The following is a 144,179-nucleotide window of genomic DNA, read 5'->3' as shown; positions in this document are numbered from 1 at the left end:
CGAATATCCAGTGAGCGGTAGGAAGATTGTAATGATGAAGATGAAACCCAGGAGGCAGTATGACAACGGTGACTTGAGCAGCACAGTTCTGTCTCTAGTAGAGTCTCACCAAAAAACCAGCCTGCACAAAACGTGCATAGTAACAGTTCACTTGTGTTTTTCCTCAGGATACAAAATATTCTTACATACTACACATTTTAACCACATTTAGCTTAAACTCAATGTTATTTGTCCATCTTAATTGACTAGCTTACAGAAAACATCAGTCACAACAAAAGGATGGAAAATACATACGTGCCTGTAGCTGAATTAGCTAACCAACAGCTAAGTTAACATTTTCGTGAATGTACAATCAACAATTTCAATATTAACCAACCATACCCTTTGTAAATTCATCAGGTTAGTAGCTGATTCCGACTGGTTTTAAAACACAAATCAAGAAACAATTCTGAAGGTTAACAACACGATAGTGCTAATTTGCTGTTAGCTAACAGCTAAGCTAACTCACCGGAATATTCTATTCACACGCCGTTTGGACGGGGTCGGCAGCTCCCCGGCGTTGTAATATAACTTATCTTTCACACTTTCAAGAATCTCTCCTTGTTTATCGTTGCTAGTTTTCTACTTTAATCAAAGTGGTTAGACCATTTCAACAACACAAGAGCTACCTGCTGGCACTACTATTGTGTTCACGTTCTCTCTCCAGTAGCGACCGGGCCAAGAGTTGAATGACAGGTGTTGAGGACCAATCAGATTGGATAAAATAACATGTATCCAATTATGATTCGCCAGAGACGCAGCGAGCTGTGCCCCGAGGAGAATCTTTAAGAAACCAATTAGAGACCAGCCTCAGGTCACATGCTGGCCGAAAGTTTGAGGACTCACATACACATCCATTTGGCCGGCGTCCCTGCTCATGAAACGGCATGAAACATATTGAAACATAGAAAATAGTTTTTATTCAATGCTGAGACTCTTACTACCAGCCTGCACATTGTATGAGTAAACAATTTTATTTTATTTTTTATTTTTATATCATTTTTGTATACATTTATATTTCTGGAATTTTGATGGGGGTGCCGCCCAGGCGCTCTCTATTGACAAGCCGCCACCGGTCGAGTGTGAAGTTGTTTGGAAGAGCGGTTCTTTTAGAAAGCTGCAAGCAGCAATACTGAAGGGCAAGCAACTGGCCCATTCCGACTAGGCACATTTTGAATTGGCACTACACTCATTCATTTTGGCGGTATTTGGTCATAAACCAAAGTATTGGATATTGAAGAAATTTGATCTGATGAAAAGTCAGGGCCAGGGGATCGCCAAAGTCAGCAGGATTCATCCTTTAGGGACCAATGTTTGTACAAATTTCACTGCAATCAATCCAATAGTTGTTGAGAAATCTCAATCTGGAACAAAGATAGAGCTGGGCAATATATCGATATTGTGATATGAGACTAGATTTTGGATATCGTAATATCATAATATGGCATAAGTGTTGTCTTTTCCTGGTTTTAAAGGCTGCATTATAGTAAAGTTATGTCATTTTCTGAACTTACCAGACTGTTATAACTGTTCTATTATTTACACTTAGTCATTATATCCACATTACTGATGATTATTCATCAAAAATCTCATTGTGTAATTATTTTGTGAAAGCACCAATAGTCAACACTACAATATCGTTGTGGTATCGATATCGAGGTATTTGGTCAAATATATCGTGATATTTGATTTTCTTCATATCGCCCAGCCCTAAACAAAGCTATTTCCCACTCAACAGCAATTGTAAAAACAGATTCAGTTTGCCCAATAGAAAATGATTAGAGAAATGTACAATCATCAAAAGAAGTTCAAAGGTCTTCTAAGCTCTGTGGTAGTCCTGTGTAGGGTGACAGTTCTGTAAGCTGTGATCCATGATGGTGATCTAATGGTTTTGTGGGTTGGGAGGGAGGGGCGGGACCTTCTGGGTGCTTTGTGACCTGAACATGTCTTCCTGATAAACTGTAAAGGGGCACTGGTGAGCTATCTACATTCAGCAGAGGTGAGGGATGTTGGTAAGATTGCCTCACTATCATCATTCATAACGAACAACCTGGTCTGCGATCTATATTTGTTTGTCACCTATGCATTTATTCTCTGTGGATGAAATCATATTTCAATCTGTTTTGTAGATGGTGTTTTTAATTTCTGATGTTGAAAATCATATATTGGCCACCTCAATATAATATATAGCTGACCCAGAAACACACAAACAGGGCTTGCAACAGTTTGTTATCAAAACTAATATGAGCTTCTTTTCTTCCCTTTGAATTCTTCCATTAAATACACCAGTCTGCTCCACAGAAAAATACACCACTCTTAGCAGTTCAATTACCTGTTCTCTAATAAAATTTTCTCCAACACCATGTTATTTCAAGACATGACCTTTAGGCATGTGTTGGACATAATCATAGATGATTCCGTCATCAAAATACATCCAACGATGTAGAAGAAACATGCTCATACATGAAATTTGGCATTTGTGTGGACAGAAAAGGGAAAAGAATCTGTCTACATTGGATGTCAACGTAATGTGTGGAGAGGCAATATAATCTTGGTCAACCCACACAAGTTAATGTGTTCAATTTAAAACAGATAAATGATGACCAGGAGTCCTTTTTGATATTTTCTCACTTTATATCAGCTACCACTGTTCAATACATTTAGAGAAACAATTGTAGAATTATATTACGCTACTTTGTGTTACTACAAAGACTTGATATGTTGGATCAGAAGAAACAAAGTTCAGTAGGCAGAAATAAGAAAGGAAAGTAAAGGGCCAAAGTAGACTCAGTCAAGTACATTACCTAAAGAGATATTTTGCGGATTTAAATCCAGCTCTGTGTCATGGCAGTGTGTGCAGATGAACAGTGTGTGGCTTCCCTCTGTGGTTGTAGCGCACAGAGCTCCCGAGATCCGCCAGATGACGCAAAATGCATCACAGAGTTGACATCCAGTGGATCTCCACAGACCTCAGCTGCTCCGAGCTCCTAGCACTGGCCTGGGCGCCAGTGCAAGGAGCTAGGAGGCCAAACACCGTTCATCTACACACACTGCCCACGCAAAGAACAGTTATGACTCAAAACATAAGATCACAAACAATGATGCATTGCTGTATCTAAAAACACACTTTACACTGCTATTCCACTTCAATTAAAAAGGGAAATGCTGTACTTTTCCCCCATTACATTTATTTGACAACTACTTGTTTTTTACTTGTTACTTTACAAATTAGGATTTTATATATATATAGAGATATATATATATATATATATATATATGAATTCTATATGACTACTTGTATGGGAAAGGTGTTGATTGAAGACTCTTGCTTATACTTTTTTTATTTTCAATTCAATTCAATTCAATTCAATTTTATTTATAGTATCAAATCATAACAAGAGTTATCTCGAGACACTTTACAGATAGAGTAGGTCTAGACCACACTCTATAAAGCCCCAACAATTCCAATAGTTCCCCCAAGAGCAAGCATTAGCAGTGGCTATTGCGACAGTGGCGAGGAAAAACTCCCTTTTAGGAAGAAACCTCGGCAGACCCAGACTCTTGGTGGGCGGTGTCTGACGGTTGGGGTTATGACGGTACAGGATGTAGCGTGGCACAGCAGAGCATGGGTGGACGCGGTGGACGCAGCAGGACGTAGCCGGGCATTGCAGGGAATCGCAGAGCGTAGCAGGGTGTAGCAGGTCCATAGCCACAGCTGCACCCAAGACCCAGGTCTTGGTGTCGCCCTAATCCGAGGCGATGTTCTGGGCGAAGAAGAAACATTAAGGACTCCGGGGAGTAAACTCCCCAGAGCTAGGTTAGTAACAAGCACTTCTGGGACAGGATGTGCATAAAAGGAAACAAAAGAAAAGAGCGTGTCATAAGAAGGAACTTCCTCGGCAGTCTAGAATTATAACAGCATAACTAGGAGAGGCACTATATTATTGATTATACGATAGGTAAATCTGATGACTGTAAAGAGAAGCAGAGAAAAGCAGGGGTGCTGTGTCTGCAGCTATACACCCTGCCCCGCCGGTCTAGGCATTCACTGCAACTCCTCACTCCCTAACTATAAGCTTTATCAAAGAGGAGAGTTTTCAGTTTAGTCTTAAATGTAGCGACGGTGTCTGCCCCCCGAACCCAGATTGGGAGCTGGTTCCACAGGAGAGGAGCCTGATAGCTAAAGGCTCTGCCTCCCATTCTACTTTTAGAGACTCTAGGAACCACAAGTAACTCTGCATTCTGGGAGCGTAGTGCTCTAGTGGGACAATAAGGTACTAAGAGGTCCTCAAGATATGAAGGAGCGTGGCCATTTAGAGCTTTATAGGTCAGAAGAAGGATTTTAAATTCAATCCTGGATTTTACAGGAAGCCAATGGAGAGAAGCTAATACAGGAGAAATATGATCTCTTTTCTTAGTTCTTGTCAGAACACTGGATCAGCTGGAGAGTCCTAAGGGACTTATTTGAGCATCCTGATAATAAGGAATTACAGTAGTCCAGCCTGGAAGTAACGAATGCATGGACTAGTTTTTCTGCATCGTTTTGAGATAGGATGTTCCTAATTTTAGCAATGTTACGAAGGTGAAAAAAGGCTGTTCTAGAGGTGTGTTTTAGATGGGCGTTAAAGGATAGATCCTGATCAAAAATAACTCCTAGATTTCTGACAGTAGTGCTGGAGGCCAGGGCAATGCCATCCAGAGTAATTATATCTTCGGCTAATGAGGTTCGTAGGTGTTTAGGGCCCAGCACAATAACTTTGGTTTTGTTTGAGTTTAACATCAGGAAATTGTAGGCCATCCATGATTTTATATCTTTAATGCAAGCTTGAAGTTTAGCTAGCTGGCTGGTTTCGTCTGGCTTGATTGACAGATATAATTGAGTGTCATCCGCATAACAGTGAGAGTGTTTCCTAATAATATTGCCTAGAGGAAGCATATATAAGGAGAATAGAATTGGTCCAAGCACTGAGCCTTGAGGAACGCCATGGTTAATTGTAGCGTAATTGGAGGGTTTATTGTTAACATTAACAAATTGCGATCGATCAGAGAAGTAGGACTTAAACCAGTTTAGTGCGATTCCTTTAATGCCAACTAAATGTTCCATCTCTGTAAGAGGATGGTATGGTCAATAGTATCGAATGCAGCACTAAGATCTAATAAGACAAGTACGGAGACAAGTCCTTTGTCTGATGCAGTTAGAAGGTCGTTAGTCATTTTCACCAGTGCCGTCTCTGTGCTATGATGCTTTCTAAATCCTGACTGAAAGTCCTCAAATAAGCTATTGCTATGTGGAAAATCACATAACTGATTAGCGACTACTTTTTCAAGGATCTTGGAGAGAAAGGGAAGGTTAGATACAGGTCTATAGTTGGCTAAGACCTCAGGATCGAGGGTGGGTTTTTTCAGTAGAGGTTTTATCACAGCTACTTTAAATGACTGCGGTACATAACCTGTCAATAAAGACATATTTATCATATCTAGCAATGAAGTGTTAACCACGGGTAATGCTTCTTTAAGTAGCCTCGTTGGGATGGGGTCCAAGAGACAGGTAGATGGCTTTGCTGAAGAGACCTTTAGCATTAATTGTTGAGGGTTTATAGGATAAAAGCAGTCTAAGTATATGTCAGGTCTAGTCGTTCTTTCTAGCAGTCTGTCAGTTAAAGGTGACCCATTAGAAGTTGGGGGCAAGAGGTGACGAATAGTATCTCTAATTGTTATAATTTTATCGTTAAAGAAACTCATGAAGTCATCACTACTCAGAGCTATAGGAATAGATGGCTCAATAGAGCTGTGGCTATCTGTCAGCATGGCTACAGTGCTGAAAAGAAATCTTGGGTTGTTCTTATTTTCTTCTATTAGTGATGAATAGTAGTCTGATCTGGCCTTTCTTAGGGTCTTCCTATAGGTTTTCAGACTGTCTTGCCAGTCTAAACGAGATTCTTCCAGTTTGGTGGAACGCCATTTACTTTCAAGTTTGCGCGAGATTTGCTTTAATTTACGAGTTTGGGAGTTATACCAAGGTGCTAGTTTCCTTTGCTTCATCGTCTTCTTTTTAAGGGGAGCAACAGAGTCTAAAGTAGTCTGTAGGCAGGCCGTAGCACCGTCTACGAAATTATCAATTTGAGAGGGACTAAAGTTTACATAAAGATCCTCTGTTATAATACGGCACGGTAATGAGTTTAGTGCTGTTGGAATATCTTCCTTGAATTTAGCTATAGCACTGTCAGATAGGCTTCTAGTGTAGAAGCTTTTATCTAATTTCGTATAATCGGGTAGTAAGAATTCGAAAGTTATTAAGAAGTGGTCTGATAATAAAGGATTTTGCGGGAATACTATTACGTCTTCAATTTTGATGCCATATGCCAGCACAAGGTCGAGGGTGTGGTTAAAACAGTGCGTGGCCTCATGCACACTCTGACTGAAACCAATAGAATCTAGCAGTGAGTTGAAAGCAGTACTAAGGCTATTGCTGTTAACGTCCACATGGATATTAAAATCACCTACAATAAGTACTTTGTCTGATTTTAGGACTACACATGATAAAAACTCAGAATATGGACCTGGTGCTCGGTAGACAACAACAAATATAATAGGCTGTACTGTTTTCCATGTTGGATGCTGAAGATTAAGAACGAGACTTTCAAAAGAGTTATAATTTAGTTTAGGTTTAGGATTAATTAACAGGTTTGAGTCAAATATGGCTGCAACTCCCCCTCCTCGGCCTGAGCCTCTAGAAATTTGAGTATTAATATGAGTGGGAGGAGTGGCTTCATTTAGACTGACATACTCTTCATGGCCCAGCCAGGTTTCAGTTAGACAGAATAGATCAATTTGATTATCGGATATCAATTCGTTTACTAGTATTGCTTTAGAAGACAGAGATCTGATATTTAGTAGACTGCATCTAATTTTCCTATCCTGTTCTATCATTGCAGTGGTAGTTGTAATTCCAATTAGGTTGTTAAGTATTGCCCCTCTTTTGGTTACCTGTGATTTAACTGATCTGAGTCGAGTTACAGACACTGTCTCGTTTTTTGGGGCAGGTTGTGGCTGACGTGAACTGGATGCTAAATTGACTATGTTTGCAGTCAACTTCTTATTACTTAGGGGATTCAACACTTTGTATGGTCTATTGTTGATTATAACTGGAATAGTACTAGTACTACATGTTACCCTGCAGAAAACATTTTCAGATTCATTCACTTGTAAAGTGCCATTAGGATCAATACCTGGGGGGCATGAATCTGTGATATTTTCAACAGAATGTCAATGTTCAAGCATACTCAATGTTCACTACAAATTAAGTATTTTTGTGTTGTATTGCTACTTATACTAAGTTCTATCTCACCCGCACAGGTGTTTTTACTTAGTCTGCCTGATTTGAACTCACATTAAAGTTAAGGTGTATATGCTCTGCTGGCCTTTCCTTTCCAGAGCTTTCTCTCATGTGTGTCCTTCTTTTCTTTCAGTTTAAGGAAAGATAGCTACTTGTGATTTTATGGCATACAGGCAGTAAATATACAGATAATAAAGCCCACAAAAAGGGAGGTGGGTGAAATGTTGATGTTTTTTGTTGATCTCTTGGGTGCTGATTACTGGATATATATGGCTTCACGCTAAAGTATGCTCCAGTGTGTGATTGTGGAAAGTAAGAATTTATGTGAATAAGCAGAGCTGCTAAACTCATACACCTGAAAACCACAGGAATGCTGCAGAAACCTGCCGTGAGAAGCAGAGGGCAAGTCAACATGAAGCTAACTCACTTTTCAGTAACTTCCATTTATCATACCCACTGTGTTTCCTTTCCTGCTTGTCCTCTTTTTGGAAGCAGCAAAAGCAAAGGAGGTATAGTATGTTGAAATCAGGGCAGTATGGGGTCATCCCTATGTTCCCTCAGCCCTATGTTTCCTCATTTCTACAAGATTAGGCCCTATGTTCCCCCAGCCCACATACACCCCCACCCCCGGTCGTACTTTATGTATTGGATATGTGACCTTGTACTCATTGCTGCAGTAATACTGATCATCTTGGTTTAGGGGATAGGGTTAGGGTTTTGGCTGAGGGAACATAGGGTTGAGGGAACACAGACATGCTCCTGGCAGTACCACCCTATGGATTCTTTTAGGCCTAAATAAGCTTGGACAAAAAATAATGTCCTTGTTTCATAATTTGTAGTATCCCTGTGCCTTGACACAGAACCAGCAATCTCAAAGGGCCTTTAGCCAGAATAATATGATGAATATTGCATGGCTTGTTTGGAGAGGCCTTTTAAGGGGTAATTGTCCCAGCAAAACAACTAATGCGTCTGCTTAAATCTGAGACATCCAATGTTTATTTAAGGTATTCATAGCATCTCTAATGCATTAATAATTATCTCACTTCACACAGTGCCACTGTCTCAATTTGCAGTGCAGCAATGTAGAATTTATCATTCAGTGCAAAAAGACACTGTGGAAATGTATGTTGCAGCTGATAAGTCAACATTAATAAATGATTGTCTTTTTTAAAGTAACTGTTGGAGCCAAATAGCGCTCACATGTGTAAAACATAAGAATTTTTTGTGAAGTGAAAATCAATACGTCACTAACCACAGCTATTATTCACTATTTTGTGAACTTGCAGCCAATGTGAGTCTATGACTCAATGAACATACATCGGACAACTCAACAAGAAGAAACCAACAACCAACTAACAGAAACATACACACATTACACAATAAAACTTGTTCTAAGTATACACAGAATCTACACAGTATCTACAGAGATATTTCAAAATCCTACAGATAATGCTGAACTTTTACTGTTCAACCCAGAAGGAACATTAGATTTGTTGATACTGTAGTAAACCTGACAGTTGTGCAGTATTGTAACAAAGATGTACAGTATCTCTATGAAAGGCTCTCTTGGTATCGAGCATAAAAACAAACTGGAGTGGCTGTGAGTCATCTGTGTTAAGTACAGTATACATTCCTCAGAAAATGACTCACATGGGTATAATCTGGCTGTCGCTCTACACCGGCCCACTCTCACCTCCCAAACAGGGCTCCCACTCACCATCACTACACTGCAGGGGTTATAACCAGTAGGTGATTTGAGGGGGAATGCCATCCCCCTTGTTAGCAAAATGACCAAAAATGCATGCCCCTTGTTAACCTGCCATTGCCCCCCCTCCATCCCCTAGTAGTAGCAGAGAGAGTGCAGGGGCAGCGGGTTGTTTAGTTGAATATGTTAGTCTAGTCTGACTCATTTTTTGGATATACAACAGCTCCAGTTATCTCTGTGTTCATCTTCTTTTCCGATGCATAAAGGAATGAATAAGTCTTGATGAAGATGCCAAACTGAATTTAGACAGTCAGGATGGCAGGATGGCATCAATTGCCAACATGTAAATCTAAAATAAGCTTTTAATTAGCACACAGAACATTGGCTCAGATTATACAAGGCTTCTTGTCATCACTATGATCATATAATCCACATAGATCATATGCAGTTTGGGATTTTTTCTTTTAGTGCATTTTTTTTTTTTACAAATAAAAGTGATAAGCGAAGGTTTTCTTGTTAGTAATAATTGATTATGTCTGTTATTAATAGGGGTCCTCAACTGACAAGATGAGAAAATCCCTTTTTAAAAGATGACATACGAACACATTTACACAGTAGAGCTTGTTGGATTCTGGTAACTCCCTCACAGCAGAACGCAGCCAAAAAAACCTCTTTGTACAGTCACCTCCAGGTTAATTAACACATGGAGAAGGAGCCATCTCCCCTGACTGCCACTCTCAGAATAGTCTCCTGCCAAAAGCAGCTCCAGGTGGGCCAACCAATGAGCACAAACAAATCCTGCCTTTGTAGGTTACATTAATTGCATCCCACTCGAACAGAACATATCAACACCAGGTGCTGCAACCAGATGTGTGTGTGGATGCCATCTCACAGCCTGGCGTCACACCAAAATTCAAATGCGGCCTCTGTCATAATCATTTGTCACTCTCTTTGTATCAAGAGAAATTTTTAGCTTGACAGGGTGCCAAGAGAAGTGCTGAGGTGAGGCTACTGCTCAAACAAAAGCAATTTCAGCCCTATTCAGTGTTATAGTTAGGCCTATGCACTTATTTGATTATATTTTTTTCGAAAAAAGAAAAAAAAGGTGACGTAAAATTACCTTATCCAACAATCTACTGAACCTTGTCTGTCTCCTATGTGTTTGACCTCAAGGCCGTGTCTCATTTTTGATGTGGTGCTATGAACAATGGCCCCCACCTCACCTTACTCCCATGATGACCACAGATGCAGTAAATCTCTTGCTGGGGGAGTCCCCCTAACAGAGTCGGCCAGTCTGCGGGCTATAATCGAGGAGTGCACGAAGATGACTTGCCATGGAAGGTTTCTATCACTACACAGTCAGTTCTTATCATTTCTCCCTTTGATGAGAGGAGAGTGGGGGAAGATAATGTCTGAAGGTCAACTCTCAGCACCGAGCAGCAACCTGATAAGGACTGAGCTTATATTGAGTGAAAGCAACCTTCCAGCCCTGACTGACAACAAACTAAGACACTCAAAAAGAGATATAATGGCTTTTTTGAACACAGCTGTACACAGCATCTACTGTTAAGATAAGCAGTTATTGTGTGGATAAAACTATTTTGGACCTAGTATTTATGGAAACTCTCTGGGTGGGCATTTATCATAACAGCACTTGACTGATTTGAGACCTGGCTTTGCTAGAAAATGCACTGTCAACTACCATGGTGCGCTGGCAACAGGAGCACTTCATAGCCCTGTACCTTATGAACAGTGTTGGGAGTAACGCTTTACAAAAGTAACGCAATTACAGTATTGTATTGCTTTTTGCTGTAACGCAGTAATGTAACGTATTACTAATAACATTTTGCTAATATTATACCCGTTACAATGCATTTCCCCCTGAAATTAAGGGGTGTTTAGTTGTTTTAAGATTTCACCAACACTGTGAAACATTTCGGCACCAGAGAAAAGATATCTGTGAGTAAAAGAGTGCTGGAATATTATGGTTGAGATGACTGCAGAGACTGATTCTACATTTGCGAGATGGACATACTCCCATTATTTTCAGGAGTTATTGCGTTGAAGCGAGGTGCTGTCCCTTCACTCTTGCCATGGTCAGAGCCAGAACCAGAGACAGTACGGACATCATCTGTGTCCCAACAGATAACGGTACGTCAGAACGGACAGCGGTGTGTCTGAGCAACTGACAGACATAAAAGACAGTAATATTGTAATAAAACTAATTACTCTCACATGACAGTAACTACTAACCTATAATGTTACACATCACACTGTTAAGGTTGTATTCCACTGGGAAAATGGACGCTAGCAAGCGAGTTAGCAAGCAAAGTAGCCTAGCCTCCTAACATTAGCATTAATTCCCCATGTTGTTTGTGAAGACAGCTAAGACGATATGTCATGTGTGCAGCTTTTAAGTCCAAGACAAATTTACCTACGGGGACAATTAAGTACATTGTATTATATCATACCGTATCGTAGATGTGACTTTTCGTTAATTTTCTTATCACATGCTGAGTCATTGGCAGCACCAGTGTAGTGTTCGTTCTGTATTAGCCTTTAGAAGACTCAAGCCAGCATCAGCTGTCTCTCTATCTTGGGTCCCGTTGTGGTGATAGCAAATGCTTATACTGTTAAAAGTCACAGCAACGAGTAGTCCTGTAACCTTATATGCTAGTAATTCAAGGCACGACATAAAGTATCGAACGGAGTACGTCACTCTGTAGGGAGTGCTCAAATCACTGACGGGTTAAACAATGGCTGGCTGTAGCCGACTCAGATAGGCCTATTGCACTAATCATATTACAGTACCAACATTGTCAGTTACAACAACAACATTACATAGTTATGCCCCCATAGAGAACACTAATGTAAGAGGCGCTATCACTTCTGTTGATTATTCTGTTGAGTATTTTTGCAGTAATTAGATATTTTAAAGCTTTGCTTACAAATTAGGGTAAGCATGTGGGCTTTTTGCCCATTGTCCTCAAATTTAGATCAGTAAATATCAGGTAACAGTACATATCAGGTACTACAACCACTATGTCCCTATAAAGGGACATAGTGTTTTGGATTTAAATTCATCACATTTATATGATTTTAGAGGCATTTGGCATGTCATAATACTCCCTTCTCTATCACACAACACAGCCAAAATGCCTCTCAGGCTCTCTACTGCAGGCACACCTCTGCTAAAGTGAGAGCAAATCTGTGAAAACAGTAGATGCCAATGCCTGCTGACCAGGAACAGTGACCCTGCTCACAAATTAATATTTAGGCAGCTGTTCAGAGTTCCCACAGTCAGAGTGGACTGACCGAACCCTTTTAATGACTATTTAATTAGGTTTAAGAGTATATTGATTTCCTAAATATCCCATGGAAAAGTTTGCTATTGTCAATAGTTATGATGGATAATACAGTTACAGGTGCTGTGTATTGTCAAATATGTAATTAAATTGCCCTTTTCTTTAAAACACGCAGAGCCTACACACAATAGCAAATCCACCAGAACCAATCAGTTGTTAAAAAGAAAATAAGCCAGTTTTCCAGTACTTATTGTATCCATATTCAAAGATGTGGGCTGTTCTCCAGTGATAACAGATAGTGGTGGAATAATATTATCACTCCCCTTTGTATTTGAATTTAAATGTATTTGAATTACAATGGAATGCACGATTTGCCATTTCTAAAAGATATAAAGAACATTTCAAAACATTCAGATTTGTGTTTGTTAGCCGCATCTAATTTATGCATGCATCTCAATGAATTACTGAACAGTTTTTTAAATGGGTGATGCTTCAATCCGTCTGTCACTCACTTTTCTAAGTGCAATAACACATTTCTATCAATCATGCTTTTTTCTTCTTTTTACAGTGCCTCAAATGATTTCAAGCAAAACAATTTGGAATTTAATTAAGCTTATGTTATCATATTTCTTTTAATGTTGTCTTTTAGTCCTCACACTATTTCCGTCATAGCACTAGCCCTCTGCTGAGGAAGCTAATGATCAGTGGACTAAGTTCAAAGAGAAAAACTTAACCAAGATATTGGAAAGCTTATAAATTAGAAGCTTATTCCCAAAGGGTGAACGTAATGCTACAATTCATGTAAAATTTGATGTTTTGGAGTCCAAAATAGTCAACTTAATTGTTGTCAAACCCCCCCAAACTTATGTGCGTTATTACTACCCTCACTACAGGGGCCAGGACAAAAACACATGACCTACAGCCTTCCAAAGTCAGTTTTTTCCAGTCAAGAGTTTTTAATAACAACTAAATAACTAGCATCAGCCAGTGTAATATAATGTCATTTAGATTTTTGCTGGACTAAAAAGGAAAATTCACAGGATCTTCATGTGACATTACTGTCTGGCAAGGCTGCTTTTCTGGTCCTTGTAATCTCCATCTTTTAAAGGTGCCTTTCTGGAGTTTTTGACCACTAGTAGCGCTATGGAGCAGTTTTTTTTCATGATTGGGCCCTCCTGTTGTTTGTGTTGTTGTTTGCACAAGCATGTGTCCAAGCACAGACAATGTGATTCACAGTCCTGTTGCCACTTTCTGTTCTTGGTCATGTGTAATGACGCTGAAGGGTGCTTTGTTGCGTAGTATCTGACGCTGAGAGCCACTGACCAAGCGTCCGTATTTTACGAGTTGGGAGTGACACCGTTGGTGGCAGTAAAGAGCAAAGACACGTAACAATGTGCCAATCAAAGCAGTAAAGAAGGAGCTGTTAATTTTCTTTTTTTGCAGTCTATTGTTGATGCACTAGACAACTAGATACCTGGTTACATGTAAACATGGCAGAGAAATATGCGTTCTTCAGGAGAAATCTAACCAGGGAAATTAGGTTCGCTTACATGACATTTGAGAAATCAGGTCACAGGAGACAGCTGAAACGCATTTGTGGATGTAAACAATGTACAATTTTAAATGTAAAAAAACCTGCTTTGGAATGTTTTATAAGTAATGAATTGCATTCAACATGTTTTTTTAGACCTCAAGGATACCCACAATCCATCTTGTGAGTAACACTAAATGTTAGCATACCTCAGAGATGTTCACAAGTAATTTTTTGGAAGTCCAAGTCGAGTCTCAAGTCTTTGAGCTCGAGTTCAAGTCAAGTCTCAAGTCTTTTGCCACAAGTTCAAGTCGAGTCTCAAGTTTCTGGCCATCTGATCTGTCCCTAAGACTGTATTGTTAAATCTTATGAATGTAAAGCATGTCCTGTAGCTACCATCCATACAGTACAGTGTCAAAATCAGTTGTAGGATAACTTTATGGGGTCTACTGCAATGCAATCTGAAGAAACACAAATTAAGAACTCTGTTTCAATTTCATAACTGTATTTTTCAACATTTTGGTATCTGCACCAAATAATACATGTTTGTCTGTGTTACTAACTGGCTGTATAGCCCAACCTCATCATGCATTACATTTTTCAGTATTCAAAGTTTGAGGGAAACATCTGTATTGAAAGCTAATACACCAACCATGGTGCAAACATGTGAGAACTGATACTTTCCGTATTGCTATTTAACAACAACCTGGTGAAATATTAACCTAAGTCTGTCACATCATATGGATACAACTATAAAGATACAATGTGCCTGTTCCCAGCATGAGCACAACACTTTGCTATGTTTCTCTTTCACATTAGCAAGTGACTGACCTATTTGGGTGCGTTTTGAGATGCCTGATGAAGTTCGACGTTGATCCGCCACCATTTATCTTGGTGCCACACACCTTGCATGTAGCTGATCGCTTACTGCCACTGTTTACAAAGTTATTAAAAGCAAAACTAATGACAAAAGACACAACTCTGGGAGGACTTGGTGTTGCCATCGTCAATGCATTTTTTGTGAGTGCGCGCACAGGCATAGCACATGGCAAAGGGCAGGGGACATGCAGCTCATCATACGTTTCCCTAACGTATATGAAAATAGAAATACATGAATAAATTTAGATTTAAAAAGCAATAATTGCAAGTTGTTGACGAGTCTCGAAGCTCGAGTCCGAGTCAAGTCTGAAGTCTTTTGGGTGGAGTCGCAAGTCAAGTCTGAAGTCACCGTTTGTGCGGCGTAAGTGCGACTCGAGTCCGAGTCTGAGACTCGAGTCCCCATCTCTGGCATACCTTTCTTTTGTTTACAAGAACACTCCACAGAGCACCTTTTAAGACACATTTCCTGGTAGTTACCTTAAGTATTTCTTAGCACTGCTGTGTGTTTTTCTTGCTCTCTAAACAAGATTTATATCATGACCAAGCAACTGTTCCTCAATATTGATGTGCTTCAAGGTTTGGCCTTTTAAGGATCATTATTCAACTAAATATGTCCACAGTGTATACACCAGTCACATTTGATCTACAGTGTAATCAGCCCAGTGTTTTTATAATGTCATAAAGACAGGGTAAAAGTGCAGCATCCAAAGTATAATACATGGAAACTGAAAAGGTTGATGTTAAGGGACATACATTTTGGTTTTGTGTGGTGTTGGTGCACCATTGAGCTACAGTCTAAATGGCATTTTGAGAGCATCTTGCTTTTTTAACATGATATTCAACAAATAAAAAGTGTACCAAAGTAAAATCTCTAGAGTAGCATTACAGCAAAGAAAGGAAGTTTTACTTTTTCACACATTTCATTTATAAAAATGAAATGTAAATATGTGTATTATGACATAGCGAACACAATAGTGTGACTAATGTTAGCAGTATACAGGCAGTGGTTTGATTACATTCATATTTTATAATACATCTTTCTTTTTTGCCTTTTAGACAAACTATAACTATTTTGTATCATGTATTTAGATGAACACCATTTAAATACAATGCAAATGTGTATATTACAGTGAGTATATGTTGTGTATGTTCCACTACACACTACAGTACATTTGCATATTTTTGATTCACATTTTGGTTACATTTTTATTTCGTCCAAATAACTGTAAATAAAGTCCTTTTTGATTGTGTCACTTGTTTTCCAGATGTAGACAACAGTTAGCCTAGTGAATAATAGTGAAAACTGTAGTGTTAGTGAATTCTCTGCTACTTGAAAACAAAGAAGATGGCTGCTGCTGCTGGTGAACAGCGGTCTTTCGAATCGGCTTTGGCCTGGAAGACTCTGGAAGACTTGGAGTTAAGCTTTTCTTTGAGAAAAGAACAAAGAACGGCACTGAAGTCATTCTTAAAAAAGGAAGATGTGTTCGGAGTTTGCCTACCGGATACGGCAAAAGTTTAATCTATCAACTAGCATTGCTCTGATTGGTTGTAGTGCTATCCTATTGCGTGCAGAGGGAATTTGAAAGACAACTGTTTATCCCTCCGATCGGATTGAGCCCTGCCAATGGTGTGATCCCAGACCCAACATCTTGATGTGGGTCTGGCTTGTCAGGCTAGACAACAGTGGTCATCAAATGTAAAAAAAAAAGGAAAGAAAAAAAGTTGACATTTATCTAACAGTAAATCTTTAAAAGTAAAATTCTTGGCAGGAAACAACCAGCTATCTGTGAAGGAGTCAGGACAGTGTCTGCTTTCTAACCAGGTAGCCAGTTTTTTTATAAGCTGGATGCTGGAGTGAAAAATAGAGTAGGAAGAGGGAGAAACAAAATATCCATACTTGGACAGACTGAAGTAAATAAATAAGAAAGAAGAGCAAAGACGGTACAGTGAACAAGAGAGCCAGATAATGCCTTATCTCAAGGGTACTTGAACCACAAAGTCTGACACTGCAAATAATCCCAGTTGGTAACTCTTTAAAGTTTCAACTTTCATCCATGAAACTTTATTATTCTTCAATCTATTTTCTTTTATTTACATAGACATTCTTAAAACTGACCTTGCAGTTTTTGCTGCGCGCTGTGTAATGAAATTGGAATTGATTTTATTGATCTGTGGGTCCATGTGCATCAGTTTCACTCCCTGCAGTTACTATGGACTAAGCTGCAGTTTCTGATTTAAACTTTTGTGGGTAATGATCATAATATAGATCAAATGATGAGCATGAGGCTTCCAATAATTGAAGAGTCCAACATTAGCATTTCACCATCACCAGCCTAATATACAGTGCTATAGTCACATCAGAAACTGGCACGGCAACATTAATTTTTACATCTGTGCAAAAGGCAATTCTAACTAATGTTGGCTAGCTGTTATATGCAACTGACAAACTGTGAATACTTTTCAGTTTCCTTATGTATCGTTTTTGAAGTTTCAGCATCCCTGCATGGCATTGCAGAAGAGAGACGAGCGTGTATCTTTACATTCATGTTCATCAACTTTCACATTTGCTTATATAGTGACGTCTATGTGGGGAAATCGTAGCAGTGATGTTGAATATTTTTGTTGAATTTTGGAACCACACTGGTAGGTGATGCTAACTATCTCCCAAACCAAAAAACATTGCTAACCAGAAGGAAATAAACGCCCTTTAACTCAATAACGTAGTTACATTTATTAGATGGTGGAAAACACATCATGCCCACCCAAGAACTGTGATATTTGACAATCCTGCCAAACCTAAATTATGTCATAATCAAAGAAATTTAAATGTTTGCATTCTGCAATATCTGCATATTGGCAACTACAGTATGGTTATGATCAGTGAAAGATTATAGTTATGGCAGATAAACTATTGTTAAGGTTAGGTAAAACGCACTGGTTGTAGTTAATAAAAATGCAAATGGTAATTGCAGGTCTATCGGATACAACTCTCCTGCATTAAAGTAATGAATTCAACACCCCGATCTTCACACCCTTACTTTCCGCTGCATGCTACTTCCTGCATTGACACTGAATATTGGAGCCTGTCCTCCCAAGAAAAACAACAGTTTTCACCAAGTGCTCCAGATCAACATATGTTTATGTTTAATGACCAGTGTTGGGAGGGATACTTTCAAAACGTATTCCGTTACAGAATACAGAATACATGCCCAAAAATGTCATTTGTAACGTATTCCGTTACGTTACTCAATATGAGTAACGTATTCTGAATACTTGGATTACTTCCACATTGAATTGCATTTTATAAGAGACTGCTTGTTATTTATTTCAGGGGCCAATGGAGGAGTTTTGGGACCTGTAGGCTAAAAAGACTTGACCCTCCCCTCGCCAGTAATAATTTTTCTATGACCCTCTAAAATGATTTGAAAAAGAGGCATGACCCTCCCCAGCAAGTTACCGATGCCTTCTGTGCTAGTTTGCGCTTAGTAAAGATGTACAGATGCTCTTTGTTTTTTTTACAGCCATGACATAGATGAGTTAACCTCTGCTTTCTGATCTTACACATCCCACTCCTCTGTTATGGTGTGGTGGCCATTTCAGTAGATTTACTCACTAACATTGTTGTGGAAACACAATAAGCATGGAAACTAAATGCACACTTCCTGGATTACTGCATTACTTCAAATACTAAGTTACTCCTCTAGTAAACTAGTATTCATATGAAATAAAACAATAAAACACTGAGACCATTCAACAAAGGACACTGGTAAATAACAAATTCAACACTGGTTGCTATGGACTCGTGACTAGGCTTCCTCAGTCATTACATATTACATATTTTAGCACATAGGTAAAGCTGCTGAAGCTGAACATTATATTCCAAAACATATATGTTTATTTTTAAAGCAGATTTTAATGGGGCTAGTGAAATTAGCACATAGGAGAATGTAAAGTCGCACGTCAACTATAAAATAGCAAGGTGACCAGTAAAACTACAGCAGACGACTACCCTTCGCTAACTAAAAAAAATAACTTACTTTAGGATGCTTCTTCAGGTTGGAGGTGGAGTAATTTGGACGCTGAAAGGAGGTTGGTTGCTGGCAAGCAGAGGTTGCACTGCACAGTTATATTTTGTTCTCCCTGTTCTTTCTTTAATGTGAAATGCTGTTTGAATTTCCAAGATAGAAACGCATTCCTGCCCTGGCTCTGTTGTGTCGGTTCCGGCTCCATCTCTACCTCTATCAGTGATCACTCAAATAGCTAATTTTTTCGTTTTCATATTGGGGCTTCTGGGAAATGCATGGAGTTGCCTTAATTTATTCAGAGAGTGAATAAACTTGTGAAACAGAGAAGTATCGTCATGTAATCCATTGATTTCAACAATGTAACTGTATTCTAAATACCAACTATTTAAATTGTAACTGTAACGGAATACAGTTACTCATAATTTGTATTCTGAATACGTAATGCCGGTACATGTATTCCGTTACTCCCCAACACTTAATGTTAATGACAAAGCCCTCAAGCAGCCATAGTAATTATGACACAAGCAAAAAAGGAAGTCCGGTGACTTTACGATAGAGCAACAAAGTCTGCCTTTTATATATAGTCTATAGTCTCGCATTGCCAGACCTTCCTCCACAGCGCTGCGGAGGAGGGTCTGGCTAGTCCACACAGCATTCTGGGATGGGAGAACAACGTGCTCTGGTTCACTGGTATTTCTTTAAACCAATCACAATCATCTTGGGTGGTGCTAAGCGCCGATGCAAAATAGCCTCGGGAAGGAATTTATTTTGGTGGAACAAAATGTACAAATGTTTTAGTCGTGCAACAGAAAACTCAGATTGGACAGATAGTCCACCTAGCTGTCTGGATTTACCTTGCAGAGATCTGAGAAAAGGTTAACCGTAGTCCTAAAATGCCAACACAAAGAAAGTCCAAGGCAACGGATATCCGGTCTAAATGAGTGAAATCCGGCGGATTTTCCGGCGGCAACGGAGCAATCCCAGAAATGGAACGTCAAAGATATCGACTACTATAGACTATACAATTTATGGTGGGAAGGTGGTCAGGGTGGATGGATGGGTCAGCAACACATCACAACACAGGTGGCCACTGTTTCCACCCACTAGTCAATGGTGTTGTTCTTCCAAAGCATGACTATGAACGTCCAATGTTCTATGCAAAAATGATTTATCCATCTGTAATGAGTCTTTAATAAATCATAATAATCCAACTTTACTGAAGAGTAATTATGTATCTACTACAGGACTTGCAGCTCCTTCAATTAAATTATAATAAAAATTAAATGAATATGAAGCTCATACTCTGTCCAGATGTTCTTCTAAATTATTTATGAAAACTGGGGGGGAAATCACTGAATGAAAAGCAACTAAGTTTTAGGTCTCTACTTAAACAGTTTTCCCTTCTGAGACCAGTGAGCTGTATGTCACTGATGTTTATAAGGTCTTTAGGAAGCTTTAAGCTGACAACCCCTCAATGAAATGCAAGTGCTTTGTGTGATGCTGTAACACAGAATTGACTTTCTAAAATTAGATTTTTTTCTAGTAAAGTGAATATTTTAGGTTTTATCCACGGCCTTCATGCCTCACTACATCTTTGCTTCGCTGTCTCCAGTTTCAATTCAATCTGTTTGTCTGTCTGTCTGGCTGTCTGTCCCTCCAACCATTTGGATGTGCTAACTCCCACACACTTTTTTTTGCATCAGCGATGAGATACAAAGTTCACTTATAAGAGGCTCTCTGCGCCCCCTCATCTCTAATATCAGCCTGCTCTGTCTTCACTCGATTTGAGTAGTCGGTGGCTGGCAGCAAGGATATTTTCTCTGAGACTGGGCTGATGCCAGAGACGCTCTGCGGTGGTTCTGTTTTCAAGTTTTACTACAGCAGCCCATTAGGTCATACATTTACTACTCCTGACAGGCCTGAGAGGAGAAGAGACATAGAAGAGAAGGAAGGAAGAGAAGAGATACCCCAAAGTAAAAATTTCTTTTGAGCACAATATTGACAGAATATAGTACTAAGGAAAAAATGCAAGCATGGTTTCCCTTATGCCTTATACATTTTCTATGTTCTACTACTGGGCTGACCTGTGTGTGTTTCTTAATTTAAAAAAAAAAACTCATCAGCCATATATTTGCATGTCCAGCCACTTAGACAGGACAAAATATGGGATGTGGTTCAGGTAAAGTATAGCAACTTAAGCAGTTACATAAGGGTGGGAAAAGATCGTGGTCATGGCCAAGTCATTAGTAAACCTACATTAATTAATTTTTTTTTTGGCCACCTGGGGGCAGCACAACATGCTGTTAACACAACTCTGACATATAAATTATAAATACCTAAAAACTTACAGTATAAATTATTTACACATCAAGCAGTTAGCAACATTATTTGTGTCTCTTTCTTTAGCTGCTAAATGTGGGCTGCTTGGTGCTGGACAGTTTGCTTGCAGTTAGTTTTTAGAGCTTTTTTTGCTGAAAACCACTACCTGTTGTTGGAAACAATGCTGAAGCAAGCAGTTGCTGGCCCTAAAATCAAAACAATGCTAAAGAAGGGCTTTAAAAATGCCAAAATGCTCCACGGAGCTAATGGGAAGTGTAGGGTGTTAATTATCTGTAGGTTTGTCGCTAACGCCCCCGTAAACAATACATATAGTTATTTGTCTATTATTATTTATCTATTGTTAGTGTAGTGATTAGACTAGCGTTTAGGTATTAAGTTCTGATGCATGCTATTAGTAGCTTATTGAGGCAACCCACACAGCTCATTATTTTTGCAATTATTATGTAATCACAAAATAAATCTCATGTAGCCTACATTGCTGGTTTGACAATGCAACCCAAGCAATGTGGAGTTGGCTTTACCCAGACTGCCGAGTAAAATTATGATTTTATAGCACATTTGATTAGTTTCTCATGCACAGAGAAACAAAAGTGGTTCCATACTAAACCACATCACAAACTGAACATGAGTTGCAGAAGAGATTAAAGCACCACTCAGTAAAGACCCATAGGCCCCCCCCCCCCCCCCCGCCCTTTCAGCAGCAATGTGCAGAGGCTCACAGGTCGACTGTGATAAATGTTCAACATTAGAGATTATAGAGTAGTCACTTTAATGATAAATAGTGTTTTCACTCAAAATTACTTTGGTCTATTTCCTAAGGCTCATCTTATTTATTGGCAAGTACATTGGCTGCATAAATCAGCCAGTTAATTGCGGGTTTCACATCACACCTTTTTTTTCATCAAGTGGCCTGTATCACACACACTGTTGGGACCCTGTTCTCAAGGTTGGTCATCCTCACGGGTCGCTGCACACGCAGCAAAACTATTCCATTAATGGTTGACTCATGTCTGAAGCGGGTCAAGGAGTCTGTTGAAAAGGAACTGAGTATAGTGTATGGGACTATATGCAACAACGGGAGGATAGTGGATTATATTGATCTGTCTGCAAATAACCATTAAAATGAGTCCACTTTTTATTATATGGAAATTTAGGCCGAGTCTTGTGCAATCGACATCAGGTTAAACCCAGCTTTGTATTTGTATGGTATGACTCTGCCTCCCTTTAAAAAAATATATATATATATATTTTCTTTGTTATGCAGGTGTAAGATTTCAAACGACTTCCTGTTTGTAACTTATCAACAGAACACAACACATGGTGAATAATGGCATTTTGATGAATGTTTTGCCGGTTTGAATTTGTCCTCCATCATGCAAATGAAACTGTATTGTGGGGCCAATGGCTTCAGTTCTTAAGTTGTCCATGTGATGTGCCAGTTAGGAGTCTGAATATTATTGGAGGCAGAAGGGAAATGTAAAGGACTCATTAGGTTTAAATCCAGGGCAGGCAGCAAGGGAGGGAAGATGAGGAAAAGAGAAAGTGGAGGAAGTGGAGGGGGAACAGGAGGGGTAGATTTTATAGTTTGCTTATGACAGGGGGGAAATGATCCAAGAGGGAGTTGGAATAGAGAAGGAGACAGACAAACGTCCTAGGGGGAGAGAGAGATGATTATGGTAAATGATAGACAGCTGCAGGGGTTGGATGAGCTGAGATGATAAACGATACATAATCTGAGGCACATGGAAATCACGGAGGCCAAGTGATTGACAGATACACCAATTGGTGGCCGACGAGTGGGAAAGGCAGGCTACAAGTCATGACTAAGTCAGAGGCCATCATTCCAGTCCCCGATTTATTTGTCAGAGATAAATCTGTGTGCTCAGTATGACAGACAGAGTGGGTTGTGTTCAGCACTTAGAATGGATAGAGATGGAGCACACTAACTCTGTACTGTCCACACAGGGGTCTCGTTCAACTTGAATAAATTATAACCATTTTCTTTAGTAGCCTGTGGTTTGTTTTGTGAGTGAAGTGCAAAAATAACAATGTTCTCACTCCAAAGTGCACTGCCTTTAGCTGTCATTTAAGTCATTTAAATAGTCCAAAAATAAAGCTCAGATGTATTACATTATAAACACTTGCCTCCTTTAGTGATGGAACACCTTTTTATGTCAATGTTATCACAGCGATTGAATAACTGAACATTTCACAATTAAAGGTTTAATGGAAGCACTTTAGTGCTGATGTGCTGGATGAAGCCTTTATTAACAGAATGGCTCTAAATGTTTTTCATATTAAACTGACCTGCTCGACCCAAAGTGTGTGAATGTAGTGTGCACTTCACATTCCAGTTTCACGGGTGTCAGTTTTTCAAGCACTTCTTTTGAATTTATTCACCTAACATTTGTATTTTTAAAATGTATTTAAAAATTACAATTTGTACTGTACTTAATAGTCAGTAAAGTAATAATGCAGCAATATGAGCTTCACACTTGCAACATACAGGTAATAGGCACAATAACAATGCGATATAATACCATCCAATAATAACAGCCCTACTAGTAGCATTATTGCAAGGTTGTTATATTTCTTTGGGTGGATGCTTTTACTTTTCTGTGCATGTATGACAAATATATTACATTTAAGCACTGTTTTAAAGGTCCCATATTGTAAAAAATGAGATTTACTAGCAGGTCGATGTGCTATATAAATACTGTGAAAGTATCAAAACACTTTCTCCACAGAGAAATGCACACAGCCCATATTCAAAAACTGTGCCTTTAAACGAGCCATTAGGACTTCTGCACAGTTGTGATGTCACATCTATACCATATATAGGCAGCAAGTGCCGCTACAGTGCCGTTACAGTCATTCCCCGGCTGCAATGACAGTGCAGAGACTCTGAGAGCGCATATGCTGAAAACCGTGGCAATGTCGAGTCGCTGCCCAATCAGAGCAGACTGGGCTTTAAAAAGAAAACCTAAGGGTTTTAGACAGAGACATGTTCTAGTAGGAACCCAAAATACAAGTATGAACCTAAAAATGAGCATAATATGAGACATTTAAACACTGTAGCTTAGTATATTTTATCGTGACATTTTAAGTTGTTAGACGCTGCCGATATGGACCCTATGAAATGGTCATATTTTAAGTACACTGGACCATACTAAAAGTCGATACGCACAACACCCGAAAACATTCAGTTAAGGTGAATTTTAATGGATTTGAATGGGCCAGTATTTGCTACTTTAGTTTCACTTAGTAGTTTAGTCTTGTGCAATTTGTGTTTTTCTTCATTAAAACAAATTCAATTAATCAAGTGAAGCCTGTAGTAGCAGTATCGAATATAATTTACCATAAACACATTTTCTCCTTTGTTACTGAGTAACTTTTAGAGGCCAGGGTTTAGAGCTTGTATTAACACCATTTGACATGCTAAATAAAATGTATGATTCATTGTATTTGTGGCGTCTGGACATTTAGGAGACATGGAATTTACGGCAGTATAGATGTTCTGTGAGTAACTTATCAAACAGCAAAAAAATCCTTTGTAGATAGCAGATAAAAGACTGTTGCCTCAGTGAGTAATTGCCTCACCTTCTCCAAACGTCCCTGCCCAAAATGTAAGGCCCGATTCTTATCAGAGAAGAGAGGATACTCTAAAGCTTTTCTTTCGTGTGACTTGGATTGTTATTTGATTCTTGTGGAAGGAGTAAATGAGCTGTGAAGGTGAGGCAAGAAAAGAGAGGGATTGACACCTTTCTGACCATGGAAATGTGTTTACACTAAACCCCCCTTACATAACTCAGCAGCTGGGTAGTCCACACAATACACACACACACACACACACACACACACACACACACACACCTTTCCAGCAGATGGAGACTTCATTATTCGAGGAAGAAACAAGCCTTTGTTTAGAGCACAAGCACAGTCAGTTAAGACCATAGTGGAGGACTGGCAGTCTATTTCCAACAGTAAATTAAGTCAGTCTGCGCCGTGTGATCTACCCTTTTTGACAGGCTATTGTAGCTTATAGATGTTATCTAAAAAATATTGAATTATTATTCCATAGTGTTATGTGTCAAGTTTTATCATTGTTTTTATTTTAAAAGAAAATGAAAAAACATTCTTTGCTCACAGTGGTATTGTTTGTTTTTAAAAATCCATATTCTGTTTGAAAATGAGTTGGTGCGTGTTTGTGCGTGTATTCCTATTTCCCTGTCTATCTGCAGCTCTGTAGTGAATAGCTGACAGTCCCTTAGGTGGAACAGCATGCTGCTCTGGTATACTGCTCAGATGTTGCTAACCACATATCTGTCCATTCAAGCAAGAAACAGCAAGGAAATTGATTCTTCCTTCATCCTGCACACTGGGATGTACTGGTGGCTGCAAGTCTGCAACTAGAGACCATATTTTATTAATATTATACAGATTTCTATTGCAGTGCCTCAGTGGGGCCAAACATAAATACAAATATATGTATTTTTTATGCACAGAAGACATACAGCACATTGTATGGATTTTTAAAGAGACATGAGTAGGATGGATGAATTGATGGATGGATGGAATAAAACAGATCTCGTCAACTTCTGTGTATTCCCAGGAATAAATTAAGCACTATATGACATCTGAGAGGCTTAGATCATAATATGCTACAGGGAAGCATTAGTGTGATTAAATATGTGATGAATATTAATGTGTAAGATTTGATTTTCCAAATACGATAACAGAAGTTGCTGATGAGATCAAGAAAACAAGCTCAAAAAAAAGAAAGATCCTTCAGTCTTCATGTTTATCACGTATATATCTATATTTATTGCACTCAAATACACCTATGCATTGCGAGCCAAAAACATTTCACAAAGGCAATTCGAAGTGTATTAAATAAAAGGATGAATCATATTTTAAAAGACATTAAAAGATTAAAACAAGAATGCACCAAAGGTAGTTCATAATGTAAGCACAGGGTAGATAATGATGGATTCTTAAGGTCCAGTCAAAGGCAGTGAAGACAATACATACTTTTAATCTAGTTTTACAGTTAGTAAAAATGTGGGCTCATCCTTATATATTTTATAAGTTTGTTCCAGCTCTGTAGAACATGCTTCTCCATGTTTAGTTTGGATCCTGGAAACTGTTCACCAGGTAGATACTAGACCGTTAGAGATGTGTTTTATGCTAAACCACTGAGAGATTTAAAGCAGGAAAGCCAATGCAGAGACTTGAGAATAGGTGTGATGTGTTCAGCTTTCTTTGTCCTTGTTAGGAGACTAGCAGCAGCCTCCTAAAGGTTGAGGTTTCTTTAGGGAGAACCGAGAAAAGACTGTTACAGTACTTCAGCTTGCTGGAAATAAAAACTTTCTCTAAGTCATTCCTGGACATTAATCATTTGCTTCTTACTATGTCTGACTCTTTTTTTTTTGGTTCCCAAACACAAAGAGTCAAGATGACAACGTATTCTAAGCTTGTCCAATCATTCGTTTGTTCAATTCACTTGTGGAAATAATGGGTGGATAGATGGATTCATTAATTCATTAATGGATGAGTGACAGATGCATGGATGGCTTGATGGATGCATGGGGGAATATATGGATATACATATAGACAGACAGGTGGATGAGTGGATGGATAGATGGAAGAACAGATTAATGGATGAATTGGTGGTTAGACAGATGGTTAGAAATGGATGGATGGTTACACATACACAGACGGACAGATTTGATGAACAAATGAATGAAAGGAAGGATGGATGAATGAATGGACAGATAGATGGATGGAGAGAGAGACCTACAAACAGATGAATGGATTGAAAGACAGATGGATGAATTGGGGAATGAGTGACTAAAAGGATGATTTATTGGGTGTATGATTCATGATAGATGGATGGACAGACAGACAGATTGATGCAGTGATCATCTTTGTCTCAGTGAGAGATGGGCATCAATTACAGTGACTTTTTGAAACTGAGTCATGTTGAACACAACAGGGATGAAATGCCACTTGTATGTGAATGGCTGCTGCCCCATGAGTGCCATCATATCTTAACAAACCTCCTTTCTCTTTTATAGAGGCAAGCAAGTGATTATGCAGCTAACTAAGATTACAGGCAGGGTGAAGAGTCTCTGAGGATATGTGTCTTACCACACAGAGCAAAGCTCTGTAGTGTCAACACAAACACACACCACATAAATGTGAGAAGGCTTTCTGTATAATAAAACAACCTAGCTGCTCTGAGAAGACGGCCACATGCATTTCTCTGATCTCATTATTTTTGAAAAGGTATGCAGACTCATTTCTGTACAATATTGAGAGGTTCTATGTCTGTGGTCGAAACCCACTCAAGCAAAATGTTTGCCTTTGCCAGTGTTTCTGTTTGAGTTAAGCATATCATGGGTAGCTATTCAAAAAACTGACTGTTTATGCGAATATTATCAGAATGGGTTAATGCAGTGCATTGGAGTCAATGCTTTGAGATTATTTTGGTTAAAGCAAGTATACGTCTGTGTGTTTTTGTCTTATGCTTCACACTAACTAGTGCAATGGATGCAGTGTGTTTAATGGTCCATTGGAAGTGCAGATGCAGAGAGGTCACCAGCAATGCCCTCTGAATGTTTTTCGCACTCTTTTGCTGCATCATACACATGCCGACAAGCCCTGCCAGCTGCTATCTGCCACTGCCATGACTTATCCTGTGTGTGTGCAATGCATGTGTTATGAGATCATATATTGAAGGTAAACATCTCAAAAACAGATTTTAGTGTCCTACATTTTATTGTACAAGGTGTGTGTGTGTGTGTGTGTGTGTGTGTGTGTGTGTGTGTGTGTGTGTGTGCGTGCGTGCGTGCGTGTGTGTGTGTTTGTGTGTGTGTGCTGGAGAGAGACAACAAATAAATATCATCCTAATTGGCTGCTTAACAAAAGGAAATTGCATAGTTTTGAGAATTGTGCACTTGTGTATCTCCAAACTGTCAACGCCAGCCTACATGTTAGGACTGTCCTTTGATGTTGTGCCTTGCTGTGACTCTATGATCTTCATGGCTCAAGTAGCACCATGATTCACTGGATATTTATTACTGGAACTTATTGTGCTATTTTAATTTCTTGTGAACTTTGCTGTTGGAAGCACTAAAAATAATTTGTGTTTATTTAGTGTCTGTAGCTCTTTTTGAATTTAAGTACAGCAACTCTGGACAAGATGAAATGTTTCTGAGGTCCCATTTTTTAAATTAAAAAAAATCCTACTAAAATATTGGTACTGCAAGTCCTCTCCAGCTTTTACTGCCAAGAATCATCTCCTCATATTTAAATCAAAGTCTAGGAGGTTGAAGGACAATGCTGTAATATTTTGCATTTTTCTTATTGGCAACAAATTCCATTACAAGACCATGCAGAGCCAACTTTGAATTAGCCAAAGCTTGATATAGTAGCTTAATAGCAGGTTATTCCTCTGTGCCATTGATCTCCACTAAAAACTTAAAAAATAAAATAAAAAACAGAATGAACCACAGCATTGACTATGTGACATGTTCCTAAATTACAATGAAAATAGGTACTGTGGTTTGATTTTGACTCAATGCCATATACAACATCCTGATGCCCTAAATAATTACCGGTTGATATCTATCCACAGCTGAAAATAGACGCCAACAAACATCCTGTTTGAGTAGCATATGCTATATAAAGTTCCCAACTGTTTAAGATAATTATAGAGCCTTTTTTAACAGTGAAACTACATATTCCTGAGTTATTGTATGTCTTCAGTAGCAACCAATACACTTGGGGCTGACAGGGTACATGTAAAGAAGTTGTAAGTTGTTGCCACTATTTCTGACTACAACGTTGTTGATTTTGGTCTATTCAGGAGTATCTCAAGAATATCTAGAGCTATATTTTGTGATTCGAACCAGATGCTGTTTTTTTCTTTTAATATTATATCACAACAATGAATTCAGAGAATAGTGCAACCTTGGCAGAGGTATGCAGTGTTTGTTACTTTTGGTCTGTGTTCATGGCCACCATGGTTCAAGTATTAATTTCCCCAAAAAATATAAACTATGAAAAACTGGTAAAGCTGGATGTTGGCTGTGACTACACATTCTCAAAACATCCATTAGTCAGACAGTGAAAAGTAATTCTGACAGCAGATTTGGAATCAGTATTTCTCCTCATATTGCCCATCATCCTCTGCCACCACCATTACAAAGTTTTACTCTGCAGTACTGGTGTCCTGTCTAGTTCAGGCATTAAGCACCATAGCTAGTTGTCTGTGTCTGCAGTGTCCCCCCCCCCCCCCAATCCCATCCATCCAAAATAATGGCCCAAAGCAAAGTCCTGTCTCGAAGAAGACAATAAGTAAGAATGCCTGTGTTGATGATAGTATAACTGTAGGATATACTGTACAAGATTACAGTGATTACATACACATGTAGGCAGCCATGAGCAGCACTGTTAAAGCAGTAATCAAGTGCAATGGGGTGTAACATCACTACCCTTACTATACCATATTGTAATACAGTTTTTATGTAGGAGTTAGCTAAGGCCAATACTTCATTTTCTCTCGTATAGCTTCCAGCATGTGTGTAATATCACTGCCCCCGCCTGTGACTAATCCACAAACACAAGACAAAAACATACAAATACAGACATCACATGTACATACTGAACAGCTGTCTTACGGTGTCACAGTCCCTCCAGGCGTGTACATGATGGATGTGAGCAAAATGTAACCTTATTTAGAAAGCAAATAACCTTCTCGAGATGGGAAACGGTGACATTTTGACTATCTTAACTCAAATCTTTTAATGTTTTTGAATGTGATGTCAGCTTGGCTTTGAGGACACATTAAAAAAACTATCCAAACAAAATCTCTGTGGTTTTACATATTTTGTGAGAAGCAAAACAATATCTTCAGTTTATCTGTCTGTTTGAGGAGTCTTCTACAATCACCATCCCTCTATCATTTCATCTTTCAAACCCAATTTCACTATGAGTTGTCATTTTCATAACCAAGGAAGATAAAATTAAAACCTCAAACCACAAAGATGCATTAATGAGATATTTTCTGACTCTGGTACAATATGGTTGACGGAAAGTTTTTTCCAAAAGATGAATGATGCTGGATTTTTGAGATTTTTCTCTTCAAATTTCCCTCAGTACATGGTTATCAGGTTTGTGAAGTGAAACACAATGTCTCAAAATGACGTGTAGACTCAAATTTCTTCAGGCTTTACAGCACTTTAAAAGTATATTTTTCTACAGATCACATACTTGACCCTTCACTAATCCCTGTCCCTCTCATACTGTTGTTACTGTATGTCTGTGAAGCTTTGTATTCTATTAACAATAACAGAGCCAGATTCACCACCCAAAATTGTTAGTAGTTGTTCTAACAATGGGTCTACAGAGGTAGACAAAAGCAATACTCTCATTTCAGCTGCCGTCACTTATCGTAACTCAGTCAGATGGTTGGAAACGCTGTCTCCAACTAACTTGTTTTAAAGAACCCTGTAATAGGATCTCCAATGTGCACCCTGTGGCTACAGCAGACTGAGGCTAAAGCTACATGTCCCAGGCATAAATCAGCATCCTCACCAGTTCATGGTCCATGTAGCAAGAAGAAAATGGAAATAAAGGAACAGCATTTACCCATTGTTCTTGTATGGCTAGGACCAAGAAACATAATGGATATATACGTATATCAGTCCTGAATGGGGATTTTTCCAACGTAATATTTAACCCCAAAAAATAGTAGTAGTTTGCTAATAATATGCTAACTCTTGGCATTGATGCGAGGTTACTACTGTAGGAAGCTAGTTAGCTGGCATGCTAACATTTGCAGCTTACGTTTAAGAAGAACCATCCATTCCTTATTTTTGCTCCTATGTTTTTGATTTTGGAAAGACTAAGAAGATAACCCCACCCTCTAAACTCTTTATATGCAGAGTATCTTTCTTACTACAGATCCATGCACACGTGAAGAAATCCAAAGCTTGACAGGCCTGTCATGCCGGTTACTAAGCTACGATTGGACAATTGTTGTTCTGGGGAGGGGCTTAGCAAACAGTCAATTAATGACAGAACATAAAAACTATATTATTGAAATACCACAAGTCGCATGTTATGCTTTTTTTTTTTAACTTTATGTAATATTAAAGGGATATTTCACCGCTGGTAGTAGAAATGTGAATTTTTTTTGTGTGTCGAGTATTCCGTCTGTAATAAAGTTTCCTGCATATTCTCCGATCTGTACCAATGTATGTTTGAATGCACATAATAGCAAGTTTGCTGCTGAAAAGAGAGAGTCTGTTGTTAGCTTAGCTTCAAGATGGCTGATACTCGACTCGCATCGGGTAGTGACAGTCCCACCCCCTATGGGCGGGTTGAAAACATGCGGAACTAGCTGGCTGTAGTCTATAGCCTCTGGGCAAAAATGCCTCAGATGACGCTAAATGACAATTTTTGCGTCATCAGAGGCTTTTTTCCAGACCCACAATACAGAGAAATCTAGTCTCAGGGGGACATGAGGGAGGAAAGCACGGTCATTCAAAAATACTACCGGGTTTCTACTGATACAAAGCTTAATGCTAATCGGTGAAGTATCCCTTTAAATACTAAAGGCATACTATAATGTATATCAAAATGAATATTATTCTATTAATATTATTATATAGTACTAGTAGAAGTCTGATTGTAAGACAAACTGGTATTTTTAATACAGCACACTGTTGTACAAGCAGTGCCTCTCTCAATCTATGCTATATACTATGAGTATGTTTGCTAATGGTCCATTTGTTGATTAACTAACAAGCCAAGTCAATGTCACTGTATTCTCCACAGGGTAGATTAAAGCAGCTGATCAAGGGATCCAGAGAGCAGAGATCACATTAAAATTAATTGTTAATTAATAAGGTCTATCTGTCATTGCCATGAATGTGCCGAGGGACTGCACAGAATCTGTACTTGTTGATTCTGGTAGCTGCAGCTGTGGGGGTATCATATTTCCCCGGAGTGTCGGTGAGGCCCAGGCGGGCTGAGAAAAGAGCGAGCGTCTGGTGGCTGAGGCGCAGACAGACACGGCCTGCTGACCTTTGAGCCAGTTGCTGATTCCGCTGGTGGTGGCATGAGGGTAAATAATGGTGACGTGCTTGTCACCTCAGGGTACAACTGCTCGGAAGTTTAGAGGGGGAGGAAGCTGTCATAAATTTCACCAGGGGTCAGATTGGGTGGTCTGCTGCCTCCACTGAAAGGCATTTCCATTTAGCTGTAGTGGAAGCTTAATGAACTAAATGCAACGACAGGAAAAGGGGGCAATTTCAACATATCTTTCATCATCATACATGGCTGTGGAAGCATTAGCAAACAGAGTGGCTGTTTACATGTAGAGTGCAATAGCCACCAGGGACCCCGCATGAACAAATTACATGTTCTGTTTTTATTTGCTCATAATTTAAAGCTCAATGAATCAATATATTTTAGATCAACATTGAACCAAATGACTGTGTTGTATGAAAGGGGATAAATACCACGAATACATATTAGCCAGGCAGCTTTATGGAGCTTTTTGGCCTCTTCAAGCTCATTGTTTTCCATTTACTGTATGTTCGGGTCACATTGTTCTCATCTAACCAATTTCCAGCAGCAGCAGACAGCTGTTTTCAACAAACAAGCTCTGATAAACTGACTCTACCCTATCTGAGCAGCCAAACCAAATGGCAGACAAATAAAAAGATTTTTTCTCCAGATAAGTATTATTATTTTTGAAAGATAAGTTGGGCAGTTTTAGACCACCATTGCTGATAAACACACATAGGAAGACACTGAAAACTGCAGATACTGCACTCTGGCTGCAAAAGATAAATGCCTAAATCTAATTCACAGAATCAATTCAGTTTGTTCGTCTCCTACCATTGTTAGAATGGTCGCAGCACCAACATGCTACTTACTTCAGTGATCAATAGAAAATAAAAGCCTGACAAAGATTTATGGTGGCAGCACCATCTTAAGAATAAATGAGTTAGTGGGGGGGGGGAGAAGGAGGTGTGTACCTTTTGTTAACAGTATGCGATCAATACATGTGAAATATATAAGTTGTTGGTGACAATATAATTATTTTGTTGCGATCTCCCACTGCAGGCAAACCGCACCAATTTGTCTTGTCCCAGTGGAAATAGAAGGTTGTAATTTCAGATTCTTATCGTTGGTATGGTTGAATTGGAGACTCTAATTGTTAAGATTTTTTCACTCTAAAGATAAAGCTCAGACACCATTTAGCTGATGTAAGCTCGATAAACCTTGACAAGGAAATCCAGTTTTACAGATAAACAGTTTGTGTAAAAAGCATGTTACTGACGTGAAGCACATCACGATTTAGCATTGCTGCTCGTTTAGTGACCAGTGGGCAACTGCAGTATATTACTGATGGAACAGCAGACGCCCTCACCTTTATAGGTTACTATTATTTCTCATAATAAGGGCCGGCTGACAGATAAATGGATAGAGCCCAATAGAAATATGGTTTCAGGACATTTTCACATTTCTTGCACATAAATAGAAATGAAGGAATGCTTTCCCAGGGGTTTCTGTGATACAATGTTGAATGGGGAGGTTGCCTCAAAAATGTGTTGTGTAAGTTATAATCCTAAAGATATTCAGTAAATCACACCAGTCTTTTGATACTATTGTAGTCTGCATTTTTCTAAGTAATAGCCATTCAATGTATTTACATTCTGCAATTACCTTTCTACATACTGTAGGAGTTTTTGTTGTTAGTGGCGGAGTCCACCATTCCAGTGCTGGATTCTAATAGGGATTCACATACAGGAAACTGTGCATGCATGCAATCCAGAGTTACTGTTTGTAGATTCATCGTTCATCTATGTAATTCTTACTGTTCTCTGTCTTTCTATAATACAGTATATTGCTTATGCAAACCAAACATTTCCTACTGCTGCTAGTTCAAATTAAAAGTGTACAACTGGTGAAACAAGGGGTGGCTTGTATTGTGAAGCAGTCACAGGAAACACTGTAATGTATTATAATATATAAAATGTATTTGACGGTTGTCAATCAAAAATGCATCTACAAAACAAGACATGGTTATTTTCTTTATTTTATGTCATGATGGAAAGGTCAATTATTGACTGACTATTTCATTTATCAACTTGAGTTTGTTTGGCTACGGTATAAACGTACAAGTTGCTCTTCTACTGTATTACAAAGGAGTTGCACGAGTGTTTGCTGTAGTATTAAACCCCCCTTGCTGTCATCACCAGCAACCGTGGGGTGTTACCAAATCAATCAGGACGGAAATTTTGATTTCCACCAATTTTACACACCAAAGTCTCTTAACAGGTCTTAGGGAGTACTTCTGCATTATGTGAGAGAGAAAGAAAAATTGGCATGAAGGCCTTTTGAAGCTCCAGATGGAGCTCTGCGGAAATAAAGTCTTGGGTGTGGAGTTGGAAAAAAGTGAGCTTACCAGACCTCTGTCTGCTTCTTATTTCAATAAATATTTTTTTATTGAGAAGCCATCAAAATAGTCTCTTAAGCACACTATGCCTAGCATTTAAATGTGGTATTTTTAGAAAAGGAACCTAAATAAAGGAACAATACCATATGGCCAAGCATAATGCCCAGATGTCACCACAGAAACGTTGCCCTCCTCTTGACTTGCAGGTCACAACATGAGCATCTGTGAAATGTATAAATGTATAAAATATATACGTATATGCAAAGAGTTGTGTGTATTACCATGAACCCCCAAACCCTGGTCACGTGTTCATGATACTTTAATGACATGCTTTGATGTCTGAGCCCCGGCCATTCACACAATGAAAAAAGACTAAGGGCATAAACATGCCAGAGATTTTAAAAGGTTGAAGATTGGACTGCATGTGTCACTAGCCAAGGGCAATTTCAGGGTGAAACTAAAAGAATGATGATGATAATAACATCCCGGGTCACCCCTGCGGTTCTGTGAAATATTTCCGTTCTAAATCTAATGTATTTTTAAATTCTCCAGTATCAGCTATGTCCAAAGGCTTTTCAGTCACTGGCACCCAGTTTGCTATATAATTGTCAGGCTGTGATGAAATGAAAGAATTAAATATTCACTTCAGTTTCACTAACTTAACAAAGGCACTGCAATTTTCATGATTTCTTTACTGCCTATGATAAAATAGCCATAATATTTTTCATTAATAGTTTATCTGCTATGCTTATGATTTGCATGCTTCTCACAAACAGATACAGATTCATATGCTGCACACATTATTGTAAGAATATCATTATTTTAGGCTGAGCACAGGGACATTACCGTATTGTGTACTAATGATCATGTGGATGAAATAAAAGCCATTTGTTAACTCTGACACTTTCATTTCAATCACTAGAGACTTTGTTGCAGATATGCAAAGATTTGTTGTACATATGCATAATATGAAATGTACAGAGTCTTTGGAGATTAAACTCCATCGTTATAAATTAATTTTAAAGGGGTAGAGAAGCCAAGACATATTCCCCTGATGGAGCCTAAACACTGGTGATGATGGAGAAGGAACCCGAAGACCGAACGAAGGAGTGGTCTACCGGAAGGGAACCCAGGATGCCGTGGTTGACGATGACCAGAGGTGGAAGGGGAGGAGGAGGGTTGCACGATTGCCTGAAAAGACAGCTGACGGCAACGGAGAAAAGACATTTAAAGCAGAATGTCATGCTGTGATTGGATCATGAATTTCGTGGCCAATTCTGGTTGGGTTACTGAAAAGTGAACGCCTCTAAACAGCTGAATAGTTTTAGGAAGAGAAGCGGTGATTAAAGTTAATATAAGTCTTCCTGAAGGAATTTACGCTGAGCTTCATAACGTAGAAGTGCAATAATTTAGTGCTGCACTACATTACATTTGCACCCCATTATCCCAGTATAAAGATGACTTCTTGTCTCCCTCCTTAAAGTTTGGATCTCTTCAGTTTGTTTTCAATCCCAGAGGAGTTTGGAGATACCTATGCCTGATCAAAGAATTCGAATGAATCGTTCTGGAGTCTGTGGGACTTTAGCTCCAGGGAGAGTCACAGCCTGATTGGATTTGCCACTTCCAGGAGCAATCCTCTGTAATGCCACTGACACCTCACTAAAGCAACACTGTCATAGTCTATTATCTGGTTCAATATTCTCCTATTGGCATTTTCCTGTCGGTGAAGAGCAGGAGGCATACCAGCAAAATGAGACAAGTGAGGGAATATTTCCCCTTGTTATTTCCAGCCAGCAAGAATGGGAGGAAATAAATTGCATTGACAGAAATACGAAGCGGCCTTTCTCTGCAGGGAGTCAACTGTAACAGCATTTTGATAGAGGTAGCATCACACAGCACCATATCAAACTGTTTGATCCACAAGTACAACACCACTTCATCAATTATGCTCCGAGACTAAACATGCAGGCTTTTCAACTCTCACAGGAACACTCAGTCTATTCTGTTAGCGTGTTTGTGTATTAATATCAGCGTATAATAGAATAATGTATGTGTTGTATTTGTTTATGCGAGAACATAAATCATGAAATCTCTAAAGGATGCTCTATAAGGGAGCTCTTTTAGGTGGAAAATGAACAGACTATACTTTTTGTGACTCGAGCATGGTACCTGGTAGATGGTATAGAAAAATAGTCCCATTTCCCCCTCTTACGTTTATTCACCAGAAATATGCTGCAAGCTTAACAAAAAGTAGATAAAAGCTTTCCTGGAGATTATTCACAGCAGTCTGTCAATTGTACTTATGTTACCTTATTACTTTCCCTCTCAGTTGGTATTCTCCCTGATCATAACATGAATTTCTGATCCCTTGTGAAAATATAAAATTTTGCTTTCACAGAGGGCAGCATTTCAATAATGTAGCTCCACGACTTCTAGTCTGATGTGATTTTCATGATAGTTTTACATTTCCTTGCGTACATTCCCAAAATTTTAACGGGGACCTTTTTCACACCAATTTTTTTTTTACACACTAAAACCACTGACATGTGCTGCATGTGTAAAAGTAATATACTAAAGCTGCGAAACTATTGCAAATGCAGTGCATGCATGAAACTTTAAGTGTCTGATTAGCGAAACAGGTGCACAATCAATTTGCATGTGTAAAATATTAAAGAAACTTAAGTACATATGTTTTTTGCTAACCTAACTTTATATTGTGGAGTGAAAAGAGGAGGAATTAATATAAAGTATATTTACTATAAAAGTGTATTTTTGTATTTTATATGACCTACCACCATTATCTGCAGCAGAAGAGAATGGACAAGGGGACAACATTAGCAAAAGTGATTTGAGTGTATGTACATTTTAATTCTCTCCTTTTGCTCCATGCTTTATTCCATATTACCACATTCTCACTGCAAGAGCACAGTTGGATAGATACTCTTAGTACACACTACTATGCAATGATATACAACATGTTGCAAGAATTTTAAATTAAAAATGAGATATTAGCCAGTCTGCACAATTCATCTCTGGATGGGATGCAGGCTGTGATGCAGTTATTTAGATCACACCATAGGCCTTTAAACTCTAATGCAGGGGTCTTCAATGTTTTTGAAGCCACGGACCCCTTAACTGCAAGAGGACCACCTATTGCTATTATATATTATTATAATATTGAGTTGAATATTATACTGGGTCTACAATAATGTGTAAGGTGGCCTAAAGCATTTACATATCTCACACATCTCAATATTCTTGGACAATTATGTACAATAATTTCTGCAATAGTTATCAGCTACATGAACAAAAGAGTTATTTATTTGTATTCACTGCTGCTACTTGTATTCGTACTGTACACTGCACTACAATATAATTTGTACAATCCATTGTAACAATCCTTTTAACCTAATCTGATTTGTAACCTAATCTCATTTACTTCTACTTAATGTTTTCATTTATATCTGTTAATACTTAACATTTTTATTTATGTCTTATTGTGGATATGTTATTTTGGAAGAAAAAAAAATCAAGCAATAATTTGCTGGCCCCCCTGCAGTAATTCTGAGGACCCCCTAAGGGCCCCCGACCCCCTCTTGAAGATCTCTGCTCTAATGTACCTGACTGACCTCCTCTGTGGATCACTGCATCAATTCCAGTGTTGGGCAGTAACACATTACTTAGGAACGTGTTAAAGCAATGCAATTACTTTTTTCAATAAGAAGTTGTTAGAGGGATTACAACTTTTAATTCAGTAATTACATTACAGTTAGTCTCGCATTGCCAGACCTTCCTTCACAGCGCTGCTGAGGAGGGTCTGGCTAGTCCACACAGCATTCTGGGATGGGAGAAAGACGTGCTCTGGTTTATTGGCATTTCTTTAAATCAATCACAATCGTCTTGGGCGGTGCTAAGCGCCAAGAAATACCCTCGGGAAGGAACTTGTTTTGGTGGAAAATGTGTACGTTCAAAGGTTGCTTTAGTTGTGCAACAGAAAACTCAGATTGGACAGATAGTCTAGCTAGCTGTCTGGATTTACCCTGCAGAGATCTGAGGAATAGTTAACCATTATAGTCCTTATAAATCCACCGGGGTTTAAAATTACAACACAAAGAAAGCGGAAGGTAACGGGACATCTGAAAACGGACATCCGAAAAGAGTGACATCCAAGAACGAGAGCAATCCCGGAAGTGGGACGTTGCGGATATAGGCTATTACATTACAGGTAATAACCCTAGTAACACACGTTACTTTGGAGGCAAAGTTGTCCTACTTACATATGTCTCCTCAGCTGCCAGCTGCTAGCTTTGCCTCCATTCCGCTGGCTAATCTTCATTTGAGGATGGGACTGCATGTGGTCAGTCACCAGGGCTAAGCTAACGTTAGCTGTTGATAGTAAATATATCTCCTAACCGCAAGCCGGTTTGCTTAAATAATTTCTACGTTTTTTTTGTTTTGTTTTTTTAAATAAAGATGTGCTGTTTAAATGCACCATTGATGGATCTGTGCTGAAGTAATGAAAGTTAAGTAGCAAGTAATGTAACTAACTATCTTTTTGTGTTGAGTAATTAGTAAAGTCATGGAATTACGTTTTCAAATAAATAATATGCAATGAGTACTTGATTATATTTTTAAGTAACAATCCCAACACAGATACACAATTATTCTCACATTCTCAACCAACATATATACAGTATATTAAACAGTTCTTATAATAATGTGTAACAAACCCAGTTCCAACTTGCTGACTTCTTTCAGGCGTCTGTCTTTGCACATCAGCCCCTTGACATCACAAAGACCAGCCTGGTCTCCGGCAATTTCATTATAATGAGCACAATTTCTAAAAATGATAACCTTCCAGGTGCAAGTAAAATGAGAGAATTGCAGTTTTCAATCCCAACAGGATTACATGGCAGCTTCGCACCTGGAAAAGGGCAATAGTTTGACATTGCAGCTTTACTGTCTACCGCTCTATTTCAGAGGTCAGGGTGACAGAAAGCTAGGACGCAAGTTGCTTAAGATAATAACACCGGTAAAATATTGCATCTATCTCATGATTGGGACATAAGCATAGAGGAGTGTCGTCTTTACACACTTGTCCACAAGTATAGAATTTCAGCACCTGTGCTCATTTTTCTGACTCTTTTATTTTGTTTGTACTGACAGTGCTGCTCTTGGACTCTGGGAAACTGCCACTCCACAGAGCAGCCTGTTCCCAGGTGCAGTCATATCAAGGCTTGCACAGGACAGCGATGTTTGAACACCCTAATCCTCAGCCTTCATTCTTCCCAAACTTCAATAGCCGCCGCTGTTGCCACTTCCCCCCACAACAACTGCCTCTGTAATGTTTTGCACACAAACCGAAAAAAGAGGGCCCGTGCTGGAAGAAACATTCGTTAGACCTTCAAAGGGGAGCCGAACCTGCTTGATGATAAAACACTGTTTTGACCCGTCTCTTTGAAGAATGTTACAATACATGAACTGTACCAAAAGCTTGAGCACACATACGCTTGTACAAACGCTGTCATCCACACACACACACACACACATGCACACACATGGGTATACATACAAAATGACGCAAGGAAAAGATGGATAGCAGGAGCGAGTACAGTCCATTTTGCAGCAACCTTCAGATCAATCCAAAAACGAAAGGGCACGGTTCTCGCCCTATCAGTATAACAGAGTCTGTTGACCTTTTTAAATGAGTGAAAGATACGCTAAGGTAAAGTAAACAGTGGTTTGTTTGCAGCATCATGGCAAGCTGTATTGATCCCTTTTCTCAGTAAAGGTCATGCACTTGAGAGGTGATTGTTATTAGATAAGCAAAAAAAAAACTTTCCGTTTTTCGGTGGCAAAGGCAGACAATGACTTTTAATTCTATTAGATCCGTAATATTTCAGCACTGGAAGTTTATTTTCATTTCATGCACATATTTGTGTTATGTACTGTACTTAAGCTTGGCTTTGGCCGGACATCTGTGCTGAATCAGCAGTACAGTTGTGTGTGTGACGGGTCATTAGCTAACGAGGGCCAGTCTAATTTCTGCTAAATAGCTATTAACTGCAGGGAAGGCAGCCAGAAAGGGATGAATGTACTCTCAGCAGTCTCCATGTGGTGCATTTCATGTCTATAATGCTGTAGTGCTTTTGGCAATCAGGTCATCATTGTAGCGCTTGTTTTCTTGGTTTTCATTAAAACGTAGTCAGGTTGTAATTGCTCCACAAAAACAATCTATGTCTCCCTGTCTGCCACTTTGTTTCTTCCTTTCTTTGTTTCTTTGTTTCTTTGTTTCTTTCTTTGTTTCTTTGTTTGTTTCTTAATTTGTTTCTTAATTTCTTTCTTTCTTTCTTTCTGTCTTTTCTTTTTGGATACGGAGCTCGAATAATTTATAACGGTATATAAGGTATGTTCTCTGCAGGGAGGCTGTTCCATCTTTGTTCTAAAATGTGTGGGCGAGCCAATCACAAGTGAATATACAAAACATTTACAAAAACTGATGTTACCCTGACAACAAAACATGAAGAAGAACATTTGGATTTAATTAATCTGCGCTCCTAATAGCTAATTTCACTTTTAACATGGTTTAACGACAATTGTTTCACTAAGAGCATCTTAAGAGGTATGTGTTGAGGTGCTCTTGCTACGACTGACAGGTGTCTCAGGCTATTACTCTCAACTGGTGCTTGTTGCTTGCTCGCTTGTCCTTGTTTCCAAATTTGAATTTTCAGGCTTCAACTGCCAAGATGACAGCAAGCAACTCAACTCCAAACTTCAAAACATCTGTTCAGAAAGTCGCATGTGACATCACAGATCCATTTTTCCTAACACTGTATGTATGACATGAAGCGTATTCTAATGCCAGATGTGAACAGCTGTCCCTCTAAACTGGATGTAAACATAATCTGGATGCACGACATAAGAGGGCCTCAGAAACCTTCATTTTTAATCCCAGGACTCTTGTTTGCATATGAAGGCCCATTTATATGTGATTATGCATTACACATATACTGCCACAAGGCATTATTCAGTTTAAAAAGCCATAAACAGTATGTAAAGCACGACTCTTTGTTATGCTGATGAGGCGTCGTCTTGATAATTAGCTGACTGACTTGGCTGCTGTGTGCATCTGCCTGAACTTCTACATCTAAATAAGCTTAATATTTCAGCAGCATTACCAGTTATTTTTTTTAACAGTTGGATTACTGAACCTAAACCTGCTCCAAAGGCGACACGTCTTTTCAGCAACAAGTGTCAAAATGTCAGGAAGTATTGTGTGTGATGTCGTTCTCTAAGGGGCAGAGGGTGGAAACTGATGTATTAAAAATAATCCTGAGCACTGCAAGCAGGCACATTTTACCCCATTATTTCTAATTGAATGACAGACAGTGAAGAAAGGGCTTTCACTCATAAAGCGACTGACGAGCTCCCACGGAGACGAGGAAGTTGATGAAAATGGAATGAGTTATTCCTTCAAGGTCTTTTTAAAAAAAAAAAAAATGTTTACGTATGGAATATTGATCTAGACAAAATGTGACATGATAATGACCCTCTGCGCTGCCTGCGGTTTGGCTGTGTGTGCTTGCCTCTGGCTCATCTCTTCGTGCTGTTGTGAGTCCTCAAGACTGCTGCTAAGAAAGAAAGAAAGAAAGAAAGAAAGAAGCCCATCAAACATTGATGAATGCCACTCTCCACCTACTGCTTCACTGATTTGCATCTCTGTCCTGGCACTGATTTCCAGCTCTGGGACTTGCAGCGGGGACTTCAACACGTATTACTTATATAAAGTGTTGCCCCTTTTAAAAACACACAAGTATGACACACAGGCACACACACACACACACACACACACACACACACACACATACAGAGGAACATATTCCCTTATTACAATGACAACGCTGTTAGGGCCACCAGCGCAGCCCTCTCTGAACATGTCCTGAGGGTAGATTATTTGCCACCGAAGCACTTTGCCATTTTTTTCCTGCTGTGGGTCTTTGAGGAGAAGAGACAGGGCTGAGGTCCATCTCACAGTGTCAGTTTCATACACATAATGCGCCATGAGAATACATCTCTCATGTCCCATGAATGTTAGTAACTCTGGGGAACAAGAAGCAAACATGAAAAGATATTTCTGGCTGGCAATCTGACCACCAAATCTACACCCAAACATATGCTGATTTGAAGATAACCATCAATGGATTTCCATTGACTGATTGGTGGGATTGCTGTGGACGAAGTACACACGGCCATACAGCGGTAAGAGCGAATTACGTTTAACCATGTATGCAGCTAAGTAGCTCACATTGCTGTTACTACTAACTTCGTTTAATATTGTATGTGGCGTGTATGTGGTGTTTTCTTTTGTAGGGTGGAAGTGTTCCACCAAAACAAGTTCCTTCCCAAGACTATTTTGCAGAGCCAGCATCGCTATATCCGGAACGTAGCACCGCCCAAGAAGATTGTGATTGGTTTAAAGAAATGCAAACAACCCAGAGTGTTTTTTCCTCCTATCCTAGAATGTATGTGTGCTGTAGCCAGACCTTACTACACAGCATAGGTCTGGCAATGCAGGACAAAATGTTGGGTTACCTGTGGCAAAGAACTGGTGATTTACAGACATCAGCAACAAGACACCTACAATTACAAAGTGTAATTTGTACCTGCCGTGAAAAAGGATACCATCTGAATGTGGTGGCCTGTCTGTTTGCCGGAGAAGTGATTACACAAAATATTGTCTGCAGGCAAGGACCAAGCACCCATCTTCTGCTGTGACTGTGCCAAGGTTGACACACATTATTCCAGCACATAAATGTTCACTGTTTTGTACACACGATTGAGAGAAAAGAGAATGAGGCAAACTTTAGTCCTTTTAGGTGGTTTTATTTACTCCCAGGAGAGATTTTACATCCCCCAGATCTGAGGATTAGAAAGCAGCGGGAGGGCCTTAAGGCATTTCCTAAGCTGTCTAAATCTGAGACGCGATATGGCTCCTATTAGATAAGCAAATGTGTCTGTAAATACATAATACATGACTGCCAGAGGACTTTGATTGGCTTGTTTTTGTACAAAGAATGCAATTGAAGAGCGAGGCGGTGTCTTGTAGAGCCCGAATGAATACACTGTGAAGGACTTAATGGTTTCGTTTTATTTGCAATTTTCTGTTTGCTGAGCACCAGTTTGTTCAAGTGAAAATGTGGGCTGGGTGGGAGTGAAAGGCAACATCATTCTCAGGGCTTCAAAGCACTCCCAATCCTCTGTATCACTGTCTTAAAGCTCTTAACAGCAAATGAACACACAGCACTGGGTGTCTGCTGTTTTGAGTGGCTCGTCGACATCTGAAACTGTCCTTGTAAAGCAGAAGGTTTCCAACATCTGTTTCTTGCTGATATATACAAATTCACAACTTTAATAGCAATGACAAATTATCTGTGCTCCCAGGGTGGGAGATGAGTAATGTGTGTTAACATGAATTGGAGCGCTGCATCATTTTCATGTGCAACAACAAGAGGATGGAGGTTTCTCTGCAAGCACCAGCCTCCATTACAAGGCTTTACTAATCCATCCATGCAAATCCATGTCCAAAATGCGCCTTTTGTGTATAATCCCGACACAATTTCTGTGGGATTAGGATTTAGTATAAAGACAAAAATGACTGGTGGAGTACAGTACATCAAAAATATCAGCCAGTGTTGTGTTCAATTTGTTGTTTATCCCCCACCGCCTTAATATATTACATCATATCAAAGGGCCTCCCAAGAGTGAAAACTGAAGGTGTAACCAGATTCTGTAAATTCACATGCTGCTGCGTATGTACAAAAATAACATATATACTGCAGAACCAGAGAGGTAGTCTTCTCAGTCTTCTCATCTAACCCACACTTAGTTTTTGTGCATTTGCCAGGATAGTTCAACATGTTGGCTACTTTTTTACACTACGGTTAGGGTTAGGTGAACAAGGTATTCCATGTTCACTAGCAGGCTTTAGAGGCGGTCGGAAAGAAGGTTTTGTTACCTTTGGACTAGTCTATATCGATGACGTTTCATTTCATGTTCAGGTGCCGCCGGAAATTCCGCCGGATGTCCCTCATTTCGGCCAGATGTCCGTCACCTTCCGCTTTCTTTGTGTTGGAATTTTAAACTCCGGTGGATTTATGAGGACTATGGTTAACTGCTCCTCAGATCTCTGCAGGGTAAATCCAGACAGCTAGCTAGACTATCTGTCCAATCTGAGTTTTCTGTTGCACGACTAAAACAACTTTTGAACGTACACGTTCCACCAAAACAAGTTCCTTTGCAAGTTCCTCCCCGAGGCTATTTTGCAGAGGCACCGTGGCTTCGTCCAGCGCGTAGCGCTGCTCGATACGATTGTGATTGGTTTTAAGAAATGGCAATAAACCAGAGCACGTTTTTCTCCCATCCAGGAATGCTGTGTGGACTAGCCAGACCCTCCTCCGCAGCGCTGTGGAGGAAGGTCTGGCAATGCGAGACTACCTTTGGACAGGGCTAGGCTAGCTGTTTCCCTGTCTTCAGTCTTTATGCTAAGCTAGGCTAACTGACTATAGCTTCATATTTAACAAAATTGTGAAACACTTGTCTGTATTGAAACAATATAAAAAGAGAGAATACAATACACTAAAATATTAAAAAGACAGAATTATTGTGAGTCAGTGCCCCTTCTCTTCTTGGGTGACTAGATGGACTTTAAAAACAGGTCTAATAGGGCGAACAGTCTGTTTACAGTACATTTTGAATGCACTACTGTGATCCATCTGGGGACCTCTCCAGGGACGGCCATCTTATTTGGCTTATGAACCAGTGAATAACAAAGAGCATCGAAATGCAACCAAGTCTGAGTCAAATGAAGAGTTTATAAACAGGAAAAAGGGGGTTATTGATTTCCCTGAGGACATGATGGAGGTTTGCATGCAGAGACTAATCTATTTCACACCTTATACTTTTCACTTGCACGCTCTCTTAAAGTTACACCACCAAATAAATAATGCAGTGTTAACTCTACAAATAGGTTGTGCCATATATAGCACACTGTATTCTTGTGTCATTTCTTTTCTTTTTTTTGTTAGGTAATTACGGAAGCTTCTACAACCAAGGGGCTCTGCTAAGATAATCTCCCGCTTTGCTTGAGGCAGCATGAAGACTTTATTTTCAGAGCACAGCAGTTTGTCTCCAGCTGCAGGGGAAATGTCAATTGTTTATTATTATTCTCATAATGTTCTCATGTTATTATCTACTCCCACACACTGAAATTACAAGGTACATTGTATGACAAAATAATGCCCAAAATATCAGTTTTTTGGGTAGTAGTTTCGCAATAGTTTGCGATAATGTGTTCTCTTTTTGCGCAGAGGCCCATCTTAAGAACAGGGCCACCAGCTCTGGGGGGGTCAGTGCCTTCACTTGAGGACACTACAGCAGGGTGGATATTGAATTATTTTAATCTCTCTTACAGTTAAGCTCTGCCTCAGGATTCAGATTCTACAGATTGGTTGGTGGGAGAAACGGATACCTGGGTGCTCTATTGCTGCAGGCGCACTACAAATCATCTCAATCTTTTCCTGATCTCTCTCCAGTTTCAAGTTGCAGGGGAACCTACAGCTTAAGACATTAGTCACAGGGGAAAGGAGAAGTAATTCACTCAGCACGCCAGTCTGTGCCCGTTTCCTAACATCTCTCAACAACACGAGGACGATCTGCAGCGGATTAGTATGACTCCAAGAGGAAATTGAGCCTGCAGTGTGTTACATGAGAGGAAATGTGCAGCATACTGTATATACTCTTTCATAATGAGGCTTTTAGACAGAAGACTGGAGTGTCTTTCACACCAGTATGGCACAGGAGACGGATGAGCCAGCCTTCAAGCTATGACACCATACGCAGACAGAGTGACATAAAGAAAAATCTCCAACAAAAAGCCTCCTAGATGTTGTTCCCTCAGTGCCTCCTGATTTCAAGTTGATGTAGAATTATCTAGTTGATTTAACTTATTATTACGGGACTGGCTGTGTTCCCCAATGCAAACACTATCCTCCCCATACACATATAGGGTCTATACGGCACTAGGACCTTCTTTACCCCCAGCAGTCAGGACTGCAAACACTAAGGTAAGATCAAAGCAGTGGAACCAGCCCTGGGCATCATCTGACCTGAATTCAATTAAAGCTTTACAGGCAGATCAGAGGGAAGGCTAAAAGAGAGAGGGAGAGAGAGAAGAAAAAGGCTGTTTCAGATACCTAACATTGTCTAGGACAAAGGTGGGAGCAAGATAGAGGGGAGACCAGGAGAGGAGAGAGAGATGAAACATTACACACTTGCTCTCTGACACACAAACTCAATCTTTCCCTCCCTCCCTCTCTCACACACAAACACACACACACACACACATGCACACACACCAAACCAAACCCATAGGTCTTGTTCGTTTACTCAGCCTGTGGGCAAATGTGACTTTAATGAGCCAGTGCTGAATGGACATTAGGCAGAGATTCTCACGCTGGACCACTGGCTCCAACAGCCCTGCTCTGCTCTGGCATTTTTTGGCAGCCACTTCACAGCACGGTGTCAAGTTTAGTTGTTAACCACATGTTCGAGGAGCCGAATGGAGACATTTGCTTCTCTGATGCTCAAGTGTGCTGACTGATCACTATTCAAACTACAGTACACTGTGGTTTCTTAAAGGGTTGGAGAACACAAGAACACAATCCATAATAAACAGAATGAATTGAGAAAGCCATCAACAAATAAACACGCCGTGGGGTTGGTTGCTTAGAATTCTGGAGAGAATAAACAGGGCTAAACTGCAGGCAACACGCTGAGCTGTGCATGCAAGGAATGACTGAGGCATCCGTGACGTCAGACCAGAAGGTCTAAGACCCTGGATGCCTTTAGGGAGATCTGATACATCCCTACTTTCAAACTTTGTGGTTTTTCAAATGACTTTCAAGTGCTTTTGGTATAGGCTACTAAAAAAAAAAGACCTGCAACCAAATGTGTTTCAATTGCTGTTTATTAAAAAAAAATGCATCCAACTAGACTATGCTGAAGGATTAAATATGCACCAGACATACATTTCACGTTTTAATAATTTCATTAGACTAAGTGTTATCATGCGTGACAAATAATCAGATAAGCAGAAATCCAAAGCATAAAGGCTAATAATCACTTTCTCCATCAGTTGTTGGTGTGACTTCCTTTCTCTCCGCCCCCTCAGTAGCTCTGTCACTTATCTGAACAGCAGTAGCTGATGACGGCAAAAAAAAACACGACTTTGCTGTTTCTTTACTATTTTTTTTTTTTGTGGGCTTCTTGCGCGCTCCTATCAGGGTTACGATATTTCCGATATCACCTGAAGGCAGCAACCGCACGCAACTCCACCTGAACCGTTGTGGAGGAGAGGAACGAGGCAAACCATATCCTAACAGCTCTCTACTGTATCAAGCCACCAAGTGGGATGACTCTGAGCGGATCGGAACAGAAGGCTCTGAAAACGGTGAGAGACTGAAGAGGAATAAGGTGACGGATTCTCACAAACAGAAGCCTCCCTCATCTGAAACATGCTCGCAAAGAATATTTCCCAAAAAACTGCCAGGATTTATGTGAAGTGAAGTTTGGAGCGGCAGCCGGGCGATCACCCAGCTGGTCTGGTGAGTAGCTTGGAGTAAAATTAGAACACATAGGCTCGTAGTTTTGTGTCTAAATGAGGCTTAAATGACTCTTAAAACTTTGTGCTCAACTCGGAGCACATTTTAAAAGTGTGTTTCTGCCCGACTTGTGCTAAACAACCAAATGCGCAAATACGCACGCTTAGCTCACTCAAACGCACCTGCACGCACGCACTCACTCACGCACGCGCACGCACACGCACGCGCACACACACACACACACACACACACACACACACACACACACACACACACACACACACACACAGGCAGGAGCAGTACAAGTTGACAAGTTGTCAAGCTGCATGGAGCACGCAGGCTTTCTGCAGGCGCACCAGCTGGATCACTGCAGTACGGGCAAGAGCAGTGAGACAGCGCCATCAATCGCATATCAGCCACACTCCTGAGCGCCTGTAGAGGGAATGTAGTGCAGCTTTTGGTCTGAGAAGCAGTCAGGATGGCTGTGTGAGGAAAGGGGTTGATGGGATCAGCGCCTTCATGGCGAGTGTGTACTTCCACCATCAGTCAGTCACCCTGCTCTAATGCCAAAATACAGATCCATAGGGCGCACCGCTGGACACTACATTTCCAAGCCCTGACCCAGGCTATCAAAAGACGATAACATGAGAAGAAGATAATCTCCAGAATTGATGTGAAAACACCTGAATTGAAACCACACGCAAAGGAAACTTTGTATTTGCAATTTATTTATGTATCATCGTGAGGGATGCCCTGAACTGCGATTTTATTTGCAAAATAGACTTTATCCACCTTTTTATTACTGACAACAACATTATGATGCGAGTTCACGGACCATTTTTCAGCACAGCGAGCCAAAAATATTGTCTAATTGACACTACATGTAGTGTTTTTTTTGCTTGCCACCAGCTTAAGGTCAGAATACTGGCCTCACCTTTTTTATTTGTCAAAAAAGAGCCTAGTCACGGCACATAAGTGGTTTGGGCTGCAGCTGAGGAGGTGAATATTGGATTAACGTTAGTCCCATTTAAGCAGGGCGAGGTTTTGCCCTTTGTAAGGATATCTCACGTGCCGTAGCCTAACGTCAATAGGACCTTCGTGTAGGTTATTTAAAAAAAAAAATGATGGTAATGATAAACAAAGATGGAGCAAAATACATCGAAAAAAACTAGAATTCATAGGGAGACAAAAAAGTCCCAACAGAGTCACATAGGCTATTTCTAAATTAGCCTATATCTCTACATGTCAATGAGCAATTTGAGCAAAAAATACATTACAAAAAATAATGGCAGCTATATCATCTACTCATTTTATAACCAACATGCCCGTCACAAGTGGATGTATAGGGATTTAACAGTTTTGGTGATATCATTTCAGTAAAGGCTATTGGGGTCCTAATTGGTTACGAGATTATGATTCATCTGATTTAGTTGAGCACAGCCTTTTGGCCTTTTTCTGAATTTTTTTTTTTTTTTTTTAAATAAATTACAATGGTCAACCACAGTAAATCAAAGTAGCCTAGTCTACCCCGGTCCTGGGTTCACAGCGGAAAGGTTTTATCCCGCTATCAGCCGGTAAGTAGATCCGGACGTGCGCAGCGCGGAGAGATACCAGGCAGCTCCAGTATGGGAGAGAAAGGGAAGGAGTGAGGAAAAAGAGAGCGGCTGCCTGGTGGTGGTAGATGGAGTAACGGAGAGGAGACAAGTCCACGTATTACCATGCCGAGATTTGGACTACATAAACTACATGCAAAACCTCCAAATATATGAGATTTATAATAGAAAAGGTACGTGAATCATTGTTTTTGTACGCGGTGGTCCTTTAGCTCCTTTAGCGTTTAGCTTCTGCATCTGTAACGAGTAAAAAAAGTTGAGATAGGTTAGGTCGGCTATTGTGAGCTGCGGGCTGTGAAAGAAACCAGTCGCCGCTGCTTTCTCTACCTCTTTAGGGGAAGTTTAGCCTCAGCAAAACTATTGGTTTAGTGTCGTTTTGGACAGCACAGTGGTTTTTGTATGTTGTTATTTACCCTAACAGTAGTTCATGCGTTGTTTTACGTTTTGTCGGAAAAGTGTGGAGTGCTTTTTCAAGCCAGTCTCTGCTCAGCGCACGGCTACCATCGTTTCATGAAGCGAATGGCTTTAGTTGGGGGATGGGGTTTGAAATTAAACAGTCTGGAGGCACCTAACTTCTTGAAATGTTGTATTTTTTTCTTCTTAATGAAAACAGGTCGCTGGTTAGAGGTCGCAGAGAAACATAATTTAAAAAAAAAAACAGCTTGTGTTGTAGGCTATGTGTAAAAAAATAAATAAAGTAGAAGTTTTAGTTTAGTTTGAATTTTTACAATGGTCGCCCACAAGCAGATGGTTCTTTTGTACCTGCAGGCGATAGCCTCAGATTTAAGGTATTTAAGGTATTTTAAGTTAGACGCTGTCACTTATTAACCCTACATAACGCATTAATAACTAAACCCTGCACGGGTCATTTTGACACGCCAAAAGTACATAATGTAGGTTTTATACACAGCACTTTTGCTCAGACATAGCAACGTCTTGCTTTTATTTCTCTTTGTACGGACTCCCACCCAGCCCGAGACGTTGTAAAGCGGCTGTAAACGAATGAATCTGCAATTTTAAAGCAGTTTCATAGTCATAACTCGATGACATAGAAAAGAGCACCCTTGTATTTGATTTACCACGGCAGGCTTTCTTACTAGCAGAAAAGTCCATTTATTGAATTAGGTAGTTGTTTTTGCTTGTGTAATTATTATTTTGTTTTAATCCTGAGTGGGTGAGCAGAAATGCAATTTTTAATGCATTTCTATACACGGAAAAAAAATAATGCAGTATTAAATGTGCAGTCTTACATTGAAACTACTTTTGCATCGAAAAGGAAATTAAAGATTTACAGATGTTCTTATTGCCAGTTCCTTCTCTGAGCTCATTAAGCTGATGTTTGGATAAATGATGTTCCTCTGTTATTTAAGTGCACATATGGCATCTTGCATTGTGCAGACATCTTGTCACCTGACTGACCGCTCTGCTTTATCTTATTACCACATGAAAACCCATTTTGGCTATTTATCATTCCAGCCATCACTCATGACATTTAAAGGAGTCTGGGAAGGTGCACGGTGATGAAAGGAAGACAGTTTTCAGCAATTTACATCTTTTCATGAGGGATGATTGTAGAAAATGCTGATTTCATGTGGTTATTTGCAAAAAATTTTTTTTATTTTATTAATTGTAATTACAGTTAGTTTGATGTACTAAAGGCACTTGCACGAAGCCGTGTTATAATACTAACAATTATATTTTGTTTGTTTCCAGGTGGTTCTGTGAAGATCACGGTACGATAATGGGTAAGCACTTGGTTTCACTGCTTGTGCTGCTCTTGCAGCTCCTCTGTGGCTGCGCAGGGAACCAAAGGATGGCGAGGGCCCCCTCCATGCAATTCACCCACTCTGTTTACAATGCCACCATATATGAGAACTCTGCTGCTAAGACTTACTTGGAGAGTCACACCAAGATGGGGATCTATATCACAAACCCAGCCTGGGAGATACGGTACAAAATCATCTCTGGAGACAATGAGAACTTATTCAAAGCAGAGGACTACCTGCTGGGAGATTTCAGTTTTTTGCGAATAAGGACCAAAGGAGGCAGCACTGCCATTCTGAACCGGGAGGTTAAAGACCACTACATGCTGACTGTTAAAGCTTCAGAGAGGAGCACTAGTTTTGAGTGTCGCACTAGAGTTAAGGTGCAGGTACAGGACACCAATGATCTGAGGCCTCTCTTCTCGCCAACATCCTATAGCATCTCGCTGCCAGAGAACACGGCCATACGCACAAGCGTGGCCAAAGTCATGGCAACGGATGCAGATATCGGTACCAACGGAGAATACTACTATAGTTTCAGGGAGTGGACGGACATGTTTGCCGTTCATCCAACGAGCGGTGTAGTGACACTGACCGGCAAACTCGACTACTCTGAGACAAAGCTGTACGAGTTGGAGATCCTTGCAGTGGACAGAGGAATGAAGCTGTATGGCAGCAGTGGCTTCAGTAGCATGGCCAAACTCACAGTGAGGGTGGAGCAGGCCAATGAGCATGCACCTGTAATCACTGCCGCAACCTTGGCCCCCTCAGATACAGACCATGACCCCACCTATGCTATCGTGACAGTGGAGGACAGTGACCAGGGACCAAATGGCGAGATAGCCTCATTGAGTATTGTGGCTGGTGACCCTCTTCAGCAGTTCAAGGCTGTGAGAAGCAGCCCCGGGAGCAAGGAGTATAAAATAAAAGCTGTCAAAGACGTAGACTGGGACAGCCAGCCTTTTGGATACAACCTCACGTTACAGGCGAAGGACAAAGGCAGCCCCCCTCAATTTTCATCTGCGAAATTGGTACATGTCACTTCTGCACAGTTCAAAGTGGGCCCTCCTATATTTGAAAAGGCTGTTTACAGAGTCAATCTAAGTGAATTTGCCCCTCTTCTCACACCTGTCACTATGGTAACAGCCGTGCCAAAGTATCCACAGCTAAAGTATGCCTTTAAACACAAATCTGACAGGAACAGATTTACTATCAATCCCGATACTGGCTTGATCAGCACGTCAGGACCAATCAATGCTGATTTTGCCCCCCGGTTTGAGCTAGACGTGATCACCAGTGACAAAAATGCGGCAACTAAAGTGATCGTTGATGTGATTGATGTGAATAACAATGCACCTGAGTTCCAGCAGACATCTTACAAGGCCAGTGTCGATGAGAATGTACCCATAGGGACCAGTGTGGTAACAGTTAAAGCCACTGATTTGGACACAGGCGATAATGGCTATGTGACCTACAGCATTACCAATATGAGCCCTCAACCATTTGTCATTGACTACTTCTCTGGTGTCATCAGTACCTCAGAGGTCCTAGATTATGAGCTCATGCCAAGGATTTATAATCTCAAAGTCAGGGCGTCAGATTGGGGATCCCCTTACCGGAGAGAGGTGGAGGTATCAGTCACCATAACATTAAATAACCTGAATGACAATAAGCCCTTGTTTGAAAATGTAGACTGTGAAGTGACTGTGCCAAGGGATCACGGCGAGGGAGAGCAGATAACAACTGTGTCTGCCATAGATGCTGATGAACTGCAGCTAGTACGGTACCATATTAAAGCTGGGAATGATTTGGATCTGTTCGAACTGAACCCAAACTCTGGCGTGCTTTCCCTGAAGCACACGCTGAGTGAGGGAGAGGCAGCTAAAGTTTCCTTTCATAGTTTACGAGTCATTGCGACGGACGGCGAACGCGAGACTCAGCCAATGGTCATGAACATAACTGTCATCACGGCACGCAAGCCCGTCCAGTTAAAATGTGTCGAAACTGGTATCGCTACCATGTTGGCTGAAAAGCTACTTCAGGGCAGCAAAATCCACACGCAAACTGAGCCGGATGACAACTTTATGGACTTCCACTCAGTCAACCGGTACGCTCCTCAGTTTGCAGAGTCTTTCCCTAGTGTTATTGAAGTTAAAGAGGATCTGCCTGTTGGGGCCCGGATTGTCCATTTGAGTGCCACCGACTCAGACAGCGGCTTCAATGGGAAACTAGTCTACGTTATTTCAGGAGGGGACACAGAAAGCCGCTTCAAAGTAGATATGGAAACCGGTTGGCTTTTGGTTTATTCTCCTCTTGACAGGGAAACAACAGACCAGTACACCCTCAACATTACAGTTTATGATCTCGGCTTACCACAGAAATCCTCATCACGCCTCTTGGGTGTTAAGATCCTAGATGCGAATGATAACAGCCCTCAATTTTTGCAAGATTCGTATTCAGTTGAAATAAGTGAGAGCACGCCTGTCGGGATGGAAATCATCCAAGTGGATTCGACAGACAAGGATCAAGGAGATAATGGAGTCCTGAAGTATTCAATTTTGGGAGGCACAGATCATTTCGCGATCCATGAGGAGACCGGTGTTGTGACTGTGACAAAGCCGTTGGATCGCGAACTCCATCCAGTTTACGTCTTGAAGATCGCCGCACGCGACCAGGCAGTGACCGAGCCACAGCTGGTGTCCACAGTGCCTCTTAAAATTACCTTGGAAGATGTGAATGATAATCCACCTAGATTTGTCCCCCCTAACTATCGCGTGAAGATAAGGGAAGACCTTCCTATCGGTACTGTAATTATGTGGCTGGAGGCTCACGATCCCGATATTGGACCTTCCAGTCAGGTACGATACAGCCTTATTGATAATGGAGACGGGAATTTCGAAGTAGACAAACTCAGCGGGGCTGTGCGGATCGTGCAAAATCTAGACTACGAGACAAAACAGGTGTACAACCTGACGGCGAAAGCTAAAGACAAAGGGAAGCCCATGTCCTTGTCGTCAACCTGCTTCATTGAGGTGGACATCGTGGATGTGAATGAGAATCTCTACAGGCCTTTGTTCCGATCATTTGTGGAAAAGGGATTTATAAAAGAGGATGCACTTGTCGGGACTTCGGTGATGACTGTATCAGCTGAAGATGAAGACAAAGGCCAAGACGGACAGATTCGATACTCCATACGAGATGGATCTGGCCTGGGGATATTTACCATAGATGAGGAAACTGGTAAGTCTCTTTTCTCTGTGTTACTGTAGAGCTGTGTGAAGCTTGTGTTTTCGTTTGAAATATGGATGCATGAGCTTGAAATAATTTGCATAAGGAAAGTTGTATGCAGCTAGAGTTTATTCAGTTCATTTCATTGTGTGGAACAATGAGGTAAGGGAGTCTTCCAGGAGATGGGTAAGGTTCCTGATTCCAGTCATTTTTTTCTCTTTGGGAGAATTGACGGCAGGATCAGATGGGCCAGCTGTCTCTCAGACCTGTGTGGACATTCTTGAGTAGTTGTTGTGGTGTTAAGATGTTTCTAAGTGGTTTCACCTCCTCTTTTTGCAGCCCTGCTCTCACTGTATTAATACATACTCTTTCTTTTAAATACTACCAATTTAGAAAATGGTCATGGTTTGTTGGAGCTAAGATTAAAACATTCTAATAGCATTTACCAAATGTAACATTTTTTAATAACAGCATATGAAGGCAGGATTTGCTTGCAGGTTTCTTATTATACTGCAGAAAATATGTTAATACTTTCTCAGCTGCCCAGAATGATTTTAACAGCTGACTCAAATTAGCTCAAAATAAGCAGTCTGGAATTCCAGGAGTTCCTACCCATAATCTGGCAATCCCCTGATTTGGATGTTTTGGACTTGGCTTGCTGCCCTCCTTTTAAAACTTAGTAACCACATTCTCGAGCAGCTTAATGCGACCCCCCCCCCCCCCCTATTTGAAATAAAAAAAAATCTCTGCATTATACATATTTAATGTCTAAATGAGGCAGTGAATCTTAATGCATAATACATTGATTTCTCTTGGCACGTGTAACCTCAAAGGTCCATATCTACATAAGAAAGCTGGAAATGCGATGTGTTAGTGTGCTGCTGACCTGTACCGTTCTAAAAGTGGTTTATATTTTTAGTTTAATGTTTATTAAGAATCCGATACACTGTAGGTGAATTATTCAATAAGTTGACAGGAAGTCTCCTCTGTGAACCTGTTGGGAAATACTTGCTTCTGTCTGGTACATTTAGTATGAGGAGACGAGCCTTTATGAAGGATCTGTCCTACAGGGCTGTGTGTCAGCTGTGGTGTGTCTGTGATTGTTTCTGTGGTAGTGGTTGGATTCTGATTTGTAATGAGATTTTGCAGACATCCTGCGAGCATAAACTAGTGACTGTATTTGCCTTCGTGCAAGAATTACAAGTGCTGCTTCATGATGTTTTAGTCCAGTTTCTTCCTATTTATGTACTAAATTGTAGGGCTGAACGATTTTTGAAAATAATCTAATTGCGATTTTTTTCTCCAAATATTGCGATTGCGATTCGATTATTTTTTTAAGCTCTTTGTCTTCTGTATTATTCAACAAAGACAAACAATAAATCATTTTATAGTATGAACAACACACAATTACACACTAGACAGTTAAATAAGTAAAAATATAGTATATATATATATATATATATATATATATATATATATATATATATATATACACACACACACACACACAACAGTGTATTTTTTTTTTACAGTGCACAGAGAGGATCTGCCTCCAGCCCCTCCCCCTCGTGAAGTTGCGTGCTGCCGTGTGCACTTGTTCAGAGAGGCTATCGTTGCGTTAGCTAGTTGCTGGTGTTCTTGCCGTGGGATTAACTGTACTAATAAAACTGTTGAAACCCCGCGAGACTGTGAAAGCTCCCCGAACGTCATTTATCAGTCTGATTGTTACCCCTCTCAGTGGCAGATCCTCCACTCATATCTTTATAACGGAGCTAGCTAACCGCTAACCGGAGCTAACCGCTAATCAGAGCTAATCGTTGCCTACCGAGCCTTGAGTTCTGTGTGCCTGTATTCATTAACTGCATGTATGGACTCGAGCCAGAATAAAACCCTTCATTTTATTAAAATGGCTGTAAAAGTTTTAAACTACAACTCAGAGTTGTTTGAATGACAGAAATCTGCTCAAGGTACGACGTAGCATTAGCGTGCTAAGTTGATGCTTTCTCTGAGGAGTGCAGACTGATTTGCTCTCGCGAGTCATGTGACCAAATCGCAGCCTTTGCGATTAGGAAATCGCCGCTGACCCGCCAAAGCGCATTCGACCCGTGCTGGACCGTACTCTGTGAGTAGCATACGCTTCAGTCCATCGTACTCCCCCTCTCTCCCTATATGAGCTACTGGGCTATCCGGGTCTGTTATTGTTGTTGAAAACAAGTGAAGGAGCTTTCTCAGAGATATATTTTTTTAAATATATCCCAGGCTATTTATTTCAGATAATTTACATGTGTTGCAACTGTATATTTTTCTGTTTTAATAAAAGAGCTTGTGAAAAGTGGCTTTGACTTAAAACTGAACATTTAGCCCACTTTGTAAAAATATATATATTAGAGATAAAAAAAAATACAGAGATATGATTTTTAGTCCTGGACTAGTGGAAGATCTGATAAGAATCAGTGTGGAGGGGCCCAGTTTGGAGAATTTTGATGCTAGGGAGTGTGGCAAGCTGGTTTAGCCAAGGCCAAAGGGGAAGAAGGCCAGATTACAGGTGTTGGCCATCTGAGGGGAATTTGACAGCAAGGGGGGACCGCTATAAGACTTTGAGTACAGTATAATTGTGCTTCAAATAAAAAAAAAATGTACCAACTACTTATTCTTGTTTAAAATAATGTACATAATATGAATGTATATGGTGATATATAGCGTGATAAAAAGGTGACCTTGAAATTGTGGCGTTAATGGCGACGCGAGGAAAAATTTGGGTGCACCTAAATTTTGTGCTGGTGCACCTAAATAAAAAAAGTTAGGCGCACCAGTGCGACCAAGGCAAAAAAGTTAGTCTAGAGCTCTGTTGGATGAGCGCGTCACGTGGTTCTTGCTGCTCCCGAATTTCAAAACAGACTCTAATGGTGTCTCGTTCTGAATACGATCTCGTATTTTACGAAAATAGTTCACCGAAAAGTGTTTCTGAAAACCTTTTAAGTGAGAAATAGGCCATACAGTTGCTGAATCTGTCTGTTTTTTTGATCAACAAAGGTCAGTTTAAAAGATTTCATGTTACCTATGATGACAGCGGAAATAAAACAATAGATAGAACTGCCACTGTATGCATGTATTGTGCAACATGCATTCAATATGCTAATTTGAGCTATATATCATATGCTGAAGTATATTTATGGAGTGTTAAAGATTAAAAGAAAAAATAACAAGAACTGTACAGAACCGAAAACTGTGACCCTAAAACCGTGATACGAACCGAACCGTGGATTTTGTGAACCGTACCACCCCTAGATTATAGATAAATAATCATCACGTTATGTGGACATAATGTCTAATTGGGGAAAAGGCAAATAATAGAACAGCTGGAACAGTCTGGTAAATTCAGAAAAGTACATCACTTTACTGTAATGCAGCCTTTAAAACCAGGAAAAGACAACACTTATGTCATATCACGATATTACGATATCCAAAATCTAAGACAATATCTAGTCTCATATCACGATATCAATATAATATCGATATATTGCCCAGCCCTAATGGAAGTTGAATTTTGCAAGGAGTAGTATAGATTTAAGATGGACTGCAGTGCTAGAGTATTAGCCTTGATAGGGCCACATGCAGGTCAGTGGTAGTCCATGTCTAACTCAAAATCTTGTGTAGGGTTACAGAGACAGGGAGCCTGGTCTGATCTTCTACTTAATCCCAGAGGCCTATATTAAGTGATTATCAGGAGGTGCAATGATAGGATTGTCCTGGGTTGGGTCCTGTTATTATGGATTACATCTGAGGTCAGTAGACAACTAAATACAGCCAAGGTGGTAATGCCCCTCCTATGATTTCACTAGATGAAGTGTGTGGTCTGTAAAACTGCCATATGGATTTAGAATATTTTCTTCTAAAAAGGAAAATATAAGCAGGGGTGCACTCACCGCTATATATTCGGTTCTGCAGCTGCATGTTGTGAATCTAAACCAGAATGTTCTAAAATAGTTAAAAATTGGAAAACAAATGAAAAAGCGGTGTAAGGAAAAATGCCAGGAGCCACACACCTTCAGTCATGGAATTTCTTTTTTAGGGTGGGAGGGAAGACTGTTCCAAGTATTTTCCTGTTTTACTTGTCGCTTGTAATTCTAAACCCATGCAGTTTTGTTTGTTAAGAGTACATCAGTATGTTGCATGTTTTTTTTTTATCTATGTTGTTTTGTTGTGTTTGTTCTATCACCAGAGTATAAATCACTATTCTTAGTTTTAGCTATTCCTCTTACAGTGGCATCCACAATAACACAGTAACAATACTAGTTTGTGGGTAAGAAAGTGTTGCTGTGAAAAAAAAACAACATTGCACTCTGTGGTGTTAGATGCTAGAAGTAGGCCTAGTGAGTGATTCTTCTAGAGTAGGCGTATCTAACAAATCTGAACATGGGTTGTATTTTAGAACAGGCTTGCTACCCACTTGACTGACGTTCCCAAACCACACAAGGAACAAACAATGTTATTTGTTTGTGAGACATTGCGATTAAATTTAAAAGTGGTAATTGCTGTTTATTGAATGCCATCATGTTCTCATTTACATCAATGCCGAGTAAAAGAAACCCTTTTATGCAAGCATCTTTACCAGATATGGTTCCTATTCTGTCAGACTGCTCAGGGAGTCCATGGCAACTGTTTGCCCGGACATTCTCTGTGTTATTAAAAACTCTGTGGTCACTGGCTCAGTGCCATCTTAATTTAAACTTACTCTTATCAAGACTCTTTTTCTGGGCCCCTTCCCATGCTGCTGTAGACCAAATTTACCATTCCTCGCTTTAATTGGAAAACTTGCCAATAGTTAAAGTGAATTTTGACTGACAGGGACCTAAAAGACTCGGTGCAACAAAACGGAACTTTGATGTAGCCTACTGAAAGCACTCCAAGTGCTTATGTTTAACATATTAACCAACTTGGAGATTCAGCAGAAATAAAAGATGGACATTTTGCTGTTGAATATAAGTCCAGCATTAGCTTTTAACTGTGGTTTATTCAACCAATCTTGAGAAATATATGCGTCTCATAGTTTGCATGACGTTTGAGTTCCTTTGCCACCCACTAGTGCACTTTGTTTCTCCACCATTTTATGTTGGGGAGGAAGCATACACTTTACTCGCGATGAGGGCTTGTTTGCCAAGTGGCTGGCTACAGTTTTACATGTTTGGGCCCTTGAGGTCAACCAATATGGATTTTCAAGGGCTCATGCCAATTTTGAAGAGGCAAGTGTGGCAAATGGACAATTTATTGTCCTCTTCAGAAAGGCTATAAAACCATGGAAAACTATTTTTAAAGATAGCTCTTTTAGACTAGACACACCCTCAGCTGACAGTATGGCTGCAGAATAATCCAAAAGAGCACTGCATATTGTATGTGGGTCTGCAGTGAAGACAGTTGTGAGGATTGTAACTCCTTGTGCAGAGTCCAACTATAATATCGGTCTTGCACATAAAAGCAGTAGTAAAAATGTCAAAGGATAGTCCTGCACAAACAAACCAAAAGTTGCAGTAGCATTGAGATGAGCAATGAAACAAGTCTTATCATCATGCACCTAATCAAGTCTCCACTCCTCTAAGTACACACCTGGCTCACATTCCCCCTGACACACCTTCAGATATCAACCAAAAGGGTGAGGTTTTTTTACTTTATTACCAATGAGTAACTGTCGTTTCATTTCCTTATGCTGGGATGACTAAGGGTGAAATCAAGACACTGAGCCCTAATTGATCAAAAGCTCAGACTAGACAATTGCAGAAAAATGGGAAAGTCAAAGGGAAAGAGCCAACTTCACAAAAGGCCTTTTTCAGTCCATTTAGATAAACCATTGCACAACTTCATCTTAGGCGGCAGGATGGAGTATTCTTAGATTCAAAAATGTCCTGAGCGTTTGAATTGAAGGATGTTGGACAGTGAAGTCCTTGGCTTTGCATTTGTGCAAGGGAGCCACGCACCTTCAAGAATCTGCAGTTAAGAATGTCATGTCTGTAGACAAACACTGCTTATAAATTAGCCCTAGAACAGTAATAGGAAATGTGTTGCAGGGTGTGTTGGAGGGGTAGCGAGGAATGATGGGCTGTGCTTGATTGAAAATAAAGGAAGTGTAAAAGGTACACTGCTGACAAGCAAAGTTTTATTCTTCTATTTATTACCTATATTATACCTTAATATATTTCTCCTGTATGTAGATGTCTAGATGGATCAATGCGTCTTAAGCCCTGGGGTATATGTCAGTAAAGTTGGGTAAAAGCAGGCTTTGATTATCCTGTGCGAATGCACCACATGGAACTCAGAAGTGGGGTAATTTGTAAATCACACGAGGTCCCTAGATGATACTAATGCCGTGCGAATAGGGCTTTAGATTAGTTTAGCTATATAAATGTAGATATACATTGTATGCATTAACACCCAATCGTTGAGTGAATATCAACTAAAGTAGGCCACAGGACAATCAATTTGTGCGTCTCCACTTGAAAGTAAAGAGTAACTCAAGGCTATATTGCCGTGGAGGTGATGGTATGGAGCTACAACACACAACTTACTTTGAAAATGTGCTCAAAGGCAAGTTGTGTCTCAGTTTGAAGTGAAATAATCCAGCATACAAGGTGACCAGAGCAGAGAGTGTTCAGTCTAGATGAGACACAGACGTTGATTGTATAATGTATGCATTGCCCTTTCTTGTTGGATAATATATTCATTGCCCTTTCACTTGAATCTGTTTGCAGCCTGTGCTGTAAATGTGTTCTCTGTGAAAGCAAATGAAACAGTTTGATGCATAATGACAAAGTCCTGTTGGTGTGTTTTCCATTCCCCCCAAAAAACTGCCTGTCCTTCACTTCTTTCCCCATTGTTCTCCATTCAAGGTAAACAGATTCTTGGCGATAATGAAAAGACGTATGTATGCTTGTATTTGTTTATGGTCAGTCTTTTGGCATCAAGTATACCTAGCTAAAAGTGAGAACTGTTGCCCTCTGTCCATCATTTTCCATCCAGTACCTATATGTTTGAGATAAAAGTGGGACAGCAAAGTGCCACATGATTCCAAGTAGTCTTTGCTTGAGTGCTGTTACTGTGGAGACGGGACCAGGAATGTGCAGCGGGACAAAGTTGATTGTAGGTTGCTAAATAGAAAACACACTTTCCCTAGTTAAAAGTATGTTGTTCTCTCAGTCCATTAAATCTTTTTAAAGAAACGTAAGGCTGCCTTGTGCAGAGGATGTGCTTCATTATGTGTTAATTCTTGTCATGCTAACACTATCATGAATTAGAGCTATACTCTCTATTCCTGTTGATGTACTGTGGATAGTAGACTTTTCACTTTTAAAGCAGTGTTTTTTTTTTCAGTGGGCCCCAAGGAACATTCAGAAGTCCATAATGACGTTAACTACATTTGCTTATTTAATTTAGTAAAATACAATGCTTAAAACCCGGTTTCATTAAACAGTTTGAGTTTGTTGTTATTTAATACTTTAAGCCACAGGTGCTAAACAGAACCACTGCCATGAACAGCATTGTATAGCATTACGGAGTACAAACAGAAGTGATATTTTGAAAACATTAGCATCTTCCCCACAGACACATTTTCAGCATCTTCACCAGGGGCTCTCAATCAAAATTATGGCAGAGATATAAGAGATACCGATGTGCTCTTATCCTTTTATTCAAATTCCAGCAAAGTCCTATTTCAAGCATTTCATGCTGTCTGGTACTTGACAAGAGCCCTGACCACAAATACATTAAGGTGCAGTGAAGTGTGACACACACTTCACTGCACCTTTATTATGCACAAATTCACAATGCACAAATTATTGACAGGTGAATGTATTTTAGTACACGTACTAAAATACATTCACCTGTCTGTCAACCAATAATTTGTTGACTGACACTAAAATTGGAGGACGGGGGGGTCAAATTGGGGGGAATTATTTTATTTATTTTTTATTTTAACTACATTTATTTTTGCCAAATCTCTTAAAGATTAGAACTCTAGGATGTGGAGACAACAACATCACCACCTTCACAATATAATATAACCCAGTGACTTCTTTGCCTTTCTAAATAGTTTGAAATTTTGGGAAATTTGCCTATTCACTTTCTTGCCGCAAGTTAGGCTAGATGAGAAGATCGATACCACTCGTGTTTGAATGGTTGATATGAAGCTACCACCATCAGCCGGTTATCTTAGCTTAAAGACCGGAACAGGTGGGAACTTTATATCTTGTTTGTTTAATCCGTAGATAAACTAAAACACCAGGTTGTGGTTTTACACGGAGTTGTGTTTCCGATGTTTTTTTGGCTGGGCATAGTCTTGGAGTTGTTGTTACAGTGAGGTTGCCAGGAAACCAGCAGGTACTCAAGATATATAACAAGTTAATTAGTAAGCTTCAGAGGTACTAATAGGTGGATTTTGTTACCATACCTATTTTAGCTGTTTCCCCTTTCTGTTTTTAAGCTTGTGTATAGGCCTATATATTTTTTATTAAAACTTTTGTTGCGTCTGTTCGAGAGGTAGCCTATCGAACTGTAGTCACGTTCTATTGATGATTGGCTTCGCTTCATGGGTGAGAAGCCAGCAGGAGATCATTTCCTGGTCAGTTCAGTCGCACCTGGGCAGATGACATGAATCTCAACTCATATGAAGGGAAAATTGTTTGCTTTGAGCTCAAAGTCTACATCCTCCTTAGGCCAGCTGGGGTTATCATGTACAATGGGAATATATATATATATATATATAAAGAAAGAGAGAGAGAGAGAGAGAGAGAGAGAGAGAGAGAGAGAGAGAGAGAGAGTAGTAGAGGGTGTAGGAAGATAGAAAAATATTCAGAGGGGTGGGGGTATAGATATGAATGAAGACGGACCCTGTGTTTCCTTCATTGTTACCAAAGGCACAAGCAGAGAGCTAGGAGGTATTATAACAACACCTAAATAATACTGTGATGTTGAATCAAGGAGTATTGCTCTAAGGCCTGTTCAAAGGCCTTTGAAATAACGCTGTTCCCAGTAACAATGGAAGCTTTGTATCGTCAGCTAAGTCCCAAAAAGCTATCTCAACTGGAATTAATAGGCAATTTTCTTTTAAACAAGGAAATAAGAAAATATACAGACATGCATCACAGCAATGTACCAAGTGTATCAAAATATGTTTTGTCAGTCTCTTTCCAAGGCCCAATGCTTGTCATATTTTCTCAAAGGCACCCTTTTACATTATGGCTTATTAAGACATTTTGAACTCATCAGTACTGGCTGAAAAAAAAGAAACAATCAAAAACTTTAGGATTACACTGATAAACTCAGTGTTCTCCATTGTTAGGCTGGTGAAATGATGGAGCTTGTCTTGAGTACCATGTTCCCTTTAGCCAGCTCTTGACAGCCATTTCTCTGTCGGTACTGACAGTATACAGCGTGCACAGTAATGCATGAAGTGGAAATGGCTCACTGGCTCAATAGACCGGGATATTGAAGGAGATAAGATAGACATGGCTTTTGTGTGATACTGTATCACCATTATGATTATCTCTGAGACCTATCAGAATGTTTTATGACCACTGTGTACCCTTCAAACAAATCAAGAGGAATTGAAAAGAGAGAAAGGTCCAAGGCACTCTTCTTACAAAAAGTTAAAAAAAAAACTTGATTTAAATGGCTATTTCATATTTAAATCTTTAGTACATTAAAAATAGAACTGGACAGCAACCCACGCGTATCGGCACTAAACGGCCTTCTTTAGGGTAAAAAACAGAGGAATTAAGGTAAGCGAGAGAGCCATGACACTAACTGTAAGCCTGTTCACAGAAAGCCTATTTTTTGCATGCAAATGTAACTCAACTTAACATGTAACTCTGACCATGATCACTTAAGATGATTTAAAATCTAATTCCAATATAAACTTCTCGGAAAAAGAAAAGTATTGCTAAAATAATCAGCCCAGTGTAAGTTCAAACTTAGCTTAGTTACAACGTGTTTACTACACATTGCTAAATTAAAATGGGTTACACAAAGTAGTTCTAATTAGTTGTTACTAAGTGTTGACACCCCACTAACTGCCAGGTGTAACAGTTGCATGGCTAGCTGAAATAGCTGACAAAGCTAACGTTAGCTCGCTAATATGGAATGTGGTCGACACATCAAAGTGCAGCTAAAAAATTAACAATTTTTTTGTAATTGTTTGTGTGTTGTCCTTTAATAAATTAATAAATCAATACAAAATAAATACAAAAATAAAATAATAGAACTTTATGCTAGTGACGTTTTGCTAAATTACTTAGCTAGGTTCGCATAATCAAATATTTCCCACTCATGCTAAACTGCATGAATACTGCAAACTCATCTTTAGTTTGAAACTAGCTAGTAGTTACTAAGAACTTTGGAAGGACACACACTTAGCAAAACCATTACACACAAAATTAGTAATAGACTTACGAACAGACCGTGCAACACAGTCCATATGCATTTTTTTTTATTTACAGTGACTTAAGGTTTTAAGAATTTTTTGCCTTTGACTAAAAAAAATCTCATCATATTGCACCGCTATTATGAAGTCAATGCACCAGACAATGCTTTTAATAATACAACAACAAAACCTCAGACCATACTTTTTAGATCTATGAAATTTTCAAAAGGTTTCAGGCATTGTAACAGGCTTGATGTCTTTGAAGCACGGATCTTGGCTACAGATGTCTGGGAACTTTGGGATGATGTGATATTAAGTTGCTGGCTAACAGAAAGCCTACAACGTGGTAGTGGAATTTGAAGCATTTTGCCAGGACTGTGGAAAGAGAAGAAGGGATAAAGCACTGAGAAAGTTAATGTAAGCATGTGAGCGAGAGGCCTGAGAAGGCTGAGGAATGTGGGGTAGGGGTGAGCGGAATTACCGGAGGTAGTTCAAAGCAAACCCCGATTTTTCAACTGCAGAATGAACAAGGAAGTCCTGGAGTACGCTGAACCAGCAGCACGTAATCACAACATTTTGGGTGAATAATCAAATTCCCATAGTCGGGGTGAAATGAGAAAATCAGCACGACTGCCAATCTGGAATTTGTGAGTCTTAATCTTGTATTGACAGCATATACTACATTTAGTACGCTACTTTGTTTCACTTGACAACTTGGACATGCAGTGAACAGTTTCAAGCTGATTTTCAAAAGCAAATGTCACCCTCTTCCAACTGTGGCTTCACTGTTACTGGAAGTTGTTATAGAAGGAACTCATTGTGTATCTGTACAGGGCCTTGATTTAAGTACACTCATATATAAAATACCTGTTGGTCTTGATAATTTGAAATCCTTAATGGCTGTCTGAAGGCTCTACTACACTGTCACTGTGCTCAAGTAACTTTGAAGAACAAAGCCAGAGGGAAAAGAAAAGAGCAAGGGAAAAAAAGCGGAAAGCAAATCTGGTGCACAGTCTGTTTTTTTTTTCTTGTGGCCTACGGACAGGTTTTGCTCCTGCCTCAGTGGGTAGGCTAGGTATATGGAATAGGTGTGGCAACTAAATTCTTCAGATTCGTCTTTCATGTGCTTTGTTTGTAACTAGTCAGCCAAAGTCCCTGGCAGATAGCTTTTCATACTCTGTGCCATTTTACACATTTTAGGTCAAGTTGTTCTGTTTTTGAGTCTCTTCAGACAGTCCTTCCAGAAAAATGTGGAGTTTTTTTGTGATTGTTGCGGGCAAAAATCCTTGATTATGCAGCACGTTTTCTTAAAAAATGCAATGGAATATGCGGAATATTTATGCAATTTTATGCAATGAAATTGCGGGAACTTGCAAAAACTGCGGTTTCATCATGGCTTCATTGCGGGGTTTGCAGCTTTTCGATGATGTTCACGTCACGTCACTTCATAACGTTTCCATGGCAACAGGGGAAAATGGCTGCTCTTGCGTGAAGTAAACGCAACATATTTCAACCTTCTAAGATATATGTGACTTTTTTGCAACGAAAATGCGGGGATTATGAAATCATGCAAGCCCCGCATATTTTGCGCGGAAATCGGCAATTTATGCGGTGAAAGTGCGGCGTATTTGAAAAAATGCGGCCCCCGCATAAATATGCAGACTTTGGCTGATTATGCATTGAATTATGCGATTGCATAATCACGTTTTTCTGGAGGGACTGTTCAGAGATAAATATGGCCAAAATAATTTATATGCAATTTGTGTGCAAGTTGGCATTGGCATTTAGTTTGAAAAGGCGAAATTGTGGACAATTGTGGACAGTAACATTCCTCTTGCAGCTGCAGTTGTATTCTTGTTGCAAGTTTTTAACTGCAACATATGAAGTTATCTTCTTTATGCTGATAGAAACAGGGTGAAGAACTTTGAGCAAAACGGATGACACTGGAGAAAGTGGAATTGTTCTGCTAGGCTGGTTTCTGCCAGTTAAACACATGAGCATTCAAGCATGGGCTTCTCCTTGCCACAGGCACAAAAGAGTTCTCATACTTTCCCATTTGTCTCTTATTTTCTCTTGTACTTTGTCTTATTAGCACTTTGCTCTACTGTACCTCCTCTCCTCACACCAACCCCTTTAATCATTTTCACCTTCATTGTTATCTTTAACTTTCTCTATTTCATGTCACCTTTTCCACCAGTTCCCTCTCTACGGGTGTCCAATACATTTATCTTCCTATCCTTTTGTGTTTCTGCTCTGGATGCCTCACATTCACATCTGCATGTCTTATTTATGTCTAACAATTGCAATTTCCTGCACATGGTTTCTTCCATAATTGCGATAATTGTAGTATTTTTTATATTCTTATTTTATGACTTCTCCAAATGTTTGGTTGTGTTTCTCTCTGTGTATTGTCAGCTTTAAGCCATTAGTTCAACTATACAGAGTCATCTAATTTGCATTCTTGATGTACTGGTCAATGTTGTTTTTCGCCATGAGGTCCTTGGCTTTAGGAAACATTAGGGAGCTACTTATTTTCCCTTGCCTGCTTACCCCTCTTATTACACGCCTCAAGCTAAGTTGAGAGAGCTATAATGATGACTAATAACAAGAGAGGATCCCAGGCCGAAAATGCAGGGACGGCAAAGTAAAGCGGGGCGAGAGAATAAATGAGCTGTGCCACCAAACTCCCCTTCCGTACTAAAATTGAGAATTTTGTGAGAAGCCATTTGGAGCGTTATCTCTTTTCTGATAAATCTGTCTTTACCCAAGCCAAAAGGTTTGGCTGCTCTCAGTTGCACTCCTTCCTCGCAGTTCATCAAGTTACAGTGGGTAAACAAAGGCAGCGGCAGCAAAGAGGTGGTCTATGTAAACTATTTGAACTTTAGAAATGTGTCCTTATGTGTATGGTTTCGTTGAGGCTCCCTTATCTGGGCGACCAGTTAGTGTGTTATAGATTCAGTCTAGAAAAAATGGACAATACCCATAACCGGTAATGATACGGGTGTGCTTAGACCATCATTCACTTTTATTAGTTTGCAGATAATAATACAATGAAATAAAGCCATACATTTCCATTTCACTTATCAAGGTTATAGAGGTATCGCAAATACCACAAACATGAAAATGGTTGTTATTAAAAAGGTTGTCAGGGTTTCCATTGCCTGAAAGATATCTATGTTTATGTTGCCCTTCGCTGCCTTATATTGTTATTTGTGCTTGTTGAAATAATGTGACCTTACATGTGCAAGTAATCCAAATAATTTGGTGTTTTTTTATTATCAACAGCTCATTTTTTTCAGTTTTGCCCTCTGAGGATTTTGCTTTTGTCTGCACTGTTTTTTATCAAAAGGAAAGCATATGAAAATGTTAAATGCGTAGCATCAGTCAGTTTGTTTACAGTGATTGCACTGAATAAAAAATCAAGGTAACTGCTATATTATGGCATCCACATGCCTAACAGTTAATGGATTTTCCCACTTTTTGTTATTGTCAGATAGTCTTATTGCTTTGCATCAGGTTCACGTTGTGACATTTTTCCTGCTTGCATTGAATAATTCAACAATCTTGTTATAATTGAATTATTAGCGGTCATGTGAACACATTAGGAAGGCGGAAATTTTCACAAGCAAACTAACACATAGCCTAGGCTTCAAACTGAAACACCCCTACACCTATTTAAACACACACATTGAAAAGGTGAGGGCTCGTAAGTGGGCCCGGGTGGGAATGCAAAGCACTAAAGCAAATTCACTTCTGTGAACTTTGCTGTTAGCTTTTCCTCAGAAAGATCAGAAAGCATTCACACTGCTTGCCAGTTTCTGCTTTTCAAACATTTTAACTAGTGTTCAAGTGGAGAGGTCAAGCATGTATGTCTGCGTCCAACAGAACATTGTTTTAAAAGTTAACCAATTACATAGCATTTTTTTATGGCATTAAAACGTACCTTGTTGATACAAATTTTACGCCTCTGGTCTTTTGCCGTAGTGCATTGGGACATAATTACTCAAAACACCTTTGTGCTATTTAACCTTAACTGCATTCAGACTTTCCTATGTCCTCAGTCAGTCCCATAATTTCACATATCCCCCTTAGTTCTTTCAGTTTGCCAAACTGACCCATCCTCCACTTTTCCATTTAACCATTGTCAACTTATACAACTCGCAGGTATCTGAAAGCTCTTTTGTTTGCGCAGCTGAAGGCTACAGCCCAACAAGGCAGTAAAAAAAACAAAACAAAAAAAAACTTCCCTGCCAGTGAATGTAAACAGGAGAACTCTGACTGGTTGTTGTTAATGTACCACCATGACATGTTTCAGTCTAAGTGCCTTCAACCTACCTCCTATATCCGCTTGCTCAGCGGCAGCTGGCGTTCAAGCTTCTGTTCTCTTCATTGCTACAAATCGATCTCAGAGGTCACTGATAGTGCAGGCAGTGATGTAAAACTCATGGCATGTGTTGCACATAAACATGTTCCCTGACATAACGCAGGCTAAAGAGTATGTTTACGTCTTTCCCATCTCTCAGGTGTTATCCGAACACAAGAACTCTTGGATCATGAGACAACACCTCACTACTGGCTCACAGTCTATGCGATGGATCGCGGCGTGGTGCCGCTCTCTGCCTTCGTCGAGGTCTACATCGAAGTGCAGGACGTCAACGACAATGCACCGCAAACCTCAGAACCTGTTTACTACCCTTCGGTCATGGAGAATTCCCCTAAAGATGTGTCAATCATCCAGATAAATGCAGTTGATCCAGACGCCAAGGCCAGCGATAAACTCACCTACAGGATCACCAGCGGCAATCCCCAGGGTTTCTTTGCCGTTAACACCAAGACAGGTAAGATTGCTGTTACTGTGATGGAAATTTATGTCACTATTACCACACAATTGCTTCCTCAGAACAGGATGTCCCTGCTCTGACTCATGAGGTCACATTGTATTCCAAGAATAATGGTAACCTTGAACATGGCTGCTTACTCAAGAAAGAAACCTTTAACAAATACAAAGAAATCAGCTCATACTCAAACTTTGAAGGATAGCCCTATTTCCAGTGTACAGTCTATCTAACAATCTAAATGATTAAATATTAAAAACAATAGCTTGTTGTACGATCACAGGTCACATCTTATTCTTTTCATGTAAGCAGGGATCAATTGGGATATACTTTAAATGTCACAAATGTGGCAAACATATATATAAAGAATTATACTACATATAAAATAACTTGGAGCCAGGTTTTGAGATGTACTGTAGTGCATGGCTGACAGGCTAGTGAGCTGCTGTGAGGTTCCTGTTCCCTTTCTTGTGAAAAGGGAAGAGCAGTGTGAACACCATATTTTAGTCCAGGACAGGAGTGGGTTGAGCCTACAGGGGTTTTTTCCACTCTAACACTCTAAAGTGTATTCTCATATGGTACTCTGCAAATGGTGTGATGATTAATATTTCATTGGATTCTTTTAAAGTTGCAGGAGCTGGCTATGTTTAGTTGAATATCAGTGAAAATACTTCTAATAGGTGAAAAAAAGAAGCTCCATGTACATCCGGAACCTCTCCGTAAATGTTTTCAGATTTATTCTCGCAATGCTGGACTGGAGTGTGATTCCATTGAAGAATGTGTTCTACACGTGTGCATAAACCCACTCAGAGCCATTAGCTTTGTCAATATAAAAATATACAATAAATCAAGAACAATAATCAATTAGTGTGAACTTAAATGACTTCCATTTTGACTATCATAGATCACAGTAGCAACATGAGATGGTTAAACTCTGTATGTCTCTGAAAGTGCCAGTTACTTAATTAGTTATTCTTTCTTACCTATCTTACACACAGCTTTGAATGCAAGTGCTCATTAAACTGAAATGAGGAATGGGCAGCGAAGCAGTTGCTCCAGTCTGTCCTCACTGACGTGTGTGTGGTCCTGTTTCCCAAGGTTGTCACATCAACAAACGAAAGAGTTATTTTTGTTGGAAGTGGCAATGTGAATTTTTCTGACCAAATAAGGATTTATCATGTAGCATGCCTCCCAAACTAGCCTCACTGTAATGCTGGGCACTCCCCAACGGACAGGAAAAGAAAGAAAAAATAAATGATGAAGAAAAGGGGAAACCTTAGGTATGCGGACACATAAGGTTGGTGTTTCATCTGCATGCATGACAAGATCAGCTTACATTATGGTGATAAGAACTCGGGGAGGCTGAAAACGCAAAGTGCTGGGAAATTGAATATTTATCTTTTGACAAAGCAGTCATACATAACATAGGCAGACCTAATATCTTTACAATCATGTGTCTTCCAGATAGATTCTTTTTGTGTGTGTGTGTGTGTGTGTGTGTGTGTGTGTGTGTGTGTGTGTGTGTGTGTGTGTGTGTGTGTATGTGTGTGTGTGTGTGTGTGTGTGTGTGTGTGTTTTTTGCCCTTCTATGGACGAGGAACCTGTGACAATATGGGACCATACCTGGAAAGGAATGTTTACACTGAAGCAGCTGATCTTGAACTGAATGGCATGGCATTGCCTTTTGGTATTTATGTTTGATGAATAAGACTGCATCTTTATCTCTTTTCCCACAAAGATTTTGAATTCTTCGTAAAATACTCTTTGATTCATAGTTTTCTTTATCCAGGCCTACAGTGAATTATCACTTATTCAGCAGTTGAAAGTCTTCTTAGCTCACATATCTGAAGTAATTATGAAGCTTAGGGTCAAAGCCACTGTGGGCAGAACCTCTTCGTAGTAGAATTGGCTGTCTTTGCGTGGTTCTCTTTTTTTAAAACAAGTGTCAGAAGAGCTCTCTAAAAAAAACTGGTTTAACGGAGGACACTGATGCATAAAAAAATAAGAGCCATTCACGCATATCAAAGCATGTTAAAACTTTTAACAGTGGGACACCAGAGCTCCTTGAGTCAAGTTAAACAAAGAGTGGTTTGGACAAAGACAACTTCATTAAATCCCTGCGTCGTTGCTTTGTTTTTTTCTTCATTGTTTGTGAAGATTGCAGCAGAGAGTGGAGGTAGACAGGTGGGTGGGGAGAGAAAACGAGAGAAAACAGGGAGCCAAGTGTAGCTGCTTACTAGAGAAGACAGTGATTTATGCCAGTTAAAATGACAGTAACATGTTTACTAGCCAATGTTTTTAGTTGAATTGAATGTCTTGAGGAACGATTACAAATTATATTTTATTTTCTATATCTGTGGTATTAAACAAGATGAAAATAGGCCTGATATCTCTCCACATTATCAACTCAATATGGCATTCCCACCGCATATTACAGGTTTTTGAAAATGTTTAAATTTACATGTAAGTCTCTGTAATTACATGTTCTAAAATTGCATTGGAAGCATAGGCCCTTGGCATCTCTACAAAGCTCTACAAAGTGGTGGGAAAAAGGAAAAGACGTTAAGGCCTATGTTTTGTGTGTGGGTTTTGGAACATGCATGTGTTCCAAGCTAACTAGCTAGCCTTCTATCATGGACTACAGCCTTGTGCATACACTCAAGCTTCAAACACATATGAAGACTTCGCTTGACGCCTTGGGTGGCGTTGGATGCCCTGTCCCCGCACAGACCCGCATTGACTCCGTAAAGCCCAGGATGAAAGGCTTAGGCCCACCTTATTTCTGCCAAGTAAACAAGTCCTGCTGTTTTGGCTGTTCTCTGACTTTAGTTTGTCATTAAAGTGCAAGGCTAGCTCTTCTCTCTAGCAGACACTACTGCGATCCCAACGTTAGAGAGCTTAGAACTTAACGGTTTGATATAGCTTTGCTTTCAAGGGGATTGGAACAAGTAGAGAGAAAACGAGGCAGAGCCATGTGGGGTGAAAATTGTGCCAGTCAGCTGGATATGAATTAAGTGTTCTAAAGCAGTTTGAGATCAGTGAATTTGAATAATGCTGTTTGGGTTTGAAATTTTCAAAGATGAACCAGTGCTCAGTTGTGTGATGGCACAGATCTCATCCCACCCACAGACATGACAACGGTTGTTTTAGGCTCCTAAGCCTTGATTTGGCGGCTGAGAAGAATTGTATTCCCTGGATAAAAAACTCAGCAGGGTATGGGCTGAGACAGACAGATAACGTGTGTGCTGTAAATTGTGTAAATGTTATTAAATGCTGTTTATTACTTGGGTACAAATTAGAATGAGGATGGTTTGGCCACACACACTCACACAGTACTTTAGACAGCCAGTCCACTAGTTGTCTAGTTGTCAGAGCTCTGAGCTAGTTCACCTGAGGTTGTTGACATGAGTTGCCCACCTTTTCTGTGGTAGAGTGAGCAGTGTTCATTACCTGGTGAATCACTCTCTCTCTCTTCCCTGAAATGCTGTTATTGTACTTGGACGTATACTGGACTTTGAGCAGAGCTCTTATGCCAGAACACGCAAAGAACGCACGCACGCACGCACACACACACACACACATACACACACACACACACACACACACACACACACACACACACACAGACAAGTTTGTCATATCTAAGGAGAGAGAGCTGGAGCAAAGATCACTCCGATAGCTATCTTATCTTGCTGAATGCTCATTAATCTACTTCCTGTTGTACCTATTCTTCCTTTCCTTGTGTAGTATAAGTACTTTCTAAAGCTTCTCTAATTGTCCCAGTGTTGTCCATTGACTTTTTCGAACATAGCATAATTAGTCTGTGGTGACCTGACCTATAAGATTTTTGCTCAGAGCACCGAAAGCCTGTTGAAAACACCACCCTATAATGATGGCGCCTATCTGTATTCGTCACCAGACAATGGTGTAGTTATAGCGGACAAGAGCATGCCTTTAATAGGATATGGCTGTCTATACCTGATTATGTTTGCCCTTTTAATGGCAGCTTCCATTCCAGTGGTTAAACCCAAATAAAGAAAGATACACCCAGGTGAATTCTTACAGTCGTATTGAACAATTGTGGCCCATCCTTTTTCTTTGCGTGCAGCCAGCAACTCATTGTCATCAATTTAAAAGGAGTGCCATGGGTAATGCTTTGGCAAGCTTGGATACCTTCGACAGGTTTTATGTGCATTTGTCACCCCTGGAGTTGAATGAAAAGGTAAGGGAAAACAGCCACTGGGATTGCAGCTGCAAATCATCCATTTTTTTTGTGGGGCTTATATCAACTTTCAGTAACGCCTTCTCTGTTTGAGGGAGAAAACACACACCCTGGTGTTTTCAGTGGTTTACCAAAGCCCCGACCACTATTAGGGGAAGTGAGATAGGAAATGGATACTTCCAACAACTTCCTGATGTTTCCGGTGATTTGGGGCCGGAACAATTGTTACAGCTCTCAGGAGAGATTGTGAAAAGAGAATGTGAAAATGAAAAATGTCTGATTGTCTTCTTAAAAACTTCAAAGAACGGCCATGGTGGCTTAGTTGGCAAAGATTCAGTTTAACCACAGTATCTTTGAAACACATCCAATAACGCGACATGATCTTTTTAATCTTGTCATTGTGGGTGTCCAATGTTTTCATTGAATCTTGCCTTATTTTTATGAGCATGGAGCAGAAACTTTAATTGAAGAAAATGCTATCAAAAATTTAGTGTGAAGATTTTCCTGAAATTCCTGCAAAAAGGAGGGATAAGCTAACATTTACTCACCTCTCATTGTTATAAAATCACCACAGGAGAACTGTGATTTATTCAGTGCAAAGTGAAGCCAAACCATTATGTGCAACATCTTGACCTACATGTAAAAACAAAACAAGACCTGACCCACTTGTTCTTTCTGTGTGAAATGAAGCCTAGTAACTATGACAACCTACAGCATTTGCTCCATTAGCACAGATCAAGTGACACCTTTTAATTAGACAATTGATTGGTTGATTTGCTGGTACGTTGAAAGAAAGTTTTATTTGACAATGGCAAACCCGTGTGGGATTGCAGAGGCGTCGCTCAAGACAGTGTATTGACAAATCTGTCACAGCAGAGATGCACTGCCATTAGTGTTACTGTTACAATAAGGTTGAGTACGTTGAACCAAAGCAAAGATTAAACTGACATTATGATTACAATGTGCAGTGTTTTAGTTTGAATTTTTTATCTCTTAAAATGTTCCTGATCAATTGTTAATGTGAAAGCGCAGTGAGATACCTCTGTTAAATGGACCAGGTCGCTCTTATTGGTGCACATCAAAATGCCTCACCTACTTAAGTGAAACGTACACACAAGCACTTTAAAGGTGAAAGGTGTAAAATTGCCTTGAAAAAATTAACAGTACAAAGCTACAACGTGTGGACCACTGTGTGTGCAAATTTGTAGGCAGCAAAACATTTGACTGTATTTGTTTTGTATTCTTAGTATACTGTTGCCTTCAGGCCTCATTCAAATTGGTATATGTGATACCTTGTAGAGACCTGGTCAAACCATAAGTTGGCACAGTGAATGTCATTTGTGCATCCTAAAATATTTGGTTCTAGAAGTTTTGTGATGTAGTGACTACTCGCAAGACTAGTTGGTGAACTGGTGTTGCTGGTAAGCTAACACGCTAACCAGCTGGAAACATACTAGCGTTAGTTAGTAACAATAGCTCTTCAAGCTTCTTTGTATTTTTTCTATAATGCAGTTTACTCCCCCAGGGCATTTTGTCCTTTGGGTTGTACATCATTTCATTCAACAAAAAGGGTTATTGAAAAGGGAAGTTAAGCTTTTGAAGCTAACGAGCTTGCTTACTGTCAGTTAGCAGGCCCCAGTGAATTCATTGACTCTCTGTCTTCAAACCATTCCTCTTTTGTGGAGCAGTTCATACTCCAACAGAGGAGGTTAAATAAAAGTGGATGGTGCAACACAGCAAATAAGCTACATTAAAGGACAATTCCGGCGCAAAACAAACCTATAGGTTATTAACAGATGTGTACCCACTCGATCGCTCTCTGGGACATGTTTTCATGCTAATCGAATGTGTTTGTAGCTTGAAACAAGCTAGCGCGGACCGCTGATTAGCTTACAACGCTAGTATGTCACAATGTCCGCAGGTGCACCACCAGTTTCCCGAAGCATGAGGCTGTGTTGCGGCATTGACTACCGGTAGCTCTCTCTCTCTCTCTCTCTCTCGTAGCCCTTTCACGGAGCTCCCGCAGCTCTTCATTCAATAAACTGTCTGTACACTTACAATGTTCTCAATGCTTCGGTTAACATTTAGGGACCCTCATTATGCTACCGTTGAAGTTTGGTGATATTTTGAGCCTTTTTAGTGGTATAAATAGCGTAAATTGTTTTTACTTTCCCTGTGCCCCGAATACTAGCGTTTTAAGATAATCAGCGGTACGCGCTAGCTTGTTTCAAGCTACAAACACATTCGATTAGCATGAAAACATGTCCCAGAGAACGATTGAGTGGGTACACATCTGTTAATAACCCCTAGTTTCGTTTTGAGCCGGAATTGTCCTTTAACCTCCTCCATTTTGGACTCCTTGGCTCTTCCTTTCCCTCAAAGGTCAGTACTGTCAAGACACATTGCTGTTGCTCAACAGCACAAATTTATGGGTCAAACTCAACCAAAGTTAAACTCAGCGTGAAAGATTTGCCCAGATTTATTTTGCCTTAGCGAACAAATCCACCTGTCATTCACTGTTTTAATGTGGGTGAAACCAACAGACAAAATCCTTGTGTATGTATTTTAAGGAGATCTAGACATTAATGTATGAACACACGTATCTGTTGTAAAAAATGTGTTAAAGGACTTCATCCACCAATGAAAATTGTGCATATATGGTCTCTCCATGCGAGTTCTACAGATCCTTGCTAAGGATTACATTTTGCATCAATTCTATCTTCATTCATCTTCAAATTAAAAAAAAAAATTGACTGATGAAAATTGACAGACCAGTGTGAAATCTATGAGGGAGAGAAGGGAAAACCATTAAAACAAGATGTGTAACAAAAAGGTAGCAAAACCAAACTATCTGCCTGCGATCTCAACATGGGTACATTTCTCCCACACGGTCTCTTACCGATCTGTGATGCCTTGTCTTTAATACCACCCAGATTTTATGTGTACATATCAGAATTGACATCCATCAAAACTACCAGTAAGCACGATGGTACCTCAGCTGCTCCACTGCTTCCAAGCATCCCATCCATTTACACAACTCCCCACAACATTCACTTTCACCAGCACTTGGGAACCTGAATCCCCCATAGCCCTAAGTCTTCCATGACATGCTTGTCTTTTCGGATTACAAATAAACCTTGCAGCTGTGAGGTGCTGAGATATCTCGATCCTAACGCAAACATAGCTTCCCCGCTAAATGCCTTTTACTCATTTTCACAAAGACCTTATGTATGTATTAATGTGTTTAGTGTATTAGCTTCTATGTCCTCTCATCGGAGGAATTCTGTTTCTGGACGACAGAACAGGACCTCAGTTGGACTACACTGCCATTTAAATGGCATGCCAAGCATTGCTTTTCTTCTCAATAAAATATCTCAATCAGTAGCTCTTGTTCAGCAGCATTTTGGAGAGTCGGTTATAAAAAAAGCGACAAACAGCTCCTAGTTTAATGTACCAATCGATCCCTTCTTAAGCTCCCAGAGTCCTTTGGACGTTGGTCTCCCACTGTTTTCATTTGAGAGGATAGATGGCATCACAAGCAGTGAAAACTGATACCTTTCACAGTGTTGTTTTAGGCTTGAGTAGCAGACACATGACTCATAATGAAGCTGTGAATATTGATATAGCTGTCTGGGGTTGAACGTTGGGTTTCGGGATAAGAAATGTTGCAGTCTTTGTTCATTATTTTCCACACATGAGAGAAATAGCAAGCATTTAAATAATTCATTTTCAAAACATAGTGTCAGTTCACAACAACAGTACTAAATATCTCAAGGACTTTAAAATTGCACAAATCCTGCCACTGCAGACACCCAGCACATTCCCGATTGTCTAAAGTTATGACTAAATGTGTGTCGTATAAATATGTGTGTCACTCTAAAGACTGCTAATCACAGCAGTAATGCCTGGGTATGAACCGGCCCAACAATGTCCTAGGCTCCTTAACTCCCTCCAGGCCTCCATTTTGGAGCAGTGGTTGTAGCGCTAAAGGACATGGTTGAGAGTGCCACCGCTGCTTTGCTGTTGTTTTTCTCCCCCTCTCAAAACAGCATGGCTATAATTACTGTCGGCCCAGCTCAGCCCACGCCTGAGGATGGCTTTTGTGTGTGTGTGTGTGTGTGTGTTTTGTGACAAAGGCTGCGGGTTGGAAGTACAGACTTCTCTGGTGAGCTTTGGCTTACCAAGCAATCATTTTGCAGTTCCTTAACATTTAGAGATAGAGAGGTATGCACCTTTATTGGCTGGAACACTATTGCCAGCATAGTCCTACATAAAAGGACCATTCCTTCTGTGCCTGTAGGTCTTTATTTTTTTTTTTACGAGTGGTGGATGATTGCGGGATGAGTTTAAATAGATTTGGATTTTAGAAAGTTTAGATTTGTTGGAAACTAGTTGTTTCCAAAAGTGACATCAGTGCTCAGATATTAGAGTGGGCAGCAAGTCCCGTGGTCAGAGATCTGGCAACGAACTGGCAGCATGCCACACAAAAATGGAAACAGAAGCAAACAAAAGCAGTTTAAGCCACAACACAACATGCATCAAAATAGCTTTACTCATCCGCAGTGGATGCAACATATGTTTTTGCATTTGAGATGTTTGATTCTACTCCCAGACATCGCTACATCTCGAAGTGGATGCTGGTTTTATGCTCCATCAAAATTCTAAAATACTACGAGAGAGCAGTAAAATTGAGCTTGCGATTCAAACAATTTCACCAAGAGGCCATGCCCCAAAACCGCTAAGCTGACTATTGTAAAGCTGATACATATAGTGAATTAATGGATCAGTTTGTTGACAGAAAATAAATCTGCAACTATTCTGAAAATTGATTATCCTAATGGTTTAAAGTCATCTTACCAGAGAAAATGATAAAGACAATACCCAGTTCCAGTTTCTCCAATTGGAAGATTACCTGCTTTTCTTTTTCTTTCTAAACTGAATAGACTCCTCATTGGGTTTTAGGACATTTTTAACAATTGTCTGGAATTTTATAGACTAAAACAATGAATCTGTTAATAGAGGCAATAATTGCCATATTAATCAATAATGAAAATGATCAGCCCTAGACTACTCAGCACACCTGTGGAACACACTTATATGTGTACTTTACTATGTGATTGAAAAGTGGAACCTTGGACAGACCATATGATTAAAGGCAAATGCTCACCACATGACGGACTGTCATGTTGCATGTGAGATGTGTATAAAGAATACACAGTTTGGCAGAAAATGTAGCCGCCCTGCTGGGAGAAGGTCGGCATCCTGCTGTTGCCAAAGGCACAATTGCACCTGGAAGGATAGCCATACACGCTTGATATTAACGACACCTTGCCAACTGAACTGCTTCTCTTGACAATGGAATTTCAGCAGGTTGTAGTTAGTACATAAAACCTGAGGTACCTGAGGTCTGCTGTTGCTATTTTAACTTTAACTAACCACAGTGCACTAAGGACAAAATCACTTTTTTGCTTGCCCGTGCACTCTTTCCAAATTTCCCATCTTATTTTCAGCTGGAGGTAGCAGAGCTATTTTTTGTGTCAGGCGGATAAAAAGAGAGAGAGAGAGATTACACCTCAACCAAAATATGCAAAAATGTTGAGCAACACGTATACCCATAAACAAAAGGCATTCAGCGATGTGCTACCTGTGTCATTAACTCATCTTCCGGTGTGCCTGAGTGGCCAGTCTTTTTGTGAATTCATTGGTTTTGCTGATGCTATGTTTTGTTGCAGTGCTGTGCTTCTGTCCTGAGAGTATACTGTTTACATTACAAGCACTGTCTCTGTTATGATACCTCACCAAGCATTGATTAGGCAGCGGATTTGCAGAGGAATTATAAATCAGAGACTCGGTGTGGTTAATGCTGTCATCTGTATTCTGCTCTATAATACATGTACAAAGAGAGAAGTTACCTAACACAGCACACAGGGGTGCTTAAAAACATTATCATCCATCAGCTTCAGCCTGGCTAAAGCACATGAATAATTAGTCAGCGTTGTCAGTTTTGATGAAGTGTTGAGAAAGAGGGGTTGAGGCAGATTTTTTCTTAGTGGTAATTAAAATGTGTCTTTCATATTTGCACCTGCAATGGTTGCCATTTCAAATGAATGTAAAATTAATATTTAAATGTGTTGCCCATCATTATGTAGCTATGTTAGATAAGCAGAGCAAAGAAATGAGTTGCATCTACAGGAAGTGTTTGGTGTTTATAGTATTTCTGTTCCCAACAGAATATCAGTAGACCTATATCTTTGCAGCTTACTGTGAAGATTAAATAAAGCCTAGGAAGGAGAGGATAAGAAAGGGGGAGAAAAAAGGGGGAGCAAAAGCGCCTCGCTCATATGCCTCAATTGCAGTGCTGAGGGAGGGCTATTTCAGGACCTGTAAGTTGTGGCCTGCTATTCTCGTTGCAGGCATATGTGCCATTGATGGGTTTGGGTTTCGGAAATCCTTTGCTTTATGCTAATCAGGCGCAGTGTGGCAAGCAGGCGGCTCTGGTGCGGTTGAAGTTGGCATGTCTACTCTACACTCAGTGTCTCTGCAAAGTTGCAATTATATTGGTAGTGAGAACAGAACACTGCTTATAATGTAGCCATGTAGCAATATCCTTCCCCTCATTTTCTTCTCTTCTCTTGTTTGTGAATTTGATTCAAAATTGGATTAGCCAGGAACTAAAGACTCAAGCAGTTTTATTTTCACTTTTGTCAAAGCTTGGCTCAACAATGTCCCCTCTGTGCAATTGATCTTACATAACAATCAATCCTCCTACTTAAAATGAACGATGGAGCTCAAAAAGACCGTTGAAACCCTTCAACTTGCAGCAGGATCTTTTTCTAAAGTTTACTTTTCTCTGTTTCAAAGAGTCCTCAGTACTGGGGGCGATGTCGGACTATTTATTCAGCTTGTTGAAGAATTAAAAGCAGGGTGTCGAGTCTATGCTGCTGTTTGGATACTATTTGCAGACCTTTGTGATATTTCACATATGTAAGGCAGTGTGGTGGGCTGTCTGGCAACTGGTTTGACTAAAAACAGGGAAGACCTACCGGGAGAGCACTCCTCCAGATACAAACTCTTAACTCATGGGTGACTGATGAGGTAACCAGCAGGGTTCCGATTATGTCACCCAACAGTGAGTGGGAGTTTAATTAACCGAATGTTGTTTCACTGCCCCAGTGTTTTCTGGAAGTGTCTCTTTGGCTCTTGATAACATGAGCTACAAATTTAATTAGTCCACCATATAACCTACTGATACTGGCTATTTGATGCCGATATCAAAATTTTGAGAGTTTAAGAAATCCAATATATTTTGTCAAACAATATATTGGCCAATATTATTATCCACAACGCATTTCGGACAAGGATCCCCTACAATTTGGTTAGTAAAGAAGTGTGACCATGATTTGTGCTGAGTGGGACATGCTCGCTGATAGTTTCTAAGCTACCTCAAACATCTTTGGAGTTTCTGTTCTGCAACTCCTTGTTTTTATCGGCCGACATACACTGACACCGATATATATATCTGCAATAACAATAGCCTCTGGTCCAGCATTTTCAGTGATATTTAGTTTGTGATTTAATGATTGCTTTGTCATGTCAAATATTTTATAAAATAGAGCAACAGAAATGGATTCACGTGGTTGTTGTTTCACGTAATTAATTCTATATGCGTGCAATTCATATTATTATTGATTGTCTCCACCAGGTCTGGTTACAACTACTTCAAGAAAACTGGACAGGGAGCAACAAGACGAGCACATTCTTGAGGTAAGCACTTTATTTTGTCACATTTTCAACTCTAAAGAAAAAGCTATGGACGGGTCAGTGGCAGCCTCTCTTATTTATGTGAAAATGAATTACTGACATTATAATTAGAAAGAAACTACAGAGTTTGTCTCAGAGGTTTGGCATTTCCAGCCAACTTTGGCTAAGTGCCACATGTTTCCAACAAAACAAGTCTTCTTGTATATGCAAGAAAAGGTCCCTTTGGCATTTCACCTAGAACTGATTTCCGGACGGGGTAGAAGGGAGAGGTGGAAGGTGTGTGGAAGTGACTGTGCCTTTGTTCTTTCCCACTGTTCCGTCTCGTGGATGGAGCAAGCTGGGACAGGAAACTGTTGTCAAATCATCAGGTCAATGTCTTAACTTGTGGGTTTTAAATTGAGCTGGGCTCTGTTGTCTCTTGATCTGTTGTCCTCCCTCTTTCTCACCACAGAACCGAGGTTGATAATAGGCGTTTTAATTGAGTTTCCGGTGATGACAGGGAGCAGATTGGACGCCTTTTAATTATTGTTAGAAGTTAACACAATTCAGTGATCACTGGGTGACGGATAATGCTGGTACATCTGGTGCCAGAGCAGTGTTGTATTTCATACTCTGATTGTACATTGCACTGCACTAATTGCATTACTGGGGAATAAGGGAAGACTGTGTTATTTTAAAGTGCTCATATTATGCTCATTTTCAGGTTCATAATTGTATTTAGAGGTTGTACCAGAATAGGGTTACGTGGTTTGTTTAAAAAAAACAACATATTTTTGTTGTACTGCACATTGCTGCAGCTCCTCTTTTCTCCCTGTGTGTTGAGCTCTCTGTTTTAGCTACAGAGTGAGACCTCTCACTTCTATTCCATCTTTGTTGGGAGTCGCACATGCGCAGTAGCTAGGTAAGGACTGCTAGCCAGTCAGAAGCAGAGTATGAGGGAGTGCCACGCTAGCAGCTAGGCGAGCATTATAACGTGTGTTACAAAGTGACGCACGTTCGTCACGGAAGTAAAGGTTGGACTACAATAGAGCTGTTTGGAGCAGTTTGTGAACAGTGTTTTCTGTTGGAGATGGTAAGTCCCTTTGGGGTGGACTTTGGCCTTTTTCACTTTGTAAACCTATTACGTGCACAAAAAAGATATATAACACAATAAAGGAAAGGGAAAAAGCCAAAAAGCATAATATGAGCACTTTAAGGAAATGTTTTTCTGATGAATGAAATTGATTCAACAATGTTGCTAGAAAGAAACAACTAAATTGAATCTTGTGGACTACACCTTTTTGAATTTGTGAAGACTATTGGATATCATGCAAACCCAAAGCTCCTCCTTCTAGCAGTTTGCTCTCGACATGGAATTGCTACTTCCAACATGTGGTTGAAAGCTGTTGAACTAATAGGTTGGAATTGGTGTCTGATTCATAGTCTTTTTGTTTGTAAAAAGAAAAGAAAAAAAGAAGCACCCAACTAAGCTAAGCTAAGCTGAGTTCAAGAATTTTGTTTGTTTGTCTAATGCAAAATGCCTCCAGACAGACATTTATCAACCACATTAAACGCCCAGCTCAAACTCTGGTCGACTTTAATGTTGCGCCAAATTCAACACGCCTATTCTCTTCATGCTAATATTCTTTGCTTTTCTTTGTAATGTGTATTGCTAAAGCGTACAATGATATCAGATACTGTAACTCCAGTGCACAAAGAACCATCAACATTTTTCTGAAAAATAACTAATAAAAAGTCTCTCTTGCACATTCCTATTTAATTTGAACATGAGTTGGAGGGATAATTTAAAGCAAGTAACTTTTGACCTAAATAGGTAGAAAGCGGCTGAGTGAACACAGCCTGGAAAGAGCTGCGTCACCATGGTAACTTTAGAAGTTTGTGCGTATTGGTCACTGGTTATTGGGAATCCAGCAGGAAGCGCTTTATTGGGCCAAACATTCACGGAGCAGCACAGACCTATAAACCCTACATTTGACTGTCTCGACACACACACACACACACACACACACACACACACACACACACACACACACACACACACACACACACACACACACACACACACACACACACCTTAGTGTATCCTCAGGGCAGCTAATCAAGGGATAATCATGACTCAGAAGAATATATATGTGTGTGCACATTCCTTTGTGTTTGAACTGGGTGCTGGCAGAACAAATCTAATCAAAGTCCTAACCAGTGTTGAAGTTTTTGCACGAGCTTGTTGTAGAAGAAGAAATGCAACATGTGGGGCCATGTGGAACATGTGGAGCAATTAGGGTGGGGGCTGTGTCAGCATTGTTTGCACCAAATGCCAAGAGGAGATGGAGGGAGCACAGGGGGCCTTCGGCTTTTATGATAAGAAGGATGGGGGTTGGTAGTCGTCGTGTGCCTGTGTGTGAAAGAGACGGAGAGCACAAGGTAGAAAGACAGCGGGGGATTTGAGAAAATGCAAAGCTGCTCCTGATGGTCTGAGTGTTGGCTCTAGCGGCAGGATGAGAGACCTCCGTCCCAGGAAGGAGGGGGTGGGTAAATAGCAAAAGTGGGACAAGCCAGGACATGCTTAGGATTCAGGCCTGGGACTGTAGAGAGAACATTATAATGGAAAGGCAGAGGTGAATGGGCTGTTCACATCTGTTGTCTGGATCCTATCCCAGCATGCAGTTGGCAAGACGAAGCGTACCTGGATAGGTTACTAGTCTGGCCGATTTGACTAAGATATTAGATCCTACTCAGTCTATTTTTTTCCTGATTAATGATTTAATCTACAAAATGTACAAAAAAAAATAATAAACAGACTTGCCTCATAAATTGACCAGTGTAGTCTTTAGATTGGTTGATTTGTCTGAACAGCACTCCAAAATCTAAAGATACTGAGTTTACGACACTTAACCAGAAATCCTCACATAGAGAAGCTGAAACCAGCGAATATTAATTTATATTTTTGTCTTAAGAAATTATTTCAATGATTAGTCCACTATTGATGATCACTTATCAAAATAGTATCAACAATTAATCAACTGACACAACATTGGACACCACTATATTAAGTGACAGCTAATGTATAGCCCTTTTGGACCAAATAATTCCATGTACTATAAAGCCAAATGGACCACACTAAAGAAGTTAACTACAGTAGGAATTAAACTTCCACTTTGAGCATTCCTGTTTGGGTTTCCACTGCATATGAAGAACTGTGAGGAGTAGGCTAATTCAAAAAATGCTTTTGATTAAACTCATAGTTTGCCAAAAGGTTTTTGGTCCCCTAGGAAAAGTCCTGCAGTAGAAACATCCTAGAAGTAGCCATCTTGTACCAATGAGATATTTTTTTTTTTTTCTCAATCTAATTTAAAAGTGCAGCAGACATTAGTAACTCCTCTGAAATGCACGTTTGACAATAACTGTAAAAGACAGTGAGTTGCTCTATGTAAACATGACAACATCTGCTTTCTACTTCCAAAATCCTGCACAATTTGTCCTGAACCCCAGGTTATTTTAGTTAACATTGAATGCATTAAAACAACATTACTTGCATATGGTCGTTCAGAAAAAGCTAAAGGTTTTGCAATAGATAATCAGAACATAAGGGATTGGCTTACTTCAGTTGACAGCAGTGCTATACTGATGCAATGAGACACACTCCCTCTGGTGTAACTTCTCTGTCTTTTGTGTGGTTTGCCTAATTACCAAACAAAGGCTTTTGATGAAAATGTTCCAAAGAGAGATGGCGTAGTAATGAATAGTGTGCATGTACACAGTTACACACACAGCAGTTGAGGTACTGTACTGCGACATTTCATTTTAATACTTAATAGGCCTACTTCCACAAACAGAGTGCCTTTTCTAGGTATTTTACATAATCGGGGATATCAGTCACTATACTTCATATATAAAGCTCATGTGATCATAATGGAAATGTTCAGTACACAGGACAGGATGGGCACCAACATATCCTCCCAGAGAGAAACATCCCATTTAATTAATTCCACTCATGTGAATAGCACAGACAGCTGCAGACATGGCGAGAAAAACAAAAACACATTACTTTAGTAATTGAAACTATAGCACAAAATGGTGTGTGCCTGGCGCTGGACTCCTGACTGATTTTAGTGAAGCACTTAGCAGATGGTCTTAAATGACTGTGACATTTGTTCTCCCCTTCTACAGTATTTTGCAGCTTGAAGCGAGAAATGCTCAAATCTATGCCAGCGCTCAGACGCGCAACCCTTGAGCCCATTTCTCTAGGACTAGATGGAAATTGTGTTTGTTTAGGTCAGCCTGTGGCTCTTTGCTTTTAATTAAACTTTTCCAACTGTGCACTCCAAGACACATGCCAGTGTTGAACCATGGCGCATAATACAAAGCAGAACTATGCCACCAGTAACGCTTGATGTCATGGCTTAAATTAAGGCCCCAATAATGATTCAGTTGTGCGACACTGTCTTTTATACTCAGTACTTCTGAGGTTTTAAAAGCCCCCGGCCTTTGGTTGAGTGCAGTAAGGCTTAATGGTTATTAGCAGTGCAAAATCTTTGTTTGTAAGTTCGACACACAACAGCAGAGTCAGTGCAGCTGGTGCTATCAGAGTGAAGAGGTGCAGCTAATTAAAAATAATTAGCTCTGGTGGGTTGTTCGTATCGCAGCCATGCAAGCTACTGTTGTCATGATCACAGGCAAACATATTAAACATTATTTCATATTAGGAAAGTTTTAAGTTCACCACATCAGCCTCTAGATTAAACAAAGCCTGAATACACCAACCCATCAGTGACTCCCCAGGGGCAACAGTGGATCCAGTATTATTTTAGAAAGTAAGAAAGTGTCTTTTTTGCTAATTTTAAATTGGCTCTTTGACATTATTTCATTTCCAAAGTGATCTGTTCATTACATCACCGTATGCAAAAGAGCTGATACTGATTGTATACTCCCTGATTGATTTAGGTGCTTGTGTGTACCTTTATGCATAAAATTAGATTATTAAATCCTTGTTTTTAGGTTAAAATAGGGGCTCAAGAGTCTAAAAGCCCCACTAGTGTCATGCTGCACTTAACATTCAAGCAGACCAAGTCATTTGAACCAAACAATCACACAACCAAGGGACCAGAATTGCTGCTATCAAAGTTCTGCACTCTCTCTCTATATCAGGGTTGAAAATACATAAAACACAATTTAGTCTTGTATTTCCCTGCTGGTGAATTTTGCCTTACAAGAGTAGTAGCCGTACAAGTAGTTTATTTAAAAAAAATCCCCCTTTTCACAACATCAAACCACTTTTAGTCAGAGAAGTAGCATATTATATGGAGTACTTTATGACCGAGTATTTGACTGGATTCATACATTATACTGTGGAGATTAGACTATTAGGTCATTGGGTAACTGATGTACTGTATATTTGCATTTTTAAGTGAAGAAGGTGTATTGGAAAAGACTCCCTGCCAGCAAATCTCAAAAAGAGTTGGCAGAAAGAAGTGGAATGAAAGCATGATGAAGTGGGAAAAAAAGCACGCTACCCGCTTTTCATCTCTTCTTTGATTCGTCTTAGGCTTTGGAATGATGAGTTTCTAACACAGCTGTCTTGATCTTGACACTTTTACATGATGTTCAATGATTTAGCTGGAATTATCAACCTTTTTAGGTATTTACTGCTTCTTGTTCCAAAACACGAACATTATAACTGTTGAAGGGATGCATGTCTTTACTGTATCTAAAGAAAACAAAAAGGGCATAAGATAAATTTAATGGAATTTATAGTTCACTGCATCAGATAATATTTGCTTCCTGGTTGTCAGCCCCAAGCCTTTGAGGCATACGCACGTCTTGTTCTGAAGTATTTATTCTTTCTCCTCAGATCACAGTCACTGACCATGGCGTTCCTGCTAAATCCACCACTGTCCGCGTCATCGTCCGAGTTCTTGACGAGAATGACAACAGGCCGTTGTTCCTGGAGAAGATCTACAAGATCAAGCTCCCGGAGCGGGAGAGGCCGGAGAGAGACCGAGCCACGAAGAGAGACCCGGTGTATCGGGTCATTGCATCAGACCGTGATGAGGGACCCAATTCCGAGATCTCTTACAGCATCGAGGAGGGAGATGAAAACGGAAAGTTCTTCATCGAGCCCAAGACCGGCCTGGTGTCTTCCAAGAAGTTCTCTTCTGCTGGAGAATACGACATCCTTACAGTGAGTATCTAATCCCAGGGTTTCACCGTGTCTTCAGCCTGACAGTCTCTCAGTGAGCAATAAATGTTTACAACGGGATGCTTGTTTATTGTTTTACTGATTTAATCTCCTCTTCCTCTCAAGTTTTCTTACCCCATTTGTTTCTCCACCCTCCTTTTTTTTTAGTTTTTGTGTTTAAAAATGTATATAAAATACACATAAAAGATAATTGCTCCACACACATCATGTTGGTCCACAAGTGAAGAAGGTAATTGCTTGCAAAAAGCTTCTGCGTTACACTGTAGGGAGCATGTTCCAAACACCAGTTCACACTATCCAATTAGGATCTCATTGTTACAAGGATGTACAGTATTTTTGCTGTATTACCATGGTCTTATTAATGTGGGGCCTTCTTCATCAAGAGCCACATTTATCAATCATTGATGGGACTTCTTTTTGGCCGCTAACAGCCATTGTTAAAGTGAACAGCTCTACAGCACCAATTTCTACTCATCTTGGCAACTGTTTTTTAAGTATTAGTGTAAAAAAAATAAAAAAAAATGTTATCTTTCAATCTTCCACCTGTGAGACAAAGAGCAAGAACTTGCCTCTGTGTAGTCATCACAGTCGGCTGTCCAAGCCGCCGAGGAGATACTTAACGCTAATCTTTTTTGGTTTAAACTGGTTTTCACCTAGATTTTATGTCCCCACACATCTAAAGTTGTGTCTCCTGCTGCAAGAAGACACTGCCCACCAGAGTTTACAGTAATTGAAGTCTACACAAAAGGTTGAATCACAAAAGAATACCACACAAAAGGTGTTTTGTTATTCGAAATGCATGGTTCTCTTGCGACGTTGATAGCTCAAAGTATAGAAAAGCTTTTACGATTGAAACACAACCACTTCTGTGAAGTAGTGCCATAAATCAGTGTTTATACTTTACTACAATTTAATATGGTTTAGTGGAGTATTTTAGCTGTAAGCACTAGCAAGCTACATAACCAAACATTTTACTCCTGAAGAGTGTCAGGCAGAGGACCAACCAGAGAGCTGCACAGAAACTCATTTGCAACAAAATCTTGCATAACACTGTGTAACGTCTTTCATTCCCCACCTCTCTCTCAGATTAAAGCCGTCGACAATGGACGCCCTCAGAAATCCTCCTCTTGTCGTCTGCATATCGAGTGGATTCCCAAGCCAGAATTGCCAGCCGATGCAGCTCCCCTGCTTTTCGAGGAGTCCCCATTCACCTTTTCTGTAATGGAAAGCGACCCTGTGGCGCACATGGTGGGGGTCGTCGCCACAGAATCCTCCGAAGTTCCCGTGTGGTTTGAAATCACAGGTATTGCCTCCTTCACATGGTTCTCTGTCTTTGTGTGTATGCATGCATACTGCAGAAAAGCTCCATGTCATAGAAATGCACCGTAGGTGGAAAAGGTCTTTTTAGGACTAACATAGTGTTTGTGCGTGATATGTCTGGGTAATATAGAAAATTAAAAACTGTAATTTAAAAGACAATATTGTTTTATAGTACAAAGTATATTATGAGTTTAAGTTGTTCGTCATATTAGACCGCATGGCATTGAGAAGTCAAATTTGAACAAACATTTTCAGCTGGCATTCCCAAGTTTTCAGGTAAAAATCTGACTTCCTTAGCCAAGTTGGCTGCCTTACAAAGCCAATATGCAGTCACTATACGTGTAGATTAGGTCAAAACTGACTTTCTGGCATTTGTTTAACAATATGAAAAAGTATCATGCCATAGAAATGTATAATTTTTGTGAAAACAGCATAGTATTGTTTACAGAATGTAAGACAACTAGACAGCTAAAAGCAGTAGAGGCACATCAAGTGTAAGCTAGCGGGGAAGATAGCCACGGCTAGCCTTAGCTAAAGCTAAAACTAAATGTACTCACAGATGTTTCCCTGAAAAATATCCATTTTGATGAACCAACATATTGATAATTCAGTTTGCTACTAAATGTGGAGGCTGTAGATAAATCCAGTTATGATGGAGAACAGCTAAATTTCAGCTAAACTAGCTTAGCAGTGTGGCAGTAGCTGCGATCTAAACTTTTGACTCAAGTGGATTTCATGTGAATTATTTACTACCTTAAAATATTGAATTAGACATTTAGACATTTAATTCCTATAATTATAGACTTTAATTAAAATAAAGTTGTTTGTTTTTTTAAAATTATCCAAAATGGACAAAAAAGGTGAAAGAACACATTTTGTCCGTAAATACTGTGATTGAAGAGTGTAAAAAGGCAGGTGCAGTGCAGCATTTATGGCAGTTAATGTATGTAGGTTCTTCATCAACCTAAACATGCATAAAATGAAGACAAACCAGTTACCAGTCAGCCAGTTTTAAAGCTTATCAGTTTCACTGTGTCTGTATTACTGCTCTCTGCCTTTGTAGAGCAGATTAGATTATACAATTGTATCATGAATGAATAGCTCACAAACAATAAATATTGATAGTTGTCCTAGCTTCCCTGTGTGAGCCAAGTGAGATTTAGTATATTGCCTTTCAATTTTAATTGGCAGCTCGGTTTTGAAGTGTTGAAATTTAATTTGTCCTCTCTTGAATGTGTTTTCTTTTTAATTTTTTGAAAGGCACTTTGTGCATGAGAAGACTTAAATTGACTGCTTTCAAAAATGCTTGCCTCTTCCTTCCTGCCAGCCTGTCCTCCCTTTAATCAATGTCTGACTGACACGTCTCTTTTCTTCTCTTCTCTCTTTCTGTGCTCTGCTTACTGCTTTCCTCTTTTCTCTGGAATGTTCTGTTTGGTTGGATTTTTGCAAGACGGCATAGAGGATACTGAGATGTTTTACATCCTACAGATGGCTTGTGACCACAACTGTACAGCAGAAGGTAGCTGCTGGGATTTCCTAATAGGCTGTGCTGTATTAAGAGATCATCCTACACTGTGTTGGTGCTGCCTGTTGGCTGTGGTTCAATTGTGTTGTGCTGCTGGATTGATGTTGTGTCACATTTTTCCCCCTAAACCTGTGACCTGATTAAGAGTCTCAAGAGAAGAAGGGGAAACCTTCTCTCCTTACCTTGTGTGAATTAGAGCTCCATTTTATAACCACTGTTGTGTGGAGTTTAGCATCATGGTATATAAAAGGATGTATTGTGGTGTTATACAGGGCTGCACAATATGTCATTTTTTTTTTTTATCGTCATCGCAATATCAACTCGTGCAAGGCTGCGAGACACAAAACATTTTTTTAGCTAGTTGAAAGAAAATATCACTAGAAAACCACACATTAAAATGTAATGCCATTCTTCTTTTAGTGGTGCCTTTATATCAATTCAATGGTCAATTTGTTCACTAAAAGAATGTTGGAAATGATTTGTTTTTAATTCAACAAGCAGTGTGTTGTATTTTAGCAAAATACTGAAAGCAGCAGAACTGAGTACACTTTAATATCCGTTTATTTATCGCAAGTAATATCGTTATCGCGATATTCAACAACGTCATCGCTTATTGCATATGTGCAGCCCTAGTATACATTCATCACTGTTATGTACCCATCCTGTTTGTGTTAGAATGAATTGCATGAAAAAGCTATTATGTCAATACTTTTTTAGATCAAAACCAAATCTGTACTGATAGTTAATGATATCATCAACATTACTGTATCTATTCATTATTGTCTTTGACATCAGCACAGCAACAAAACAAAAAAAAGGATGTTTGTATGCCCATCTCAGCGCCCCCCATTTTGTGTTTGTGTAACCTTGCTACATGCACACAACTAAGCGATGATTTGTCACTAATCTTTTGTCCTTCCTTGTTTGTACAAAAAAATAATAATAATTCCACAGGTGGTAATTACGACAGCCGCTTTGACGTGGGCAAGGCCAGTGGAACCTTGATTGTTGCACGGCCCCTGGACTCTGAGCAGAAATCAAATTACAACTTGACGGTGGAAGCCACAGATGGGACACGAACTGTCAGCACCCAGGTAATTGAAACACTAATGAAACTGTTGGAAGCTGATGAGGCAGTTGTCATGGTTCTGTTTTTCTCATGTGAGAAATAGCAGGAGCAAAGGGACGGGTAATGAGTGAAGCATTGTCCTAACTGTCCTGATAGTTGTGATGTGTTTACGTTGTGATGCTCTCAACTGGCCCGGGAAAATGACAGTTTATTGGTTGGAGTCTCATTACATCATTACATGACCTGACTTCTAATTATTTAGTGTAGCCTTGAAAAAAACTGGAGAGGTAACACAAAAAATATGGTACAGTATATAATATGGTCAGGCTGTGCTGTTAAAAGACATCTTCTTTTATTGTCTGTTGCTGCCTGTGTGGTGTGGTTAAATTGTGTTGAATCACCAGTTAGGGAGATAGATTAAAAAAAAAAAAAAAAAAAAAAGATTTAGATAATACCACTCTCATATCTGTCTGTTCAATGCAAGGCTACAACCAGCAGCTTCCATGTTTGGCTTGGCATTAGGACTGGAAACGGGGAGACTATGTTGAGGTTATGTGTGGGACTATTTTGTACCCGGGTGAAGTGCTTCGCTGGGTCACTGGCAACCTTACAGTGATGAAAAGACTCCCAAAACTTTAGAGGTGGTAAGGTAGGGAGATTTTCCCCTTTCTGACAGAGCCAGGGTAGTGGTTCCCCCTTGTTTCCTAGTCTTCCTAGTCCTAAGATAAATTAACCATCTCCTGGCTGTAGATTGATATTTTGGATTGATATAAAGCAAATGAGCATATTCCCTCAAACTTTTTATTTTAAAGGATTTTTTTTAAGTGGGGTTGTATGAGGTATTGGTTTAAGTATGCTTTATTTAGAATATATTCAGTGCTTTGAGTTGCTGTCAGACAGTTTCCAGTGAGGAACTGAAGCCATTATATCCATCTATGCTCTCTTCAGAGCCACCAGACTCCTTTGACAAAAGCAGTAATTTTACCTCATAGAACACGGCAGTTGCTGGTCGACTGCTGGCGTTTTAAAGGGTTAGTTCGGATTCAGTGGAATGAACAGTTATGTTTTTATAGAAAGAAAGAAAGAAATCTTCTAAAGCAGACTTAATGAATACACTTTTGTTGAACAAGATTTCAAACCATGACATGGGTAGTCAGTGTTCCTCCTCCTCTGTTCTCTCCCATCTAGAGTTGAGCATTGAACTCCAGGAATCTTCCATTGTCTCATTCCTGACGCAGAGCTTCTGTGATGATGGTGCCGTCTAGCCAGAGCTATTTTTTTTTTAAGCATACAGTACATTCTTGAGCCCCCTTCACTCCTCCCTCTGCTGTGTTTCTCCCTCTCTGAACCTGTGAATATTCTCTGAGAGAAACAGATTGCTTTGGTATTTTCTGAAGAGACTCTAAATATCTGAATCTATTACACTCATACATATACAAGTATGCTCATGCTACAATCCGGAAACTGCCAAATCAACTGAAATAAGCTTATATGCAGTAGAAGACAAGTATTAGGTACTACTGTATAAGACCCTATGTGAACCATTTTGATGAAAGATGAAAGTTAAAGTTGTTTCCAAAAACTTCCAAAGCAGTGGCATACTGGCATTTTAATATATTAATATGCTAATTTAATCCTTCTTGCATATATCTTGCTCCCCAGCTGATACCAAAGCTGAACTGCCATGATAAAAGCTTTTAAGCATGGAAGTGGTTTTTGGTTTTTGTTGAGATGGTCATGCCTTGTCCATGAGATTTTGAAGTTTTTTTACATGGTCGTTTTAGGTCATATGGGATGGTGGCATTCAAAATGTTTTGTCCTTTGTCCTCAAAGCGGCGCTTCAGAGAACTGTAGCTGGAAAAGAATCTATTTGTTGTCACTCCGTATGAATAAAGCCTTTCATCATCTGGCTGCTGTGCTCCACTGAGCCTTGGATGAAGCGTCGCCTTCCCTGGCATTTTGCAGCTCATCCGAGGAAGCAGCACGTCCTTTAGTTTAGTGCAGAACCTTAAAAAACAGCCACAGTACCTATTTTCTCAGCCATGATTTTCTCTCCACATTAAGCACTTTTCTTTAAAGCCCTGGCAACAGACACTTATTTAAAAGCGTCTCAGCAATACTGCAGGCTGTGACATTTTAAGTCAAATTAATCACATTCAAAGGTTAACTTATTCAAAAGATCCAATTCTCAGGAGGAGCTTGATTCTCAGTGGGGCCGACTGTACTGGCAACCCTTTCACATGACAGGGAATGATATAATTTAGTTTGATGTTTAATAGTGATGTTATGAAATGTCATTTACACCAAAAACACCTAGACTGCCCGACTGCCTATCTTCAAAAGTTATAGCAGCATACTTTGCACACTACCTCAAATTTTCCTCACATGATCACAAGTTTGACTGTTACTGCTTGGTGATCAGCTTTATTAAAATCCATCTCTACAAGCCATCACGGCTCATTTCAACCACCAGTTTCACACAAGAAATGGGTCAAAGAATAATCACTTGTACAGTATATCAGATAAAGCTTATTTCCTGCAACAGGGCACTGTTTCGCTCTGCATGCACATGCCTTTTTAATGTATTATTAGAGCTGTGTCTGATAGGCTCTCTTGTAGATGAGTGCTAGTATCTAAGATACAGTCCTGTGGACCCAGCTGATCACTGTAGGTCAGCTGTTTTCCATAGAGGGAACGGATTTACTGAATTTGTATGCTCCATAAACCAAACTTGTGACATGATTTAGGCCAGTTGCCTGATATATGCTGAGAGCCAAATAGGTGACTGAAAAAGGCATACAGTATTATCATCAGAGACTTTAGCAATCCCCAAAAATTGTAGGCTAGTAATATAAAGACATCCCTGAAAGTGGAAATGTATTGTTGTATTATTTTTTCCCACAAAAAAAAATCCTAACTTGTGTTGGGCTGTATGCTTTTGTTGTTTTGAAAATTGCAATTTAGGTGAGAAAGAACCATCTGTCTTCAGTGTAGTATATCCTTCATATTTTTTTATTTCATATTGATTATTTATTATAACCTTTATTTGAACAGGAGAAACCCATTGACATTAAGAATCTCTTTTTCAAAGGTGACCTGGCCAAGACATGCAGCAGCATATAATAACATGTAGTTACAGACAAGAAGACACAAGAGGACATAGTTAATAGAACTGTAATAAAGCAAAGCAATTCACATTACATCAATTTCAAATAGACAATTTTGTAACCAGGAAAAATGATTGAAAACACTGACATCTTAAATAGTCTGCCTCCATTTCTTTCACATTTGATATATCACATACAGTATCAGTCGGTTGACTTGCACATATTTGCGGCGGGGGGCCTCAAATGTCCTGAGGATTCAGAGTACTGAGTGCTTCATGTTTCAGGAAATCCATCTGAGTGTTTTGGCTACTAACTTGTTTATCCGATAACATTGTTCAGCATTGACAGTATTTGCTCTGTCAGCAGGGCTTTTAACAGAAAACTGTAAATGCACCTCTTGCAGAGAAATACATGTTTTGTTTTTTTTGTTACGCGTAACCAATGGGGCTATGGTTTTGAAGATTTTGTCAAACCACACTGAAATGTATTCATTTACTTTTTAAGTTGCTTGGCTCATTGCCTTTTCAAGGCAGGCAAATAATATTAACCCCTTAGTTAATTCACCTGATTGTTCAAAATTAGAATAAACCATTGAAGACATTTTATAATCTGTAGATTATTACATAAAGGACAGATGTTCAGAGTAATCAATTGTCTCTGTATCTGTGTTTGCATATCCAATGCAAAAGAGTTGTTTGTTATTGAATATGAATTAGTTTTCTTTGCGGACAGTATGTTTACCTTTTAAAAAAAGTCATAGTGAATTCCACTGCAAATTAGATCTACCCGATCACACACAATGTCGGACTTATCTATTCCTCAAATCAAAGTCATGTGGAAGCTGTGCTGCCAGACGGTATGGCCTATTTTCTCTCTCCTTGGAATGTTTTTTTCTCCCTTTTTGTTCTCTCTCTCCCTCTCTCTCTCTCTCTCTCTCTCTCTCTCTCTCTCTCTCTCTCTCTCTCTCTCTCGCTCTCTCTTCCTCTATCCCTCTTTGTCTTTCTTTCTGATTTTCTCCCTCTCCGTTTTTCAAGGAGCTCCACATTTATTGGCCAGGCATGCAGGCATGATGATGATGATTATTCTCTTTAGGTAGAATAAAATGCAAACAAGGGCGCCGGACCTCTGTGGATAGTGGGCTGTGTTAATCCTGTTTTGGGAACATGTTGGAGTGCTTGGTGCCAGTGCCCTGCCTTTGCCCAGAACCTGCCACCTGGCAGGGGGGCTTCCTCTCCTACGCATGGCACAGGAGGACAATGAGCACAATGCAAGCCCCTATGTGTCCTTTTATTCTGGATACACAACACACAAAAGGTGTTTCGTTATTCAGAAGGCTCTGTTTTCTTTTGTGATCTCTTAAGCACGCTTTTCTTTTTGAATGTTTATTTTATGTTCGAATGACAGTGACAAACTATGAACTGAAAATTGAAACATAATGTTAACTCCAACCTGCCTGGGGCTCCAGTGGTGATATCAGTATGAAGCTCATGGTCTGTGGGAGGTCTATGGGAAACAGTCGGCCTTTCTGTTACGTGCTTTCCATTTGAACGCTGTAATTCCATGAAGGCGTCTCTGAAGGATCAGCTGATGATGTAGACAAGGGGTGCCGCATTCTAGCTCGGGCACCTCATAGCCAGGAGCTGCGCCAACAAGGCAGACTCGGCATGCAGCCCAGCCTCCCTTCCCCCACCTCCAACTATATGACATCCTCCCGTGGCCATGCAGAAGTACCTCAAGCTGTTCTGCTCACAATCTGTTCCTGGTCTGCTGTTTCTCATGTTATCTCAGTCCACATTACAAAGACTCTCTTTATGTCTCACTCGAAGGCTTACCTTATTCAGTCACAGTTATGTTTTCTTACCTTCATTATCAAAGCTGACTATTGTATCTAGGACTTCTTTTTTTATGCATTTTATTCTGTTTGTGTATTTCTGTCATTCCCACCCACAACCTGTCTTTTCTAAATTTGACCATTTCCCTGAGCTTTCTTTTGTTTTTTCACCGTCACTTCTCTTTCATACTCTCATCTCACCCTCACAGCACTTTTTTTGTCTTTAGTATCTCCATCTGTCACGTCTGTGTCTCAGTCTCAATCTTGTTCCTCTTCAGATTTCCCAGAGGAAGCCATATACTACAGAGTTTTCTTCTACACCAGCATTTCTGCTGCAGTCAGGCTGTATCATGCTGCTTTGTGATGTTTGGGGGCAAAGTTCCTTTGAAGTGTTGTAGAGCCTCCTTGCAAAAGGAACAACCGAGTTTGTGTGCATATAGAGGCTGAATAGCCTTTTGTGTGCTTTCTAAACCATCTGACATAGTACATTGTGGATAGATGTGGATACTACTGACCAGGTTCCATTCCTTTCTGCTTCTTGACAGCACTATCAGCTCTTGCCACCTTCCTCACTATTCACAAGACGTGTTATCTGGCCCTGGCCAGATTGAGACACATTGGACAGCCTCTTTGTGTGGATGCATGTTTGGAAGTGCAAATGTTATAAGCCTGTGTGTGGGGGTGCATGCATGTGCATCTGCGTGTGTGAAAGATTTATTGTGAGACATCGCGGATGTGGTGCTATATGATGTCTGGCATGACATGAGAAGACATGCTTGGAAAGAGATAGCTTGTCAGCCCGCTGAGGGTGCAACATACACTAGAGGCCCTATTTCATACGCTGTTTCAGGGTAAATTTCACATTAGGAAATTATATTTATTTTACATTACGCATCCTGATTAGCAGTGCGACATGGGTCACTCATGACACATGACTTGTGGCAAACAGCCAGTTTTTTTTAGCACTGACAGACAGCATGCAGCCCAACGCTCCCCCTGCAAGATGACATCTGTGAGCTTCAACAGCATTGCCAACATCACAGCACACAGCAGATTGTAAATGTTATCAGTGCTGTCAGGTTGATTCTATATTTGTCTCTGATATAGGCTCAACAAACAGTATTATGACGAAAAACAACAGTGGGCATTTGTATTGACCAGAGATCTGACAAATCCTGGTCAGCTAGTGAGCTGTCAACTGGTCAGAACTATTGTGACTATAGTCCCCTTCACTGTTCCTGCACCAAACAGCTCGGCTTTGCCTTTTTCCTTATGGGACATCACCCCCTGGTGTTTGGTATGCAGGTGTCTAATCTATGCTGATCCCTTTGTTCCTCATGTTTGGCAACGGTAGAAGCCCCTCGCTGGTCTGGGAAGCAGAGATGGCATTCCAGCAGCTCTCCATAATCCTCTGTCGGAAGTCCACTAGACGAGTGGCTGGTGTTGATAAAACATGCTCCCAGTGGAATTTTACAGTTTGGGGATGTTAGATTCTTTGTTGTGTGTGTGTGTGTGTGTGTGTGTGTGTGTGTGTGTGTGTGTGTGTGTGTGTGTGGCAAAAAACACAGGGACTGCACCTTTTGCTGTCCAAAGCAAGAAGCACATGTGTAGAGATTGGTTTCATGGATTTGAGTATGTTTTCATACATAACATAAGCAGAATATTGTATCTGCTAAACAGTAACACTAAAACATGTTTAACCATCCTAAAACGTATATGACTTTTAGACATGTCATATGTTGTTAATATCCATGGATCGGCTTTCTATCCTATCACAGTTGACAACTCACTGTTGAATGGTTGATTACACATGTACTCTCAATTTAATAACCCACTCCTGTACGTAGCTCACAGTTCATTTAGATGCATTGTGGTTTTTCAGCATTGATTTCTTGTTTTCACTGTTAGCAGCATCAAGTTGCACTTCAGTTAAAATATTGCTTTTGCCATCAGATGTATGTATCGATTTGGTCTATATCGACATAACACTGCACATTACTGAAGAGCATGGGAGGACTTAAAGTTCAAGTTAAATGTGTTTGTGTAAATTTACACTCACACTAGTTTTCTGGTTATTATTGGTTTTTTTTTGGAGTATGTAATTTAACCCTTACAGAAACTTAATCCAGTTTGGGGACCACTGCTTCACAATTACCCTCTTCGTGCTTTTCATCAATTAAATGTTCATCAGTAACTTGTAACACTTGAATTGTTTTGACTGATACAGCCATCCATTTATCCTCTGAAACATGGCCATCTGAAGTATTTTGGGAGATGATGTAAGTCCGGTGTTAAAAATGTATATTAAAATATCTAAAATGCATTTTTCTTCTATAGGTGCTTATCCGTGTCATTGACACCAACAACCACCGGCCACAGTTCTCTCAGGAGGTGTATGAGGTTAATGTCCCTGAAGACAAACCAGCAGGGACTGAGGTGCTGCAGATCAGCGCCGTGGACAGAGACGAGAAGAACAAACTGACCTTTACTCTCCTGAGCAGCACCGATCCCTTCAGCCTGAGGAAGTTCAGACTAGACCCAGGAACTGGCACGCTGTACACCGCTGAGCGACTGGATCATGAGACCATGCATCGTCACATCCTCACCGTCATGGTATGAATCAATGAACACTGACAATTTAGCAATAGCTTGATAAATTACAAAATGTTCCTACATATGGTTTAATGGAGTTTATTTTGGAAATGTTTGCTTTATTGGAAAAATTAAACATCCGTGAAATTAAGATACGTTTGTTTTTTTCTATGCTTTTCAAAATATGAATAATTTGCTGTTTTATTATGTTACTATTGAAGTATGAATTATCGCTTGAGGGCTCTGACACTCTTTGTCTGTCACTGTTTCTTCCTTTTCTTCCCCCCCTCCTCGTCTGTCTCTTTTTAAATTTCACTCTCTAGGTCCGAGACCAAGACATCCCAGTAAAGAGGAACCTTGTGCGTGTTATTGTCAATGTGGATGACACTAATGACAATGCACCCTGGTTTATAGGCACACCTTACTCTGGCCGTGTGTTTGAATCCGCAGCCGTAGGCTCGGCTGTGCTCCAGGTCACAGCTCTTGACAAAGACAAGGGCTATAACGCAGACATTGTCTACAGCATTGAATCAGGTAAATGCACACAAAAGTTGCTGTGCCATTCTGTTGAGCCACAATTTCCCTAGTTTCTTTTCTCATAGCAGAAAGCTTTCATTGTAAATGAATGCAAATGAAATCAGCTCGTAAAAAATGCATGAGTCATCTTGAGTCCTGCTGCCCACTGGATCTTGATTATGAATGGAATACTTTACAAAGAGTAGGAGAATATTGGAGACTTTGTCTAGAGGATCTCCAAATACGTGAGAGATGGGTAGATCCCCCCTCAGAATTTCCCACGATGATTTTCTCCTACAATATGCTGTTTTATGAGAACAAGAAACATGTGGCTATTAGCTTTTTGTTTGAATACATGCATATTTGACATAGCTAAAATTACTTAGTGTAATTGAATTGTTGCTTGCTTTGTTTTGAGTGAAACTGATGGTTTAGACGACTAGCTTGAAAAGGACTTTGACGTTGCAAATGCTTGTCAACCACATCTTCCTGGTACAACACGTAGCAAAATTATTTGTTTGTTTTGAGCATATATGTTTTGCATTAATTACCAGGCACATGGATCAGAATTGGAAAATATTTCTAGTACAGCCACATTAATATATTCTTCTTTTGTTGTCTATTTCTTACAGGAAATGTTGCAAACTCATTTGCCATCAACCCTGTTCTTGGGACAATTACAGTAGCCAAAGAGCTTGATCGCAGCAGCAAGACCCTGTTTGAACTGACCGTTAAAGCATCTGATAATGGAATACCTCCACTGTCAACTACAGCCAATGTACACATTATGGTAACAGTTTCTGACAATGCAGCCCCCAGATTCACCGAAAAAGAGTTCTCTGCAGAAGTCAGTGAATCAGTCCATCCAGGAAGTTTTGTGAGCTTGGTCACAGCCGACAGCCAGTCATCTGTTTTCTATCAAATAAAAGGTGGGAACATCAACCACGCATTTGATATAAACCCTAACTCGGGAGTGGTTGTGACCCAGAAAGCTTTAGACTATGAGACCGCCTCTCAATACAAGCTCATCATACAGGGCACCAACATGGCGGGACTTTCCAGCAACGCAACTCTACTGATTCATCTCAAGGATGAAAATGACAATACTCCAATCTTTCTCCAGAGGGAATTCAAAGGAGTAATCAGCGAGTCTGCCCCAGTCAACAGTGTTGTTCTGACCCGTGAAAACACTCCTTTTGTCATTCGTGCCTCTGATGCTGATTGTGACCAGAATGCCATGCTCATCTACCAAATTGTCGAACCTTACGCACATAACTATTTCGCCATTGACTCAAGCACGGGAGCAATCAGAATCACAGCAGCTTTGGATTATGAACAGAGGAGTGTTTTCCGCTTCACAGTCCAGGTCCATGATCTAGGAATGCCACGGCTATTTGCAGAGACGCCAGCCAACGTGACCGTTGAAGTAATTGATGTTAATGACTGTCCACCAGTTTTTAGCCAAGAACTCTATGAGACAACCGTCGTAGTGCCAACTTACAAAGGGGTGGAAGTCATTAAAGTCAATGCTACAGACTCAGACTCTAGGCCTAACTCCAAACTTATCTTCTCCATCTCTGAGGGAAATATTGGTGATAAATTTAAAATTGATCCAATCGCAGGCATAATTTCTATTCAGAATATCACACAGCTCAGGAGCAGATATGAATTAAAGGTCAGGGTTTCCGATGGTAGATTTGCTACTGTTGCTACAGTGAAGATAAATGTAAAGGAAAACAAGGAGAGTAAGCTGAAGTTCACCAGGGAGTCCTACAAAGCCCACATCCAAGAAAACCTTTCTGAGAAAAAAACACTAGCTGTCATTGCTGCTGTTGGGAACCAGGTGAACGAGCCCTTGTTTTACAAAATTTTGAACCCTGACAGCAGATTTGAAATCAGCCGCACATCTGGAGTAATCTCAACCACTGGGATTCCATTTGATCGCGAGGCACAGGACACATTTGATATAGTTGTTGAGGTCACCAGAGAGGACAAATCTGAAGATGGGGCTCACGTTCTTGTAACTGTGACAGTGGAAGATGTAAATGACAACAAACCTATGTTTGTGAACCTTCCCTATCATGCCCTGGTCCAGATGGACGCGGAGGAAGGCCAGGTCATCCGACAAGTCACAGCAGTGGACAAAGACATGGGCCCGAATGCAGAAATCTATTATCACCTGAAGGAACACCAGGAGCACTTTCAAATTAGCCCCTCTGGTGAAATCACCCTCAAAAAGAAATTTGAAAAGGATTCGCTCAACACAGACTTTGTCGTCATTGTTATGGCAAAGGATAATGGAGAGGTAGCACTCACAGCAGAAGTAGAAGTGCCAATAACAGTGGTGAACAAAGCAATGCCTGTGTTTGAGAAGCCCTTTTACAGCATTGAAATCCCTGAAAACATTCCCTTACACACACCTGTGCTTCATGTACAGGCCAATGATTCTGAAGGCCCTCGTATTGTGTACACCATCTCTGAAGGAGATCCTTTCAAACAGTTCTCAATTGATTTCAACACAGGTGTTATTCATGTGATTCAGCCTCTGGACTTTGAGACACACCCTGCCTATAAATTAAATGTAAGAGCCACAGATTCTCTGACTGGAGCACACTCTGAAGTGTTTGTTGATATCATACTGGAAGATGTAAATGACAACGCCCCTGTGTTCCTGTCGAAGGCGTACTATGCCAATATTTCAGAGGCCTCTGTCATTGGTACATCAATTTTGCAAGTTGATGCCAAAGACCCTGATACTGGTAATAACCAAGAAGTATTCTTTCAGCTGGTTGAGGAAAAAGGGAAGAGTTCAGATTATTTCACTATTGACCGTCACACAGGAATAATCTCTACAGCCCAAGTTCTTGATCATGAGGAGATCCAGCAGCACAAGCTGAGAGTCCGCGTTGTGGACGGAGGAGTTCCAGCCCTATCGAGTGATGTCATTGTGACGATAGACGTTACCGACCTGAATGACAATGCTCCAATATTTACAGAGCACACTTACAAAACTACTATTAGCGAGTTAGCCCCGCGTGGACACTTCATCACCCAAGTCCAGGCATCGGATGCTGATAGCTCAGACTCCGATACGTTGGAGTTCTCCATTATATCCGGCAATGAGGATCAGAACTTTTCCATCGACAAACACACAGGCGCCATTGCCATTTCCAACCACCGTCGGCCACATATGCAGCCTCTTTACAAACTCAATGTATCAGTATCAGACGGTGTATTCAGAAGCTCAGCCCTTGTCATGGTAACAGTTACTGGCGCCAACTCCCACAACCCCACCTTCTCTCAGGTGGACTATGTGGTAGAGCTTGTTGAAAACTCACCTATTGGTACCTTGGTAGCAGAAGCAAAGGCGACAGATGATGACGAAGGCATTTATGGGCAAATAACATACCAGATTGTCAATGACTTTGCAAAAGACAAATTTTCTGTCAATGAAAATGGAGAGATTTTCACTCTTGAGAGCCTTGATCGTGAAATTACAGTTGAAAAGGTTATTCCTATTTCTCTTATAGCTAAAGACGGCGGTGGAAAAGTAGGCTTTTCTATAGTGAATGTCATTCTCACAGATGTCAATGACAATGCCCCACAATTCAGGGCAGCTGAGTACAAAGCCACTATCGCATCAGATGTCCCAAGGGGAACCTCTGTGGTTAAAATTGCTGCTTCAGACATGGATGAGGGAAGCAATGCTGACATTGAGTATTCAATCGAAGCAGATGTTGAAAATGTGGAGGAGAACTTTGAAATCCACCCAACCTCTGGAGTCATTACAACCAAAGAGAGTCTCATTGGACTTGAAAATGAGTTCTATGCATTTTTTGTGAGGGCGAAGGATACTGGGAATCCACCCAAACATTCTGTTGTACAGGTATACATCAGGATTGTTGCACCAGAGACACCAATTCCCAAATTTGCTGAACCACATTACCGCTACACAATTGCTGAAGACCTTCCCATTGGCACAGAGATCGATGTAATTCAGGCTGAGAGTGAGCAACCAGTCGTTTACAGCCTTGTGAAGGGCAACACTCCCGAGAGCAATGAAGATGAGGTTTTTGTTGTAGACAGTGACAGTGGGGCCTTAAAGCTTCAAAAAAGCCTTGACCATGAGACGACCAAATGGTACCAACTCACTTTGCTTTCCCAAACTAAACATGAGAACTATGACATAGTGACATCTGTAAATGTTAACATCCAAGTGAAGGACCTTAATGACAACAAACCTGTCTTTGAGTCACACCCTTACGAGGCTGTCGTTGTGGAAAACCTTCCAAGTGGGGCTCAAGTGATCCAAGTCAAAGCCACCGACCAAGACTCTGGAACCAACGGCCATGTTGTTTACAGCCTCGACCCCAAGCAGAACTCGCAGGAGATCTCCGAGCTGTTTGCTATTAATAGTGAAACTGGATGGGTGACCACCTTAAAAGAGCTAGACCGCGAAAAGATGAACAAATACACAATCGCCGTCCTAGCCACAGACCAAGGCGACAAAGTCCAACACGTTAATGGCACCAGAGTGGAGGTAACTGTCGCTGACGTGAACGACAACCCGCCCCGCTTCACTGCAGAGATCTACAAAGGCACAGTCAGTGAAGATGACCCTCCTCCCAGCGGAGTCATCGCTATACTCAGCACTACAGATGATGATTCTGAGGACATCAATAAACAAGTGAACTACTTTATCACAGGTGGGCATTTATTGTTATTATAAATATTATAAGTAAGCCCAGACAGTTTACACCCTACTCCTTTGTGTAACAGTTTTTCATAAACAGAGTTAAGGGGGGATTATCCGTTTATGCCACTTAATATGATGATAATATCTCATCTTTGAAACATTACACAGTCCTATTATTTGTTAGGAGTCTTGAGTTATCCCCTAATCTGCCAAAGCTCAAGGCAAATATTAAGGTCATCATAATACAGAAATATATAATTATCTGAATAATGCTTTGAAATGGACTGGGAGGGAATACTTCCTCTGGTGCTAATTAGCAAGTGTAATTAACTAGTCTGGGAATATTATCAAAAGGAATCAGAATGCAGCATTAATTCATTTACATTTTCTGTTGTTTCTTGGTTTGCAGGATTACTTGTGTACCAAACATATTTGATTTAGAAATAAGGGTTTGCTTTCTGAAGATAATTTCAGTAATTATTGAAAGATATTTAGTGGAATGCAGTTTAAAATGCTGGACAGACCCATATCCTTGTGTTTTTTTAATGACTGCTGCTGCTTTGCTGCCTCTGAGTTGTTGATCATTCGGAAGTGCTATATTTCTTTTTAACACCAAACAGGAGGGGACCCACTTGGCCAATTTGCCATTGAACACATTCAGAATGAGTGGAAGGTCTCTGTCAGGAAGCCCTTGGACCGTGAAGAGAAGGACAATTATCTCCTTAACATTACTGCCAGTGATGGCATCTTTACTGCCAAAGCTGTTATAGAGGTCAAGGTGCTGGATGCCAATGACAACAGCCCTGTATGCCTAAAGGTAAATTCCATTTTTTTTTCCGACTGTGTTGTCATTTCAGCACTTAATTTGTGTTTGTTGTGCCCTTTTCTTGCTGGTATTCACTATCATTCCTTTCCCTCTTCCATTTTCCTCTTATTCATCCGTCCCCCAGTCCCTGTACAGCGAGAGTGTCCCAGAGGACTCCCCTGCCGGCAGGCTCGTCTTACAGGTCTCTGCAACAGATGCCGACATCCGCTCAAACGCCCAAATCTCTTATGAGCTCCAGGGAGTTGGATCTGAATTGTTCATCATTGACTCTGATACAGGTGTGTATCTGCGTGTTAACAAGAATGGATGCAAATGTTTATGTGTATGAAGAAGAGTGCTGATTGTGTGATGTGGCCCTCTGCTTCAAGCCCCAAAATTAAAAAGACAGCTCAGCACGACAGCGGTCTTACATTCTACAGTCTTAAAATTTGAGAATTGTGATCCCTCTGCAGAATGTTTTTTTTTTTGAGGATACACTAAGGTGTGTGTGTGTGTGTGTGTGTGTGTGTGTGCGCATCATTATTAGCAATAGAAGAGGCAAGCGTGTTTTCTTGTGCAGTTATTTACTTAGTCATTTTTAAAACAGCCAAGAACATTTCCCTGTGGGGCAGATGAAAGACCCACAGTGGCACTAAAATCCAGAGTTGCACACTTAAATTGAATTTATGAGTGCTATACTTCTCTTGCCTGCAAATAATTTCTTCTAGGAGACCCTCTAAATCAGAGATTCCATCTGGCTGCTAGGATAAAAAAAAAAGAAAGAAAAAAAGAAGAAAAACAATACCAGTTAATCACCACCAACCAAAATGCAATGCAAAATTAAAGCACGAAAGTACGAAATTGATAGCCAGTAGATTTAAACAGCTATACAATATTTCTGCTGCTGCATACAATCTGAAAATAATGTAAAAAACGTCAAAATGTCATGTTTGATATGCTGAGAGACTAACACCAAGGCAACAATATCATCCAGCTGTCTTTTGGCAACTCCTACTACTGAGTTTCTAGCAGCAGTGCTACTGTTATGGAGAGGGGATGTTTTTTTTCTTCAGTGCAGACAAGTAGGATTATTGCAGATGAGGACCGCCAAGAGACTCTGCAGTTTTCCAGAGAGGTTGTGGTAATGCTGGCTGCCTCACATCCCAGGGTACTTCCAAGCTGCTCTCAGCTGCCAATTCTGATGGTTTCCTTCATCCCTCCAGTCTCTTTGCCATTTTCTTCCGTCTTCTCGCGCATCAATTACTTATTTATTCCCCTCTTCTCTCCCCTGAAAGCCATCATTTGTTTGGATGTTTTTTTACTTGGTTAGTAGACAGCAGACAAAGGGGTTACAGTGCTTTAGAGTATACATGGTTTGTCTTATATACAGTCTTATATACATTAACTCAATCGTCAGATTCATTGCTTACACAAATTTTACATTTGTCTGTAATGTTTGTTTTTTTTTACTGTATGTTCTTTAAATAGCAAATTGTATCTTTCTACTCCCCAAAGAGTGTACATCTTTATTTGTGTGTATTTTGCTCAAAAATGTTCTGTCCCACCTTCAGGGGAGTTGAAGACTTCACAGCCCCTAGACCGAGAGGAGCAGGACAAGCACACGTTCAAAGTGCGGGCGGTGGACGGAGGAGGACGGTACTGCGAGGCTGACGTCCACATCACTGTTGAAGACGTCAACGACAACCCACCTCAGTTCTCGTCCGATCCCTACACCATTACTGTCTTCGAGAACACAGAGACGGGCACTTACGTGGCAAAACTGCTGGCAAACGATATTGATACTGGTGAGTTTATTCTCAGGCACAACATCGGTCCATTACCTGAAAAATCAAATGTACAACAAGGAAAGTGAATCCATTACCTACTGTAACGTTCGCTAAGCCCTGCCTTCTTATGTACTGTCGCTACGCCTGTCGAGCTGTCTGTTCTCTCACAGCATTGTGGAGCTTACAACGATAACGGGGGCAGATTTGATTTCAGACAGTGGAAAATATAAGCAGGATTCAAATTTCTAGCCAGCGGCCATCCATTTATGCTGGTTAAAATGACAGTTCATCAAGGGCTGTCCAATGTTTGACAGGCCTACGATGCCTAGTTACAGTTGCTGCAGATGATTGGACAACTTTTAATATTAAAACTATTTTAGATTATCCTTTGAAAGCTCTTGCTCTTCACAGATGCCGCTACATCATGCTTAAATGCCAACAAAGACATTACTTAAGGTCACAATGAAAATAAAAAGCACATGTGATTCAAAAATATTATAGAGAGCATGCATATGCTTCTTGGCTAAATGCTGACCCACAATGCACGGGTTATTATCTTTCCTTTATGCAACTGCATTACTCTAAATGGCAAGAGGGAGGGATAACAAATGTGGAATTTCATGAATGATCAAACCCTCAAATTAAAAGGTCCATTAAGCTGTAATGAAATTCCTCTCTCTTCAAGCTGAATTCTCAAAAGGGCTGATTGTAATTTTCCATTCGCCTGGTGCCAATTCACAGGGCCACATATTCATCTCCAGCGTCTTCACCTTTCAGCAAGCATTGCCAACCACTGAGAGGCTCACAAGTGGCTAAGACTGAGAACTTAAGTCATGCAGTTAAACAGTTAAAGTTAATTTAGACTCCTTGAGACTTTATCCAAGAAACTATTGGACCTGCTGTTCCAGATTACACCTTTAGTTTAGTGGAGCACAAACCATTCTGGCCTGTTCACTGTCAGAGAATTGACACCTTCTCTTTCTATTTCTTTTTTCAGTCCCATGTTTTGGGTGGACTGACAGCTTGACAGTATGAAAGGGATGCTAGAATTGGATCCCTCAGAGAGAAACTTAAAATGGTGAATGGAAAGCGCTGGTATTAAGATGTTTCTTCCCTGAGGCTTTGCTGGCACACAATTTGCTTCATTTTGAATATCAAGGATAAGGGTAGTTGAAGGAGGGGTGGAGAAAAAAGGTGCTTCCTGCAGTTTAGCCAGGGGCAATAATTATTTAGAGTTACACTTTATTGAAGCAGAGAGGGATTTGATTAGTATTTCTCTCACATGTGTGGGTATCCAAACATGTGAGAGTTCTTTCTTGTGTGTCTATCTAGTATTTTTTGATTGAGGTGCCAGCTTAAAGCACAACTCGCAGATCCCAAGCAACACGTAGAGTGTACAAGAAGAATTAGATGTTGTAGTTTTGACCCAGTTCACTCAGGCTTTAGTCAACTGTCTTAGCAGGCAACCATCAAATTGTGAAACATCCTCCATCAATATTTGTCTCTGCATATCTCTGTGAGGACTCGTTCTTGGCCCCGGCTGCTGTGTGCCACTGCATCAATGATTTGGCTGCCCATTTGGCTGGAAGATATCTGATACTTGCCCACATTGCTTCTCCTCAGTTCAGCCTGCTGTTACAATCTCGGAAAAGGCAGCACTTATCAGTGCGGGATGGTTTTGAACCAGACAGACACATAGATCCAGACTGGTGGCCTTGATCCGTGATAAACTAAAGTTATGCGAGTACACATTCCTTCTATGATTTCTGCTTTATCCTTTATCGCTCTGCCTGGACCCGAGTGTCCCTCCTGTGGAGGAATTTAATCATTTTCTGCTTTGTTCACCGTGGTGCTGCACCAGATTCATATATGTTCCTGACAATCTTGCCTTCAATACTGTAGAGAAAGATGTCTTAAAGTGCCAGCCAAATGAAATCGGTCGGCGTTGCTTCAAAGATCAGTGTGCAGTTAGCATGTTTGTTTTTAGCAATATCGTAGAGATTTACATGAATAAAGGTGCTGAACATTTTCTTTAATATAGTGCTGCAACTAAGATTTCTTTTATTAATCCGCTGATTATTTTCTTGATTAATAACTTATTTGATTAATAATTTTTTTGAGCTCAAAGTAGTGCTTTCAAATGTCTTTTTTTAATTAAATCACAAAAGATATTCAGTTTATTTACTATCATATATGGCAATATATATATCAATATATATATATATCAATCGACTCATTCCAGCTCTCCCTTAATATTAAACAGTCCAGTCATGGGACTGAGATGGGCATACAATCATAAACATACTTGTATGCGGCAATATGGCCAATCGAGATTCAGCACAGATCACTTAACCACCAATAAGCAGTTGTCTCAAGGACGATCAGACCAGATAAATAAGTGATGGGAAACCATATAGCAGGGCTCCCTGTGGTAGTCTCTCCAGCACGATAATGACATCCACGTCTGACGGGGGCACTTACCTGATAAATGGGAATATAATAGTGTATTCCAAATGGGGGCCACCTGCAGAAAGGCATTATGATTATTATTGTGATCCGTCTCTGTCTCGTTGCTGGGAGCGTCTTGCTAGTGTGAGGACATGAGTTATGAGGATGGCACGGATTAGACGTTTACAGCTCCTGTTTTTCAGAGGCTGTGTGAAAGATGGATGTGTTGGAATGAGAATAGAGGGCGACAATTTTAATCATTCAAGAATCAATACATCAATATAAGAATCAATATGCTTGTTACGCCCTGTACTTACCAGTGTATTTCTGTTGATGTGGCTATTTATCTTATTGGTAACCCTAACCCTTTTACTTAGCAGTTTAATCGCTGCGATGTGGGTACAGGGACAGGGTGTAAACTGAGAGGTATCACATGTTAACAAACAGGTATGATTGTTAATTTTTTTTCTGTCATCCCAGGTCTTAACAGCGACATCCTTTACTCATTGGGCGATTCTGCTGATGGATTTTTCTCAATTGATGAGCACACCGGTGTTATTAGCCTGGAACGCCCCCTAGACCGCGAGGTGCAGTCGACATATGAGCTGAAGGCCCGCGCCAGTGACCAGGGCTCCCCGCGGCTCTCCTCGCTTTGCCAGGTGGTAATCTCCATCCTGGACATCAATGACAATCCCCCGGTGTTTGAGCACCGCGAATACACGGCTACGCTGTCTGAGGATGTGGCGGTGGGCACACAGGTGCTCAGAGTGCAGGCCGCCAGCCGGGACATGGAGGCTAACGGAGAGATCTCTTACAGCATCATCAGTGGGAATGAGCATGGCATGTTCAGCGTGGACCCCCGCACTGGTATGTGGTAGCATGAAATAGATGATTTTGTCCTTTGTCCTTTTTATAAGTCAGCTTTTAATGTGCTCTTAGCTTTCTCCCTATTGACGGTGTAACAAAAACTTTAGTATTACTGCAGGGGTTTTCCTGACTCAGAAAGAGCCTTTGGGGGGTGACTACGCAAGACGGCAAGCATGATGGGTTTGTGTACAGTAAAGGCAATGAGTTTGTTACCTTATTTGACAGAAATCAATGCATGTGCCTGTCATTTTTGACAATTTGATAAACAAAACTGTCTATTTTGTTTAAGTAAATGAAACCCCAGTTAACAAAACTGCTTAAAAAACAATATTTATATTTAAATACTACTGGTAAAATCATCGGGAGAGTCCCACACAGCCTGACTCTGGGCGGTAAAACTAAGATTAGCGCTCCTATTCAAGTTTATGTTCTGCTTGTTCAACGGTTGTTTGGTAAACTGCAATTAAGAATTTGAAATCATTTTGGCACTGGTGATTTTCCTTTGGTGCTGGCTAAAACCTCTTTTGGGGGGGCGCCAAAACTTCCTCTATGCAGGAAAAACCCTGGTTACTTTCAAACAAATATTGAATTAAAAGAAAAAAGCTTTGATAAGTTTACCAAATTAAATTAGATTGTTTGTGTCACCATTGGGGTTAAAGGTACATTGTGCAGTCTTTAACCACTGGTAGCACTGTGGAGCAGTGTTTTTTACAAGAGGGTTCCTGTTTTCTTTATATGGTGTACACGCACACAAGGAAGCACATTCCTGCTCAGGTTCCACACTATTGCACTGATCAACAGTTGGTGTCGGCAGCGTGCAAAGAAGCATAGCAATGGGCAAACAAAGGTAATGAAGAAGAAGACTGCTAGCAAGCAAACATGAATGTAAACAATGCGCAACTACGCTATGAACAAAAATCTGCTTTTTGCAAGATTTTTGTTCATCAGGTTTGTTGTGCTTCAAGGATACACACATACAGGGTATTTTGTTTACAAAAAAGTCCACAGGGCACAGGGAGTTAAACATGAAGAGCTTCATCGCCCATGCCGTCTAATTGTTGTTGAGTCTACACAGTCTGCATTCCTGTCTTAACGTTATCATGGCATCATGCTAAATTGCCATGGGGACAAACAACCCAAAAAATTGCAGTATCATTTAGCAATCCCAAACATTTTATCTTGCATGTAAATATTTACAAAACATTTGCAAATTAAACTGCAAACAGTGTTCAACCATAACTGAATTTCACTTGAATTTCCGTTTGAACTGTGATTGGCTAGCTTCAACACTGCAACGCGACACCAAAGAAAGAAAAAAAAAAAAAAAAACTAGGATACCTTTCTGTTGTCTCAATGCAAGTTAGAGCAGCTGAGCCAAGCAGAGAATTTCAAATGAGAGTCAATTGCGGATGCCGAATTTGACTTCTGGTTTGCGGTGCATTTCAGCTGGAAATGTTTGCATGTAGAGTTCAAAATTAGTTTTTTAGGATAAACCCCTTGAGATGTATCATCTCATTTTCGAGGGGGTCCCTTTGTTACAAACCAGTTGACAAAAGTTATGGCAGTAGCAAAAGAAGGAATGACTCACAGTAGGTTATCCCAAAAAAAGTTTGTCCTCAAATTGATTTATGTTATTTGGCGCACTGTGGTATCATAGGGATTTTTTTTTAATATATATTTAAATAACATATTGGTATTGAAGTGTGAATTCTTGTGACATGACAGCAGCTCTCCCTACTTCCCTACCGCTCTGACTTTCTGCTGTCTCTTTGTCCTCAGGTGACATCTTTGTGATTGAGGGGTTGGACTACGAGGTCTCCCATGAATACTACATCACCTTAGAGGCTACAGATGGTGGCTCGCCACCGCTCAGCGACATGGCCACTGTGAACATCAACCTGACTGATGTCAACGACAACAGACCTGTCTTCAGCCAGGACATCTACACAGCTGTCGTCAGCGAGGACACGGAGCTGGGGAAGACCGTGATGGCGGTAAGAACATACATGCTACACTATCTTCAGGGACATGTTTGAATACAACAGTTTCTTGTTGTGGGGCAGTAACCCGTAATTACTGTAAAGCTGCATGCTGGGTGAAAGACATTTTCCTTCTCTCTCTCTCTCTCTTTACTTCTTCCTCTATTTAGATCTGTTAGTTTGTTCACTCTCTCATTGTTTATTTCTCCCTCACAGCCTTTTATCCTCTCTGCCCATTACTCACTGCATACACTATCTCATATCTGCACCTGTGGCAAATCACCATCTGGCAGAACAGCTAAATTAGGACCGATGCTCTTCATGCTCACTGCACCCCTGTTCTCATGCATTATCTGACACGCATGCTCAAACAGTTTAATTGAAAGGCATTTGACTCATTAAGCCCCTATCCTAGATAAGGCTTTCTCTACCTTTTGCATGAAAAAATGTTTCTCTCCATCTATTTCTGTCTACCCCCGCAGACCACCTCTCCTCCCTCCCCTAATAAAGGACCTCTGCTTGTGGCCATTTATCTGTGTGTCTAATGTACCTGAATATAAATTATCAGAAATCAGAAAATTAGATGTTAATATCTGCCGTTGTCTCATACTTGTAAATCTTCAGTGTCTGCTAAATTTCCCCGGGGATCCCTTTCAATAAGTGATGGTTGGTGGGTTTTAAGACTGTGTGTGTTCCTGTGTGTTTTTTGGAGGAGGGTGCTCAGGAGAAAAGATAGGTTGTACAGTTGTACAGGGCTGCAGCTTTTGATTATTGTAGTTGTTGAGTATTCTACCGATTATTACATAGATAAATTTAGGTAATCGGATAAGACAATAGTAATTAGTGGTTCGTTCAGCTGAACATACAATAGGTGGTGCCCTACCCTGCCAAAAGGACATTCACACCAGGCGATGCAAGAAAAAGGCTAGGAAAATTATTAAAGATCCAGACCACCCGGGTAACAGCCTTTTCACCGTGTTGAGGTCGGGAAGAAGGTACCAGATACACCAGGCCAGCACTGAGAGGCTGCCCTCAGGACACTAGGATCCTAAATGAGGACAAATATATATATATTTATTATTATTATTATTATTATTATTATTATTATTATTATTAAAAATGTCAGAAAATTGTATATTATTTTTTCAGAGTCCGAGGTGGCGTCTTCAGATGTCTCATTTTGTTCGACAAACAGTCAAAAAAATCAAACAGAAAATTTGAGATAACTGGAACAAGAAAATGTTTGTCATTTTGCTAGAAAAAAACACTCAAACAATGAATCCGTTATCAAAATAGTTGCTGATTATTTACTGTCAATCGACTCATCGATTAATCGACAAATAGTCTCAGCTGTACAATAGTGCTTTAAAGCTCCTGAAAACTTCTTAAACCCAATGTATTTCTCTCAAACAATAAATGTTCATAAATAAACAACAAAGAAAAATTTAAGAAAAAAAAAACATTCTTAGTTACTATGTTTTAAGAGTTAAATGCTCAAAATCTGCTTCATCAGAAATGTGTTTGTGTGGTTTTCAACAATCCATCCACAGTCATCAATCACATCCTGATTGGTGCATGGGGTGCCATGCACTTTAAACAAGTGAAGAGCACATACCAAAACACAAATCGCTCTCTTCTTCTAAATGTGGCAGATAACTGTGTGTTCGTAAGTAAGAACCTTGAGAAAATATGTTTTTATAGCCTTTACACGTGTTAACATATAATATGCAAAGTCGTTAAATTGTCATTCAAAGTCAAGGATTGTTGAGTGATCGTTGTTTTGATTGTTTGATTGATCCAAAGGTGATGGCTGAGGATCTTGACGGGCCTTCTTACGATCACGTGCGGTACTCCATCGTGGACGGTAACCAAGGCAGCCCCTTCAGCATCGATCCGGTCCGAGGAGAGCTGAGAGTTGCTCGCCAGCTGGACAGAGAGAGAGTAAGAGAAACAGCAGATACAATGCTGACTGTACACACAGAGTTTAATCCACCGAGGAACCAATTTCACTCTGTGCAGAATCCAATCAGAGTCATGTCGAGCCTAATAGGGAAGCCTGTTTACTGATTTCCACTGCGTTGTTATTGCTTACAAAAGCAGCTTTGCATGTATGGTGATTCTCTCCCCCACTCTTCTCAGACTTCAGGGTACACTCTGATGGTGGTAGCCTCAGACAACGGCCTGCCCGCTCTTTCCAGCAGCGCCATGATCAACATAGACATCTCAGACGTCAATGACAACCCGCCACTTTTCTCCCAGGCCAACTACAGCCTCATCATCCAGGTGAGAGGGGGGAAAAGGGGTCACTATGGAGGGCTGATTAGAAGTTGAGAGGATGAGAATGAGGTAGATGGAAAGAGAGAGGGATGTGCAGGGGGCATTGCAGTGGACACAGAGAGAGGGATTAATAGGGAAGAGGAATAATGGGAGACTGTGCGACTAGAATGTCAAGAAGCAAGTAGGAGGTTGGAGCAAGAACATGGGAGAAAGGAGGGGGGAAGGCAGGGAATTAAAAGACAGAGGCTGCATCTTAAGTATGAGAATTCACATAAGGGATGGAAGGAAAAGGCTGCAAGGCAGGAGTGATGAAGAGTGGGAATGTGCAAGATACAGAGCTGATAATGGGTGGTTGGCTGGAGTGAAGGGAAAATGAGAAGAATGAAATGCATCTGTATTCCAGTTTTAGGAGAAATCGAAAGATAATTTCAAAGTTAGGACGGAAGATGATTTGTTTCCAATTTTCCTGTCTGTTTAGAAAACTGAAAAAGCAATTTAAAAGATACTTTGAGGAGACACTGCACACATTGTACACAGCTCAAGCACGTCAGGATGAAACATTGTTTTGCCTCTGACAAAATCCTGACTGGCTTTATTTGACTTCCTATGGTTCCTTGATCAATGTTAGGCACAAAATCACACTAAAACAGAAGAAGAAAGAAACACAGGGTGTACACACTGTACCCATCGCCAGGAACATCAAGAGTGTTTTCGTTGAGAATAAAATTGACTTTAGAGTCAGGACTTAAAAAAGAGTCAACAGATGGGACAGCTCTGAAGCCCATTCAGGGACACAAAACACTAAAGAACAGGCCTTAATTGTGAAACTGACATGGTCCCTTTTACTAGGACTCATCAGAAGTATGGCGGACCAGCCATTGGACAAGCACAACTGACAAATACCAGCACCAGTAGAGGAAGATTAAGTCACCCACTCAAATTTTTAAAGCGGCCATAATCCGTATTTTTATATTAGCAATGGATTGAAATTCCGGGATTGTTCAGGTGCAGTTGGAAATTCCGCCGGATGCCCCTCATTTCGGCCGGTTGTCCGTCACCTTCCGCTTTCTTCCAAAACAAGTTCCTTGCCGAGGCTATTTTGCAGCGGCACCATTGCTCCGTCTCGAGCTTAGCAGCGCCCAAGACAATTGTGATTGGTTTAAAGAAATGCCAATAAACCAGAGCACGTTTTTCTTCCATCCCGGAATGCTGTGTGGACTAGCCAGACCCTCCTCCACAGCGCAGTTGAGGAAGGTCTGGCAATGCGCGACTTAGTTGGAGATATATATATATATATATATATATATATATATATATATATAGGAACGCTTTGGTTTTTCCATTTTCCGCTGTAAAAAAAAATTCTGTTATTTGTTTAGTTTCAGCACCGTTAAAATTTCTCTTATGTCAGCAATGTTCTGTGCATATCTTACCTTCTGAAAAACATTACATTGTCAAACATACAGGGCTGAAGAGCATCCGGAGAACCACCTCCTCTCTTCACGAATATTAACCATGCCTCTCTTGTATCCCACAGGAGAATCGACCAAAAGGCACGAGTGTTCTTCAGCTCATCGTAACGGATCGGGACGCTTCCCACAACGGCCCACCATTCACCTTTGCCATTGTGGATGGGAACGAGGGCGACGCTTTCCACATCAATCAGCAGGGAGCTCTTGTGGCCGTGGGGGCGCTGAATAGGAAAAGTAAAGAACACTACCTACTTCAAGCACAAGTGAGTCACAGCGCCGATGAGAAACCAAAGTTGAGAGGTTGTATTGATTTAACCGTCAAGCCGCAGCAACCTGATCTATTTGTCTTCCCTCTTTTCCCTCTCTGTACCTTTTCTCTGTCATGCTCACTCTAGTCCCCCCCCCCCATTCCCCCAAATAGTCAATGTTTGTCCCTCCATTTTTTAAACCTTTTGAAAATATATACAATATAAAGCTTTTCACCGTGCTGAATTTAAATAGACACATACAATAAAGCTGCTGCATCAGAGTGCATCTCACAGGAGAATCACAAATCAATGACTGCTTTGAGTTGGCATGATCATGTGTGTTGCTGGGTGTTGATGTGTCAGGAAAGAACAGGAGAAAGAAACAAGTGGGCAGATGGAATACGAAATGTAAGTGTGATGTCTTGTTACGTGAGATGCACACTCAGATTTGAGTCACATTTTGTTTTGTTTTTTCTTGCAGAACAGATGACTATGCGTGTGAATGTTAACATGCATGATCTATAGATGATTTGTTGGCTTTAATATCCAGTGCAGCTACAGTATGTCGATGCCGTCGACCTAGGGATATCAGTGAAAGAGCTTGATTGCCCTCTGCTGTTTGAAAAATAAAGCTTGCAGATATGAACTTAACAGTGCACATTATTTCCTCTTCTCATCCCTCATGTTCAGGTGTCAGACAGTGGCAGACCTCAGCTCTTTTCCACCGCCTTCATCAGTGTACGCATCATCGAGGAGAGCGTCTACCCCCCTGCCATTCTTCCACTGGACATCTTTGTGACAACCGCCGGCGATGAATACCCCGGTGGTGTCCTGGGCAAGATCCACGCCACCGACCAAGACGTCTACGACACTCTCACCTATAGCCTCGCCCCCTCTTCCTCATCACCCTCAGACGAGAGCGGCGCCTTGTTTTCAGTCTCCGCCTCTGACGGTAAAGTAATCGCCCTACGACCACTCGACGTAGGCCACTACCCTCTCAACGTGACGGTGACTGACGGGCGCTTCACCACAGCAGCCGACGTCACCGTGCACATTAGGCAGGCAACGCGTCAGGCTCTGGACAACTCTATTGCGGTGCGCTTTGCAAATATTGCCCCCGAGGAGTTCATCGGGGATTACTGGCGCAACTTCCAGCGGGCACTGAGGAACATCGCCGGAGTCAGGAGGAGTGAAGTCCAGTTAGTGAGCCTGCAGCCTTCAGAGCAAGGAGATCTGGATGTGCTGTTGGCTCTAGAGAGATCTGGCAGCCCCTACCAATCTCAGGAGGTGAGAGCAGCCACGATTACTTTTTTTAATGTTTCTACATGTTGATTTGTAGCTACTGGTACCAAATAGGGGTGGGACGTATTATCTTTTTAAGTGATACAGAATCGATATGTTGCTGCAAAATATCAATATTTTGATTTAATAAAATAAGGCGCTCTGAATAGATTTCCCTTCTCCCAGCGTCGCTACTTCATTCAATTCAATTCAATTTTATTTATAGTATCAAATCATAACAATAGTTATCTCGAGACACTTTACAGATAGAGTAGGTCTAGACCACACTCTATAATTTACAAAGCCCCCAAGAGCAAGCATTAGCAGTGGCTATTGCGACAGTGGCGAGGAAAAACTCCCTTTTAGGAAGAAACCTCGGCAGACCCAGACTCTTGGTCTACTTCATGGCTCCTCGAGGTGGCGCTCAACACATGAATGAGGGAAACTTAAACAAAATTTAATTGTGCTTTTTTCTAACAGTTTGGACTTGCAGTGAATAAAGAAAGAAAGCCTGTACTTAACCTTTTTTACAGACATTTTGTATTCATAGTTAGACCGATATCGTGATGTATCATTATAGGATTGTCTAGCAATTTATTCCATGTAATGTGTATCATATTATATCATGAGGTACCTTGTGATTCCCACCCCTAGTACCAAACTTGTACATAACAGTGTTATTTTGTTGTTGGGCTGCAACTAACAATCATCAATCGATTCATTATTTAGTCTATAAAATGTCAGGAATTTGTGAAAACTGTCATAATGTCATCATTTCTAAGAGCCCAAGGAGATGTCTTCAAATGACTTATTTTGCCAGACCAACAGTCCAAAACCCAAAGCTATTCAGTTTGCGATGACATAAAAAAAAAAAAAAAAGAAGAGAAAAGCTGATGTTCGTTTGTCTTCAGGTCGTTTTCCGTAAGCTGAACTCCTCTGCAGCTGTGATCGAGGAGATGACGGGGGTTCGGATTGTGCGGGTGGTGCAGAAGCTGTGTGCGGGTCTGCACTGCCCGTTAAGCTTCTGCGATGAGGTCATCTCCCTGGACAAGGCCTCCATGTCCACTTACAGCACGGCTCGCCTCAGCTTTGTTACCCCGCGACACCTGAGAACTGCCACCTGCCAGTGTGAAGGTACACACACACACACACACACATACACACACACACACACACACACACACATACATGCACATTTGCGGTCTGTGAGAAACTCCCATTCTAAGTGGAAGTATGTTGGCATTTAGGTGGCAGATGTCCCGTGTTGAACAACCTGTGTGAGAACAACCCCTGCCCTGAGGGAATGGAATGTGTGGCAGATCCAAGAGATACTGTGTTCAGTTGTGTGTGTCCAGAGGGCAAAAAGGGCAAATGTTCCGGTAAGACAACCCACCTCTTTCTTTGTGTTCCCAGATGTTTTTTGTCCTTTACCCATCTCCAGCTTCTTCCACTTGTAGCGATAATTCAAATACAGTAATCTAAAGTTGATGCTGCAGGCGTGTCCCACTTCTTTTTGATACATGTCTGTTACTTCCTGTCAGATGGCCACTCACTGACGTTCAGCGGCAGCGGCTATGTGAAATACCTTCTGATGGAGAATGAGAACAATGAGTTAATGAAACTGTCTCTGAGGCTCAGGACCTTCTCCAGCCATGCTACTGTCATGTACGCTAAAGGAACCGACTACAGCATCCTCGAGGTGTGTGTGTGTGTGTGTGTGTGTGTGTGTGGGTAAACATATTTGTCCAGCTTTATTAACAGTGCATTCATTACTTCAGCGTCTTTTAAACTAAAATGATAACCTCACTTATCATAATTAAGTCTAGGCTGACTGTCCCTCTGCATTTCTGAGCTTGTCTCTCTATTACTGCCAAGCATAATAAATTAATAAACACAAAACTGACCCACCCTCCCATGAGACCACCCTGCCATGTGTACCAATCAACTATGCTGAAGGGTTCAAAAAAGATATTTTTAAACCTATTTCACATAAGGGAGGATGGGAATGTGGTGGTGGGTTGAAAAGAATCTCACACACAACAGCTATTTTAGTACTGGGAGGGAAACAGAAAGCAGTTTTCCACACATTCCTTTTCTGTCTGTCTGGTATAGGAGTCTACATGCTCGACTGCTAAGAGGCAGTTATTGTTTATCAGACGGTCATTTAAGGCTTTGAATGTCTGTCCAAACTGCTTGTTTTATTTAGAGGCATGAACAGGAGTTATACTGTTGTATAAAGATATTTCCCTGTAAACCTAGTAGGCTATAGCTAGTACACATTTGTTTGCTCTTTAGCAAGATAATATTAAAAATGATTTCATGACATGGTAATCAATTGATGCAAACTGTATTTTCTGATAGGGAGTGATTTATGACAGTGTCAGACATTGATTTATAGCAGTGACTTGATGATTTGATTACGATTTCTCCGCCCAAGTTTTAATCTTGTGAAGTGTTAATGAAACAGGGGAAACAAAGAGCAGAATTGATGAGATGAATAACCTCCTTGGCATATGCTGGATGTTGATCATGTTCTGATTCAGTGTTTTTTCGGACTCTGATAGATCGTGAACGGCCGCCTGCAGTACAAGTTTGACTGCGGCAGTGGGCCCGGCCTGGTGTCAGTCCACAGCGCTCAGGTTAACGACGGCGAGTGGCACTCTCTCACACTGGAGGTGGATGGTAACTACGCTAAGCTTGTGCTGGATCGGGTGCACGCCGCCTCGGGCACAGCACCGGGCACCTTGCGAACCCTCAACCTCGACAACAGCATTTACTTCGGCGGCCACGTGCGGCAGCTCACCTCGGCTCGCCACGGGCGCAGCCTGCCCGTCACCAACGGGCTCCGCGGCTGCATGGAGGCCATCACTCTGAACGGCCAGGAGCTGCCTCTCAACACCAAAGCACAGCGGGCCTACGCTGTGCTGGAGGACATTGTGGACGTGACCCCAGGCTGTGCACTCGCACCGGCTGAGAGTTGTTCCAGCAACCCATGCGCCAACGGAGGGAGCTGCAACTCGCTGCCTAATGGAGGTACATAATGTCCTGCTCAGCTCATTGCACTCATAGTTTCACTGGAGTTGCTTAAAGGGAAACCCGCTGGCAGGCGTCATTTTCGTGTCATGTCGAGTTTTTGCTGACTTGTGAGCGCCGGGGGAGTAGACTCGGTGCCGTTCATCTGCATGTGCTGCCAGCGCTGCAGTGACACAAACCTGGTTAAAAATCTGCAAAGTTGACCTTTTAAGTCAAATTTCAAATTATCTGTTTTTCATATCAGCACATTATCTTCGCTATCTTCGAGTTTTAATTGTGCAATAAATTCCTTATCTATTTATGTCTCAAACTAGCTTCCTTTTTACTACTTGCAAACAGCTGTAGCGACTGAAGAGGTGAACCTGTTCTTTTATTCAAGACAGGCTATTGGAGACAGGCATCTTTTATCATAGTTTTGCAAGACCTCTCCCTGTTTTTCTGATGTGCTCCTATTGCTGTTTATTTGTACTTAGTGCTGTTTGCTATTAATGCAAACTCAACATTTCTGCATCTGTATCACATTAAAAACCTGCCAGCGGTTCAGGGTGCATAATCCCTCACCATCTCTGGAAGGCGTTGTTGTTTAGGCGTGTTGAATTTCAGTAATCAGCTGAAACAAAAACAAAAAACTGTGTAGTAAGCATATAATTGTAATACTGGAATTAATGTAAATTATGTAGAATAATGCGTGGCTTACGCACGTGGCATACCTGTTTTAAGAGAAAACTCAACTCCAGCAATTCTTTCCAAACTGGCTTGGATTTGAGTATTTACAGTAGTTCAAAAAGCGTCATTGCCTTCATAAGTCTTTCTTTCTGAATTTCACAGGCTACTTCTGTAAGTGTCCTGCCTCTTTCATGGGCACCCACTGTGAGATTGGCATAAGTCCTTGTGCCTCCAACCCCTGCCTGTACGGGGGCACCTGCGTACCTCGTGCAGACGACTTCTACTGCCAGTGCAGAGGCCAGTACTCAGGACAAAGGTATAACATCCTCTTTGGTCTTGATTATACATAGGAAAGGTGAACATTTTCCCCAAGCTTGCAGCAGAGATGCCATGTTGGTAGAATGACTTTGCACGTGTGTCTGTGTGATAATGATGATGATGTGATGAACCTAAACAAAGGCAAAATTATCACAGTACTTTATACACATAGTTTACATACTTCTAATATCGAAACTACGTCAGGGAAAATTTGGAGACCGGTAATCTGCCTTCATGAATTATGTCTTATGCATTACTTTACACTGTAGTATATCCTGCAGCCACATAAAACTTATGTTTGTCAAAACACCTTTCAGAAATGTAGTCTTTATATAATTTTTTGAGGTTTCTTAAGTGAACTTGTTTTGAATTCAGGTGCCAGTTGGGGCCGTACTGCAGAGACAACCCGTGTAAAAACAGTGGGAAGTGTATTGACAGCCTGGATGGTCCAGTATGTGAGTGTGAAGCAGGCTTCCAGGGAGACAGGTACGTACATGTTGCAGGGTTTCCGCGGGGTCTTAAAAAGTCTAAAATTTGCTGAAGATTTGTGTTCTAGGTCTTAAATGATTTTAAACAGGTCTTAATTTTCCTATGTCAATGTAACGCTACCTCTAATACTCATTGAAATGTTCCCGCAGTGCTTTAGAATGTGTTTTTCTCTTGCTAGTCCAAATGTAATTTGCTGTATTACGACCACAAATGAGACCAACATGCAACTTATATTGCAGCCAGTCTAGACACCAGTCCTATAATGCCAATGAGGAAATTGGGGAATTGTTTCAAAAATGTTTCCAGACTCTGACATCTGACTTTGTTTTTGATGTCGTGATATAGGTCTTAAATTTCATTCATAATGGTCTTAAAAAGTCTTACATTTGACTTGGTGAAACCTGTAGAAACCCTGTGTTGTGTTTAAACACATGAACTGAACTCACTAAATGATTTAATATCTCCAACTAGACAAGTCTGATCTCAGCAGTTTGTAACACGCCTCACTAAATCCCAATGTATTGTCCAGGTGCCTGAGCGATGTCGATGAGTGCATCAAGAACCCCTGTGCCAACGGCGGCCAGTGCCAGAACACATACGGCGCCTACAAGTGCAACTGCTCACTGGGATTCAACGGAAAGATGTGTGAACTCGCCGCCGAGGTCCGCAATGAATTTGTCTCCACCTCCTGGAACATCGGCCTGGAGGAGGTGATTGGCATCGTGGTCTTTGTGTCCAGCATCTTCATCCTGGTCCTCCTCTTCATCATCATCCGCAAGAAGGCTTGTCGCAGAAAGTCAAAGGCCGGCAACGACGACAAACATCTCGGAGGTTCAAACGTGCCTCACTCCTTCCTCCAGAGGCCCTACTTTGACGCCAAACTCAACAAGAACATCTACTCGGACATCCCGCCGCAGGTACCTGTGAGGCCCATCTCCTACACTCCCAGCATTCCAAGCGACTCACGAAACAACCTGGACAGGAACTCGTTTGAGGGCTCAGCCATCCCGGAGCACCCGGAGTTCAGTACCTTCAACCCGGACTCTGTGCACGGACACCGCAAGACTGTGGCCGTTTGCAGTGTAGCACCCAATCTCCCACCTCCCCCACCCTCCAACTCTGTCTCAGACAGTGACTCCATCCAGAAACCAAACTGGGACTATGATTATGATGGTAAGTTCTCATCAGCTTTAAGCCAAGTCCATTTTGTTTATATACTATAGTGCCAAATCACAACGGAAGTTATCACACCTGTGCCAACGCAGGAGTTACATTGAGTTCCAAATTACTACTATCATGACGTTTATTGCATTTAACAAAATGAATATTGAATTTAACAATTCAAAAGTATCATTCACTTTCAGTGGAATCCAATCATGAAGATATGTAGTGAAATTCTGGGTAACACTATTTTATGTAGGTCCCTAATTATCTAATGGATATCTTGGAAGTTTCCTGTTGAATTGGTTCAAATCTGGTTAAATAGTTTTTAGTTAAATACTAGTTTAACGTTGTCTCTATTTATTCTATAATTTGTACCGAATGATGTAGCTCTTGCCAGGAAACTTACTTAATTTGATAGCAAATTCTGTTTACCAAGTGAATTCCAAACTAAATGTAAAGAAAGTTGTGGTTTTACATATGATAATAAGAGTTTTGCCTCATGCAAAACAGTGGTGCACAGTTAATTTAACGTACATTTTTGCATACATTTGCCATATTGCGATTTGACACCAGAAAATATACGTGTTTGATATTAATTTTCTACTATTTAAATGTACAAAAGTCCCATGGAAATTCGAAAAGCAGCAACACCCTACAAGGATTTGTATTTTTGTCTTTTCAAAAGTTAATTTGTTGCGCATCCCTATACTAATTGATTTCAGCCATACAGCTTTCTATATCTCATCCATATACTGTAGGTTATACGCTAAAATGAAAATGTCCTTTGTCTTCCAGCTAAAGTGGTGGACTTGGACCCGTGTCTGACCAAGAAGCCTTTGGAGGACAGTGCCTGTCACCCGTACAACACCAGGGGCAGCATGTCTGAGGTCCAGTCCCTCAGCTCCTTCCAGTCAGAGTCCTGCGACGATAACGGTACGCAGCATGTTAAATCTATCGCTCTCTGTCATCTGAAAAAAACTAGACAGCATACAGTAGTTTGCAAAGTGCCATGTTTTATAACTAACTAGGGCTGCACGATATGAGGGAAATACGCGATATTACTTGCGATATACAAATAGATATTAAAATGTACTCAGTTCTGCATTTCTGCTGCTTTCAGTATTCTTCTAAAATACAAGACATTGCTTGTTGATTAAAAAAAACACAAAGGAAAGGAAATCAAGGAACATTGAATTAAACATAAAAGGCACAACTAAAAAAAGGTGCTGTTTTCTACTGATATGTTCCTTCAGCTAACACCAAAAATCTGTCTATCGCGACATGTCGCAGCCTTTAGCGACATGTATATTGCGTCAGTTGATATTGTGGCGACAATAAGAAAAACGACATATTGTGCAGCTCTATAACACACACACACACATGTATGAGATGTTATTCTGCACTTGTGATGATCTATTTCTTCTTTTCTTTTGTCTGATCAGCGTGCAGGGTTGTGTTCCCTCTTGTCTTGTAGAGCCTTGTGGATTTCGATGCTAACTCTGTTTCTTTGCATGCTCACAATGGATGGCCCGAAATGGTGGCTCTGGGGTCATATGTTCTTTTCTCTTTCTTTTTGCTGCGGGGCTTCAGCTCCCATATGGATCAAATCAGTCCACAGATCCAGAACAAGGTTTTAAATAGGGGGGGGTCCAGCCTGTAAGTCCTCAATCATTACCGGTACAGACGGAAGCAATCACAAGAATTTGCCCTGTGTAATTCTCCCGTGATTATATAGATATATAAAAACATTCCGACCCTGTTTTCTAATCCGCCGGCTCTCAGTTTACCTGTGTTCAAAAGGAGTTTGATGACTTACCTAGATGGCAGTTATGTTCTGTTTGAAAATCGCTCCCGAGGTCATTGACTTTGACAGATGATTATTTTTTTTTTCATTTAAAGCATGCCTTTTCTTCCTTTTCTTCTTCTTTTGTTTGTCTCTTCTTTTTTTGTTTCAAAATGTAGCTACAAACGGATGTTTAAAGCAAACATCAAGGAACATATCACAAGGGTATACACACACGCATATGTTGTGTTCTCCTGTAATTTCCTCTTCATATCTCCCTTATTACCCCGTCATTACTGGGATATCATGATGGGGATTGTGCTGCTCCTAAGTCATCAAAACCTTCCATATCTTTCATGGGAAACGCAAATGAATCCGAAATTGAATTAGAACTTGAATACTTCCTAAACAAGTCATTTCTGTTTCCTCATTTCCCCAGTTTGTTTTCCTAAACACACACACACACAGGCTTTTTCCGTGTCGGGGTTGGAAATGCGTTTATATCTCCGGGGAATTTCACTGATTCTTCCATCTGTACTGTCAATGGCACCCCGTAGCATCTCAGTATGTTGTTGCTGTTGTGTGTTATCTTGCACAAAACAAAAACCAGACCCTTCTCCCCCCATACACTGTGTCGCCTTCCACCATCGTCTTGTGCCCAGCCATGAACCCCCCCCTTCACGACCCCTTGACATTCAGTGTCGACACGAAAAAAAAAAGTGTCCAGCAACCAGGACAGTTTGGGACGGGAAGTGTGTGTCGCTTGTGTTGGAATCACTCCCAACCACCATGCACTCCATATGTGTTCTTTTTTTATTTTTTACATTATAAAAGCATTTGTTCTAATGCTAGATCTCTTCCACCCACTCTCCCCTTCCGCTGCCTCCCACAAGCCTCCATAGTGACTGTAATCCACCTTGTCAATTCCGCCGTTGACACGGTGGAAGGAGAAGGTACTCTTTTATTGCTTCCATCTGCCAGTAGTTTGGTCCTTGGTTTTGGGATGTGAAGTGCAGGTTCCAGAGCTGCCATTATCTTACACTGACGAACCTTGTCTGACCCTGGCGTGTTCCTTTTTTTTTCCGATTCAGCTTCTAATTAAAAAAAGATATGCAAATACTAAATTAAACAGGCACATAAGTGCTGCCTTCAAGTCTCCGTATTGATCTTTGCCAACTTTTGATTACACGCCTCATAAAGTCTGTTTAAGAAAATGGCAAACCTGTTGTCCATTAATTATCCTGTCACTCTCTTTATCATTATTATGTCTCTCAGTGTTTCGTTATGTCCCTCATCCCATTTCATTTCATTCGTGGTCTAAAGCTTGATTTATGCTTCTGCGTAAAATCTACCCCGTTGCTACGTACGTAGGTACGTGGAGACACGGCCCCTACGCCGTAGCCTGACGTGCACCTCTCGAAAAATGTAACTACACGTCGCAGCGACGTAAACAACATGAAATCAAGGAGAGGGTTAACTTTTCCTGCTACAGATTTCCCACCTTGGTCAGAAAACACAGGGGAGACACTTTGTTTCTCTCACTATGACTCTAGAGTCGCTACTCGCTCCGAAGCTAATCACCGTCACTCTCTCACTTTCTCCCTCGCTCTATCACCCACTCCCCACACGCACACATGCCGGCTCGACGCACACACCAGCGCACAAGTGTAAACATCGGGCCACTTACGTAGGCTACAGCGAAAGCTCGGCGTGGAGCCTCCGCAGAACCATAAATCAAGCTTAAGCCGATTGTTCTTTCCTCTCAGGTTTTAATGTGACTTGTTGTTTCTCTTTCTCTCCTCCTTCTCGCCTCATATAAAGAGTCTTTTTTGGCTCATGATCTCAAGAACCCGAGAGGTGACTTTTTACATCTTTGTTTGCCTGATGTTCATTGGTGTTCCCCCGATCCCCACCCTTTAACTCTTAACCACTAACCCCGGAGCTTAATGAGAGAGTTAAACCTGCTCTGTGAGGCCAAGCTGGCGTGACACCGAGTTCTCTCTGCGTCAGTGGCCTCTTAAGGTGTTACGTCTGCCTCTTTCAGATTATTTAACACCCTAAAAAACATCCCCACGCATGGCTTCGATGTTGTGACAACACTGAAAGAAAATGTTAATTTGAGCATTATATGATCAGTAGCTAATTGGCAATTTAACTGATTGGATGGAAGTCTGTGTGTCTGTTAGTGCTGTTTAGATTTTGTCACAGCCTTTACGGTGAAACCCTGAAATTCACTGGATGTTAAAGTGGTTTAGTTATCCTGTAAGTCCCCACATCAGTTTTCAATATGATTTGTCTGGTGAACAGTTGTAGAGGACAACTCTGTCTTTAAAGGACAAATCCAATAACACGTTAATAACCCGTGTACCGAGTCAACCGTTCTCTGGGATATGTTTTCATGCTAATCGAATGTGACCAGTTTTAGCGCAAGCTGCTAATTAGCTTATAACGCTAGTCGTCGGGGCTGAGGGTAACGTAAAAAGAAATCGCTATTTCTATACCACTAACAACGCTCAAAATAGCACCACACTTCCACGGTAGCATAATGAGGGTCCCTACATGTAAACCGAAGCATTGAGAACTTTTTAAGTGTACAGACAGTTTATTAAAAAGATAGTTTATAAAGACAGTATCGTCGTGATCGTTCACGTAATAAACTGTCTGTACACTCACAAAGTTCTCAATGCTTCGGTTTACATGTTAGGTTCATTTTGCGCTGGATTTGTCCTTTAAGTCACAACAATAAGTGCGTCTTTAGCTTGAATAATTGGACATATAACCATGTGAAAGAGAATGTGTGGTATAATTACTAGGGGTTCAAACCTATAGATTTGATATGAAGCTGTAGAGAGAGCACGGATAGATGATTAATCACAAATATTTTAATATTTTACAGAAAGAAAAAGAAAAGGATTTTACTATGAAAATACTCAACACAAATGTTTTGTCTACACATATCTTTGGAAGATAACAAGATATAACTGATCTTGATAACTTGTTTTTTTATGTCACTGTGTCTTTAAGTCTGTGAATGTGTCTGCAGTGTGTTAAATAGTTGCTCTCACTTAGTGGTGTGAAGTGTTTATTAATGCAAAACTCATTGTGTTGGTGTGACGTATTGTGCTACTGTTGCATGGTGTGGGTTTTTAACATTAACATGATGTCGTTTGGTGAACGTTAATAATTGTACTGTATGTGAGCGCTGGTGCGGAATACTAATGCGTGTGTTTGTGCTTTGGGCTTTTCCTTCTCCAACAGGATATCACTGGGACACATCTGATTGGATGCCAAGTGTTCAACTTCCTGGAATCCAGGAGTTTCCACAGTATGAGGTTGTGGAGTCGCCCGCCCCTCTGTACAGTGACCCGAGTGCTATCGACACCGACTACTATCCCGGCGGCTTCGACATTGAGAGCGACTTCCCTCCGCCGCCGGAGGACTTCCCTGCAAACGACGACCTGCCGCCACCACCGTTGCCAGAGTACGGCGACCGCTGTGACACGCTGCGGTCCATGGGCAGAGATTTTGACCCGTCTGGGACCGGTCCGGGCGGCCCGGCCGGGGTCCGCCAGCGCCCGGCCCTGCCCCAGCTCTACAGCCTTAACCAATACCTGCCACAGCACTCCTACCCAGGCGACGGCGGCGACGCCGAGGGCCAAGGTGCCACTTCCACCTCAGGCACCACCACCCCGGCTTCCACCATGGGCAACGGTGGCTACAGAGGGGGATACCCTTTAGGTTGTAGTCGGGACTTTGACTCCTCAGCTCTGGACAACATGTCCATGTCTCTGTACATGTCCACAGCCTCCTGCTCGGACATGTCGGCGTGCTGCGAGGAGTCCGAGGCGATGATAAGCGACTACGAGAGCGGCGACGAGGGCCACTTTGAGCGGCTGTCCATCCCGGCCCTGGACTCCCAACAGCACACTGAAGTCTGACACTGGATCCAAACAAAAGTGCCTGAACCCACAGCTACACCTTATGTTAACCCTTCACACACAACCCACACTAAAACATGCACAGAAACACAACACACACACACACACACACACACACACATATATATTCACACACACGATGAATTGGGTCTAGACACGGGGGTTGTTGAGACTGGTTGTGAAGATCTCATGAAGCTATAGGAGAGACTCTGTAGCATCTTAACATCTGCTCAGTCCAACTTCTGCCCCTTTGAGTTGGCGTTGCCATTGCTTTAATTATCTGTCATCATACACAGGAAGTGGATTGTCCGAAGGGACAACGTCAACGTAGAACAGGAAAAGCATCGTGAGAAAAAAAAAAAGAATATCTCTGTTTCTATAAATACAACCAAGCAAAATGTTTTTTATACAAGTCCTCATTTTCAATGTAAATTTAAATGTACAGTTTTGATTTCAAAGTTTACTAGGTTTTGTAGATATTCTATGCTTTTATTTTCAAAAAGAGTTAAATGGTGTGACATTATCAGCCTTACTGTGCTTACATTCACAAAAAAAAAAAAAAAAAAGGAAATGTTAGAAAAAGAGTGAGAAGAAAAGAGCGTGGCTTTTCCGAACTGTGTACTCGTAAAGTTTATTGTCTCCTGCTCATTTCAAAAAGGGTCTTCAATGAACGACTGCATATTCTTGTTGTTTTTTTTTATTTTTTATTTGTTTGTTTGTAAATTTTGACTTTGGAACCTCTTTATTTTTCCACCAAGAAAATGGGACCCAATATATTTATAGTGCAGAGTTATCCATGGACACGTGACTTTTTCAGGTGTCTATGTGTGTGTGAGCAATGCTATGGTCTTGTTAAGGTTTTTATTGAATACTGCCACAAGCTCACGCTTTCCTACTGGCAATAAATTATTCCTAAAAAATATCTCTGCTGTCTGTGTGCAATTATTTACAAACTGTATTCATGAATACAAGTTGTTCAGTAGTAGCAGTAATCTGGGTACAATACATTTGTTTGGATGGCTGGAATAGTAATACAAACGGGTCACTTTTTATTTTAGTTCTTTAAAATGCTGTAATATTTTTAGACAAAATGATTAATCCACTATTTGAAAAGATTATTGGCAGGCTAATCAGCAATGAAAATTATTTTTAGTTGCAGCCCTACAATCCATTGCAATATATGTGACAAATGAATTTTTTTTTAAAAAAATCATATATATACAGTGACATCATTATATTTATCAGAGCAACAAAACTGTGTAACTTCTTAACAAGCAGCGGCCAACTGTCATTAGAAACTCATGGCATGCAGCCAAAGATACAACACTCAAAAGTTTATTTTGAATTCTTGTAGAGATCTCAAAGTTTTCACACATACCACATATGTCAGGCTGAATGTTAGGGCAATGTGAATAAAATAGTACAGAAGACAGCTAGAATATTTCAGTTTGATGGAATGCTGCAGCAATAAAATACATGGAGTCTTGGTTTTGAATATTTCACTCAGTGTTAACATCATTAAGCTTTAATAAAGCCTTGGAACAAGCTGATCCAGAGTGTATACAGGACATTCAGAAAGTATTGAGAATCCTGCACTTTTTGTCATGTTGCAGCCTTATGCTAAAATAGCTTTAATTAATTTAGTCTATAGTCACTCAATTCCCCATAATGACAAAGCAAAAACAGGATTTTAGACATTTTTGCAAATGAATGCAAACGGGAACATCACATTGACAGCCCCCACATGTATTAAAAAGAGAAACCTAAAATATCAAAATAACAAGTATTCAGACCCTTTGCTTTGACACTTAAGGTGTAGCCCAGGTGCCTCCAATTTCTCTTGATCATCTTTGAAATGTTTCTGCACCTTGATATTTCAAAATATGAAATGAACGAAGAGGCCTGAATACTTCCTGAATCACTGTATAATACTGTCAGATCGTGTGGACTAAGATGAGTTAATGTTATAGTAGTCTTGCATTGCCAGACCTTCCTCCACAGCGCTGCTCAGGAGGGTCTGGCTAGTCCACACAGCATTCTGGGATGGGAGAAAAACGTGCTTTGGTTATTGGCATTTCTTTAACCAATTACAATCGTCTTGGGCGGCGCTACGCACCAGACGCAATAACAGTGCCTCTGCAAAATAGCCTCTGGAAGGAACTTGTTTAGGTGGAACGTGTACGTTCAAAAGTTGTTTTTCTGTTCTGAGGAGCAGTTAACCATAGTCCTCATAAATCCACCAGAGTTTAGAATGCCAACACAAAGAAAGAGGAAGGTGACGGAAATCTGGCCGAAAATGAGGGACATCCAGCGGATCTTCCAGCAGCACCAGAGCAATCCCCTAAATTAATCGTGGTCGATATAGACTATTGTTAAAGTATCAGTACATAAGGGGAAAGTGTATCCACTGGAGATGAAATGATGAACTCTCCAGGCCAGCCAACAGTCTGACAGCTCCGTGTCACCTCCCTCCTCTGACTCCCTGCGGCTGCTTGTATCAATAAACCCTGGTTGTCTCACACAAGGATGATAAACTAACATGACCCTGATACCTCCGGGCCTGGTGCACCATTACACTCATTGTGAGCTCTGTGTTTTGTCACTGTGTGGCTCTCTACTCTGTGCTGACCCGGTCACAGCGCCACACAGGACTGACTGTTTTTCCTCCTGGGCTCTGTAATGCCCTTCAGTCAGGACCACAGAGTCACTCCACATCTCCAGTTATTGACTGACTAGTCTCGCATTGCCAGACCCTCCTCCACAGCGCTGCAGAGGAAGGTCAGGTTAGTCCACACAGCATTCCAGGATGGGAGAAAACAGACACTTTCATGTCTTCATCTGTCCTATGGAAATAAAGGCCTAAAATGCCCGAAAAAAAATAAATAAAAAAGGACATATCTCTCCTCAGCCTCTCTCTAATGAATGATATCACCAACATGAAATATCTGTACTACTTTATGATGAGGCATACTTGATTGAAAGTGTCTTAGTAATTTGTGGCTTTTGTAAGGTATTGACTAATTTAACTGCTTAAATTATGTTCGAATGAGACATTTGTGAGCGCGACTTTTGGATTGCCAGGTTGTGACAAATGCATTTATGCATTTTCTTGTCAGGAAGGTCTCTCCAATGAACTGAGCACACTCTGTTATTGTACTACAATCACGTGATGAAAATAGTGGTCCTGCTGTCTTTTGTGCTAGCGCCACTGGGGGACATCAGAGTTAGACATTTTTAAATTGCACACATACAGTAGTGACTTTAACAGCACGCTTGATGGATTATTGACTTACTCACGTTATAATAAGTTTTTAATCTGCAGGTATAAATCTTAAAGTGTGATGGATTTCTCCGTCTCTAATTATCTGTCGAGCCTGCAGTTATAATATGTAACTAAATATGTCAGAGCCATGCTGTTTCCAGACTGTATTATAAACTAAGCTAACGGTCTCCTGGATCCAGCTACATATTCACTGGAAGACTTGTATCAATCATCTCATCTAACTCTTCCTAATACATATGGATATTCGTACTTGTTCTTGAGTTTGTTGAAAATACAAAGCAACGTATGCTGCAGGAGGATAAACACAAGGCAAAATGAGTTTTTACAAGCAAAAACAAAGCCATGGGTTACATAATCCTTCATAAAGCATGCCTTGTTAGAAGGTGGAACCAAGTTGAAAGGTCATGCTGTTTAATTCCTCTGGCTTCCTCATTTCTCAACTAACTAAACCAGTCCCCAATGCATTCATTTTGACCCAACCAAAAAACAAGCTTGTTTCTTTTTGTTAGACATCCTGGCTGCACATTTACCCTCCAGTATATTTAATTAAGTAAAGTATCATTGAGTGTAAGTTATAAGAAAAGCATAACATCACTTGGGTTTACACAGAAAATGTGCTCAGTAATTCATGAACTGCTTTCCCATACAGTAAGCCGTGTTGTCATGTCGTGCTGCTTCTCTCAGCATCGGAGTGCCAATGACATTCCTTGGTTTAAAAACAATTAGCTCTCGGGTCTATCAATTCATTTGTCACCCCAAAAGGAGGCTGTTGCTAAGACCGATTAGAGGAAATGGACAATTCTTTCTCAGTTGGCTTGCAGAATTAAAAAGCATTTTTAGGAACGGCGCTCAGGTTTCACATGTGGAATGAAACTTCTCCACAGTCTGAGAGGTATAATGTGAAGAAGAACATGCAGTACATCCCAAACTCTAGCAGTGGTTGTATTCGAGTCACTTCGCAGCCACTCGTGCTGCTTAATCTCATGCTTGGTGGATCCAATTAACTCTGGATATGGCACCAGATGTTTTCACCTTTAAATAAATTAAGATCTTCAGACCTGTTAATGCATTATTCATAATATGGCATCAGGAATGCAGTACTGTGGGAAAGGAGGCGTTCCGCTTCAGGGGATGAGGTTATTAGCTTTCACTTGGGAGGCTGCGAGTCTGTAATACTGTATGAAAACCACAAGATGGCTGCATATGGCAACTCATAAAAGCCGGAAGAGGACAGAATGGTTCTGAGTTCCAAAAACAGCGGATCAACCTGGAGTCTCATCAAATGATTTCACTCAGTGGCTCCTTATGGATGAATGAAGGAACACAGATCAGCCCAATAAGCCGATTCATGGATCAGTTGGTATGAAAACCTGCACAATGTAAACTTAAAATATTCGTTATTTCCCTCACACTGCTCTGTCTACCAGTAAGTGATGAAACTCTTCTCTGCCCTTTAAAGCCAAAAAGCCATTTTTTAAAAATTGAAATAATAGGTCCATATACCTTATACATGTATGCCATTCACGTACTTAATAAAACCCCTCACAGAAAGTTAAAACGGTCAGTATAATCCTGTGTTTTTGACAGCAAGATTAGTGTTTCATCAATCATACCTCAAGCTATAATTTGCTGTTTGTGCAGAATGTGTGCACAGGACTATTTATAAATGCAAGCTGAGGTTCCTCGGACAAAGTGCAAATATTAAATACCTCAAATATCAAGTCGAATCAAACAGAAGTGTCTGAGAGAAACGCAGAGGGTGATTAACAAGAAACGTGTTGTTTAAACATGTCTACACAGTACCGACTGTCTGACTGAAGAAGGACAATAATGTGCCCAGTCATTCATGAGAATAATGCCGAGAGCCCCCCTCAGACCAGAAATGTCCGATCTATACAAAGAGACTTGGAGGTGATTAGCGTCGATCCACCACAGCTGTCTGCCCCAACATTATTCTCCACAGACAATGCAGACGGGGACAAACGGAGAGCTGCTGCAGGAAAACACCCTCTTGTTGACCTTGTTGGCCTGGTCACAACAGAAGCAGCCGGCAGAAAAACTCAGGGGAAGATTCCTGTCATGTCAATTTGAGCTGCATCACATATCTTGAAGACATGTTTCATTGTGGAGGAACGCTTTTAGCAGTGCTGTGTTGTGTGTTGCTAGAATAATTACTATTTCCCAGGTGAAATGTAGCACTAATGGTATTTAGGATAAATGTGGACACACTTTTAAAAGAAAGAACAGCAGTGCAAAAAAGCATGCAATGAATACAAGTGGAGTTTATTAAAAGGGCACTTTTTGACTTGAAGATCCGTTTACACATCATGAGGAGTACTGTCTTCTGTGGCTTAGAGTTTTGTCAAGTCTGAGAAAATAACCCTGATGATGCCATAGTGATATCTTGTTAACTTGTTCGAGTTGCAATATCTCAATTATTACACTTTTCCCTTTTAAACTTGATTTACTTTTTTTCCATATTCAAGTTTTTCAGTGTTCTATAGCGTGCTACATAAAACTACTATTACTACTGACTATACGTACACACCGCCGCCGACTTGAGCTTCTAAAGATAGCGGAAGTCATTCATTTTCAATGGAAACTGGCTTCTCTCAGCTGCAAGGAGCGGCAAATCTGTCGGCGTCGCGTTTTGGGCGTTTTGAGCGACCAGAGCATCAATCAGAAAGTTGAAAGTAGGTCAACTTTATGTAAATGAGCTATGACGCGGTTCACCAGCAAGCAAACGCCAGCAACCAATCGGAATATAGACGTCCTTCGCGCTGGCTGATTCCGGAGAGACATACGATGTAAACTTTCGTTCCTACAAAAATATTAGTTCCGAGAAAATGGAGGAAAAGTTCATCATGGCCGTTGCTGGGTTCCCTATCATTTATGATATTTGCGTATAGGGACCAGTTAACGTTACCTGCCGGTCACATCTAAACAGTCCGCTCACGGTGAAGTCCTGCACGGATCAACAGCTGGCGGCTGCTCGCTCTGCCTGCATGCTGCTGCGGTTCAGCGGCTAACGAGCGAGCTAACTGCTAACAGACACCGCTGCGACCAACAACCAATACAAATTCTGCCATTATATATGTAATTTATAAAAGGTCTCAATGTATTGGCCGTGCAGTGGCTGCTTGTGCTTTTTCCATGATCGAACACCGAATGCTGTCACGTCAGAGCGGCCAAAGCGTCAAACAGCTTCCCCGTACTTTTTGACAAGCGTCCTTGACCGGGTGGCCAGAGCTTCTTCGCAGCTCAAGTCGGCGGCGGTGTGTACGTACAGTGATGATGACGATTGTATGACTTCATTTTGTGAAAATGCTTTGAAACTTTTAATATTTTATTGATATGCAACTCTCTGGGTAATGATGTCATGCATAGTTGCTGTCCAACCAAATGTGTTTTTATGGGTTGATAGAAAGAAATGCTTAACCTCTTAAGCTATGTAAACCAATTTTAAACCTATTGTAAACCCTTGAAAATGCATCGTCACAGAGCTGAACACAAAGCTGGTTATTTTGAATGAGAAGTTGACTTTTTTTTTTTTTTTACATGGTTTTCACAGGACAGCATGTGTAATTAAATTATCTGATTATCTGATATGTAGGATTTAGTATTAATGGAGTTTTGGCCAATTGTAGCGACTAAAAGCCAAAATCTCAGCCCCTGCTGCTTCTATCTTGACCCTTCATGGTTTATTATGTCTCTTGCAAGTCCCCCAACTTTATGGAAGTTTAATAGTAAATCACGGGAGGAGCCTTTTTAAAAGGAGCTGAGAAACCCAATCACTGGTTTTTAAATAACAATCCCAAACACAATATGAATAGGAACCCATAAAACATAAAGCATGTGACTTCAATCAGTGGACAATGAATTATTCAGTTTAACTCCTCAGGGGGATAGAATCTATTAAATTAAATAGTATCAGTACATAAGGGGGAAAGTCTATCCTCTGGACTGTTTTTTTTTTGTTATTAAATTAATAACAAAAAAAAACCCAAAAAACTAATTGTCTCCCTCTATTTATGCTAAAGTAAACCAGTTACAGTATTATGTTTTGCACAATCATGTGCTCTGAGAAAATGTGTGTGTGTGTGTGTGTGTGTGTGTGCGCGCGTTAGAGTGAGAGACGCACACACACGAGACCACTGACCTCAATAATCCTCTTTCTACCAGCGTACACATCTCTTTCATGGGTGGAGCTCAGCTGTTGTCACGGCAACTGGCTGAGGGGAGGAGGAGGAGGAGGAGGAGGAGAAGGAGGAGGAGGAGGAGGAGGAGGAGGAGGAGGGAGCAGCGGCAGATAAAAGCAAACACTCTTGTTTCTCTATGGGATGTAGTGATGACCAGTGATGCGGCAGAGACATGCCGGGGCTGTGTCGGGACCGCACTCATTACATTACTTCTGTCTCCTCTCCTTCATTTTGCTGACAGCTCTCCCAAATGAGAGATGCTGGCAGGAGTGAGTGTGTGTGTATGTGTGTGTGTGTGTGTGTGTGTGCGTGTGTGTAGGGAGGGTCCTCTCGGCACCCTCCTGTCCTCATCACAGGTGCAGCTGCCCTTTCCCTCCCCCACACACAGCGCTTCTCTCGACTTTCCTTTTGCCACTGTCACCCCTCCTTTTCATCCCCTCCTTCTCCCACAAAACTCGTAACGGCTCTCTTGAACCAGTTTCTTTGTTTGGCGTGATGGAACCATACAGTCATGTGCATCTCTTCCTCCACCTCTCTCTGTCTCTTTAATAGCCAATAAAGTGAAGAAGCTTCTTTGGGGGTACATTACTCTTTTTTTTCCTGCTCTTTCAGATCAATTCACTTTAAATTCAAAGGTGCTCAACTGGCATTAAAAAAACAAAAAAAAAACATCTGTGTCATCTTTTACCTCTCATGTTCTTCTAAAGGCCAAAGAAGAAAATGACAATGTGGCATTAAGCAAGCGTTCATACTGTAGGTGCGTCCTGTGCCGGAGCGTCATGCCGTTTACTCTTTAAGAGCATTTTCGTAAATGTAAACCCTTGTAGCTGTAGCGTGCTTTCCTAAAAGCATGAAAGTTAAAACAAAACATAGTATCCCCTGCCGATATGTCTCTTTCCCTCTCAGATGCCTGTTCATTACTTGTCTTGTCTTGTCTTGTCTTGTCTTCCATGTTCTTTGCTTGCTTCTCTCCCGCGTGAATGACTGATTTATGAACTGCTTCAATTATCCATTTGAGAAAAGTCTCATTGCTCTCGATGCTTATAAAGGCACAGCCGGGAAAACGGTGAATCATGGGCTCTGACACGGAATAGGAGGTACATACAGGAACTGTCAGCTACTGATTCACAGGAAGACGTGTTTTGGTGTGCATGTTTAAAATGAAATAATTCTCTAATAAATAATGTTTTTGTTAGACTTGTTCACTTATATACTGCCCTACAAAGGCAAAAGACCTTAACTCGCCAGAGTGTGGAACTGAGAAAAATGACTTTAAAGTTATCTTAATGTCCTGACAATTGAGTTATAGGTATAATATTGTAATTTTCACATTTTGTAGTGTATACCTGTATTAATCTATCTGCGAAAAAAAAATTTGAACTCAAATTTGACCTTTGACCCTTTTTCGGAAGTTACGGTATTCTGCCTTAGCATTGCCCACAAAATGACAATAGGTCATACCAAGGCAAAAGACCTTAACTTCTATTTTATAGCACAATGTTATGATAACAATGATAACTTTTACTTAAAATGTAAGCAATATTAATCCTATTGGATTCACTATGATAAAAATGGCTTCACATTTATCAACATCATATGAAAATGATATATCAATAAGTTTTTTTCTGTATTTCATACTCATACTACCACACAGGCAGTCGCATGATTGATTCACACACTCTGACAGATGTCAGAATTAAGCATGAGAGTGTTTTGATGTTTTAATGCATATAAAGCATGTTCTTCTGTTTGGATATGAGGCACTAATTTAGACTCATTGCAAGAATGAAGACGTGAACATAAAGATGCCGTTCACCTGCAGATCATTCACGTGCATATTAAGTAGCCATGTTGGTTTGTTTTGTTCTTATAATACGTTCATAGATGATCTGCAGAGAGGATGGTTAGTTTAGCCAGCAGTTAAGTTCACAAGAATGTGTCCACATTTTAAGATTTGTGGCAAACTAAGATAAACAGTTAGACTACAAAACGACAGCTTTTGTTTTAGCTTGTTTGTCAAAATTCGCTATTTAGAGTAGAGAAGAGCTGTGTTTGAAAATTGATTGAAATATATCGCTTCCTACATGTGTATGCCTGTAGACAGATGAGTGGGTATTAATGCGTATTTACTTTTAGGTTTTATTGTAGTCTACTTACAGTAACGAGTGTAGCGGTATTTTTCCCAGTCAGGTACATGTGCTGCACGTCAGGGTCGTCCTCTGCTGTGTGTGTGTGTGTGTGTGTGTGTGTGTGTGTGTGTGTGTGCAGCGCGGCCGGCGCATTTACAGAGTACCTTAACTCAATTTGAGCATTCTGAAGCGCCATGAAACAAAAACAAAGAACCATAACTGATGTTACGGTATTCTGCCTTGGCTTCTCTACGGCTTTTGAAGTTACGGCAAAGACAACACACAATTTTCTCCCCAAAACAATAAAATTGACTCAAGATATTTGTCCACATGATAAAGCAGATCTTTAATATTCCAAAAATGACAATAACTCATTTTCGACCAAAACTGAGTTATGGTCTTTTCGCTTTGCACGGCAGTATACATGGTCATGTATTGCTAATAACCACAAAAAAAAGTTTTTTATTTATTTTTTGCTGTGATAACGCCACTACATTAGTGTTCTCCAGGGGAGGTGAGATTTTGGTTCTGTAGTGACTAAAGGCCTCTTTACAGTCGCTGTTCCCGATCTGTCACGCGACAATGTGACGTCAAAATGACGTAGATCTCGCTGGCGCGCCAGGATTTAAATCTAATTTAAATTAGATTTAGAGTGGAGGTCGCGCACCACTCTATTTTTTTCAGCGGCGCACGGAAACAGGAAGCATGGACGAGTTCGAGGGCAAGCTTTCCGAGCAAGTGCGCCAATAGCAACTGCATTCTGACTGGTACCGGATGCCAGGACTCTCAGAGTGACTGCAAGTCTCTCTTGTAAACTTACTGGGTTAAGATGAGTTCTTTTATGGTGAATGAAAGGCTTGATCCGACGAAGTAGGTCATCGAATCGTGCAGACATTCTGAAGTATTCAAAGTGCTTCTCTTCGTCTATCATCCTCCATTTGTTTCACGAGGATATTGAACTCACCATATTTATGTCTGGCGTTATTCAAAGGATGAACATTCCACCTTCGTTTTCTTTGTTTCTTTGCAAGCAGGCTCAAAAGCAGCTGTTCTTCCTAATCCATTGACTCCAATATCATCTTAGCCACTGTTGACATTGACATCAATACTGCTGCCAGTTCTGCCATTGTTTACCTTCTTCTTTTTCTAGTCCGTAGAAATAGCAAAGTCGGTAGCCTTTCCTCAGTTGTGACACCTCTGTTCAGGAGAAGACTGCAACTAGTGTCACGACCACCACGCGCGAGTATAAATAGCTACGGTGTTCCCATGACGTCACACTGTCGTGCGACAGGTCAGGAGTGGCGAGTATAATGAACACTTAACAGGTCGGTCCTGTAATTTGAATGATGAAATATTTGTGTGGTCGGGCACTAATTACAGTTCGTGATGAACTAGGGCCAATGAAAAAAAATCTGCGAACACTAGCTAGATTTAACAGTTGATTGATGGTGAAGTTCAAATTCTATTTTCCCCTTTTAAAACCATGGATGCATTATAATAACTGGATAGTGGATCCCAAAATGGCGCCTATTCAGTTCAATAACAATTGCTTGCTTGGCGCATACAGCAAAAAAGTTTCTAAGCTTCCAGGTCCGGGTTTACTTCTGTGATATGTGGCCTAATGAATATGTGCAGTAGTGTTTCTCCTGCAGGCCCCGCCCGCCAGTTCCCGCTCACCCCATAGACTTTAGATTGTGCTGACGTCACAGGTTTTTTAAATCGCTTTTCTCGTTTCATGGAAGGTTTAGGAAGGTTTCAAATATAAGAAGTCCATGGATTTCAAATTCAAAATAGAAAAGGTCATAGTCTACCTTATTTGCAGTTCGAGGTGTCCTGTCAGTTTTACAGCTTTACAGATGTCTCTTTTACAATGATGGCCAATGGGAAACATGCTTCGGCCGCAGGGGGGATTTTCATTGCAATACCATGAGTGGCCACTGAAAGACATTGGCTGCAAAGGCTGAGCGGCAGCATCATATCCCCTTGCGTAAAAAACTGACAGCCGCAAATAGCGTGACCCTTAGTAAACCAGCGGACTACATAATCAGCCTAACAGTTCTCTCATTTGTTCAATCCTCCCTTAAATGCACATGCAATGAGGAGAGAGGTGCAGCTTGCAGACACTCACAAAAATGACATGCAACTTGCGACTCCAGCCTGCTGTGCCTGCTTGATTGACACAGCAAATGTTGTGGGGCATAATGCGTCACATCTGCCTTAGAGTGCCCTGAGTTTGCTAGAACTGTATTAGTGGCTCGGCAGGGGTTAAACAACATCAATAAAAGCTTGCTACTCATAGCTTTTAATTTCCGAGCTGAGTACAACTTGACAGCATGATGGGTCCACTCAAATGTTGAAAAGGAACAGACATCTCAAATCGCTAACAGTACGAGATGAAAAAGGAGAAAAAATGTCTTGTATCAACGTTCGTAGGCTACAGGGCTACAATGTGCTCCAGTCACTATTGGTTGCAGGTTGTGAGCTGTCAGCATGGGGTAGCGTCTCCTAGCAATGCTGGCCCTAAAATATAGGGGTGTACGATTCAGAAAATGTCACGATTCGATTCTGATTTCTAGGCTCAAGATTCGATTCCATATCGATTTTCGATTCAAAAACGATTCTCGATTCAAAAAACGATTCACAGTATGTAAATGTAGTTACTTTTCCCATGTGATTGCAGTAGACACACAATTTAAAAGAAAAGAAACACAACAAATTAAATGTAGTTTGATATTACTTTATATGTCTTCATACAAAAATAAAAAATGCTGCAACTAAAAACTGCCAAGCTTTGGCCAGCTTTCAAATACATTTAATTCAAGTACAAAACTGTTAAATAAAAAGAGCTTTTACATTTAGCTTTAAAGTGCTGTACTCAGATCAAACCAAACATACTGCTAAATGTGGTTTAAGGAGTACTTCAGCTACCAGGTTGACTGTTGAAATGTGAACTCCACTGGGCACATTGAACTTCCTAAAATTAGGCCCTTTCTTTTTAGAACTGTGGCAACTACAGTCCATTCAACAGAACTTTTGTGATGTGTCAGAATCACATAATGGATACACAATTAGGTGTGTGTGTGTGTGTGTGTGTGTGTGTGTAACCAGTTCATAGTCCACCACTGGCTGGAATCTGTACATTCTTTTGCAGAAACAGAAGCTGGTCTAGCATTACGTGTTTTGGAGTGAGCATGCTCCGCTGTGCAGTTACGATGTCTCTGGCAGTTGAGAACACTCTCTCTGACGCAACGGTGGGAGTTTAGAGCACTGAAAGAGTGCGTTGGTTGACTGGCACGGTAGGAGGAGGTACTTTAGGTTGTTGTTCGTCCACGTCTTTAATGTTAATCTCTGGGTGATGCCATACCATGTGAGTTCTCAAGTTTGTGGTGTTTCCAAAATATTTAACTTTCACTTTGCAAAGCCTGCATATAGCACGATTCCTATCAAGTTCCGTCTTCCCCTCAAGGTTATAAAAGCCGAATTGTGTCCAAACTCTCGCCCTCGATGAGGATGGAGCGTTCTCTTAATACATCCATGGGATGGAGCAGGTTGAATAATTCTTTCTGTGAGGTTTGTCATTGTTTGCGCAGACTAAACTACTTCCGCTGCACTTGTTCGTTCTTCTTCTGATTATGACAAGAGTGCCCAGGCGTCAGTGTGAATTTGATGCAGCGCCATCTATGGGAATGGTGAGGTAATGTCATTTCAGGACAATAGTGTCAAAACGAGAGAAAAAAAACATGAATTGATTTTTGGAATTCTATGAATCGATTTTGAATCGTTAGAGCTTGAATCTCGATTTAAATTCAAATCGATTTTTTTTGCACACCCCTACTAAAATATTAGTTAACTGCTGTCATGGGAACGGCCCACCCAGAGGCCTGAAACTTTGAAGCTCTTTCCACAAATAGGACCAAAAAAGGGTTTCTCTTTTGAGAAATGTAAAAAAAAAAAAATAAATAAAAAGATTTAAAAAAAAAAAACCTGTATGATGTCTGTTTTGACAAGACTGTAACTTTGGTAATTTGAAATAATAAGAGTCTTTCTCTACAGTATTCATGACTCAAGGGTGGACAAAGACTCCTACAATCCCTGACTTGCAATGGATGTAATTGGGTTTAATTGCTGCAATGAACCAGTAATCATGTAAGCCATAAAGTACGTTTACCCAGTTAATTTCCAGTAAAAGAAAGGGCACCACTTTTTCCACGATCTGTAGATGTTGAATCGCAGGCAAATTGCAGCTCTGATGAACGGAAAATGTTCCACTAGTTATGCTGATGCTGCTAAAGCTCATTTTATCATTAGGCAAAATGGAAATTATTGAACATAAGCAAATTACACAGAGATTCAGCATTTCCTTTTCTCCTGTCTTCTCTCTACCAGTCTTCATTTGCTTTCTTACAATATGTCTGCTGTACTGTCTCACAAAAAGCTATAATTATTCAAAATCTGTCCTTGCTGGTTTTTTTCCCTCCCTCAACTTTCTTTTGATATTCAGCAGGGCTTTCTATAATGTGTTTTTTGAATGCACTAAAGAGTACAGCGTGTGCTGAACAATGTCTGCTAGCAGAGCAGTTCTGAATATATGCATATGTAATATAGAGAGACGGATAGGGAGAGATAATGATCATATTTTGCATGAATGCAATTCACAAACATTTTAATGAGCTCTATAATAATAATAATAATAATAATAATAATAATAATTAGCTATTTGGACTTTAAAATGATATGACACAAGGCAATGGGATGGAGGATAAAGGAAGTTAGAAGGCAGCTCAGGATTATTATGGCTAATACTTTTGGGATGTTGTTGAGTAGTAACATAATAATGTTGTGAGCCACAGAAAGGGATGAAAGATGAGAGAATAAAAAGCGAAGTCAGGGTTTGATTATTTATTACTTTTTTGAACATATTAAAGTTTTGAATAAGTCCCAGGATACGTATTTTGGTTATATACTGTAACTGTTAAGTGACACACACACAAGTACACAGCCTATAAAGTAAACAACGCCTCTTTATTATCATAAAA

General features: G+C 40.5%; 1 protein-coding gene across 13 annotated transcripts; it reads left to right on the top strand.

Annotated features, from left to right (window-relative positions):
- The first annotated feature begins 48,003 nt into the window (after window positions 1-48,003).
- Window positions 48,004-130,454, top strand: fat1a (FAT atypical cadherin 1a). Of its 13 annotated transcripts, XR_004897211.1 has the most exons (32): window positions 49,841-50,081; window positions 51,622-54,911; window positions 69,831-70,145; window positions 82,067-82,128; window positions 87,974-88,303; window positions 89,408-89,624; window positions 91,092-91,160; window positions 92,121-92,260; window positions 99,511-99,786; window positions 100,089-100,299; window positions 100,914-104,987; window positions 105,598-105,794; window positions 105,928-106,081; window positions 107,354-107,587; window positions 110,498-110,884; window positions 112,664-112,878; window positions 114,667-114,804; window positions 115,003-115,146; window positions 116,678-116,871; window positions 117,547-118,147; window positions 119,053-119,275; window positions 119,389-119,520; window positions 119,683-119,840; window positions 120,706-121,174; window positions 122,003-122,156; window positions 122,534-122,644; window positions 123,177-123,820; window positions 124,607-124,744; window positions 125,402-125,467; window positions 126,488-126,547; window positions 127,416-127,451; window positions 128,853-129,009. XR_004897211.1 is itself a non-coding variant. In XM_036000971.1 (31 exons), exons 2-31 carry the CDS (start codon window positions 51,650-51,652, stop codon window positions 129,530-129,532), a joined length of 14,025 nt encoding a protein of 4,674 aa, XP_035856864.1. In that variant the 5' UTR covers window positions 49,841-50,081; window positions 51,622-51,649; the 3' UTR covers window positions 129,533-130,454. The 13 variants fall into 13 exon arrangements, 11 of the variants coding, with proteins under 11 accessions (XP_031158183.1, XP_035856864.1, XP_035856863.1 ...); XR_004105430.2 differs by lacking the exon at window positions 126,488-126,547 and having other exon boundaries at window positions 128,853-129,029; XM_036000971.1 differs by lacking the exon at window positions 125,402-125,467 and having other exon boundaries at window positions 116,678-116,875; window positions 117,551-118,147; window positions 128,853-130,454.
- The last annotated feature ends 13,725 nt before the right edge of the window (window positions 130,455-144,179 follow it).

Source organism: Sander lucioperca, chromosome 4, assembly GCF_008315115.2.
Source record: "Sander lucioperca isolate FBNREF2018 chromosome 4, SLUC_FBN_1.2, whole genome shotgun sequence".
Lineage (NCBI taxonomy): Eukaryota > Metazoa > Chordata > Actinopteri > Perciformes > Percidae > Sander > Sander lucioperca.
This window is presented reverse-complemented; position numbering and strand designations above follow the sequence as displayed.

What these genes read in the sequence shown, in the direction of transcription:
- fat1a (XM_036000971.1), top strand. Translation starts at nt 51,650, where the DNA reads ATGGGTAAGCACTTGGTTTCACTGCTTGTGCTGCTCTTGCAGCTCCTC. An exon ending in ACTACCTACTTCAAGCACAA is followed by an intron (nt 116,876 to 117,550) that starts GTGAGTCACAGC and finishes CCTCATGTTCAG; the next exon opens with GTGTCAGACAGTGGCAGACC. An exon ending in CAACTCGCTGCCTAATGGAG is followed by an intron (nt 121,175 to 122,002) that starts GTACATAATGTC and finishes TGAATTTCACAG; the next exon opens with GCTACTTCTGTAAGTGTCCT.